Consider the following 144179-nt stretch of genomic DNA (forward strand, 5'->3'; position numbering starts at 1 on the left):
ATATGAAGACAGCTAGCAAGTCAAACAGTGTAGAACAATTAATATTGGGGAACATACGAAATAGCAAACGAATCCACATGTTCTGACCAGAGTTCAACAATTCTGTGGAGAAAAAGATTGCATGCCTATAAAACACAGTACTGGAATGTGTACACATGTTGTTTTCGTGTGTGTGTATGTGACCGCTTGCATTCGTGACTGTTCCCATTCCCTGCAGCAGCTGTTCCAGCGGATAAGCCTCAAACTCCGACGGTTGTCACGATGCCGCTTCTGGGAGTGTACGTCACGCGTCTCTGCAGGCTACGGGGAATTGACAAGCTGATGTGCAGCAACACATTTGAGTCACACACGCAAATGGAGGCAAGAAGCGGAAAAATGAGAGCGGCATTAAGAAGGAATAGTCCTGAAATAGGCATAATGGAATTTTAAAGAAGGGGTGTATGAGTGTTTAGTAGTGATTCACAGAACAAACATTTCACACACACACATGCACATGCACATGCAGATATTCCTGGAGTAGTGCCCCATGCTGTGTTCTCCACTGTGACCCAGCATACCTTATGATTAATAGATTTATTTTAAAGGTGCTCAGTGTGCGATGGCTGAGGTGTAGATCAACCTCTGTAGTTCGTCAATGGTCTCTCAAGTAAGGCTTATTGTCTCATTTTCTATTTTATTTTATTTAAAGTCACCATTTGACAGATATAAGGCTCAGAGGGCTATGTTACTTATTGGAAGGTTGGCAGTTTAAGCCCCAGGTTGTTGGGCCCTTGAGCAAGGCCCTTTGCCTTACCCTGCGCTCGGACCTCAGTTACGCTAAGATATACGAAGAAAGAATTTCACTGTAAAAGAATTTCCTGTTGAGTTACTGGCTTTCAAGATGTCTCGTACCATAGCTCCTTGTACATACCATTGCCCATAGTGGCCAAAATGAGAACTACCATAAACACTATTGGGGCATGATTCATGCTGCCCCATACTAGGGAAGAAACAGTTGAAAAATATATATAAAAAAACAGGGAAATGAAATCTGACCCAAATTCAACTGCAGACAGAGTGACTATACATAGAACTATTTGTATTGTAAGATGTACAGCAAAGACTAAGAGCAGGAAAAGGGGATTAAATAAGGCATAATGTCCGCACAGTGTAAAATACGAGGGAAATACTCGTTTCCCACGGAAAGGCTGACAAAAAAAGAAGAAGCAAACCGGCACCATTTTTCCGACTGCCCAAATGTTTTGGGCTAGTTTCAGGATTTACTGTGGTTTTGGAGATGGAGCTGTGCTGGAAATTTTGCTCAAATCTGTCAAGCATGGTTAATAACCTCCCTTTTCCTCGAAGACAGAGCTCACAATGAGCAGTTTTTGTCCTAAAATGTTCTTAGTGTGAACACAGAAATCTACAGCCATAGAGATAGATGGGAGAACCTCCTGAGATGACGCGAGAAAAAAATAAACTTTATCATTTTATACAGCGCCTATATTTCTAGGGTTAATACCGTACGGAATTCTTTCTCATCACAGCGATAAAGGAGCCCGATAGAGCCACATTACCCACATGTACAGATCACAGGATGTGAAAGATGAGAAGGTTAGCCCACCCTGAAGAACAAAAAAGAGGTAAAGGAGAAAGACTGCAAGAAAGGGCAGATTTGAAACACATCCTCAATCAAAGCAAAACTCCCTGGTGCTCTCTTACACATGGACCATCTATGTGTGTGTGTGGGCTTGATGCATTTGGCACTGATTTTACAGCCAACACTGGAATGCTTTGGATAACATTTTAGAGAAATAATATGCATACTGTATTAATACCCTCATTCTTTTGTTAAAAACATACATATACAGTATAATAGTTAAACTCTGCCGTTATAAGGCCTCTCTTATCAAACATTCCCAATTTGCAGAGACTAAAATTTCAAAACGATAACACACAGCACTAACTAGTAATATAGCCAAAATAGTACATTATGTGTCTTATACTGTATACTGTACAAATGCACCAGACTGATTCTATATCATTTAGTATGGGAGTATAATTTAAAGCTTATAGTTATAGCCATAAGTTACAGCTTTTAGTCTACTACACTATAATCAGTAACATCTCTAGGCTCTAGTGCTTTCTAAGGACCTAGTACACCTCATAGACCTGTCATTATTAATAATAAAAAAGTAATTCTTTAATTTTTTTTTTTTTTTTTAAATGCAGTGTGCCACAGTGGCTTAGTGCTTAGCACTGTCGCCTTGCACCTCTAGGGTTCGGGTTTGGGATTTCCAGCCAGGTTTGATTTCCGCCTCTGTGTGCACGGAGTTTGCATGGGAGGGTTTTCTCCGGGTACTCCGGTTTCCTCCCACAGTCCAAAGACCTGCAGATTAGGCTAACTGGCAGTCCCATATTGCCTGTAGTGTGTGTGTGAGTGTGTGTGTAAATGTGTGTGCATTGTGATGGATTAGCACCCTATACAGGGTATACCCTGCCTTGTGCACTAAGTTTCCTGGGATAGGCTCCAGGTCCCCCCACAACCCTGTATACAGAATTAATTTAATTAAAAAAATCAGTTTTATTTGTATAGCGCTTTTAACAATTGACATTGTTTGATTTACACAATCAAAAGAATTATTAAAGTTTGTATGAAATGTGAATGTGTATGAATCATAAATTATAAGATTGTCCCTGATGAGCAAGCTGAGGACATCGGCAACAGTGGGAAGGAAAAACTCCCTGAGTTGGTAATAGGAAGAAACCTTAAGAGGAACCAGACTCAACAGGGAACCCATCCTCATTTGGGTGATAACAGATAGCAGGGATTAATCTGCATCATACTGTGTATTAGGAGGCTGGAAGTTCAAGATAACAGGTATATCAGTTAATAATTAAGTGATATAGATGATAGGTGAGTGAGAGTGAGTAACAAAAAAGCCATAGGTAAATAAGGCTACAGCCAAGTTCTCCTTTAGCCGTGTTTCTTTTAAGATCACATCAAAGACAAATCAAGTGCAATATTTAGCTTCTAATTGCACTTGTACAGCCCAATTGTTAACCACATTTTTTTTTACACCCTCATCTCACTATCCGACAAATGAAATCATATTTCACTGTCATCCGCTATCTTTTTTAGAGTGCAGGCATGTCAATAGGGTTGACATAAAAGTATCATGTCAGGGCTAGCTCAGTGGTTAAAGCATTGGACTACCAAAGATACCCGAAGATCCCATGACCACCAAGTTGACCCTGTTGGGCCCTTGAGCAAGGCCCTTAGCCCTAAAACTGCTCTGATGTATAATGAGATAACCAAAATAACAAAAAATAAGATGGTCTGGATAAGGGCATCTGCCAAATTCCTAAATGTAGGCCTTAATCACGAATTGCGATTTCAGAATCCATTAAGATTGATGTCACGATGAAATTTCTGATTTCTGAGCACTTATACAGTAGAAGTGGAATAAACCAGAGATTGTGCTGCTTATGAAAACATGTCATATGTGAGAAAGAAATTAATGAAAAATAAATTCTAATTTAGGCCATTTTTTTCCCTACTGAACACAGCCTCAAGAATAACATACCTAAGGCAACGTTACTGGAAAAGATCCTATCATAACATTATGTCATTGATGATTTTCCTGTAACAGAATGCCAAGTCGTATTTAATCACTTACTGTAACAGTGACCAAATGATATACGAGGCTGAGTCAAGCATTATGCTCAGTCTGGCTGTAAACTTTATTTAAATTAGCTTTTAGAAAAGACAAATACATCATTTTTCGACATAATCTCATTGCTTTTTAATACAAGTGGGACACTTGTGATTTATAAAGCATGATCAGTCTTTGGTGTAGGTCTGAGACTTCTATGAATCCACTTATTAGCAGTGTATATATATATATATATATATAGTATAGTATACTATATATATATATATATATATATATATATATATATATATATATATATATATATATATAACCAAATAAGATTAAACAATTTATTATTGAATAAAAATGAAATAAAATGTAACTATTATGTTGTTTATTTGTTTATTTGTTTGTTTATGATTTTATTTAATACTTTATATAATTAATGACTAAAAATATTTAAATTGAATTGTTCCTATAAGATTATTATTATTATTATTATTATTATTTTAAACATCTGTTCTTTGTGTATGTATGTTGAGAATTATCTAACTGGGCTTTTTTTTTTGGCGGGGGGGTGTTTTTTGGAATGGAAAGTGTTTTCAACAGTGCCCCCTGTTGTCTAGGGTGTTGTAATACATTTAAGTCTTAAATATAAACAAATCATACCAATCTTAAGAAACATTAAGGAGAAAGACAACATGATGTAGACCAACCATTTTCATTTTTATCAAAAACAAAACAAAGTGAAGCATTAAGCATCACTGGAGTATTTATAACACTAACTAGCATTCATGCTAATGACACGGCTAACACAGACTTTTAATCCGGCTAACAGGGTTGCACTTTAAAAGTAACCTCATCAATCAGTATAGATGAAAATGAAGGACAGCAGAACTTTCTGTTCAACTTCTATTGCTTCATGTGACGTGTGCTTCATGCAACATACTGTTTTTAAGAGACGAAGAGACCGCAAGCACCAAAAACAAGCAAAAGAAAAAAAAGTTTCTGCAGTCCAAAAATAATTGCCCAGAAAAAAACTAATAGACTGTTGTATAATTCATTTCATTAGCTATGGAGGTCATGACTCGAGGGAGGCTGCTGTTTATTTTTAGCTTTAATTAAACACTATTTGGTGCTATTCTTACCCCGCTGTGCTTACTGTAATGAGCCGAGAATACTGCTTACTTTAGGGATTCTGTAAATCCCTCAAGGCAGAGAGCCCGAGCTGCACTACACCATTGTCTCCATCCTGATCAATATTATTGACCCATGCCACCTTGATAGGCAAGAGAAGAATAATGAGGGCGCTAGTTTAGATCTGCTTTGCCAGCATCTGACCGTGCGTCCTGACAAGAAGCCCATATGGATCTATGGAACTAAATAAATAAACGCTGTAGTCGAAATTGACAAGAGAAGTTCATAGCTGTAACTTTATTATTTACTATAACTATGTCAAACAGTATAGCACATATTTTATGTTTAATTTTTTTTTTGTATTATAGCTATTATGTTAGGATAGCTGTAAAGCCCAATATCTGGGTATATTATAGAATATACAGTACTGTATACTCCCAGTATATACTTTTACGTTTTACATTTACGTGTGATTAATAATATTGTTTTAAAATGTATATAACTAAATATATATCTAAATTTACATAACTAAACCAAACACTTTTGGCTGCGTTTAACATTATGTTTAAGGTACATCCATCCATCTGGGCACCTCTGTAGATCCAATAGTGACCATCATACAGTATTTATTCTGTTTTTTACGACGGTGGTAGGAATGTGGGAATGCCAATTACTCCAAACTGCATGTCACTGGACTGTGGGAGGAAACTGGATTACTTGGAGGAACCCGGGTAATATTACCAAGAACAGGGAGAACATGGCCACATAGAGACCTCAAGGCAAGAATCGAAAGCAGACCCTGGAAGTGCAAGGTGACAGTGCTAAGCCACCTTAAGATACTTGACTTACTACTCTTACTCAGATTCCTATAAGAACACTTTCCTTTAAAATATTATCATTAAAATTCTTTTAAAATACTATTTTTGCATTTATGTTTGTAGAAATCCATTAGACACTACATGCTTGAGTCTTTTAATTTTAATTAATTATATGTTATTTTAATTCTTTAGTTTCCTTTAATTTTCCTCAACTCATATGTTCAACGTGCAACTGCAACATTTAAAATTTCTGGAAATCATAAGGAGAAAATTACTATCTCTTACTTTTTTTTATTCTAAATTTGTAAATGATATTGTGACAAGGTCAGGCTAAAACTATGACCTTTTCCCCAAATTAAAAGTGGGAAGTAATGTATTCATACATTAAAATTAATGAATTCATTAGAATGTACTTAATTTCAATAAATTATCAATGGGTAATATATTTGTTAATTTAACACTATTTATTTATCGTGTTATTTATTTAAAGGTCCCATACTTTATTATTTCTTTAACAGAGAACAGTAGAGATAAGCAGCAAGCCAGGGCAGGGTGTCTTCCTTTATTAGGTCACTATAGGGGGAAAACGGCTTGTTTAAGTCCCATAATATACAAAGCAAAAAAATGAGTTTTTGGTTCATTTTTCTTTGTACACATACACACACTGAAAGGTACTCATGTAAATGTCTAAAAATTACTAAAAAGTTGACTTTGCATAATAAAGTAGGTGCCCTTTAAAAGCAATCGCAAGGTGAGGGTGCTATACTGCAGTAGCAGCATGAATGATCTAAAAGCATGAGCTAGGTTTTATTCGAAATCCAATTGAAATCTATCAATTTATACTCTCATTTAATGATGTTGAACATCCATGAAACTGTTATCACTTGCCATACGCTCAGCTAACGGAGATCATTCCCAAAACCTACAAATAGAGTGCTTAAAATGATGTACAAACCTTGTTTAAACATTCCCAGAATGGTATCGAAACACTCCCAGAACGTTCCCAAAAATGTTGCCAGAATATAACCCATAACATTTCCTGAATCTGTAAATATAGTTCTTAAAATCTTGTTAAAATATTTCCAGAATGCTCTCCAATGTTAACCAGAATGCTATCGAAAACATTCCCAGATTGTACAAAACGCAGGTCTGAAAATGCTGTACAAACCTTGTTAAAATGTTCGCCAAGAGAATCCAAGTTATCCAAGAATACTTCCAGAATGTTTGAAAAGTCTGGGAACAGTTGGGATAACAATTCTGGAAACAAGGTTTGTATGTTGTTTTGAGGACTGTATATGTAGGATCTGGAATTTTTTTGGATACCATTTAGGGAATGTTTTGGATAACATTCTGACAATGGTTTGAAGAACATTCTGGAAACATTTTGGATACCATCCTGGGAATATTTAAATGGGATTTGTACATCATATTAAGAACTACAATACCGCTCAAAAATTTGGGATCACTTGCAAATTTCTTTGTTTTTGTTTAATGATTTATTTTCAACATTCTACAACAATACTGGGGATTTCAAAACTATGAAATAACACATACGAAATTAGGTAATTATGTAACAACAACAGTCAGTTGTTGGTTTTAGACACGTAGGTCAGTCTTTCTGGAATAGTTCTTGCAAGAACAATATTGTCAAATGCGTGTGCAAAACCCTTTAAGCAAACCATGATGAAAGTGTCTCTAATGAAGACCTTCCCAGGGAAGCGAGACCAAAACTTACCTCTGCTGCAGTTAGAGTTACCTAATTCAGAAATCACCAATTAACAAACAGCACCTCAGATTAGAGCCGTTATGAAGGCTTTACAGAGCAGAAGTAGCAGATACATCTCAATATCAACTGTTTAAAGGCGATTATCGCATATTTTGATTTTTGCATTTTTCAGCATTCCTTTACAATGTAAAAAGAGATACAAATCAGGAACGACCATGGAGTTAGAAAGGGCGTCCAAACTTTTGACTGGTAGTGTATATTTGTAGGATTTGAAAATGTTTTGGATGATGTTTTAGAAACATTTTGGTAAATGTTCCAGAAATTTCTAGGATGATATTCTGGGCATATTTGGGATAAAATTCTGGGGACATTTTAAAAAACATCGAAGCACTGTCAGTGCTTTGATTAACATTTTGGATAACATTCATAAGAGAAATTTGTAGAAGAACTATTTGTTTAAGAACTATATTTGTAGGAACTGAAGAAGTTTTGGAGAACATTCTGGAAACATTTTAGTTAATGTTCTGGAAATGTTCTAAATATGATTCTGAAAATGTTCTTGGAATGTTTTGAATTTTTGGGTACCCTCTAGGTAACATTCTGTCAATCATTTGGAGAACATTCTGGAAATTTAGACAATGTTTAAATCTTGTAAGAACTACATTTGTAGGTAAGATATATTTCCATGTTTGTTATTCAAAATAGATTGCTAGATTGTTAACCCATACTTATCCCAGGATGTCCAGCAGACCGGACAGTTTGGACATTCTTGGAAACTAATACCATTCTTTTAATGTAAACTGTTACCTAAGGTTTTTCTCTTAAATGTACAAATTAATAAGCAACGACTGTCAGTCAACAGCCTACTGTAAACGCCTTCAGACCCATCATTTTTGGTCTTTCAACTGCACTGTGGAATAGGGAGAAAAAACACCTAAAAGAAAAGTTTAATCGGCTTGTACAGTAATAATTCTGATCAGCAGTACATTCATAATCAAGGCTTACAGTAAGAAATCAGTTTGGAAAGTGCAATAATATCTGACTCTGGATAGATTGAAGACATGGCTGCACTTGACAACACTGTGTTAAAAGTCATAGTGGGACCAGAAAAGATGATTTACCCCGGAGGCTGGTGTCATTTTAAATATACGTCTCATTTTAATTATACACAAAGAAGGAGAGCAGACACAGAGTTACAGTGTTTATTAAATAAAGACCGTCCACCATTTTCCGTATCACGCTTGTGCATTATGGTACTGTTTACAAAATTGTCACATTTGTGCCTTAACTGTTTGTCACGTTAAATTCAAAGTTAAACTTTACTTTAGGAATATACACCATACCAGTTTATAGCTCTAATAGAATTATTTCTTATATAGATCTAAGAATAAAAGAGTTCGCTAAGAACCTCGTGAGCATTCCCCAGAAATTATTTAAATATTTAAATGATCATAAAACTAGACAGGTTTTACAACGGATGCAATTCGTTTTAAAATAGCAACAATAACAAAGAGAGAAAACATTCGCGGAACTGAAGAGATGGAAAGCATAAATAGGTTGTAGAGTCTCGGGTTAGTCATCGTCATTATCGATAGTGATCAATATAATTAATAACTGACACGTACATTCATTCACAACACAGTGCTTCCTGGTTGGGTAGTGATAAACATATCTCACAAGAACAATGTCGAAAAGGAAAGATAGAGTACACCATTTGCGTTATTAACTACCCGTACGTGTGTGTATATACAGTAATGTATATGTGTGACCACACACACACAGGCAATTGACAATTAACATATTGTTGCAAACAACACCTATAAGCTAAATGCCCATCAATATTTGCAGAAAAGAATCCATTAATACATGAGTGGCAGAGCACGACATCAGTGAAACTGTATTAAACCCCGGTAAACTGTACTAAACTTTTATCTTCCTTCTCTACCAATACACATTCTCCATCAGATCACCACAGCGTTCCCTGCTCGTCCACTGTCGCGCCCTAGAAAAACAGCTACTATAATGTAAATGAGCACACATACTGTACGTACAACATCGATTAAATATTTTACACCCAGGATTCCCAGTCGGGTCAGCAACTGGTACAGATGGTTTTGGAATTTAGAAGTTCAGGGTCTCTGACATCATCTTCCACCAATCCATGAGCTCCTCTTTCTCTTCTTCCTTCCGTTCCTCCAAGGATTCCAATTCAAAATCGAGCTGCAACACACACATAAGGGTTATATATATATATATATATATATATATATATATAGCACGTCCTTATTAAAACATTTATTATTTATTTGCAGCATTTAATGTACAAATATACTCCCTAATAAAGTGTGTGTGTGTGTGAGAGAGAGAGAGTGCGTTTACCCGAACAGCAGGGCTGTGTGGAACAGCTACTTTCTTGGTCATTGTAAGATATCCAGGAACTGTGGCTGAAACTTTGTAGTTACCAGGAGCCAATAAGCGCCAATAATCACCATCCTTAGCTAGACAATTATAAAAATAATATTATTTATTAATAATAATAATAATAATAATAATAATATTAATAATAATAATATTAATAATAATAATAAGTATATTATGTAACAAAAATAATAATATGTATTCATTATAACAGCAGCAATAAAGACACTAATGGCATCAGTCCACGCTTTAAACTTATATCATGGATGTTAGATGCCAAAGTCATGGCTAGAATGGTCCCCTACACCTAATTAAGTGAATAATGGCAGCAATGTGCAGTAAGTATGATGTTTCCTTGAAAGATGTAACAACTATTAATAATGCCATCATGTGAATGTCATAAGGGGGATATAATTTTGTATGAAAGAATTTATGTTGAAGTGTGTATAATTTTTTTTGAGCACCTCTGTAGTTCACAAACAAACAGCCGTGTATTTTTGTCATTTAAATTATATAAGTATAATGTTTTTGCTGGGAAGTTCACAAGCACACTATACAATGTTGCCACTAGGTGGCAGTCTTGGCATCATATTGAGCCTTCACTGCAAAACCATCTTAGCATCTTAGCATGTGAAATATTCTCGAGAAATGTATGTATAATTTACACAAAAAAAGTTTACAACAAAACAAATGTTTAAGATTGTTAAGATTAGTTTTAGGAAAATGTTACTAAAAATGGCAGAATGTTTGCTTCATTAAAAAAAATTGATTCCTAAAACTAGCAAAACTATTTGCCAATAGAACTTTTTAATAGACATAAGAAAATAATAAAATTCAAAATAATTTTTTTCCTTAAGATTTTATTAAAATTTAATAAAAAATAAGCCTGATGAGCTTATATTTTGTTAATTTAAGAAAATGTACAGTAGATATTTTTTATTCAAGATATTTTTATCAGTTTTCCGCTGGTCTTATTGACTATTGATCAGTAATTTGTGTGATATGATGTATTATTAATGTCTGTACTGGTGTGTGCATCCACCTGAGGTAACGTCATGGTCGATTCCCTCCACAGAAATGGAGGCATTGGAGATGGGATTTCCCTGAAGATCACGCACAAATCCTGTCACTCCACGGTGAACCTGAAAAAGGGGAACGATACCTCATCATCTATACCGCTTTATCCTGTATACAGGGTCACAGGGGGCCTGAAGCCTATAGCAGGTGACTGAGGTCCTGAGGCGGTGTACACCCTGGACAGGGTGCCAATTCATCGCAGGCCACACTCACATACACACACTCACACACTACAGGGCAATATGGGAATGCCAACTAGCCTAATCTCTCTGAGGCGGGAATAGAACCTGGACCCTATGGGGTGCTAACCACTACACCATTGTGCCTCGATCACTGTAAACTATACATAGTTATTTAGGGTACAATAGATGCCATCATGTGCATGAACACAAGCCCTTTGATAGATTTGAATATAAAGACACACACCTGTGCGATATAGTTGATGAGGGAGTTGCGGTTCTGGTCCCAGTACATTTTGAGTGTGTTCTCCAGTGGAAACTTGTCACAGCTCAACTCCAGCGTGATCTCAAAACAGTTGCTGCTCAGATAGTTAAAGTCCTGCATGCCTGAGTGATAAAGAAAAAGATAGAACGTGTGATTTGAGAGATGTTTTGCACTTACACAAACAGTCGAAAATTTGCACACACGTTTCTAATCTCCTGGTCGTTGCTGATTTTAAACGATGCTGATGGCGTTCAAAATATGCAATAATCTCCTTTGGACAGTTGATATTAAGACGTGACTGCTCTGTAAAGCCTTCATAGCCGTAGTTTGATGTGATGTTAATTGGTGATTTCTGAAGCTGGTGACTCTAAATGAACGTCTCCTCTGCAGCAGAGGTAAGTTTTGGTCTTGCTTTCCTGGGATGGTCTTCATGAGAGACAGTTTCATCATGGTGCTTGATTTTGCAAATGTACTTGAACTATTCCAGAACAGCTGACTGTTGTGTCTTAAAATAGCAATTAACTTAATTACCTAATGTGTTAAATCACTAAACAAAAAACATTGAATTAGAAGAGGTGTCCAAACTTTTGTCTGGTATTATATGTGATATCAGTTGCTTGGTGTGGTTAGCTCATTCAGTATTGTTGCTTGGATATCATATACCAGTGGTGGACAAAAGAACCCAAATCCTGTAATTGAGTCAAAATAGAGATATCCCAAGTAAAAAAATTGCTCGAGTAAAAGCAGAAGTCCTTCATTTATATATATATTTTTTTTTTAAGTACAGAAGTACTTACCTTTTACTTAAAATCCATATAAATATCAAAAGTTCTGAGCGAGTATTAACTAACAGTAGGCTTAAAGTCATAGTAACTGACTTTTTAGCACTATCTGAAATCAACTCCAATTCTGATCTCAACGCCTGCTATATGATTGAGCATTTTACAGAGGGAAGACAAATCACACACTTCCATATAACAATCAGCAGGTGGCCATGTTACCGTTTCACCATCAATGCTAAACACCACTGACGCAACGCCATGCACGAGTGTAGCGAAGCAGAAAGTACAGATACCTGTTGTAGAATGTAGTGAAGTCAAAATAAAATTATCTGCTAATAAAAACTACTCAAGTGATGTATAGATATGTGAACTTAAAATTGCAGTAATAAAGTAAATGTACGTACTTAGTTAGCTTTCTTCCACCAATGGTAGATTCGATAGACATGCTAATGTATTTAAACCTTACCAATTAAGAAATGGGGAAAAAAAACATGAGTGTCCAGGAGCTAAGATGGAGATACTGTATGTTGGAAAGGTAACAAGCATTTGTTATTTATTTTAATGTAATACAATACCGTTCCTTTGAAAACTGCAAATTTGGTCTATAGTACATTCTAAGTCAAGATTTAGGACCTTGTTAACAACTACGGTAAGTATGGTTTTTTTTTAGTTTTTTTGGTATTTCTTTCTGCATGAGCATATTGAATTGACCTGGCTGAACTGGAGTATGATTGATTAGAAAATGGTTGGTTTAATATTCCTGGAATGGGTAAGATGGGTTTAACATTCTGTAGGGTTGGATTGGTCTAACTGGCTGGGATTAGTCACAAGGTGTTGGGGGAATTGATTGAAGCTTAAAATTGCGAGCTGCTTTCCGAACACTGGTGGTATTTCCAGTACTCCTGTCTAGGATTAAGATTTTCCTGTGTAACATTGTTTTCACTGTAGAGCATTTTAACCAAAGCCCCTTAAACCAGTTGATGGTCTCACTGTACACAGTTTAATATGCAGTGAAATGCTTATACGACTGTTCGAGGTCGAGTAGAATAAAAAGACAGAAAGATAGAAGGTCTAGCTGTCTGCAGGATTGGGTGGGATTAGTCTAGCTGTCTTCGAGAGTAAGTTGGATTAGTCTAGCTGTATTCGAGAATGTGTGGGACTGATCTAGCTGTCTGTGGGAAAGGGTGGGATTGGTCCGACTGCAGGAGTGGGTGGAATTGGTCCGAACGGGTGGGATTGATGCGACTGCGTGGGATCGGTCTGACTGCAGGAGTGGGTGGAGTTGGTCTAGCTTTCAGCAGGAGTGGATGGGATCAGTCCAGGGCTGAGCAGTTTTTTTAGCAAGCAAGAAGTTTTCTTCAAATACTGTATACATATCTCTGAATTGTACCTGATTTGACCACGCCAAACGTGTCAAAAACTGTGGACCATAATGATTTGTTTCTGTACCTCCAGGCACACTGTACCAGGCCCCTCCATTAGTGATGCCCTCTTTGAAACTGGAATCATCATCATTTTTGCGGCATGGTGCTCGATTTGGGTCCGACATCACTGGGTTGTAGCTGGAGTACGCCTTCGCCAAGCTCTTAAACACCAAGTCGTCAGGGCTGGCGCTGTACTCGTGAGTAGATCCTAAAAAGCAGAAAAGGAAATATTATGCACTGCAAACATCCACAACACCTGCTGCTTCATCTGCTACTCATTTCAGTCCTCCAACTGAGTTTAGCAGGCCTTTCTGTTTAACAAGTGTGTTTATATTTTTTACTGTGCCCCATAAATTTGACTGTGAAACAGGTGCTGTTGTGGAGCTTGGGAAGGAAACACTTAAGAAGGCCACATGTGTGTGTGTGTGTGTGTGTGTGTGTGTGTCGCAGATTTGACTTCTTTGACTATTTTCTCCCCAATATCAGTCGTAGCCAATTCCTCCCCGTCGCTAGGGGGCTCCCACATTAAGGTTCTACTACCACTCAGTCGGAAGGGCGAAGACTATCCCGTGTTTCCTCCGAACCGCATGACGTCAGCCGACCGCATATTTTCGAACTGCTTGCTCACGCACCATTAGGGGCAAAGTAACACACTCGGGGGAAGCGCTAGCCGCTCCTTCCGCGTGCACGAGCTTACAGACGCCCCTGATTGGCTGTAGAGCCATGATTAATCTGGGAGCGCAAGTACCTCCCATCCCTCCCCCCTGAGAGAGCTCGGCCAATCAGCTCTCTCTGTGCCTCCGGCTGTGAGAGGAAAACAGCATCACCCGGAGTTCGAACCAGCGCTCCCCGGATGATAGGGCGAGCGCTTTACCACTGCGCCACTCAAAGTTTTTAGATGATTTGGGAAAGGGACGAATCATGAATGAACTCATATAATATTTTGGAAAGCTCAGTTAAATTTCACTTTCACCACACCCAGGCCTGATTACTGCCAGACCTGATTCATCAAGAAATCACTTAAACAGAACCTCTCTGACAAAGTGAAGCACACTACAAGATCTCAAAAAACAACCTTATTTAAAGAACTTCAAAAACATATTAGAAACAAAGTAATTGACATGTATCAGTCTGGAAAAGGTTACAAAGCCATTTCTAAGGCTTTGGGACTCCAGTGAACCACGGTGAGAGCCGTTATTCACAAATGGAGAAAAACTTGTACCAGTGGTGATCTGCCCAGGAGTGGCCAGCCTACCTAAATTACTCAAAGAGCACAACAACGATTCATCCATGATCTCATTCAAGAACCCCGGAAAAACATCTAAAGCCCTGCAGGCATCACTGTGCTCAGTTAAGGTCAGTGTTCAGCTTAGTGTGTGTTTTGGCAGCTTCTCAGTCTAAGCTGGATTTTCTATTAGGGGTTCAAAAGAGCATTAGAGTTTCAGACCTTTATACAAACAGCCTTCACTGTAGAAGGTCTGATGAGTTTAGAGTCAGGACAAGTATGTGTCTGTGTGTGTGTGTGCGTGTTTAAGAGTGTGTTCTCGCACCACTTCGGGTTTCGTCATATGGGTAATTAGCCACCACGTCTCCTCCATGAAGGTTGGCTGACAGGACAAATGGGATGTCCATAATCCAGTGAATTACTGCCTTCGTCTCCGGGGCGAGCTACAAAACACAAAAGTCAAAGGTTACTTTTTTAACAGTATTATTTACATTATTAACATTATATTGACTTCACTTGAGTTTCACATTAATTGTTTTCCCGTTCTCGCTCACCTTAGCATTTTCATCTACAGCCTTCTTCATGTTTTTCAGCAGGTGGTTGTTCGCTCCTCCGTCTCTCTCGTTCATGTAGACGATACGGTCCAGGTCTGGGAAGTTCCGGTTCAGGTCGATACCCTGAGCGTTGCTGCGTCCTACGAACCAGTCCTTCATTTCTCCAGACTGAACACATATACACACACGTTTTATGTCTATAGTTAATTAAATTCCCCCCCCAAAATCCTTTATAAATGTGTATTATAAATCTATCTATCTATTGTTAACGAGTAACAGTGTGAGATTTAGCCTCAGATGTTTGTACATTGAAATATCCCTACATGATATGGATGTAAGGCCATGTACTGCATGGCACAGATCACACTGCATGTCCTGTAAGTGTATCTGTGTGTTCATGCGTTCTTACCTGCGAGGCGGCTTTCTCAAAGCCATCAGGGTTCATGGAGGGCATGATGTGGATGCGAGTGGAGTGGATCAGGTTGATGATGGTGTCATTGCCTTGTTGATACTCATTACACAGATACTGAGCCAGATAGATCAAGAGCTCCCTGCCAACCGCTTCATTGCCATGCATGTTCCCAATGTACTTAAATTCTGGCTCACCTACAATGCACACACACACACATAAAGTTATGCATATATGTATACTATATTTATATACATATATAAATGGCATATGGATGAATTTAATGGCAATACACTCATCACTGGGATGTCTTCTTGACAATTATTTAAAAAATATATATATTTTAAAAAGGATTTAAATGAATAGATTAGTTTTTCCTATAACGGCATGCCTTGCCATGTTTTATTCCTTAAGTAGATCCGTTCAGTTCATATTTTCATATATTAATTCAGTAATAAACATCAGCCCCGATTCTGTAAATCGTAAAAAGATTTAAACAGTGTTTGTGTCAAAACAGCGCCAAAAAACAAGGACACAAATACACACACGCTCTTACATGTACACACATATTTAAAACAGATGGCGGTTGTTTAATTGAGCAGTAAGCAGCAGCAGGGCGAACTCTCTATTTGGGATTTTTATAGCCGCTTTTTTTTAGCGTCGCCTGGTCTCATAAAACATTTCATGCATATGTGTGCAGGCAGGTGTGTGTCTTAAAGTAATAGTGGGATCCTTTCACAATAAGGTAAAAAAAACAGTCTTTGAAGTCCCCTAAAAATACATTTAAATCCAGCAGATGGTAAAGTTATAGCGCTTCCCTGAGCCGTCCAAAGGAAACATCGTAAAAATGTTGTGTGACACACATGGAAAGATTGTTTGTGGAAATCTTTATGCACCTCACAAGTCATGGTGCCATGTGATTGTACAAGGATTCTTTATACGCTTTGATTTATCTCAGTTTATGATTTCTGTAACTTACATCAAGTTTATTTATTTTATATTATTCATCATAAAACATAGCGGGTGTGGTGTATTTTTATTGGAGCAAATGACACTTATTAAAAAAAAAAAAAAGAAAGATTATTAAATATTACACAACATTTATTTTGCAATATTGAGCAATCCCAATTCTGAGTTATATTTTTAGGTTTGCAGTACAGTTTAAAAAGGTTCTAGGAGCTTTTGTTTCTTATGCTGCGTTCAAGTCCTTGTTGAATTTTAGACTTTAAAGTAGTAAAGATGCATCTAAACGACTCTGTAGTTTAGAAAGCTTAGGCTTCTTTTCCCGACTCCCCCTGCTGGCCAGTGTTAACATTGTTTTTTGTTCTCTGTTCTCGGGTACGATTGTTTATTTACATTGTCGAATACAGCAGGTGTGTATATACTTGATTTGTGAGCCGCCATAAAAAAAACAAGAAGAACTGAACAAGGAAGTGAACCATCATGCTCCGCCTAATATTATTGATATTCTGAAACAAAAAAAAAAAAGGAAAGAGCAGTGCTCTCGCCTGCCTTCCTACTTCAGCTTTGGCTGTGTAGGTTAGAGGATAAGATTGGAGATTTCGGAAAAGACAGACGGCACTGATGACGTAGCATCTAAACAGCCATCTACTTTCATTCCCATTACACTCAGTGTATCGTTCCTGAGATCACCTCTTCAAGCAGACTCGGGCACGGCTGCAAAGCATGGAATGATTGTGTTCACACTGATCAAAAAGAACCAGACTTTTTCCATTTTAAAGGTTTAGTGTTAAATGTGATAATAAGTTCTGGTTCTGTTACGTCGATGCAACGTCAACATGCCGGCATTCACAGTGAGGGGAAATAATTGTGTGATGTAAAGTTTTTGAGCATTTTTTTGGAGTTCCTATATTTAAAATCATTAAATCATGGGTGATAGTTTGATAACTGATATGTAAACTGGCTTTCTGTTTTCTGTTTATTCAAACTACCACATACACTTTAAAAAGAAAGAAATTTAAGCATTAACAAAACTATTTTTGTACAGCGCTTACAGCGAGTGTTTGAGTCAGTGTGAAGGCACCAATTTGGGGAGCAGGAGATGCCGAGCTGGAAATTTCCCAAGGGTTCCCAGTTTCATAAACCGCACATAAGAAGGTCAGGGTTTCATTAGCAGGAATGCAGGAATGCACAGACAAATCTTTTTATAAGGTTAGTTTTTAGCTAGGAACATTGCATGAGCAATATGATACGAACCATTGATACATGAAATGTTCTCAGAACATTGTGGGAATGTTATTTTTATAACATTACCATCTAAACCGTGTATATATCAAAACAGTAGGCCAAATACATTAACACATTTCTAATACAATCTACAGTAACAGATCACATATATATATATATATATATATATATATATATATAGACTGTTAATGTTAAGGATCGAATGAAAGCCACACGAAGGGGAACCCTCTTTCTCTCTCAATCACATGAAAGAAGGTGAAACTAGGATACTCTCACTATGAAGAAAAAAAAATAAACCTCAGAAAAGCAACATCTGCCAAAGTCATTAGCAGAGCTCTGAAAGCGCTCCTTAACCCCCCAAGACACACACACACACACACACACACACGCACACACCTTTATGGCCACATTACCCTCTGTCGTAGCATCTGGGACTGTTTAACTACTCCATTTTAATGTTGTGTGTAATGATGCGTTTCTATACGCCATCGCTTTCCAGAGCGGTTCTTTACGTGAACTCCGGCGTATAAACAATAGCACGGACCGTTTTACACACACACACACCGTAAATCACAATATGGATGCAGCTTTGTGTCCTGCGCCACTACGATGTGTTATGAGGAAAAATGACACTTGGACTTGCGTTGTGGAACCAAGCTCAAGTCGAAAGTCGCTATTTTTAAATTGCTTATACTATTCTTCTGACTGCAATGAAATAAACAGAGCCATTGTGGAGGGTTTTGTGCACTTTCTGGCTTCTTTCTCTCCTTCTGGCTATGAGCCCTGTCAAGTCCATTCATTCGCTTAAAGATCTGATGATGAAAAACATATGACACTCACTCCCTCATTCATATAAACACACTGTGGAACAAAGGATGAAATATGGACCGATCTTAAACTAACAGGGGCTGAAAGGAAAGCTGGAGAGAGGGATGAAACAGGGAGGCAGATTAATCTCTTCTTAGCCTGAACCAGAGAGAGAGAGAGAGAGAGAGAGAAGAATCTAGTTGTATAACGATGAAAAATCTCTTTTGGCTTTTTCTCCTCACACTCCTTCACTCTCTAACATTTGGACTTTTATTGATCTACAGTTTGAGAGGAGACGGAGACCAGATGGAGATTGATATCAATCTCAGAAATTATGCAGCTAGTGCTCGCCGTTAGTCTTTCCACCTGGTTGTTTATTCATCCTTCAATCCATCCGTGCGTACGTTCGTTAAATAACCCGGCATCTAAGTCAACACAGTGACAGATTTTAAGCAGCCATCCAATATAAAAAGACGTCAACGGTGACCTGGTTTCTATGGATACCGTGACAAAAGGTGGCATTTTTCCTCAAGATAAGAACGCACACACAAGTGCTGAGTCATTATGGAAACAGGCAGTGGTGCTCACTCGGAAATGTGGCATTAGTGCCATTTGCAATCAGTACACCGTGGTTTATCACCTTCGCACATGGTGCAATGATTCTTCTTATCTTTGTCACTATAGCTTAGACTCTATAGCTTTTGTCACAGAACACTCAGCAACAAAGCCGAACAAAGGACATACGTTTACCACCTGTACTCACTCAACAGGCTGAGATAATGTTAACTTGCGGTAGCATTGAAGATGTGTAGCCTGGTGTGTAGTCCACTGATATTGTGTATATATAATTCCACATTTACCTCCTTTAACATTCCTTGCAAAATTATAAAACATAATAGTGGAAAAATAAATTTTCTGACCTGTATTAAGAACATTGAGCTTTTTGTGTCTGTTTGAGTAAAAGCAGAGACAACCCAAGTAGAATATTACTCAAGTAAACGTAGAAGTCCTCGATGTACTTGCTTATCAAAATTATTGAGCTTGTATTAGCTCACTGTAACCTTAAAGTCATGGTAAGAGTCTCTCTCTCTCTCTCTCTGTCCTGATTTCAAACACCTGCTACAAGTTTGAGCGTTTCACACAGGGGAAGGTAAATCATGCAATTACATATACTGGTCAGCAGGTAGCCATATTACCGCTTCAAATATCACATGCTGTGGTTATGTACCGCAGCACTATGCACTAATCTAGTTAAGTAGAATGTATATATATATATATATATACAGAATATTTGTTGTAAATTGTAGCGAAGTAAAAGTAAAAGGTATCCACTAACAGAACTACTCAAGCAATAGACAGATACAGTTCTGTGCAAAAGTCTTAGGCAGCATATTATATGCTGTACCAATTTTGTTATACATGTTCATCATGTCTGCATAATTATGTACAAAATCATTTAGTATTTCCATATATAGCTTAAAAATTAACAAATAAATAACATTACAGGAGAATATATGCATGGCTGTAAAGAAAACAAACTAATGTAATGGAGTTTTAGACACATATTTGTGCAGTTTTGTAAGAAAACAGCTGTTCCTCCATCCTTTATATTCTTATGCAAATCCCAGGAGCGTACATTAGGTTCTTTGTTACTTTGTAACTTAGTAAATGTACTTAGTTTACCTTCCACCTCTACTGAGGAGAAATAAAATCCACACAAAAATTTAAGGTTAGCATCTGCCAGTTAGCATGACTGTGTTAACTGTGTTGAGTTAGCAAGCCACTAACTCACTGAACTGCACTGTTCAGCTCTTGTCATTAAAGAAAAAAAAAGATTCAGTGGAGGAAATTACATGAAAAAGCTAGTACTGGTTTAATGTGTATAAGGTTTTTAAATTTGGAGACATTTAAACAAATTTGTAAACATTTTAAATGTTTTTAAACCCGATTTGTCCGCATTATTACCTCAGCTTATTCGGTTAGCACCTTAGCCAGCATTAGTTCGCAAAAAAATCTTATTTGCAGCTGCTTTTAAATTGAGCTTGTAAAATCTTACTTTCAGCATATAAATTAAATTAAAAAAGTAAATTATGTTGCTAATTAACTGGGACGTATGCTAAGGACATGCTAAAGCTAAACGACTTATCTAGCTAATGCTTAGTCAATAAGTAATCATTTTATTGAAGTTAAGATTGTATAGTCACAGTGGAAACAAGACAAACCAAGTCTAAATTTCTAGCTAAGGTACCATGATATGGTACAACTACCATGACGATACAGTTATGCCTAGCATTAGCCACTCCATAGCCTTTGCTAAATTAATGATTTCTTTCCATATAATTAACATGAATTTTTACCTTTTCGGTAGTTAAACATCCCTAATCTATCAAAGTCATACAGTATTTGCATGACATAAAGAAAACTGAGCAATATTATCATTCCAAAAAAAAAAAACCCTTAATGAATAAAAACAACATACATATTCCGCCAATTAATTAGTGCTATGTCTGTATCTAAACCAACCAGTCTGTTCACTTTTTGTTAAAACGATCATCTGGACATTCAGTCCCAACCAGGAGGTAAAAACACACGCTGTCTTTAGTGGAGAAGCAGATGTGGCAAACGTCTGATTTATTATTAATAAACGTATGCTGACAGGAAGACATCGCCTGCTAGTTCACTCACCCCAACACACACTCTCTCTTCAAGTTCCCTCGTCTCAATTTGTTTCAAAATAGGCCATTTAGGCATTTAAGTAAACAGCTTGAATAGTTGACGTTCGTAGACGTCTGAGCGGTCCTCTGCCTTACTTAACTGTGGTTCTGCGTAACCATTCCTCTTTTTTTACACCAAACCCGCCTTAAGTGTTTGTGGCTCAACAGCTCTATTTATGTCCAGTTGGACCACAGAACCAAGTCCTGGCGTTTACATTTGTGGTTCGATGGAAGAAAAGGCTGTCTGTTTTGTTGTTGGCATTGAGGTATGAAGGTAGTGCCTGATTATAGACTTGCCTCTCGTAACTCCTCACTTTGCATGCAGGCGCAAAATACACTCTCCCAGACAGGTTCATTACACTTTGTCTTGTGACCTTTTTAACAGTAGGCATGGGCATCCTTAGGTTTGTAGCTGTCTATATTTATAGCAACAACATTTACGGTGTTTAGCAAATGCCTTTATCCAGAGCGACTTCCTTTTTATAAAATTATTATTATATAGTAACTAAATTGTTGAGGGTTGAGAACTTTGCTCAAGAGCCCAACAGTGGCAACTTGCTGGTGCTGGTAGGGTTTGATCCAGGGGTGCAAATAATTCTTGAGCTGTATATTATGATACGATATATAATATGATACAAAATTATATATGATATGACTTTTACTGGTTATATCACGAAATGCCAGAAATAAAGGTTTGGCCTGTACTGCTTAATTTCTCATAATTAGAAAAAGTAATTACACCCTATCCACCAGTTCCAGTTGAAAAATGCCCCATTTTTTTTTGTGAACTTCAGCACATTGAAAAAAGCTACACTGAAGTTAAATTAATTTCTTTGGGTGGATTACAGTATGATCTCTGGGTATTTGTTAGTGAAAATGGAACAATAAAGGACAATATGAATGATGCTTTCTCTTCACATGCTTTACATGAAAAACAATGTGAAGCATTAGGAAAAGCAAGGATAGATTAATGGATGACTGTCTTTAGGTATTGTTTATCGAGAGGGAGCTGATATAATTTAAAACATTTTAAACTTTACCATTTGCCAAGAATCATTTAACAGTTGCTTTAAAGTTGCTCATCTTTAAGTCTCTCATAAATAACTCATGCTATTTAGAATATTTAGACATTTTATTATATGTTATAGCCGTTACATTTTGTAAATTTGTGTGGGTTTGCGCATGCACTTTTTATAACATCTTTTTGACCTGTATTTACAATTTGGGCTGAGGCAATTTTTAGAGTGACTTTAATTTTGTGTCTGTGTGCATTAAGTTTACATGTTCTCTCTGTGCTTGGTGGGTTTCCTCCAGGTTCTCTAGTTTCCTCTCACAGTCTAAAGATATGCAGATAATGCTAACTGGCATTTCCAAATTGACCATAGTGGGTCCCCATTAGCCTCCACAATCTATTAAACTACAGAGGTTCCTAGATGGATGGATGGATGGATGTACACTTTACGGATGTACACTATTGGTCCACCTTTTACAGCTATAACAGCTTCTACTCTTCTTGAAAAGCTGTCCACAAGATTTTGTAGTGTTTCTGTGGAACTTTGTGCCCATTCATTCTGTAAAGCATTTATGAGATCTGGCATTGATGTTAAACGAGCAGGCCTGGCTCACAATCTCCGTTGCAGATAATCCCAAGGGCGTTCAATGGGATTGTGGTAAAGGCTCTGTCAAGTTCTTCCACACCGAACTCATCAAACCATGTCTTTATAGTCCTTGCTTTGTGCAGTGGGGCACAGTCATGATGGATAGCAAATGTGTTCCCCCAACTGTTGTCACAAAATTGGAACCATAGCATTGTCCAAGATGTCTTCGTGTGCTAAATAGGGGGCCTGATTGAAACAACTAAATTCAATATTTAACAGGTTTGTCCATATAGTGTAAGAGCAGTTAAGAGGGTTAAAGGCCCAACAACTTGGTGGTGCTGGGCTTTAAAAAAAAAAACAGTCCAAAGCCTTAACCAAGCCATTTTATTGATTATTACAGCACAATAACTGTGTAAAACAGTGTGATGACACATCTGCACTACTTCTGAGCTGTATGGTCAGCTGTGAAAGGGTAACAAAGATAAGAAATGACTGTTAACTTGCTAAAACTAGGACAAACCCATTGACATGTGAGGTAGCACAGGGGACTGGGAGCTGCTTTTTTGGCAAGGTCACTGGGTTGGGCAGTAGCCCGGGCTGTGCGCGTGGAATCTAAAAAACAGGACCAGATGGTGCGCGTGCGTGCGCGTGCTAATTCTACTTCGTGCTGCATCTCGCGACACGGGAGCGCGCGCGGCTCATCACTCAAATCCGATAAATCTCCAAGGCAACGAACGGCTCTTTCTGCTTCCCCCTTAACGGTGGATGTTTAAATCCCCCGTGCCAGACGTGTACGATATTATACGGAGCACCGAAGGCGTTGTTTGACGTCCCCCCCCCCCTTTTTTTAAGCGTAATTGAGTAAGAAGGGGGTTTCGTGTAGTGATGGAGTGCGCGTGCGCCGCTGCTGGGAGCCGTGAGTTGCCTATAGCAACGGGGCGGGGGCGGCAAGTGGAAACTCATCTGGTAGCAATAAAAAAGCCTTAGTGACTCACACACACACACACACACTGGAGCATGTAGAACTAATGATAGTGCTATTTAAGAAACAGTCACACATCAGGGTGAGAGTCTCTCCTTAATCACACACGCGCGCGCACCAGTGTAGGCTATAAATAGTCTATACTAACAAATAAGACGAATAATAAAATAAAAAAAAAAACTACGAAAGAAAAAAGCTAAAGAGAAACATTTAAATAAATGCCGCATTCAAGCCACAAAATCATTATGAGTTTTAAACATAAAAAAAATATGTGTATATGTTTGTATTGTATATATTGGAATATATCATCTATTCAATCTTAATTCGCATAACAAAATTTAATACAGCATGGTTTAATATTTTACTCTGATCTGTTCAAAATAATGCTGAATGCATTCTTTACTATAATTATAATTTAAAATTGTTTGTTCTTTTTATCTTACATTTTTAATTAAACACAGCATCTACATCTAGCATTGACTAAAAACATGCATGTCACTGATTACTGATTTTTCATAAGCATTTGCTTATTGTATAACCCTTATAAAAACTGATAAGTCTGTGCATTCCGTGATAGATAGTAAATTAAGAGCTTATCATTGAACAAGCTTTCAAAATGGCGCATCAACCCGCAGTGCACTGATTATTGGTGTACTGGAGAATAAGAAATATAGGACAGGAGCTTGTATTTAGGCCAAGACTGATAACAGAGAGACATATGCATGCATACTTCCTGCGCACCTGCTCGACTAGAACTGCTCCTCAGTATATACTCCATGTTTAATATCTTTAATACCGAACGATTCGAATTATTAGGAATAATCATTAATTATTGAGCATATCTGATTATGGACGTGAAGCACCATAATCACCGTTTCATCACCACGCCTTAGTGTGCCGCTTAATTGAACGAGGTTATATGACGTCATGCGCGTTGCCGTTAGAAGAGGCCAACTGACCAGGCTCGTGGACGCCCGGGTTGTCGCTCATCTCCAGCACGAGCAGCTCGCGCCCCTCGAAGCTCTCTCCCACGGTGTAGATGCGCGCGATGGACGGACACTGCAGCCACACGGACACCAGCGCTTTGCGCATCTCCTCGTAGCGGTGATACTCGAACGAGATGTCCCCGGCGTCCATCACCGGCGCCGCCGCGCGCGCGCTCGACGCCGAAAGCAGCGCCACCATCGCCGCCGCCGCCGCCGCCACCATCAGCGGCGCGAGCGCCTGCGTGCACAATCCCGCCGCCTTCATCGCTGCTCCGCGTCTCTGTACTCCGCGTTTAAGCCTTCCTTCTCCGCGAGTCCGCCTCTTGTGATCTCTCCAGATCCCTCCTCTTTCTCTCTCTCTCTCTCTCTCTCCCTTCTTCAGTGCTGCTTCGTGTCCCGTATGAAACCGCAAAGCTTTGACGTGATGATGATGATGATGATGATGACGCGTGCGCGCTCCGCAGCTACCTGTTTAATGAGGACCGGTGCAATCTCACAGAACTCGCGCACGCACACACACGCTCGTGCTACCAGAAGCACGCGCCAGCAGGGGGCGCGCCTTCGTCATAAGTGTGCACAGATGCGAGGGAAAGAAAGGCCATGCATTTTCGCAGACTACAGGACATTTTTTAAAAATAATTTTGACGTGCTCAGCATTTATATATAGCACTTTATAGTCAGCAAGAAAGAAGTTTTGGCACCCTTATAAGCAAAAAAAAAGAGACACTATGGACAGAAACAAACTCAGAAATAACATGTGGAATAAACAGATAGAAAAAAATGGAACCCGTCCTCTTGTGGGTAACACTGGATAGTGATGTTATTCATTATTTCTCAGCATGATGATTTCTCTGATCTTCAATTCTTGCACATTGCCTTTTAATTGTTTGCTGTTTTTTTGTAGAACAAAGGTTAAATTATTTTGGGATGTCTGATCAACACAAGATCAACATTGTGGGTTTCCTTCGGGAACTCTGGTTTCCTCCCAAAGTCCAAAGACATGCAGATTAGGTTTATTGGTGTTGCCAAATTGCCCATGGTATGTAAATGAGTGTGTGTATGTGTGTGCTTCCTACGATGGATTGGCACCCACGTTTATGCTCTAAGTATCCTAGGCTCCAGGCCCCCTGTAACCCTGTGTATAGAATAAAGCAGTATAGACGTTGAGTGAGTGAGTATCTCAAATAGCAAAAGTAAGCCAGAGATTAATCTGTTCTAAGTGTTTGTTCTGTTGAAACACAAAAACAGTAGCTGTTGATTCATGTTTTTACTGAAGAATCTTCGTTATTTCATCTGCTGTCTGTAATGCACCAGTTCCACTGGTACCAAAAAATCCCCAAAGCACTATGCCATCACCACCACCACCACCCTAAACAGCTACCACAGTGCTCTTGCCTCACCTTTACGCCTCCAAAATACTTCTCTGGTTAAATCTTTTCTCTAGAAGCCCTTTCTTTATCCATGTGGTCAGGTGCAAACTTTAGTTGAGCTTGAAAATGTAGATTTTGGAGCAGGGGCTTTTTACTTAAATGGGAGTCTTTCAATCCATGTAAACTGTCTTGACAGTGACAGTGGTGTTCCAGCATCTTCCAGTTCATGACACGCCAGTGATTTGGTGGTTCCTGGATTGTTCCTGAGCATCAGAACCAATTTCCTTTTAGCTAAGGGTGACAGTTTGGAACTTTTTCCAGAACTGTGGCAAAGTGGATACTCCTTCCAGTATCCAACTGATCTTGGTATCTCAGGTTGTTTAGAAACAGCTCCAGATTTCTTAAGACATTCTTAACTTGTGTCTACCATCTGCATCCATCATCCTTTTTCTCAAATCTGCACTAAGCTCCTTTAAGTTTCTCATGTACTGTGTGTTGGTCTATCCAATGTGTGCTGTCAAACAAATCCTTTTTACAGTATGTTGCACAGAGAAGCTACCAGCTGGAGTCAATCATCATCACTAACATGAGGCACAGAGGCCCTGGGCTGGGATGTTTCAAGACAAAAGATGTTTCAAGACATTCAGAACTACTGAATGAATAATGTATGAGCATGTGTATGTATGTATAATATTGACCCTGTGTTGATTTCAGAACTCCACAAATAAATGAAACCTTGTGCTCCAAATGCCTAAATTCTTTTATTAAAGATCTTTGATATTCTTCACCAGTTTAAAGAAATCATTAAAAGCCCAATATTGGCATGACATCCACGTTGATGATAATTGTAAGTAAACTTCTAAACGCAACTGTGCCTTATTAATTTATCTTTTCTTAAATCTGTGTGCTGTGTGTGTTATGATCTGAGGTTACTTTAGCTGGTCAGGTCTAGCCTCAGCTGACGACCTGAATGTACTGAATGACCAGGTTATCACATGTATGGACTTAAATTGCGAAACCTTGGTTCTGAGAGCATGAGGGATCATATTCACATGAAATATCAATGAAATCTTGTCACCATGTTCACTATGTTCAACTTTTACGCAGTCAAGCGTCCTTCATTATATTTCACTGGAAATGTTGTAGAACAAAATCTTAGTAATCAGTAAAAAAAATAAATACATGATTTTCATTTTGGCATTCTTTTCAATTTTGAGATTTCATTATATGAACTCAAATAATCACTCTTTACAACCACTGAAAGCAGTAATGCATCTTAACATTTCCAACCCTGAGTTGGACGACCTATAAGAGCATAAGGTTCCACTCCTCTAAACCAGGAACCTGGAGTATATCGCTATAACAGTGTGAAAGTGGACAGATGAAGATCGGAAAAAGACCAGGCAATGTTTATCCGGTCCTTAACTCCTTGCTCATGCAACATGTTGCAAAACGACACAAAAGGTGATTTTACAGTTTATTTGGTCTTTCGTTCAGGCACATTATAATATATTGCATAACACATTCGATATGCTGATGCATATGGAAAAGTATATAATTATCACAAAAACAAACAAACAAACAAACAAAAAAAAAACAGCAGGAAAAGACAAAATCTTTTTATCCAAAGTGCTTTTAGGAACAAGAGCATCATTATTGTAAAGTGACGGATTTATTGATTCCTTAGATCACGGAAATATATATGATCCAAAGGCACATTGAGGGTAATTTAGTATTTGATGCTGGTGTTGATGCACTGACATCTGTTCAGTCCAGTGTGAAACACATGAGTGAGAGGTGTAAGTGTGCGCGCTACTCGGTTTTCTTTTGACTCTGTTTCTGCATGTAGCTGTTGTACTGGTCGTCGGTGTTGAACAACTTGTCCCACCAGGTGAAGGTGGAGCCGTAGTTACCTACAAAGTTCATGTGGTGAAAGTCGTGGAAGCGTGCGCCGGCGTAAAACGGGATGGCGTGCAGCGGATTCAGAGGGATGTCATAACCGCTGGATGGAAAAAAACACATACAGGAATACGTTACTGTACGACTTTCAACTATTTTTTTTTTATAAATTTAGTCCTGTCCAATTCTTTTTTCCCCGATTTTCTCCCCAATCTAGTCGTGGCCAATTACTCCCCGTCACTAGGGGGCTCCCACACACATCAAGGCTACTACAACCACTCAGTCGGGAGGACGAAAGCTATCCCGTGTTTCCTCCGAACCACGTGACGCAAGCCGACCGCATCTTTTCGAACTGCTCGCTCACGCACCGTTAGGGGCGGAGTAACACACTCGGAGGAAAGCGCTAGCCGCTCCTTCTGCATGCGCGAGCTCACAGACGCCCCTGATTGGCTGTAGCGCCGTGACTAATGTGGGAGCACAAGTACCTCTCGTCCCTCCCCCCTGAGAGAGCTCGGCCAATCAGCTCTCTCTGTGCCTCCGGCTATGAGAGGAAAACAGCATCACCCGGGGTTCGAACCAGCGATCTCCGGATGATAGGGCGAGCGCTTTACCACTGCGCCACTCGGAGGCCGACTTTCAACTATTTAAAGCCGTATAGTTAGCATAGAATATAAGAGTGTGTGTACCTGTGCACGTCTATGGTCTCCAGGAGACGGAGGGTGACCCAGGCCCATAAGAGCGACACGTGATTACAGAACACCAAGATCCCGATGAAGAAGCCAGCTCCGAGGATCACCGTCTCCAACGGGTGCGCATACTCCGCCTGCATCCCGAACGGAGCCTAAACACACACAAACACACAGCATGAGAGCACTGAATTACTTGAAATCCAATCCAATGCATGATTCGGCTTGTTTTTTCACTCACAGTGAAATCATGGTGAACTTTGTGGATGTATTTGTAGATTCGTCTGTGATGGAGAGCCCGGTGCAGGAAATAGTGCCACGTGTCCTCGATCACTGCACAGCCGAAGCACTGAGCTAAGAGGTACGGCCTGAGGGAGAAGCAAGACACAACTGGGGTTACTGGAAAGACAATAGAAGACAGGACAAACTTTATTTTTTTTCTGTCTGACATACAGAAAAACATACACGTTTAACATATTATCTTACCAGCGGGGCATGGAGTTCCAGTCGTAAGGGATGCTAAAGAACTCTGTGAAGTAGTATGTGCCGCATATGAGAGGAAGCTGGATGCAGAAGTGATTGAAGATTAGCACCTTGAAGCACTTCCACTGTCTCTCCCATGTCTCTGGTTTATCCTAAAACACACATAAAGACACACATGTGCACGTCAATATATGAAACACAAGGACAAGTTGAAGATCAGATTGCTCAGACAGGTGAGAACCCTTTTTCTTTAAAAACTTTATCTCATCTTGTGCTCACATCAAGATCTATCTACCTTCGTGAGCATGCATGAGCTCATACATGCTTGTGATCGGCTATGTGTTTGATGTTTGGTGTTGATGTGTTTGACAAGGGAGACAGACAGAAAGAGAGAAAGAGAGAGAGAGAGAGAGTTAATTCCACCCACCTGCTGAATCTTGTACTTCTGCATAAACGGTATGAACTGGAACATGAAGCCTGGTAGACAGAAGAGGAAGTAGACCAATTCGTGCACGATAAGCGAGCCCCATGTGGCGATCTGGAACTTGCTGTAGTTCTGGAGCATGTGGTCCCACGCCTGCCTCACGGGTTCCTGCAGCGGGTTTTGAGGTAGCATCGAGTCCACAAACTCTACGGCGAGGTACGCCGAGGACAAGATGTCAGCCGTGCTGTTCGTCTCCATGCTAAAATTATATTATATTACATATATAGATTTTTTTATAACTATGTGTGCCAAAGTAACAACTGTTTATTAAAATAGATCAAGGCGTTCTTTAATAAATTAAAATCATTTTAAAAGTGCCATGGTGTCAAAGGAATAAAAGACATGCCTTTATAGGAAAGTAATCAAACCTGTCCTTTGAAAATAACTCAACATACAGACATTATTGTCGAAATAGCTGGCAACGAAAGTAAGTACACCCTAAGTGATAACAGCTGTCCATCTTTACCCATGCGAAGCCACACGTCCATGTGTTCATCAGTGGCCGAGTATGTCTCCAGACCTGAACCCTATTTAGCACCCTTGGGCCGTCCACTAGCGGAAGGTGGCGAAGCGCTGTGTGACTCTGTGATATCATTATGAAGGAGTGAAAGAGGATCCCAGTAACAATATGTGCAGCTCTGGTGAATTCCAGGCCCAGGAGGATTGGGGCCGTGCTAGATAACAGTAGTGCACAAAATATTGAGACTTTGGACACAGTTTTGACATGTTCACTTGGGGTGTACTTATTTTTGTTTCCAGATAATTAGACAATAAAGTCTGCAAGCTGCAGATATAAGTTTTATTTCTATAGTATTGTCCCTTAAGAACATATAATAAAGTAGTTGCTAAAATGTGAGAGGTGTACACACGTATATATATGTACAAACGTACATACACACACATATATACATGTATATACTATATATATATATATATATATATCAAAATATTTAGATGCATCAATTATAGAAAACTATTATTAATATACAACTAGTGATCAACAAACAAATAACAAGTGCATTAGTTATATAAAACTATTATTAATATACAACTAGTATTTAACAAACAAATAAGTGCATTAGTTATATAAAACTATTATTAATATACAACTAGTATTTAACAAACAAATAAGTGCATTAGTTATATAAAACTATTATTAATATACAACTAGTATTTAACAAACAAATAACAAGCATTATATTCCATACACTATACACACACACCATAGTTACTAGTATATAAAAGAGCTCTCTCTCTCTCTCTATATATATATATATATATACACACACACACACACACACACTATATACAGCATACACACGTATAAACATGCATGATAGCAATATCAGAAACGATTATTCGAATAGAAATATCGTATTAACGTGCAGATTCTGTAGAATAAAACACACACACTCACCTTCCGCAGGCGCTGCTCTCTACCTGTGTACGAGTCCAGCTCGCGTTTAATGTACACCAGTTTTAGCGTCTGTGATTGGCTGAGACATGAGGGGCGTGACGCAGCTTTCGGAAGCGCGACGCTGTTTGGTCAACGGTGTGGAGTGATGATAGTGAGACAGACGTAACCGTGGCGACGACCAATGAGAAGCGTGCTCGCGCTTTCCGTACGGTGGCGGTACTCGGGCAGGGAGAGTGTGGAGGCCTGGAGAGGCGCTGAGGCTCGAGACAGGGAACGCCCACTGCGGGGTCGGGCACCAATAATACGCACTTTTTTTTCCTTCTCAGAGACTTCGAAGGCGGTAAATGTTCAAGGTAGCCATGTGTATCTACTGTAGCGTTGCCTTTCCGGAGGGAGTAGGGCATAGTGCTGATTATTTCTTCGTTTTGCCACCATATTGTACTTCTTCACAAAATCAGGTCATAACAAAATGAGATAAAATATAAAAGAAAAAGCCTTTAAGCGCTGTTAAAACTTTTTAAACGTCCGGTGCTTGCTACTTCCGGTTGGCACAGCACGTCAACTATGCCACCATCTTGGACAGGGCACACCAACGCCTGTATTATAAATATACAGCACATCTTTTACTGTTATTTGTTATATTGTTTTATTCTTATGTTAATTACTTTGTTTTTAATCTGCAATTTTTTTAATTTGCAGTTTTATAATTTAAATTGCAGATGCTTGATTGCAGTTTTTGCCGTCACAGATGGCACAACCAGTTATTAGGTTTAGGGGGCAATTCCTTTTTTTTTTCTTTTTTTTTTTTTTTACATAGAGTCATGTAGTTTTGGACAGTCGTTTTCTCCTTAATAAATTAAAACAACATATAAAAACCGCATTTAATATTTACTCAGGTCATCTTTGTGTTAAATTCAGTTTGCTGATCTCAATAATTTGTGTGTGACAAGTATCGGGGGAGGGTCACTATAGTGGTCATCACTGTATACTTATCAAATAAACAAATATTTATTCATTTGAACTAAAAATTAGAAACAAAAATATTCTGTGTAACATTAATAGTAGCAAGCAATAAATTGAGATTTGTCTTGTGGGCAAATACACACACTCACACACACTCACACACACACACACACACATTTGTATAGTTTTAAATACAAGAAGCATGTTTATTATTCATTATATAAAACACAATATGAAATGGTTCAAATGTGCTGCATTCCGTTTGACCAACACCTAGTTTTAATATTGAATACAATAATTAAATCATACATAAACAGAAATACTAGAGAGTACAGAACTTAGATTAGAAAAGATACAGAAGATAAAAAGAAAGGAAAGGAAAGGAAGGAAGGAAAGAAAGAACAGTTGCACACATTTGTCAGTGTTCAGCAGTTGGCAGAGCGATGCAGTATCCCAATCATCACTGAACAGATGACAGCATTAGTTTAAAAACAGTACTCACACACGCGCACGCACTCACGCAAACACAAAAACCAAGATCCATGCAGAAGCACTTCCGCAGCCGAGCAGCCAGCAGCAGTCCTGAAACATTACACATGCTCAGACACACGCAGCAGCGCAGCAGCACAGCAGCGCATCACGGATACACATCCAGTACTGATATTCACACCCAGCCGGATCGCAGTTAAAAGACATGGGAAAAATTATCAGCGTTAAGACTTTTTTTTTTTCTTTCAGAAATCGATTTGGCAAAAAAAACCTCGAGAAATGCAAATGCAAGTCTCCTGTTTAACGTTCACTCGGTACAGCTGTTGCTTGTAGATTAGCAGCTCTCATTCCTGATGTGAAAAATCAAATAACAGCAAGTATCGAGTCTGTTAGTCTGTCTGTCCTTCTTCATAAACTCATCTCTTCAGCGCAGTGACTTTCAGAGATTCAGAGAGAGAAAGTGCTGGTCCGTTTTTTTACCGAGTCCCTGCCCGGGTCAAATACATCCACGATGGTCTAAGTGGTTCCTTCGGGTCTACGGATTCACTACCAAACCCTACGGACAAGACGCCGCAATGGTAACGTTAGTGTTTTCAGAGGCGTCCTTTCAGGTACATTAGAGCTTGAACCATCAAAGCTTGGTTAGTACTTCACTGTAAAAGTGCAAAAAATCTTCATCATACTGTAACTACTCTCAAATGAAAGGAAGAAGACAAAAACAGAGAGAAAGAGAGAGAGAATAAGAAGAAAAACATGGATAGGAGAAAAAATGCATGAGGAATGATTTATGTCAAAGGGACAGGACATTGATAGAGAGATAGAAAAAAGAAGACAGAGAAATAGATATAGAGGGAAATATATAAGCATTTATGAAGAGAGGAATAGGCAAAAAGAATGCAAGAAACTGAGAAAGTCTGAGAGAGATAAAAGGAAATAAAGTGAGAAAGGTAAAGGGGGACTGAGTAATATAGAGAAAAACAGAAATACAGAGACACAGAAGGGGGAAGAGAGAGAGAGAGAGAGAGAGAGAGAGAGAGAGCAGCGTTGTCCAGGCCTTCTTAATCATGAAGCAGCTTCAGGAGGAAGCTTCAGCCTCATCTTCAGTGTGAGCCAAACCTTCAGCACCACATCAGCTTATTTTATCAGCTTCCATGTCAACAGAGTTTCAACTCTTCAACAGCTCAAAGAGGTTTATCAATGATCGTCACACCTGCACACACACACACACGAGAAACACTTTGTTACATTACTGTTTTATACTGTAATTAATGTGCAAGGATTAAAGCAACCACTAGATGGGGGTGTTTCTCACTAATCGTCACATTCAAACATTAAAGAACAGAACTGTGCTGAGCATTAAAAGTGGATGAGTACTCTCGTATGACATGTGATCATTAGCTATTGTTGTGGAATTCATGCTAAATGACCATTTTAAAGGGTTAGCTATATATATATATATATATATATATATATATATATATATATATACACAGTATGTGCAGCAGAATGTTTTCATAAGAAATAATGTAATGCAGATAATCAGTTTCAGGCACACAAAAATATTATCAATTTTACACCATAACCATATTTTGGCACATTAAAACAATCAAAACAGTTACCAAATGACATGTAAATTAAGTAATATATGAAATGAATAGTCATTAAACCCCATTTAAGCTTAATTTATGAGTCATTTTGGCACCGGCTGATATTTTAGCTGTCTTTTTTAAAATTTCCACTCCTTGCTAACTTTCTTGCTTACTTTCTTGGGACCCACAATGCTATGCCTTCATCAAATCATGCTTAAATTGCAAAAAAAAAAAAATATATATAATTTAAAAAATTGTTAGAGAAAAGAAAAAAAGTCGTTTAAAAAGTCCCTCACAGTTGGGATGTATAAAGGAGGTTATGGAAAAATATTCGTTTAACGAAACTCAGTATTATTCTCATTCATGTATTTATTTATTAAATCCTGCACAATATCGTGATGCGGTATTCTTGTCTCCATTTAATTTTTTCACAGACTATGTGAAATCTATCTCCATGTATTTATCATCAGCTTTAAAAACATGCTCCAATAGAAAAACGTGTTCTTTGATGGTTACCATTTTCATACAAAAATACACGGCTGACATTAAGTACAAAACTCCTTGGATACGGACTGTTACAGACCGGTGGCGCCAAACCAGAGCGCATCAAAGCATTTTACTACTTTACGTGGCTGCTGCGGAGAGACTTTCAGAATGCGCTTTGTGTGTGTGTGTGTGTGTGATATAAGCTGCTGGTTTATTGTGTTTAACCTGCGTAGCTGCGCCCGGTGCTCATGCAGCTTGGCAGTATGGTCCACTTATCCGTAGTGGGATTATAAAACTCCACCGACGCCAGGTTACAGGAGCCATCGTCACCCCCGATCACGTACAGCAGATTGTTGACGGCACACACTCCTACGGAGAGAACACATCACGTCAGTTAACGCTGATTAAGCAGAACAAATGCAGGTGGTTTTCCTTAAGTAGTCCTGAAGTTTACCCGCGTTCCGGCGACACATGTTCATATCGGCCACTTGTTTCCAGGTGCTGGAGACGGGGTCATAAACCTCGCAGCTCTTCCTGACTAATGGGCCGTCGTGCCCGCCCACCGCGTACAGCAGACCTTTTAGCACACCCACCCCTGTCGAGCAAACACACTAGATATAATTTGTGAAATTTCAAAACAATAAATCAATATTTAAGAGGGATGTGTGTATAACCTGCTCCACTGCGCCGCGTGCCCATCTCTGCTATATATGACCACTCATTGGTGTTCGGGTTATACGCCTCCACGGTGCTCAAACACTGACGTGTCGCTCCGTCATACCCACCAACCGCATACAGTATACCTGTTCCCACACACACACACACACACACACACACACACACACAGTACAGCATGAAGGCATGAGTCTACGCTGAATGCCTCACACCCTAGTCACACTTTCTACAATTCAATTCAATTCAGTTTTAACACAGTCAAAAGAAATATGGAAATCAGTTTGAAGAGCTGATCTGGAAATCTGTGAGGAAATATCTGTGGAAATCTGTATAAATTAAATAAAATTGTCCCAGCAAGCTAAGGACGACGTGGGCAAAGAAAAACTCCCCGAGATGACAATAAAAAAAAAAAGCCTTGGGAGTAACCAGACTTAACTTATCCTTATTTGGATGAAATTCATTAAATACATACACCACTTTATTAGGCACTCCTTGCTAGTACGGGGTTGGACCTCCTTGTTCCTTCAGAACAGCCTGGAATACAGTTGCACTAGGAATTATTCACCTACTCACTCACTCACTCATCTTCTATACCGCTTTATCTTGTATTCATGGTCGCGGGGGGCCCGGAGCCTATCCCAGGAGGCTTAGGGCACAAGGTGGGGTACACCCTAGACAGGCTGCCAATCCATCCAAGGGCACACACACATACACTCACTTACACACTCATTCACACACTACGGGCAATTTGGGAACGCCAATCAACCTAACCTACATATCTTTGGACTGTGGGGGGAAACTGGAGTACCCAGAGGAAACCCACCAAGCACGGGGAACATGCAAACTCCATGCACACAGAGACTGGACTCAAGCCTGGCCGGGAATCGAACCCGGACCCTGAAGGTGCAAGGCGACAGTGCTAACCACTACACCACCGAACCGAAAATAATTTTTTTCTTTGTTTGTTTTTTCAGATAAAAATCAGTGAAACAAGAGCAATTTAAATAGCTTAACACTACTGATATACCAAGTTATTTCTTCCAAATTCAACACAAATGGCCCCTTTAAATGATTACTGCAGTCTTAAAATTATCACAGTTGCCTGACTTGAATCCAATGGAAAAAAAAAAAAAAAAAGCAGTTGCAGCATGCCAACCAAAGAATCTTACTGAGAAATGGGCTAATTCAGTTACCACCATGCAGCACCATGTAGTCTTCCCAGAGCTGCCTTCAAATGAGGGCAGCCGACCCTGATGTGTTACCGGGATCCTCTGTGCAATTTGGAGGCGCAGTCTCATGAGAGTATGATTATTTAGGTTTTGTCATGTTTTACACTGTACAGTGGAACCTTGGATTACGAGCTTAATTTACTCCAGAACTTGGCTTGTATTGCAAAACACTTGTTAATCAAAATAAAATTTCCCAAAAAAATAATGCAAACTCAAATTATTCGTTCCACAGTCCAAAAATTTTTGCATTGAATTTGGGGAAAATTCTTCTTATACTTCTTATATTAGAATTGTTAAATGGCTCTTATTGGACTAATTTATCACAAACAGCTGTAAGTTAGTAATGTTGGCGAAAATCCTAATTTTCAATGGGTGTTGAATAACAAGGTTGTTGGAAACATTCTTATGAGATTTTGGTCTATACTGACATTACAGCATTACACAGTTCCTGCAGATTTGTTAATTGTACACAACAAACCATTTTGAAATGTTTTTTAGCTTTGGACCTAACTGGGTACTACAGGACTCAGAGTGAAATGTGTGAAGAAAATCTCTCCTATTTTTGTGTATAGATGTTTATCCAGCTGCATTTTTTTGCAGATAAAAAATATTGCTTTGATTAGCCTGGCTTACCTCCGACCACGCCCACTCCCACACTGCTGCGCCGAGTGTTCATGGGAGATATGTGGAACCATTCGTTGGTCTTTGAGTTGTACGCCTCAACAGTAGCCAGACCTGCACCACAATCATACAGTTGTTTTCAAAATAATAGCAGTGTGATGAAAAAAAGTGAGTAAAGCTCCATATCCATATAATAACTTTTAATTTAAATCACACAAATGCATCGGACACCCTGCACGTTCTATTCTGAATCACAGCATGAAGAAAAATGTGCTAAATGTTTTATTAGTTTACAGAAAGTCAAGAAAAACAAATATTAGTCTGTTCAAAATAATAACAGTGTCAAAATATGCTTGAAGTTTAATCTTTCTTGTGCATCTCTGAACTAATATTTAGTTGTACAATCATGGTTTCTGAGAACTGCTTCACATCTGTGACTATTGTACTACATGCCACAATTCCTCTGCATTTCTTGGTTTTTCCTCAGAAACAGCATCTTTATTGTCAGGCCACAAGTTTTCTATTGAATTAATGTCTGGGGATTGGGCTGGACACTCCATAACGATAAACTTGTTGGTCTGGAACCAAGATGCTTCTCACTTACTGGTGTGTTTGGGGTCGTTGTCTTGTTGAAACACCCATTTCAAGGGCATTTCCTCTTCGGCATAAAGCAACGTGACCTCTTTAAGTATTCTCATGTACTCAATCCCTGAAATTGAGAAATCCATGATCCCTGAAATGTAATAAATAGGCCCAACACCATAGTACGAGAAGCATCCCCATATCATGATGCTTGTGCCTTCATGCTTCACTGCCTTCACAGTGTACTGTGGCTTGAATTCACTGTTTGGGGGCCTGACAAACTGTCTGTGGCCCCTAGACCCGAAAAGGACAATCTTGATTTCATCAGTCCACAAAATATAGTCAATGTGTTCTTTGGCGAACTGTAACCACTTCAGCACATGTCATTTTTTCAACAATGGGACTTTGCGGGGGCTTCTTGCTGGTAGCTTGACTTCACATAGCCGTCTTCTAATAGTAACAGTACTAACAGGTAACTTTAGATGTTCTTTGCCATGCTGGAACTGATCATTGGCTGAGTCTGAGTCAATTTTGTTACTCAAATAGTAGTTTTCCGTTTTCTTCCATGTTTTTGTGGTTTTGGTCTCCATTTTAAAGCTTAAAAATTATTTGGTATCATTTTAGCAGAGCAGTCTATAACTTTCTGCACTTCTTTGTATGTTTTCCCATCTCTAATCAACTTTTGAATCAAAATACACTATTTTTTTAAATTCCTGCATTTATCCTTAAATAAGGGGAACTGTTTTTCACAGAATAATTTACCTCTATAATTGAACTCCACGATGCTATGATTTCGAACAGACTAATATTTGTTTTTCTTCACTTACATTACACTAATAATACATGTAGCACATTTTTCTTCATGTTGTGGTTCAGAATAAAACGTGCAGGGTGTCCGATGCATTTTTGTGATTTAAAATAAAAGTTATTATATAGATATGAAGCTTTACTCTCTTTTTTTAACACACTGCTATTATTTTGAACACAACTGTACCTCTGAACATTAAATCTTTGTTGTGTTTTTATATATATATATATATATATAGCAAATGGTAACTACACTACAAAAACGTACAAGAAAGTAATGATCTTCCAACTGTAAAGACATCTATCTTCTTAAAGGTAATAACATTGGCGTCGACAGGGTCTCAGAGTTTCTTGGATGTTTTACCTGTGCTGCCATCAAAACCACCCACTGCGTAAAGCAGTCCGTTGAGAACAGAGGCACCTAGAGTGGACCTCCGGTCCTGCATACTGCTCACGCAGCACCACTCGTCTTTCACAGGGTCGTACGCGTCGACCGTTCTCACGCGCAGGGAGCCGTTGAAGCCACCGACGGCGTACACCATGCCACTCATGTACACTACGCCTACACAGACAGTTTTGAAGGAATGAAACTAATGGATAAGCAGAAAGTCGCCGAGTACCCGGTAATAATTAGTGAATATCAGTCGACAATTAATGCAGTGGGGGAATCTATACCTGCTCGACATCGTCTCGAGGGCAGTTCAGCCACCTGGAACCATCTCTCCTCTTCAAAGTCGTAACATTCCACACTACGAATCGCTTTCGGTGCTTGGCCCCCAACAACCACCATAACCTAAAAACACACAAAGCATTGTAAAAAGTTTAACGACTTGACCACTAGAAATAGAAATCACCAGTCACATCCTGATACAATATCGCGATACCTCGCTCCTGATTTAATCAAAATTGCAATTTATTTATTTATTTTTAGATTTTTTTTTTTTTTACAGATTTTCTCCCTAATTTAGTCGTGTCCACTCCTCCCAGTCACTAGGGGGCTCCCACATTAAGCTACTACTACCACTCAGTTGGGAGGGCCAAAGACTATCACATGTTTCCTCCAAACAACGTGACGCCAGCCAACCGCATCTTTTTGAACTGCTCGCTCACGCACCGCTGGGGGAAGCGCAACACATTCGAAGTGTTCGTTTTTTAATTCAATTTTGAAGTCAGTGTGATGATACGTGAATCACGACAAAAAAGAATCATGATTCATAACTGAATCATTTTTCCACCCATCTCTACTTATCCACAAGCGTAACTCAGAGCACATGATCTCCACTGGTATAATTCTTTAACCACCCACGACATCTTATTCGTAATGAAGGCACTTGGGCTGGAAATAAACCAGACTTGTCCTGCTGTGTAAACAAAGCTTTAGTTCAACTGAATTGTGTGGCTGAGCAGGAAAAAAGGAGAAGCTCTCCTCCACATCAAATACTAGTTCTTTGGAAGTTGAGTCTGAAATATGCTTACAAACATATAAATGCACTTTGTAAAATCAAATGATACACGTTTAAGCAATTTGATCAATTGTCAATCAAAATATAAATAGTTTTTATTTATATCTATCCATCTATCCATTTATATATTAATTGCCTTTATGTAGTGTCAATTTCGAAAAGAATAATGCAAAAATGTTTGTTGAAGACCTTTTTTCCTGTGACTAAGACGACATGATGATGAGACGTCACGGATATCAATAAACAATGACAGCGATGAAATCTACGCAATATTGATGAAAAAAGATGAGACTGAAATGTGGTTTAAAAACTAATAAAACATCAATCTTTATTTTCGTCGACATATAATTTTGTCCCAATCCGCTGCGATACGGTGTTCGTTCATCACGGCGTGAGCAGCGGTGTTTCCCAGGTCACAGCACGCGGCATATCAGGAGTAGTTTAAGCGTGCAATGACGGGATCTGACAAGCTCAGTCATCTTTAATTTTTCATCCTCACAGCAGCATTACTCGGGCAAAAGAAAAAAGACGATATTTGGGCGTATTTCTTACATACTCAAAAACTTAAGGGTTCCATTGACTAAAACTAGACTAAAATACTTAAGGGTTCCATTGACTAAAACTAGACTAAAATATTTAAAGGTTCCTCTGACTAAAACTAGACTAAAATATTTAAAGGTTCCTCTGACTAAAACTAGACTCAAATACTTAAGGGTTCCATTGACTAAAACTAGACTAAAATATTTAAAGGTTCCTCTGACTAAAACTAGACTCAAATACTTAAGGGTTCCATTGACTAAAACTAGACTAAAATATTTAAAGGTTCCTCTGACTAAAACTAGACTCAAATACTTAAGGGTTCCTTTGACTAAAACTAGACTCAAATACTTAAGGGTTCTTTTGACTAAAACTAGACTCAAATACTTAAGGGTTCCATTGACTAAAACTAGACTCAAATACTTAAGGGTTCCTTTGACTAAAACTAGACTCAAATACTTAAGGGTTCTTTTGACTAAAACTAGACTAAAATACTTAAGGGTTCTTTTGACTAAAACTAGACTAAAATATTTAAAGGTTCCTCTGACTAAAACTAGACTAAAATATTTAAAGGGTACTCTGACTAAAACTAGACTCAAATACTTAAGGGTTCCATTGACTAAAACTAGACTAAAATATTTAAAGGTTCCTCTGACTAAAACTAGACTCAAATACTTAAGGGTTCCTTTGACTAAAACTAGACTCAAATACTTAAGGGTTCTTTTGACTAAAACTAGACTCAAATACTTAAGGGTTCCATTGACTAAAACTAGACTTAAATACTTAAGGGTTCCATTGACTAAAACTAGACTCAAATACTTAAGGGTTCCATTGACTAAAACTAGACTAAAATATTTAAAGGTTCCTCTGACTAAAACTAGACTCAAATACTTAAGGGTTCCTTTGACTAAAACTAGACTCAAATACTTAAGGGTTCCATTGACTAAAACTAGACTAAAATATTTAAAGGTTCCTCTGACTAAAACTAGACTCAAATACTTAAGGGTTCCATTGACTAAAACTAGACTCAAATACTTAAGGGTTCCTTTGACTAAAACTAGACTCAAATACTTAAGGGTTCTTTTGACTAAAACTAGACTCAAATACTTAAGGGTTCCATTGACTAAAACTAGACTAAAATATTTAAAGGTTCCTCTGACTAAAACTAGACTCAAATACTTAAGGGTTCCATTGACTAAAACTAGACTCAAATACTTAAGGGTTCCTTTGACTAAAACTAGACTCAAATACTTAAGGGTTCCATTGACTAAAACTAGACTAAAATATTTAAAGGTTCCTCTGACTAAAACTAGACTCAAATACTTAAGGGTTCCATTGACTAAAACTAGACTCAAATACTTAAGGGTTCCTTTGACTAAAACTAGACTCAAATACTTAAGGGTTCTTTTGACTAAAACTAGACTCAAATACTTAAGGGTTCTTTTGACTAAAACTAGACTCAAATACTTAAGGGTTCCATTGACTAAAACTAGACTAAAATATTTAAAGGTTCCTCTGACTAAAACTAGACTCAAATACTTAAGGGTTCCTTTGACTAAAACTAGACTCAAATACTTAAGGGTTCCATTGACTAAAACTAGACTAAAATATTTAAAGGTTCCTCTGACTAAAACTAGACTAAAATACTTAAGGGTTCCTCTGACTAAAACTAGACTAAAATATTTAAAGATTCCTCTGACTAAAACTAGACTGAAATATTTAAGGGTTCCTTTGACTAAAATTAGACTCAAATATTTAAAGATTCCTTTGACTAAAACCAAATATCATAAAAAAAAAAAAATAATGGGATATTTATCCCAGGACTAAGACTAAGACAAAAAATTAAAATAGCTGACAAAATTAACACTACCTTCAAGTTGCTGCCTTTAAAAAACACAGTTCATGGGGAATAAGCACACACACACACGCACACACACACCTTCGGGTAGCTGACTGGTGTGCGCACCCTAGTGCGGATGGTCTTCATCAAAGAGCGTTGCTCGGCCGGTAGCAGGTGATACTTCATGGCCTCAATCAGGTAGTCTTTACAAGCGCTGCTGTTTTTCACCAGTGTTTCTTCCTCCACCCTCTGTATAATCACACACACACTCACGTGTTTTTAATGCAGATATTTAATCGTGAATTTGTTAATTGGTTGCATTTTGACAAAAACGTTGCTTCTACACACACACAAACCTGAACGAGGTACTCTCTGGAGAGGAGAGGCAGGCGTACATGCTCCATCAGATGAGACATATGCTCCTGGCGCACGTCCTTGTCGTGTTTGACCCACGCGATGACCGCCTCGAACACCTACACACACACACACACACACACACATGAAAGCAGCTTATTAGCATAATGCCACATTTCAGACCAGGCTGTTCAGTCTCAAGTCATTTTAACAGGCCTTCTGTGCTGCTTTTTGTTGCCAGGACAACAGGGAAAAAACACTATTGCATGATGCGTGTTGCCATAGCAACGATGCTGCAAAGCATCACGGGACAGCAGGTTGTGTATGTGTACATAAGGTACCTTCTCCTCTGATGGTATAGTGAGTTTGTCACTAGCGATGAGGCTGCACACTTGCTCCATGCCCAGGTTAAGGAACTCCTCACACTGCATCACCTCTGGGAAGTGCTGTTCTGTGTGTATCAACATAAAGGGAAATAAATCACCAGAACTGTATACACTGCATGCATGATATGTATTATTCCTTACTATACAGAGATGTACACTCAGGCGTACACACACACAAACACACACACTGACTCTACACCTACCTGCAAACGTGTTGGCCAGGTTCAGAAGGTCAGAGCAAGCGTGCAGGTCGGCGAAGGCGCGGATTCCTAGGCAGTTCGTGGGATGGAGCTGAGTGGAGAGGAACTCGCAGCATGCCCTCTTCACCTCCTGGAGCTGGAGGAGTCCTGCGGCTGGGAGCAGCACCTGAGAACGTGCGCACAACGGGATTTCGATAATTTATTCCTTTACATTTAGATATGTTTGCATTGAGGTGGTAAAACGTTGCAGTTCTTGTATAATCCTACAGGTGGTGCTGTAAACTATTAGACATTGGCAGGCAGCGCAGCATACTGTGTGCTAGAAGTAGATTTTTTTGTCAAGTTTGTTTAGGATTGTAACCATATTAAATACATATTTTTAATATGATCAAATCGGAGTATTTATAATATCACGATACTAACAGTATCAAAATAAATATCGAATCGGCAGAGATTCTGCGGCAACATCCTAGACAGTGATTATCATCATTATAGCTGTTGTGATGATGATGATGATGATGATGATGAGGATGGATTGAATATTTGTTAAAAACACTCATCACTCCAGTACATTTCCAGAAAGTATGATTAATTCCAGGGAGTGTCATGCTGTTTTGAAAACAAATAGTGACCCAACACCTTACTTCACCTTAAATGTTGTAATTCACTCTTTAACGCACACACTGATGAAAGTAAGCGGGCATTCAGATCACTGGATGAAACGCTTCCAACACAACAACGACTGACCTTTCGCTTCTCTTAAGTGCATCAGGGTTTCATAACAAACCGAGCTTTTACAAATCTCAACTGTACGCCAGACTGTCAAGCACTGGGTGTCAGTGAGAACACACAAGTACACAAAACTATTCTCTAACACACTTGCATGCCACCCACACACAGACACACACATACAGACAGACCTCCCACATGCTCGCATTTCCTCAAGATTTCATTATTGTACCCATGAGCAAAAAGGACAAAGTGGAAAAAAAAAAAAAAAAAAAGTAAGAAAAGAACAAATGCGTCGCTTCCTAGTGCATAGATCGGGACGGCAGACTGCGGCACCCTTTTTCACACAACCGCGCTTTTATTACGTCTGGCATAAATAATCCTATTTCCCGCCCGATCAGCGAGATTCAGCGCTCTCACAGGACCGAGTCTTAAAAATCAACAGACCTGCAGGAGTCTTCATCATTATTAAGTGAATAATGCTCTACTTAGAATCTAAATAAATGAAGTGAAACAAGTGAAATAGACGTAAACAGGAAAAAAAAAACAGGAAAAAGGATTTAAGTGTGGACCCTTCTTAACTAGTATGTGTAGACTTTTTATTTCATATCGCAACAGCTTAAAGACAGTGTCACATTCGATAATGTCAGTTCTGATTTTACAGTGTGTGTGTGTTTGTGTGTGTGTGTGTGTTACCTGCACGTTTTCTTCTGTGACCTGTATCTCGGCAGTGTAAACGTAATCGATCAGTATCCCCAGCGTCCACCCGTCTATCTCCTTTATCCGCACCTTCTTCTGTCTGCTTTCGCTCATCTCACCTGCAAAAACACACACACACAATCAGTATCCCTATACACACACTCCATACGCATTAACACAACACACAAAGTCAGGTATTCCGATTTTAAAAGTATTATTATTATTATTATTATTATTATTATTATTATCATCATCAGGAGATTGGCTCGAGTGTAAACCTGTAAACATGGCATGGAAATACGGGCTCCCGGCAGCCAGGACCACTCGGTGTGCAGCAATCTCGACGTCCTCCGCTACGATGGTCACGTCGCACAAAACGCTCTGACTGCGATACAGAGAAGGTAAAGCATTCACATTCATGCAACATTAAAAACAGTTTCCAGTTCAACAAGATGATTGTTGTTGTTTTTTTCCCCTCTAAGCTATTTTAAACTTGTTTCTCTACTTTCACAAACTCCAGGGCTTTCCTGAATTTAGATCTTTCTTTCAGGGACAACTAGTCCATTCTGAAATTCTGTGCAGGTAGTCCCCGACTTACAAGAGTTCCGTTCCGGGAGCACGTTCGTAAGTCTGATATGTTCTTAAATCTGACAAAGTGAGTCTTCCTCTTGACTAAATCTTTCCCCTTGCCTTCATGTGGCAAAACCGAAAACCGTAATCGTACCTAATGATATAAATCTAAGTGTTGTATCTGTGCCTTTAAATCATAAGGGGGAATCCCGGATGCCATTTTGTCTCAGAGCTGTTTTCCACTGTATTGGACTTTGAACTCTGTTTTTTGAACTGTTTCCAGAAATTAGGATTTTTCTCCATCAGGACAATTTTACAGGACAGACAATTTCTATCATCACGCTCCCGAACTGATTCACTGAAACCGACTCATTTGTGAGGCCGACTCATTTTACGCTAAAAATATTGTATATAATCGTAAATATTGGTATCTGTCGCACTGTCGTGTCTAATTTTTGTACAATACACATGAGCTACTTCCGTGATTTGTTCTTAAGTCGGGGACTACCTGTACTCCTACACACCTCCTCATGTCATTAACAAACACACACAACTATTTGTTATTAAAGGCAAACTTAACATATTTTGGACACCGCCACAATATGCACACGTTCACACCTGCGCAACTCGTTCATGATCCTGAACGCTTTCTTCATGTGCCGAGGGTTAATAGTGACCGCGCTCTGCTTTTCACACACGTCATCCTTCAGCTCCACAGCTTTATGATGGCAAAGCTTAGTGCATCTGGAAGGAAGGAAGGAAGGAAGAAAGAAAGAAAGAAAGAAAAAAGAAATAAATCTGATGCACGAACATGATACATGAATCATATCGCACTACACTGCGTTACCAATTTGGACAACAATACATCACTTCACTAATGTTGTGTGTTTGTTGCTGGTATTTGCTGACAAACAGTTTGCATTTGTTTGCTGCAAATAAAAAAACTGCATGACTCTACTTTGATTAAAACTTTTGAAAGAAACGTGTCACCTGCCCACTAAACTTAGCAAATTCCCATGAATAGTTTACAAGGAAGAGTGTGATGAATGAGGACGCAGAAGATGATGCCGCTGTTGCGAGGCGACGTATAGCGATCGTTACGTGTTGCCCATGCTTCATATGAAACGGACAAAAACATTCATTAGTTACTTATACAGGAACTGTATAAGTAACCACGTGTTACTGAGGACAATACGTTTAGTGAGGAAGGCAATTAGTGCGGCATCATAGAAAACATTCTTCCCTCTGAACACACATTCAGCTGGAATCCATCAGAACTAAAACAAAGTCCCGCCCTGTGGTGTTATTTGGTATTACCGTGTAGCCGCGATAAGATATATGATAAGGCCAACAGAAGTTTTAATATAACCGGAGTGTGGATAATTTTCAACCATCCTTTAATTGGAGTAAATTAAAATATTTAATAATAAAAAGAAAACCCCTTATAGCAACAGAAACATGGTTTATAGTAACCATATTCAAATCAGTGATGTACCTGCCACGCTAATCGTTGCTATAGAAACGATTAGGCATCAAAAAAAAAAAAAGAAAAAAAAAATGACAGAAAACACAGAGAGAGAGACTTAAACGAACGTTAAAATAAAAGAACGTTAAAAGTCAAAGTTTTTTGTATCCACATTTACTCTCTTTCATCTTTTTTCTGAAGACAAATAATCAAAAGAAATAAATAAGGCAAGGTGGGTGAGTAAAAAGAGAAAAAGGTAGACTAGTTATTAATAAGTGGAAGAGGGGATAAATAAATAAATAAAAACAGACAGATAAATAAAAAAAAGGCCACAAAAACATTCAATTAGCAAATTGGGAAAACAAAGCTTAGTAAAACAGAGTATATACAGTGTTGAGCTGGTGTATCAGGGCAATGTTTAAAGGGTACGAAAAGGTACATTAATACACCTAGTAAATAAAACCAGCACTTAAAACCAAAATAAAATACAGGTAAAAATGAGATAAAAAGGATCTTACAAAAAAGGATCCCCCCGCCCCGTCTATGGAGTATAAGACGTCCCCTTGTCCCCACATCTGGACAAACTCTGGTGGGTCATCTAGTCTTGATCATTTAGTCTTGCTCTAACCAATGCTATCAGCATTCTTTCAGCACCGTGTGTGCCCCCATCCCCCCTGCGTTTAGTTTTTTCTGATGAGCCAGATTGAGAGTTTTGCCTGGCCTATAACGTAGTTTAATAGAGTGACAGATTTGTCTTTTGGTTTATACTTTGGTCCATATAGGTTTTCAATCCATGTCACTCCTAACTCATTTGTCCAGTCCCTCACTCCAGCTGTGCACGACCTTAACACAAGTTCCATACAGCGCTGTTGTTGTTAGAACAGGTGTTTTAAATGACAGAAGGGCTCCCTTCTCTTGCTGAAGATTTTGCCCCATTGGAGACCACCTGGCAGTATTGGGGGTCCTGTTTCTTGCCATTGCCCAATTTTTCCCAGTTCACATGTGCTGAGGAAGCTCTCGCTCCAGTTTCTAGTTGGAGACCAGATACAGTTTGGCTTTATATAAATCAATTAAGTCTCTCATTAGAAAAAGATTGTCTGGTACGGTGCGGTGAGGTACGCAGTAGATCTGACTGTTGTGAACTCCTGAGTGCATGCATTGTTCAGTCTGTTTGCGAGGCACTTTGAAAGTATTTTCGAATATATTCTCCAGCACTTCAGTTACCCCAAGTCTCCTTTTTTTGGGATCAGTGTGTGGTTCCTCACCGTTTCGGTCTAGGGTGAAGTCTACTGTGCAGTTCCAGTCCCCTCCCATTACTATCGTGGATTTATTTCCAGTTCTTTGTATTGTATTGTTTATCCTATTCAAAAGTTGGATTCTCTCGCTACCATTGTTATTTGCTTTAAAAAAGTAAAAACTTTCTTTTTAATTTCTGCTCTTAATATTAAAACTTGACCCTTCACTAATTTTGTAACTTCAACCCACTGCTTTATTAAAAAACATCACCACACCAGTACTGACATTGGAACAATGACTCTGGGAAAGTTTCCCTTCCCACTACATGGCCCACTCAGTCTCGATGGCTTGGTCACTATGTGTCTCCTGTAGGAAGACAACATCAATGTTCTTTCAGGTTATAAGGTCTCCTACTACTGCTCTTTTTCTTCTGTCTCTGCCACCATTCATGTTTAAGGACCCCATTTTTAAATTATCCATTAGAGAAAGTAAAAGAAGAAAGGAGAAACAGATGCAAAGTGCAGAACAGAAAGCACCCAGGGTGATGTGTTCATTTCTGTTTTACCCGAGACCGCCGACATTTCGCTATGTGAAACTGTAAGCGCCATCTCTTTCTTTTTCCTAGAAAATCATAATTTGTAGTGCGCTTTAATTTTACTACAGATGCTATACATTTTTTAACATCTGTAAAATGGTCTTCAATGTTGATGGATTTTTTTTTGTACGTTTGAAAAAAGTGTACACACACAAAACATGAGACACTGATATCTGAGAAAAGTTGTCTTCTTCGAAATCTTCATCCATTGAGTCTTCATCTTGCTCTAAGAGTGATGTTGATTCTTCCACACTCCCTGCCCCACCCATGTTATTTAACCACCCCAATGAGACTGGTTCCCTTACAGTGTTTGGGCCCCCTGCTGAAACTAAACCTTCCTGAGTGTTCTGTGTGCTTTTTTTTACTCTGGGTTCTCCAGCCCACTCCACCTCTTCACATTCGCTAGCCCTTTTTCCCTGTATGACCCATCATTTAGCTTCCTACGGTTTTTATTTACCGTCACCTGTTCACTGTCTGTTCATGCATCTCCTATCTGCTCACCATCGGCCATTACACTGCTCTCTACAGTGGGCTGGTCCCCATCCTGCCCCTCTGCAGCACCTGACTGCTCCACTCTGGAGCTCGCTCCATCCTGCACCACCACACCTCCATCCTACACCACCACACCTCCATCCTACACCACCACACCTCCATCCTGCACCGGACTGCTCCACACTGGAGCCCGCTCCATCCTGCACCACTACACCTCCATCCTGCTCCACCACACCTCCATCCTGCTCCACCACACCTCCATCCTGCTCCACCACACCTCCATCCTGCTCCACCACACCTCCATCCTGCACCACCACACCTCCATCCTGCACCACCACACCTCCATCCTGCACCACCACACCTCCATCCTGCACCACCACACCTCCATCCTGCACCACCACACCTCCATCCTACACCACCACACCTCCATCCTACACCACCACACCTCCATCCTACACCACCACACCTCCATCCTGCACCGGACTGCTCCACACTGGAGCCCGCTTCATCCTGCACCACCACACCTCCATCCTGCACCACTACACCTCCATCCTGCACCACTACACCTCCATCCTGCTCCACTACACCCCCATCCTGCTCCACTACACCCCCATCCTGCTCCACTACACCCCCATCCTGCTCCACTACACCCCCATCCTGCTCCACTACACCCCCATCCTGCTCCACTACACCTCCATCCTGCACCACTACACCTCCATCCTGCACCACTACACCACTACACCTCCATCCTGCACCACTACACCTCCATCCTGCACCACTACACCTCCATCCTGCACCACTACACCTCCATCCTGCACCACTACACCTCCATCCTGCTCCACTACACCTCCATCCTGCTCCACTACACCTCCATCCTGCACCTAACTGCTCCACACTGGAGCCCGCTCCATCCTGCACCACTGCCCTGACCCCACTAGGCCCAGCCTCCTCCCTGACCTGTGCTCTATGTGGGCAGCTGAACTTTTTGTGCCCGATGTCTCCACATTCGAAGCACCTCATGCTCCCCGTGTTGGCGTACAGCATGTATGATTTCCCCTCATGTGTGACTCTGAATGAGATGTCCAGAGTGGACTCACTCAGGAACATAAGCACTGTACTCTTAACTTTTACAGTTAAGAGAAACTATTTACTATCTTACCAAATCGAGACAATTCCGTCTCTATATCCTCACACCCGATACATTCTCCCACCTGCTCCACTGAAACCACAGCGCGTGAGCGGCCATCCCTGCACTCCGCCACAAGATCAACAGCTCCACACAACAGTGGACTAGAACTAATTATGCTGTGTGCTCGCTATTGTTAGATGTTTAATATATTTATGTTTGTGCTTCAGAAAAAAAAAGTTTTAAAATGTTAAAAAGTTTTCAAAAGATTTGAAAATGCTTATTCGCCTTACACCCCCTCCCAACATGCACCAGAGAGAGAAAGAGAGAGTGAGAGAGAAAGACAACCCTAACCCTAAGTGAGACAGAGAGACCGAAACAGAGTGAGACAGCGAGACCGAGAGACCGAAAGAGAATGAGACCGAGAGACCGAAAGAGAATGAGACAGCGAGACCGAAAGAGAATGAGACAGCGAGACCGAAAGAGAATGAGACAGCGAGACCGAAAGAGAATGAGACAGCGAGACCGAAAGAGAATGAGACAGCGAGACCGAAAGAGAATGAGACAGCGAGACCGAAAGAGAATGAGACAGCGAGACCGAAAGAGAATGAGACAGCGAGACCGAAAGAGAATGAGACAGCGAGACCGAAAGAGAATGAGACAGCGAGACCGAAAGAGAATGAGACAGCGAGACCGAAAGAGAATGAGACAGCGAGACAGAGAGACCGAAAGAGAATGAGACAGCGAGACAGAGAGACCGAAAGAGAATGGGACAGCGAGACAGAGAGACCGAAAGAGAATGGGACAGCGAGACAGAGAGACCGAAAGAGAATGGGACAGCGAGACAGAGAGACCGAAAGAGAATGAGACAGCGAGACAGAGCGACCGAAAGAGAATGAGACAGCGAGACCGAGAGACCGAAAGAGAATGAGACAGCGAGACAGAGCGAGACAGAACGCTGAAACAGAGTGAGACAGCGAGACCAAGACCAAAAGAGAATAAGACAGCGAGACAGAGAGACCGAAAGAGAATAAGACAGCGAGACAGAGAGACTGAAACAGCGAGACCGAAACAGAGTGAGACAGTGAGATAGAGAGACAAACAGAGAGACAAATAGAGAGACAGCAAGATAGAGAGACACAGAAAGACATAGACAGATAGAGACAAACAAATGGAAAGAGAGACAAATAGAGAGAGACAGATAGAGACATTTCTAAGCTTTGACAATATGAATGTAAATATTTGTCATGACAACAAAGCACTCTTGAATCTCTGAATGACACAGGGAGACAGATACAGAGACACACAGAGGGACAGAGAGAGACAGTTAGCCTGTGCTAGTCAGAGGGACTTACAGCGGATGGATCTCCATGGTGTAGTTTGTGCTCAGGCCGCGAAATCTCTCAGGACTTTCCTGCACCATTCCATCTCAGCGGATCTCGGCCCTTACTGATGAAATCCGCATCACACACACTCTCTCTCTCTCTCACACACACACACACACAGCCGACACTCGGGTCAGGAGTCAGGCTCAGCTGTCGCTGCACATCCAGCTCCTGTAAACACACGGGCGTCTCTCTCTCTCTCTCTCTCTATAAGCCCCAGTCAGGCCCGGCGGCGGCGGCGGCGGCGGCCCCCGGTGTGATCCTGCGCTCTACGGTGTGTAATTCTCTCCTCTCTGAGCGACGTGAAGGAGGAAAACAGAGCGCGAGCGCAAGACGCTGCTTCAACGACAAGCGGAACAGCAGCGCGAACAGCCGCCGGAACAGCAGCGCCACCTGCCGTGGAAGACTCAGATATCTCGCGCTCGTCTCGCGGGGGCGTCATGCTCCCGATCTCCATCCCATGCACACCCGGAAGCGCAAGAGTAGATATTAGCTATAGATCACTGCGCACGCGCACTCGAATTTCGTGGACGTCTACGTAGGCTTTATAGGGACCGTTGGGATTATTTTTGTTTTGCCATTTTTTGGGAAATTATATATTAATATAACTATTATTATAGTTATATATAACTATAAAGATTACTATAAAATATACCATATATTATTACATATAATTATATTGTCATATTCAAATGTTATTCATATATTAAACTATTGTAAAAAAAAATATGCAACATTTAATTTACTATTTATATCTAAACATAGGCAATTAGTTCTTATTAAATATGATACAAATAAATATAACATAAGCATTACGTTTCTTTGATAGTTTCACCTATGTTGCAGTGCATAAGACCTCTGATTAAATAATACTAAAATAACTATATCCCCCTTTTCTAGTATTATAATGCTTGTAGTAATATTAGCAAACACAAACAAGGCAGCAAACACTAACTAATCAGCATAACAAATACTATATTTAGATTTGCCAAGATAACGGAATATTAAATAATACATTTATTGTGTATTGCATTATTTTCTGTTTTTGATCACACTACTCTGCATAGAATTTAAAACGTTTTGTAGCAACGCTGCCCTCTAGTGGTTACCTTTGGTTTGTGCAGGTGAAATCACATGTCCCAAGATGTACACTAAAATCTAAGTCTAAATAAAGTAGATAGGAAATCATCTTTTTTCAGAATCTTGAACTTTTTTGATACCACCTCGTATCTATCCATCTACCCAAACAACTTTAGTGATTATGCCTTAAAGTGCACAACATTCTTGTGAGCAGCAAAACAGAATCGACACTTCTTCGGACAAACAAGAGACAGAACAGACGTCGTTGCTACAGTATTTATTTTTGGTCATCCAAACTCATTGTAGTTGAATGTTACCTCAAACAGTATATAGCTCTCTGCAATTTTAAACAAAATATAACCAATATTTACAATTTTTTTTTGTATTAAAAATACAAAATGCGATACAGACTTTACCAGCTGTCTTTTTAAAAGACATAGAAATACATGTGGTATGAAAAGGTTCAGGCAGGGAAATGTGGACCTAGGATGCAGTCTTACATTTCAAATCTTATATATATTTATATATAATTATAACCCATGTTTAAAAAAAAAAAAAAAAAAAGGTAGCTATGTAATAGGTATTTAATAGGAAGTAGTAGCAATGCAAGTTTTTTTTTTGTTTTACACTTTCTCCATCTGTGCAACAGGTTAGAATTTTGTGCCTAATGCCATCGGACTGGCAAAGAGAGGAATGAAACTTGATTCAATAATAAAAATAGAACATGATTGAAATGGATTAAAACAATAAAAATGCTTGTGAGTGCATTTGGAAATCAGTGTGAGAGATGAAACAAAACGGACACGATTGAAATCACAAAGAGTAAGAAGAGTGACTGAATACTGATGAGAACACTGAGTTGTTTCTGAGGTCTATCATGGGCAGCTTTTTCTCACTCTTTCTCACACTCTCACACATACACAGACAGACACTTACATTCTGATTCAAGTATGCTTGCATGCCACACACATGCAAAACAAACAATGTAGACTTCAGACAACAATTAAAATAACACTGTTTAAATGAAAAAAGAAATATAAAAATCAGCGTCCGTGTAACATTACATTATTGCTCCAGCTGTTTTCTCCTTCATTGTCTTTTCTTCAAAGTGCCAAAACATGTTTATCGTGGTTCTCACAGTGATTTCAAAATCAAGAGCGATTTAAAAGGGAAAAATAAAAATGTGCTATGGTGCATGGCGAGTCTCTCGTCACTCTTCACCACAGTATCTGTTCCTGCCCACTTTGGGATTTAATTGACAGCCACGGGAACCAGGCAGGTACAGCAGGAGCAGGGAGACGAGACGAGACGGTTTGGTTATCAAGAAGCTTTGTGTCTTGCAGGATTTGTAGACAGTTGTTTGGAGCAGGAGGATGAAGATGAAGCGTGCGCTGACTTCTTAGACCGCAGATATTTGTTCATTTTCTGCAAACAGAATCGAACAAAATAAAAAGTATTTTATTAATTTTCCCCCCAAAAGAATTAAAACTTATTTAAATTTACAATCAAACTGAATAAAATCCTCACCGTCACATGGCGGTCGGCGCGGCGTAGGACAGTGGGTGTATCCGTGCATGCGAGTGGGTGGGCGTGGCTGCGGGGGAGGTTCTAAATCCAACGACCTCTTAATGAGGCGCGACCTCTGCAGGGCTGCATTGTAGTCGGGTGGGCGTCGCCCATGAGTGTGACCGTGGACCGGATTATGGCCGAGTTCGTCGACTTCGGCTAACGACAGAGCGGTGTATCCGGGCGGAGTGGGCGGAGGCTCTCGGAAACGCCCTCCCCCTCGGTTCATGGTGCTTTTTTGCACATTCGGCATCTCGTCTTTTCCCCCGCGCCGCTTGATCGTGCCGGTGTCACCTTCTGATTCGTCCACCCAGTAGCCGAGGGGTGTGGCTGACTGGCTCCGCCCCATACCCGGCCCCTCCGATAGCGTCTCCCAGCTGCGGCTGTCGTAGCAGCCCATACGCTGAGGGATGTTCTGGATGTTGTCGTGGGAGCCGCTGGAGCAGGAGGTCCAGCTGCCCCGCCCGCTGTCGGCGGCGTCCAACGAGGCGCGGTCACACTGGTCCTGGGTCAGTGAATAAGATCTGACAGAGAGAATTTATGCAAATGAATTAGTCTTTTATCTATTTTTTATGACATAGCATTGTTTTGAATTCTTGCTTCTGATTGGTGTAAATGTTCTGTAACAGCAGCAGCTCCAAAACTAGTGCAGGGTTTAATTCACCCTACATATGTTTCCATAGCAACAACTATTTATTATTTTGTTTAATTTAAATTATGTATTTACCCGAGACTGATCTGGTCCAGCTCGGGCCGGTGCGTGTTCGGAGTCTGTGTGAACGTGCGCGTGTGAGAGGGAGCGTGCGTGTGGGCGTGGATGATGTGATCATCCGTCATGACCAGGTCAGATGATGAGGAACTCAGAAGACTCAGCTGATCAGGTCCTGGGGAAACACAGAAAATTTCAGACAATTAAATTCATGTCTAAAATATTATGAAGCATTTTTAAAATTATGCGAGTTTAAGTCATTTCATCAAACGGATAGTTCTGAGATTCTGTAAGAGACGGGAAGAATCATGAGAAAACGGGTCATGAGTTAACCAGAGGTCGTACCCTTTCTGGACAAGTTGGCTGGGAAAGTGGGCGGGGACGAACGGATGGAAGAAGCATTTGATTGGGTGTCTTCTTGCGGTCTTTTTGGTCCCTCTTCTGCATGGTGTGACCCAGGAGAATGCGCACCTAAACACACACACAGCTTGTTTTTGTTTGCTTACAAAATCATTATTTTGCATTTTAATGTTACAGGGCTCAGTGTAGGTATGACCTGTGTGTATGCATTCTTACCAAAAGGTGCGGATTCCTTGCCAGTTGTCTTCTTTCGAGGGAGATTCTTTGGAGTGGGGCTTCTTGGCGTTGACGGAGACGCGTCAACTCGCCTTTTCTCCACAGCACTCTTGTGCACTAAAGAAAATACAAACTCTGAGGCAAATTCTTGCATATACGCAAACACAGTGCATTAAATATCTATTTATCCATATCTCCCTATAACAGCGTCTAATATGCGTCTATAACGCTGGGGGTCAGGGACTCACCTGTGTGGTTGGCCGGCTCCCACTGCAGAGACAGGGCGTGCAAGGCGTCTTCGTCGCTCTCGTGCGAGAGCATGTCGAGGTACTGCCGCACTCGTCTGCTCATCAGCTCCGTCTCGTAGAGTTTCTTGGCGCTCAGGAAGGAGCTCCGTCTCCCTCGTCTCCTGGGACCTACTGTCCCCTCAGTCAGTGATGAGCTGCTAACCTGACTCAGAGACCTACACACACACAGAACAAAACGCCAATCGGTAAACTGACACGATTCCCATTATGAGGAAAAGAAACCGTGTAGTGTGTTTGGACATGCTCACATGATCTACTACCTGCTACAGTTCATGCAAAGAGAAGAAAGAAATGGGAAAAGAAACAAAGGTTTCAAAAAAAAAAAAAAGAAGAGAAAGTAAGACAACATGAACAGAGAAGGGAGAAGAGAGGCACAGCTGAGAAAAGAGGGAAATAAACACAAGAGTACGGAATAAGAAGCTGTGAGAAACAGTGGACAGGATAGAAAAGAAGACTGTTGTGCTTTTGTACCAAAGTTAATATCAGGTCGAGTCGAGGTTAATCACACGGCACGACATTAGCAAATGTTAAGACATTAGTAATCAAGACAGCGTCAAAAAAAACAAACAGCTGAGCGACAGTCCCACTTACCCAAGACTCCTCCATTTTTTCTTCCTGAAAACACAGCCGTGAAGACACCAAAGAGGAGGACGGAGGGAAAGAGACATAAAAAGGGGGGAGAGAGAGAGAGACAAGAGAGACAGACAGTTGCTTAGACAGTAAAAGCCCACAGAACAGAGGCCACAGACCACAGGAAGAGCCCGCTTTGGACATCAAGCACAAACACGACATGGCAGAAACATCACCAAAAAAAAAACAAAAAAAACGACTATTACACATTTTGTTCCTGAAGACAATTCGAGTGCTGCACAGGGACCCGTCTCAAGTAAAATGTACAGCGCCGACAAGTTTTTTTTTATGTTTCACACTCGTCTTAAAATAGATTCAAAATTTCCACCCCATCACACAATCCTCAACAATTACAAAGTAAAAACAGCAGTCTTTTGTTCATTTATTAAAAAGTAATCTCTTATTTACATAAGCATTAAATACTAAATAATGGGTTGAGTCAAAGCGTCTTTGGCAGATAGTCTGCTTGTGAATGATGCTTAATCTTGGCACACCTTTCTTGTGAAAGTTTCCCCCTAGTTTTTGACCAGAACATTCCAAGAGCTGTTCTGTAGAAACTCCAGGGTTTTCTTCAGGCATTATTGCTTTAGATCTTCTTGGTCTTGCTGAACTATAAACCTTTATCCCAGTCTAAAATCCTAAGCTCTCTGGAGGAGGTTTTCACACAAGATGGCTCTTTATTTCATCAGCATGAACTTTCCCCTAATCTCATAGTCCTAGACAAACCCCCTCATGATGCTGCCACCACCGGGTTTTGACTGCGGTGACGAGCAGAATAATAGTTTCATCTTTGTGTCATCAGACCAGAGGATTTGGTTTTGCATGGTCTGTGAGTCAATCAGGTGGCTTTCTGACACACTCCCAACCAGCTGTCATGTGAGTGAGGAATGGCTTTCTGTCTGGCCTGATCGGTGGACAGCTGCACTGATGGTTTTAGCTCTATAAGGCTCACCCTTCTCCATGAGGAAACTTAGGATCTTATTTATAGCGCCCCTTAGGTACTTGATGACCTCCCTAACCGAGGCTCTTCATTCCCTTAATTCCCTGAGTTTCTTGCATCCCAGATCTGTGTCTTGATAAAATCCTTCTTGTGGGTCTACAGATAATTCTCTCAACCTTATGGATTTGCTTTCACTCAACCTACTGCAAGACCTTTTATAGACTCTATAGACAGGTCCGTGCCTTTCCGAATGATGTCCAATGAAGTCAGGTGGACTCCTGTCAAGTTGTCGAAACATTTCAAGGACCACTGATAAGAGTTAAATTGTCACCAAAAATCAAATGTTTTCAAGTGTCACAACAAAGTTGTGAATACTTGAGTAAATAAAATAATCCAGTTGGTATTTTTAAATAAAGTAACAAAACAATGCAAAACAGTTTGTACTTTATTATTGTGACAGATTGTGTGTTTGTGTGTGTGTGGAATGTGGAAAACTTTAAAAGGATGTGACTATTTAAGACTTATGAATATTTATTTCATCGCTGAGGAACGACTCAATAACAGCTGGTGTGTTTTTCAAAAGTCATAAGATGACAATAGCCTAGATGACGAACACCGTTAGACATCACAGTTATACAAGCAACACATGTGCTCTTATCAGCAGGTATATGACTAATATATATTTTCCCATGCAGCTCTCTACTTGAAAGTGTGTGTAAGGGTCACATGTGCTGGGGAAAAACAAAAAAACAAACAAACAAAAAAAGAAAACGTGTGAGTACCTCGTCCTGAAGAGCAGCCCTGGATCCATGGTGACGGACGCCAGCCTAACCACGTGCCTGATCTCTCGCGCGATCATTCTGAGTTTCTCGAAATTAACCAGTCCGTCCACTTTAGACTCGTTTCCTGAGACACACACAAAGACATACTTACTTCTTTCAAGCCGGACAGAGAGATATTAAATCTCTTTGAGTCCTTAAAAGGCAAGTGTTAAAAGGTTGTGTAATCGTACCCTCGTGGAGGAAGGTGAGGTCTTTCTTTATGACTGGAAAAAGAGGAATGATTGGCGGTTGGAGATTGTGCTTGTTCAGCAAATTGCGGTATTTGGCCATGTTGCGTGACGGGTCGAAGACTTCCTGCAGCTCCGTCAACAACTTCTCGTATTTGGCTGGTAGACGCTCCCATGTGGCGCGGAGACGCGACACGGGGGCGAGATTCAAGCCACTGAAATGTACACAGTATGTTTTTGAACCACAGGAGTAAAGATATAACCTGTTATTCCTAATTAGAACGGTATACCAAAAATGTATTAAAATACTCTGCCTCAAGGATCGGCTCTGAGCCCCTTTTTGTTTGCAATCTGATTAATCACCTGATGATTGCGAACATGGAGTTGAAGTTTTTGCAGTCCCGACAGTGGAGGGCAACTTTGATGAAGTGTTTGATTATCTTCATCCTCTTGGCCTGGTTGGGTTCCCGCACGATCTCTGTGGCGACCCAGAACGTCTCCTGATTGACCAGGTCTTCGAAGTTGCGAAGGTTGCCCGGCGGCTGGTGGGGATGCAGCTTGAAGAGGTCCGTGATGTAATCGGTGGGCTCGATGCTGGCGAAGAGCACGTAGTTGCGTGCCGAGAGCTGATTGGCTATCTCTGTGGAGCTCAGAGATAACAGACAGACCTGAGATTCTCTTTGCAGTTCTTGGGCCTCGACGTCCGAGCATAGCGTCTCCGTCTCCATGTTACTCTTAAGGTAGTACCTGATATAAATATATATATATACACACACACCATCGGCGTTAAGAAAGAACAGAAAACGTTAAACTGGGAGAAAAATTATTAAATTGCTTAACGATCTAAAGTTTAAAAAGCATGTGATTTGCCGAAGCGCACCTCGCACAGAGCTGAATCCTGTCAGCCAGTTTATTGAGCTGATCAGGAAGTCTCCTCTGTTTGGTGACGCCCTCTGGCGTAACGGACACCTCACACAGCGAATAAGCCTCGGGGCCGGCGGTCAGGCCGAACTCGCGGACTGCCAGATTGGCCGCTTCTCTGGCTGTGGTGTCCCTATTGATCAGCAGGTAGCGACTTTGTTGATCCGCCTTGAACACCCGTAGAACCTGATCTTGTAATTCTGAAAAAGGGGGGGGAGGGGGGTAAGTGGAAGGACAAGCAGACTACTAAAAAAACAAGCAGCCTGATTCAATCGTCATGCAGCGAATAAGCTTTCACTTTGTTCTTTTACGTTGTTTCAGTTGATATGAAACCCCTTATAATTAATAATAAATAATTATTCAGCAGAGGAAAAAGGTCATACACATATTTGCACTCAGCAATTTACCTTTAGATAGATCTAATTCTTTGATAAGAATAAATAAATCTAACCAGATGAATATTATTGCAACTTGCATGTTTCCCTGTGATGATCAGTTCTGATTTTGATTCGTATTTTCTACTTATTACATGTTGACTCTAAACCTCGGTTTAAAATCACTCTTTTTTTCTGATTAAGTAATCTGGACGAGAGCCATTCCATGAGTGGTGACGACAGATGGTAACAGAACTTGGATGTTTAACTATATGCATCATGCCATGTTCCAGGTGTTCTAAAAAAAACATTATTTACACCAACTTTCGGTCATCAGCATGGGTAAAGGTAGGTTTCTACGATCTGCGGTGCTGAGGAGAGAGCAACTGCCTGCCAAAACCAACATTCTGCTTCAGTCCCAGAAGCACTTTCAGCAGAAACACACATCTAATAACGTTATGTCATCTTAAACAACACTTTGTCTCCTTAAAAAACATATAAGTCACTGTGAGTTGCCTCTGAACCATTCAAGTACTTTTATTGACGGCTACAAAGCTAACCAGCTTTTAACACAAGGCTGAATCCCAAATTGCTCTCCATCCCTTGATCAATGACCCTAGTTAGCGTGAGAAAAGCTGGACAGGGTTGTGGATTGTACACCCTAGCTTTCCATTTTAGTTAAGTTGATATTCTAAAGCAGAATAAATTGAAATATAAAATTAAAATTAAAAAATTTACACAACTGTCCACTACATCCGTATTTTATTCTCCTCGCCTTTTGGCTACATAGTACTGGTAAGAATTATAAATTACTTTCCCCTGTTAATTACATGAACTATCAATCACCAGGTCCGCCAGTCACAGTTAGTTAGTCTAATGTGTTACTGGTTAAATTTTATGGTATTGTATAATTATGCAATTGTAAAAATTGCATAATTATACTACTCTGCCTATTATAATTGTTCCCAACATTAAATTTTGGTAATTTTACTTCACATTAGTTATTCTGAATGAGAAGTGCAGGGACATCACAGATTAACCTAACGCAAATACCCAAATTTGAAAATAGGTAAGTTCATCAAATAAAATTTAAATAGATATTGCAAAATGGCCTGTAAATGCTGCAGTTGCTAATTATCTGCGCCAGCCTGAAACCATTGTTTGGAACAAAATGAAAGCTTATGAGTTCAAGGCCCACAATGCCATAACATTAATCACATGCACATTATCCATTGGAACAAATGTAGCTGTAAATCAACGAAGAAAAAGTTTGAATTAAAACCCAAATTACTGAAGACCAAAACAAATCAAGATACAGGATTAAAAGCAGCTGGAGAAACAGGCGTCGGATGTCGAGTACTACAGAGAAGAAGAAAGCCTAAAGACATTCATAATCCTGCAGAATTTGTTAGAACAGAGTGTCTGGAGGCGAGCAGGACTGGAGAAGTAGGCCGAGTGGAGAAAATCTGACAAGAGTAGAGACTGAAAGATGCATTCATAATACAGACAAATCAACTGCTGACTCAAAAACAGGTATGCTGATTATGAGAAGGTCACTGGAAATCCCTTATTGACAAGAAACTACAGCTACAAGAGTCGAGGAGAATTGAACGTAAAAGAAAAGGAAAGCAAATCTAGGAGAGAGAGTTGTCTAAAAAGGCGGCTCAGGAAAAGTTGTGAGGCATCTCTAGAGAAAACCCCCGGCAGTGCATGAGTACTCACGAGTGAATCCAGGTGCTGTGAGCGAGAAGAAGGTTGTGGGGAAAAGTTAGAATGTGACACAGACATATTCAGCAAGCCATTTCCAACCCACACCAATGCTATACAGACAGCACTGCAAAGAAAAGTGAGGCAGGAAGGGGAACAGCAGTAGCTGTTTATCTGCGGCCCACGGCCTCGTCCGTGCTACAATCGTGTGCATTAGTGAGAAAGGCATTGTCGTTTACCAGGTGGCTGCATGCTGTAGTCGATGATGCGCTGCTGGCCCTGCGCCAAGTCCGGGTTGCTAGACGACAAGCTTCCGGTGATCGTGGTGGTAGGCGGGGCCTGCTTGGTCTGCCTCAGGCCCACAATGCTGTCGTCCTGTGACTGCCCCAACCCGAGGTCACTGTAAAAAAACAACACAGATTCCCATCGTTCAGCGCGAAAGCATTACTACTGTGGATGTGTTAAGAAATACCGGTATCCGCGTACCTGTATGGTTTTTGAGGTAGGATGCTGATGCGCGTCTTGTCCAGAATCTTCATCAGTTTGTTACGGCCGCCCATGGTGTGTGCTTTAGCCTTTTTGCTGACCTTCTCCTGATAAATGACCCCGGAATCAACGCCGAGATCAGGTACGGAGTAGCGGGAGCTTTTCTTCCCGTCGACGATCTTAGGCAGGTGAGGAACGCCGTTTTTCCGTTCCTCTGCTATTCGGGCCACCAGCTCCTTAAAGACTGAGAAAGACAATCCAATCGAGTATTTCTCTAGTTGTGATGATAACAGTGGTATTTAACTAAGATTTATTTAGAGACAATTTCCTCAAACAGAAGTCAAGAACATCAGCTTTTTAGACACCCCTAAATTTTTACACAATCTCAAATATCCTGAAATATATTTTTAAAACTTTTCCGTTCAGTTTTAAACACATTTTTATTGGTATATCAATTATGTATCGGTATATTAATAATTTCTAGTGCAATATGTAACAACTGTGTGCTATATTTAATTCTATTTTTACTTCTATTTATTTATTTATTTATTTTTTATTATTTCTTTCATTAAATTTTTTCCTTGTCTAATCTAATTTTTTCCTTTCTTCCTGGTAAATTGAACAAAGCAACTGCATAACCAAGACAAAGCAATTTCTCTCTGGGATTAATAAAGTTCTTCGTATCTTGAAAAACATCCTGTTATTTATTTACTTTGATACTGACTACATTGAGAAGAACGATTACAAATTTTGTTTTATTATTTTCTTCTTGTTCACAAAACCATTAACTGCATTTGTCCGTGTCTGTCTGACGCCACTACACCTTTTGAAAAACACAAAAAGATTTTTCCTGCAAATATTTCATGACACCAGTACCGTAAAGACAGGAAAAACGGCGCCGGTTAAAAATGAAGCGCCTTATCAAATTATTGATTATATAAACATCATTTCTAATTGTCTGTGTCTCTGTGTAAGACAAGTGGAAGGTGAATAAACTTACCCAGAAGGTTGGTTTTGACACTCATGGACAGCTGAATGTTATTCTGGAGGATCTCTATAGCTTTGGACAGGTGTACGTTATCGAAAGTCTGCCCGTTCACCTCCAATATCTAAATAAATCGGTAACAAGACTGTCAGAAAGCATTTCCAGTAGTTCTATAAGTATTATTCACATGAAAATCGTCTTACCTGGTCTCCGCGCTTAAGCCCCGCCTCCTCCGCCTTGCTGCCTGTGTCCACAGAGCTTATAAAGAGGTGCGTCCCTCGCTCGGCGCCGCCCATCAGCGTGAAGGGGAGGGGTAGATCGCGGGAAGACCTTGTGATGGTAACTACACGGGACTTGGCCTTGGCGGCGCATGCGATGTTAAGCAATCGTAACTGACCACTCATTTTCTGATTCATGACAAAAACAAAAAATTTATGAGTGAAAAATAATTTAAAAATAATAAAGAAATAATGAGACTTGTAGAACATAGTGCATAGTGGAATTGGCGAGTGTGCATACTTCTCTTTCCAGATTGGTCTGGAACTCCTCCAGGAAGTTCGTCATATCCGGGTCTCCCTCAAAGTCGCTGAAGTGATTGTTAACCCAAAGTAGCACCACACGTGTCACCTGAGAGACAAACGGTCAGAAAGCACTATAAAGTAACACGTACAGCCTCATTTTAACTCGAACGCTTAGCAATCTGTCAGTCCTACAGACCTTGTCACGTAAACTGGGGTCATTGAACCAGTCCAAAAGTCTTTGGCCCACCATGAGAGGACTGGACAGGAAGGTGCGATAGGTCAACAGAAAGTCTTCGATGTATGTTGGGTCTACTACCGAGTGGTCCTCCACTAGGTGCTGGATCAGACGCTCCGGGGTGCCCTGGGGGACGAGGTTTTAAAAACACATTAATTCACCTTATCTAACTAGAAAAGCAGACCTAAAAGAGGTCCTTTACATCACGGATTATTCTTTAAAATGAAATGCATAAGAAATAACATCCTCTAAAACCGTCACCTTAACAACAATGTGTCCCTTGCGCGTTCCCGTGCGGTCGAGCTCTCGGTGTTCTTTCACCATTACGATTTCTCCCTCCTCCTCCACCCGCTGCGTGTTCAGTTCCACCTGATTGAGGATGGAGCAGTAGTCTTGCTGCGCTATACACACAAACTACACAAACAACACAGAAAGAATAAAGTATTAAAATCAGTAATACAAAAAAAAAAAAAAAAAAAAAAAAAAGGTAAAATCCTTGTTAATGAAACCGTTCACATACCTGACAGTCGTCTACTTTGGTCCTCATGACGCCGACCATCAGCTCTTTATCCATGGATGGAGAGACTCCGAAACTTCCGCCCATCCCTACGGTCTCACACTGGCCGTCAGGATACATCACCTCAACAGCTCCGTTCAGGATTACTGACCAGGAGTCCAACTACATCACACAAACACACACAAAAAGCTTAGAGTTTATCTCCAGGACCTATGTGAAACACAGCAAAGACATCCACATAAAGGAGATTTTTGTTCTTGATATTATTAATCATTCCTTAGAGCCATTCTTTGTTGTTGCAATATTTCTTTATTTATTTTAGTGATCAAAGCATCTAAGGTTTCTGCTATGATGCAGAGGTACAGTAAGAGACGTCATCAGTTCACGCAGGACACCACCCTGTAACTAGGGATGACCTAAATCAGCCACATGGTGGCACTATAGAACAGTGTTTTCTTTATTAATTCCTTGTTTATTTGCCAAATAATTTTTAAAAAAAATGCAGCTCCTCTCACACAGATCCTGAGTTCATATTATATATATATTCACAACCTACTTTTCCAAGATAGGATTTTCCTAGAATCTTCAACAAATTGAATGAAGGTGAGATTTGTAAACAATATGGCGTTCACATAATTCAGATCTTCTGCGGAATCGTCCCCTTTACTTACGACCGACTCTGATTGAATGGATCCGACCAAAACTTGATAAGGAAATGAAAGACAACTTTTTTTAAATTAAATTTCAGCAAGGATTTTACAGCGCTATGACAAAACTTTAATAAAGGGATTTTGCATTTAAATGCATCTGTCTTGGTGAACTGCAAATAACTGGGCAAATGATCTAAATAAGAGGACACTTGTCCATATTTATTTATCAACTACTTGGAACACACATACATACACAGGTACTTGTAACGATTTAGATTTTTAAGCGGTTAATTAACAAATCAGCACAACATTTAACTATTAAATGTACTATTTAGTATCCAAACTTATTTATGTTGAACAAAAAGCTAATAATGTCGTCATTAGTACTTGCATATAGGCTAATTTCCGGTCTCATGTGTTCATTAGTTTCAGTGATCCCTCTTTCACAACATGACCACCGTGACCTTGGCTGAGTAATACATGACATCATCTGTGGTTTTCTGGTCTCTTTAAGGTTTTCTCATTGGCTATCAAGTGCTTCAAATAAGTTATATCAACATTAAGTTTGAAAAAGGCACAAAATTATCTTTTATATTATAAATATAATTATTAATATATATATATTATCTCAGTCCATGGGTTATGTTCAGTATATTTTAGGCGAAACTTTACATGAAATACTGACTATGCGTATATCGCCTGCAATAAATTGCACTGATTTAGATCATTGAAAAAGATTAGGATTCTATATATATCAATCTATGGTTTCTTTAATTCTTCATGCGACTTGAGACATGAAGGGTGCTTGGACCCCGCAGATCACTAACATGCAGCTATATTCACTATTGGGGTTAAAGCATAGGGAAGTCGAGCAAGACTTCGGAGTTATGACTCGGACGTCTCGCTCGAAGGTTGCAATTCGCAGCCTTCCAGTAAGCAAGGCAAAGTCTGAACTCCTGAAGCAGAAGTTTCCAGACAAACTTTGATTTAAAATGAGCTTTAAATGAGTTTAAAAAGACGGCTACAGGAATTTCTCCTCTTAGTTAACCAGAAGCCGACTTTGGACTAAAGGATGCGGTTTTTCCAAAATTTAACACATTCACATTCGTGTCCACAATAGTCCACTAGTTTAAAAAAAAAAAAGAAGAAAACAAAAAATAAAAATATGCAATAAATATGTTTGCTTGTTTGTTTGTATTAGGATTTATTGCCATATCAGCTTCACAGGCTATTTCAGAGCATTCAACCAATTTATACAAACCAATATAATATTAAGTTATAAATATAATGTAAGGGATTTAAAAGGTTTAAAAATATATGCATATATATTTTGGATAAATAATATAAATATATGGCCTTGGCCAGAAGAACAAGATTTCTTTAGGTTCTTTAAATGTACTTTTTAAAGTTCTTTAAAGTTTGTTCTGGTAGAAACCATTTTCTCATGGCATTAAAAACTTGGGCAGGTCAAAAGTATGCGCTTTATAGTCAGATTAGTGCTACAGTGCTGACATTTTGGAGCTTCCTCGCCCTTTAATAAACATGCATGGGTCAATAAACTGCAATAAAATATATAACGGATTCGACCGACCCTTTATCTTCCATGACTTCACCCTCAGGTTAATACTTTACTAATAGCTTATGAAGTGTGGCTCAGAAGTGGATCTTGACTCACCTCCTCACTGTGGTTCAGCACGATAGTTCCTGCGCGCTCCACAACGGCAAACACCATGACGGAACAGAGCGCTCGTCTTACAGACACGCTGAGGCTGGAGAATGCCGGGAGCTGCTGCACAAACTCCAGTAACTGCTCTGGAGACAGAAAGAGCAGGAGGATAATGTTGAACTGTCTTTCAGGTCACGCAGAACTTCTAAGTTCATAGAGATTTATTGGAACGGAAAGACGGTGTGTTTAGTCGCGTGCTTTTTACCGATGTCATCGTCTGTGCGGTCCACGGGGTCTTTTTCCAGGCAGTCTCTTACGATGTCTCGACTCATGAGGGGGTCCGTCGATCTCCCCACTTCCTCATCGTCATCGTCGTCGTCCGAATCCACTGCCGTCTCGGGGAGTCCGCTGAGATCCACATCGCCGCAATCGCTCTCAGTAGCCTGGGACAGAAAGTGAATTAAAACAAACCTCAACAGATTTAATTTACATAATAGAAAATTATACATACACATCCTTTAGGGTTTTTTTTTTGGTACTGACTTGTTTATGTAAAATTCCTGCCATTAAACGTCGTCATAGCCAATATACATCTTTTAATCTATCTGTATTATTAGGTTTATTTTGTGGCTGTAAATTTGAAGCGTTTCATGTTATCGACTTTTCTTTGTCCGGTCATCATTAAATGTACTATTTAAATGAAAGAGAGAGAGAGTGTGTCTGTTTTTGTGTGTATATACCTGGTAAATATCTGAAAGGCTGCTGCTTCCTGAGTCACTTGCGATGCTGGAGCGAGACTGACTGGAGGACATGTGGAGGTGGAGTCCGTCAGAGAGGTGGAGCTTAGCGAAATCCGCAGGAAGCTGGAAAAGAACCAGGATGTGGGATGAGGTGTTGGGAGTGTGTGTGTGTTCCATGCAAGAGGGATCTCTTTTGCCATCTAATCTGTGATGGATCAAAAGATTAAGCTTGCTCAAGCCTCCTTTCACTGAAAGCACAATCACACATGCGGCAGTAGAAGAGACAGAAAGAGAGAGAGAGAGAGAAGGTGCTAAGTGCGTACGAATACATTCGGTAGGCTTGACACGGAATGACGAGGCGGTGCACAGAAATGTGCTCATTAGCACATCAAGTTCCCCTTCTGATCATTGACATTTAAAAAAAAAAAAAAAAGAAGAAAATAAACGCAGATTGACTAATGTGCACGTGCATGCGTGTGTTTATCTGAAATCGGTGCATCCCGAGGCTTATAATGGAAGAGAGGCTGCACTTGTGACCTACATGCAGGTTAGAATGGACATCAGCATGCGCACGCACACACAATAGTTGACACATAGTTTTTTACAAGGGAACACAAAATGCAAAACGGGCAGCTATTCGCTCTCACAGGCCAAATAAAGTCAGTACAAAGTGAAAGTAATCACAAGCACACTGATTTGTCTAAGTGTTTCATTTGTAAAGTCAGAACAGACTGTAAGAAAAAACGCTGAACGAATCAGGAACTTCACATTAACGCTGACAGTCCAAAAAAAACAACACCCTCGTGCATACTTGTTGCATCTTGTACGTTAGTGCGTCTCATATACACACACACACACACAAATATGTACACACATATACACACACTCACAGTCGCCCTCCTGACTCCATAGCTGTGTGAGAGCACTAACTTCCTCGTAGACACAAACACAGACCGCCAACCATTCTGTTTCACCCTCTCTACAGCGTTTTCACTCGTCTCGTCTACTTTCGCTTTGGCTCGCTCCTGGCTTCTTTTCCGTTCTCCTTTGCTCACACACGCACCCAGCAACATAGCTTTTATTTATTTTTATTTTTTTTCTTTCCCCCCCAAAAAAAAACTCCTGTGAAAATCTCCACAGCAACAGAAATTGCACAGGCACAAAGAGAGAGAGAGAGAGAGAGAGAGAGAGAGAGAGAAGGAGAAGAGTAGCTTGGATAGACAGACATTGCTGCAAAAACCACCTCGTTTTTCTTACTGGTTCTCCCACACACACACACACACACACACACACACACGCACTAGTTAGAGTGAGAATGGTAATTGTTTACACTGGAAGGGGGTGGGATTTGGGGATGACTGCCACCCAGCGCCCTCTCGAAACCACTCATCAGCGCTGACCCCGAAACGATGGGCAGGTTTACCCGAACAATGGCTTTGATTCAGGCTGCTCGAGAACCCCACCCCCGGTGTAAATCGTAATGAGTGTGGAGATAATGCAGAAAGAGGAAGCAGGCTTGAGAAAATTTGGCTAATGGCGAGAAAAAAAAAAAGAGGGAACATGCGGTGCAGCACTGAAGACAATAGAGTTTCAATTCTCGTGAACTGCATTCTTAACATGATTTATAAAAATAAAATAAAAAAACACCATTTAAGTGATTAAGGGAGAGTTACCTGGGATTTGGAAGATTCCGGCTGCTGGAAAACAAACCAAACAAACGGGAAACTATTACAAACTACCAAGTCCAATTACAGAGAATTAAAAGAATGACATCATACATGGTTTTTCCCAAATTTAAAATGTGTGAAAAGTAAAAAAAAAAAAAAAAAAAAACCACAAGAGATATTATTCAAGCAAACCCGAATAAAACTAAGACAGATAATAACTCTAAAAAGGCTTGATTTATGCCTAATACATTCCAAACAGGAGTGTGTATGATTATACCGACCGTGTGATAGCCTGGAGGAAGAGGCGGCTTGCTAGCTGGGTAATGCTCGACCGTGTCGATGATGGTCTGCCTCTCTCCGCGTTGATTTATTTTCCGAAACCTTCTCCTTGACTGCCGATGTGACGCCTGCCTCTGAAAATACTCCTCGCTGTCCTCCATATAGTCCACCTGACAGCGAGAGAGACAGCGAGAGTGTGTGTGAGAGCGAGAGAGAGCGAGAGACAGAGAGAGAGAGAGAGGAGGGGAAATGAGTTAGTTATGCTGAAAACCGTCTCAGTCTGTGCACACTAACACATCAGCTCACACACATCCTCTTCAGCACAATAACACATCCTCTTCAGCACGCGCACACACACACACACAAATAGATTTACCACTATCATTTCGGAGGCCTCGAGGACGATACACTCGCAGCCTCGCCGCAAACTCCCTGCAGAGCGTTTCCCAAAACTGAGAAGCAGAAACAGACAGACAGACAGACAGAGACAGACAGACAGACAGACGAAGAGAGACGAAAACTATTAAAGGTTGTACAACAAAAAGTACACAAACAAAAAAACAAAGACTCCCTCTGCAGGAATGACGCACTCACCTGCTTCGCGGAAGGAACATCGATTCCTTAATGAAAACCGACCCAGAGAGCAAGATGTACCAGCAGGTCCCGATGTCATCAGGGCTGAAACACAACGAAACAGAAATCAATCACAGCCCTCTACACTTTAAGGAACTACACAACGCTGAATGAAATTTTATATATATATACACACGACTGGAATAGAAAACCCCGGTTTTGTACAACATTCAAATGAGTTTCGTAACTGCTTCCGTTCTGTAATGTTATAAAATATTATTTGTACTCATTAGGAAATTTCTGCCATATTAAAAGAATGACACTCGTCGGGACACGCTGATAGGTGACAACAGGACATCAGTACATACGTGAGTGGGAGCCCAACCTTTTTAAAAGAAAAGAAATCTGTAGGGGGAGAACGATGCCATCTGCTATCGATTAACTAGCAGCGGACAGTTCCCTCTTGTACCTGCTTATTCTGCTAATTCGACAGTAAATGCAGAAGGTGCCAGATGCCTCTGACGGGCGCTTATGCTCTGCAGAGAAACGGTTTCGTCTCTTTTAAAAAACCCAGGAGGATTAAAACCCTTAAAACAAAGCACTGATCAACATCTTTATAAAAATATAAAAAAAAATTATAAAAATAATAAATTCCGTATACGGAGGTCATGCATGATGCGGTTGGTGCGTGTCGACATGGGAGGATCCACACATCAAACTGTGCACTTGGGTTTTCTGACGAGTCATGTAGAACTTAAATTATTATTCCTTTTGAAACATGCAAGTTTTAGCCCTACTGGAATATGGGAATGATGTCACAAAAATTGTAGAAATAAAAATAAAATAAAAAATGCAAAATGTGCATTATTAGTAGTAGTATCATTATTATGATGATGTCATAGAAACAACCTAAAAAAAACAACATCATGATATAATGTGCCTCTCTGATGATTCTTTTTTTTTTTGCTTAGTCATGGTAACATGGTAATGCAAGAAATGTCTAACCCCCCCCCCCCCCCCCGCATGACGTGCTCTGACAGCATCAACAGTGCATCTTTGTACAACAAAAAGTGTTTAGTTCTTATTTATTTTTTTAATTTGGGTAGACAGAAGCTACGGTTAGTAGGATGTATCTCTTAAATGTGAAATTGATAGAAAAATCTAATAAATGTTAAAGAAATTGTGTTAAAAGGTCATTAGTGTTTTTTCCCCTCACAAGCTCCCACCGCAAGTATATTTTCACATGTGTGCGCTTCAGCACACAAACCTGTCGTTGATTATTTTCCAAAAACAACCTCTCACATTAAATGTTCTAACAGACGATATGATTTACACAACAGAAAACCGCTCGTGGTGTGAATGCACTTGATGTTGATCTGAGTGTCAGAGGGAAAGCTCAGGATGACTAACAGAGACTAAAGTTCGCTCATCGTTTCCTGCTAAAGCGACACTTTTTTTTTTTTTAAGGGAAACTGCTGAACTTCTGCTGTTTAGCTGTGAGATGAGCGATGGCTGTAATAACAGCAAATGAATCTTGAGGATAATTTTAGTCTCCTTTAGAGGACGTAATCGAATTGAATTATGATGACGTTATGTTTTAATACTGTCTAGGTACGGTTTAACTATTTTGGTGTGTGCTGGTATGAGGCCCGTAAAACGGCTTTGCTTTTATACTCGCAAGATAGTAAAGAAGAAATGACGACTCCATGTTAACGTGAACGATAAACGTCGTGTAATAATTCAGATTCACAGATGATGCAAAATGTTTGTGTTTAAACTGCTGCAGATGAGGACAGATGTTAGCGTATATGCATAGAGACTGATGTGCTAAACATGAGCTGGCTGATTTAACCCTTTGTAGGATGTACTCACTAGTATAAAACCTCATTGGCTTCATGGTGCTCGTAGCGAACTGTTTCACACATCAACCTGAAAAAGAAAAAAAAAGAAAAAAACATGCATGTTAGAGTATGTCCGTGTCTTGACTGCTCGTGCTGAACCTGCAGTAGAACTGAGTGTGTGTGTCGTGCACTTGTACCTGAGCTGGTGTTCTCTCAGGTTGGACAGCGCTTCCATCCCATGCAGGTAGGAGTAGACGATCTGAAGGTCCTGAAAAACAAGACAGTCGTGTTAAGTCGCTGCAACAACGAAAGGAGTTCTGAAGCGTCCTGCAGTTACGTTCAACAACCAGCGAGGGGCAGCAACACTTTGAGGATCGCTGCTTTAGTGCAGACAGCCTGTCTCGCTTCCCTTTCCACGCTGCATGCAAACTCGGGCACGCACACACACATACACACTTACACCCTTCCCATGACGCAATGCACTTCAGATCAATGTTTAACCAGAACGGCATGTTTGCAGATTCCACGGTACCCCCCTTTCTTTAAACGTTCTCTCTCGCATCCCCTTGTTTCGTTTCTTTTCTTTTCTTTTTTTTTGCCTTTAATCATGGGAAAGTTTGGCATCACTTTAGAAATAGTAACAGCAGCTACTATTTAAGAATGTCAATCAGCAGAATCGATATGAAATGGAACATAAATACTGGACATAAGGGGCGGGGGAAAGAATGGACAGACTCTTGTCATTTTGGAGATCCCACTAGCCATTTCTTTTAAGGGGAAATTCCTGTGCCAAAAAAAAAGGCCACACACACACACACACACTTTCTTTACAACAAAATGTCTCCTACCTGACATTTCTATTTCTGTATTCCAGCGAACCCTCTGACGAGTGCACACTTCTGTTTGAGTGAGGCCAGAGACCTTTTTTTTCCACTACCACACACACACATATTGGTCACCACAAGCCATCATGGCCACATTCTCTTTCCAAACCAATGATAACAGCTGAGAAGAACACAGCACACCAGATATTAGGATTGGTGCATCAGACCAATCGGTGTTTATTCTCAGAACGCGGCATTTCCGCCCTCGCTCGGTCGCCCCGGCAGATTTCCTACATTCCTAAGTGAAGCGTCAGCGGGAGGCAGGCGCGTGCAGGAAGTTCCGAGATGTAGCGGCGTTTTTAGTCACTCGTCCGGACAATTTAATAGGAACACAGTAACCTGGTCATTCACAACCAGTGTTGGGAGACGTTACTTTTTAAAGTAACTAATTACATTACAAAATTACGGTCATTAAAAAGTAATCAGTTACATTACAGCGTTGCTTTCTTATAAAAGAAGAGTATAAAAGACTTTTTTCACTGCAGAAAATGAAAACTCCTTTGTGATTTCTCATACATGTTGTTTTAGTCAGGACCTTTATAATTATTCTACCATCATCACTCAGTGAAGTTTGGCCCATAATCTGTTAACTACTAATACCCCTATCTCACCTACACGGTTTCAACTACACGTTTCTCAAGTACAGTTCATCATGATTCACCGCCAGCTTTGGCGCTGTGATTGGGTTTCCATCTTTCCGCGCGTCGGCCCTCGCATAGTCAAACCGCATAGGTGAGATAGGGGTATAACAACAGGAATAATAGAGGGGGCGGGTTATCGTGGGTGCGGCTTGTAGGACGACTTTCTTACACACAATAACGGAATCACTGCTGTCTGGCTCACAGTTTATATAAATTGTCTAAATAGCTGATTACATTTCTGAAAATATAACTAAATAACCGAGTACCGAGGACCTAACTCGTTAGATTACTCGTTACTTTAAAAAAAGGTAATCCAAGTACTCCAACGTGCAGTGTACACCCAACACTGTTCATCACTAAGCCATGCAAATACACCTCAGTCACATCAAACAGCACGGAGAAAGAGAGAGGGGGGGGGGTGTGGAGTGACTCCATGTGGTTTGCATCATACAGCATGATGGTCTGAGCGTTTCATAAAAGTGATCATCACCTGGAATTTACCACCCATGGGTCTGTAGAGTTGACAGGAAATGGTGTAAGAGAACAAAAACCGGCCAGTTCTTTAAGCAGACGCAGAAACAGCTTGCTTACTGAGCAAACACCAAGTATGAGCAATAATTAGAGCAGCACTTGACACGGCATTGCTTTTATCATCAATACTAACCACACTTTTTTTTCTTAGCACAGAAAACTCTCTACAGTAACAGAAAGTCTTTATATATATATATATATATTATATATATATACACACACACACACACACACATACACACACTTTTTTTTTCGCTTTTTCGGAACAGAGGTCGTCTGAGTCGACGCGAAGCGCTCTGATCACGAGCCAGAATAATATTTCAACCTTTTGAAGTGTGTTTAATAACTCAGTGATACAAGGCAGGCTAAGAGTTAGGATTAAGAGAGCGAGACACAGAGAGAGAGAGAGAGAGGGACGAGTGTAAACATTATAGACACCAGACTAACACAGTGCCTGCTTATTATTTGTGCACTTGAAACCACAAACGGGTCCAACAGGACGTGCGGTATCGTGGTCCATCTGTCTGTATGGCGTGATAACGCTGATTTTTCAGAATATTTACACAAACACGAAGACAAATACAAAAGTGTGTCGGTTATCTGTGAAATACGAGCAGACGCCCAGATCGATACTCAAACACTCGCTCGGGCAAAAGAGAGATTCACGGTGTGTGTGCAGGCTCTAAGCTGAGTCACTGAGGATCACGCCAGGCCTAGGAACACACAGCACTTGTACTGTATTGTGTACACACTCGGATGAGTTCAAATAAAAGGTGAACATACAGATCTTGAGGGAAGCCCTCAAAGTCACGCACGGCCAAATGTGACTGCGCCATCGGGTCGTTAACAGCAATAAAGAGAGATAAAATAAAATAATAAATGAACACCGCTTCGGTGAAACCGAAGAACTGAGCAACTAAATATTTGTTAAAGACATCGGAGGGAACCATTCTGCATCCAGTAATGTTTTGGGAAGTCAAAGGAAACCGAAACATGCTGCAGAAACTCACAAATTTACCTGGAATACACAATCATTTACATGTCATTGTGTGGGTCTGACATCCAGGCGCCACGGTGGCTTTAGTGGTTAGCACTGTCGCCTCGCACCTCCAGGTTCTGGTTTTGATTCCAGCACAGGGTCTGAGTTTGCATGCTTTCCTGGAAGAGGCTCCAGTCCCCTTGCGACCATGTCCACAGGATTAAGCGGAATGGACGGTGAGTGAGTGGACTCACTTCTAATGGCAGGTCACGCTCTGATTTTTTTTTTCTTTTGCACAATGCAAGTGGAACTCATGCGACTTTCTGCACGTAGAACTCATTCAGAAACTGAAATCGGCCTAGGTGCTCTGTACACGCTGACATGCTGGCGGTTTCCGGCTAACTGACTTGCTGTAGCAGAGTCTGACATACTTCACGGTCCAGTTTAATGGCCTAGTAAGGCTGTAACTGTATCTCGACTTTAAGAGCACATCCGTACCTCGACCAAGTCTGCAGTTTAAACTACATGAAACAATCAGACATCCTGCTTTCATCACTCACTTATCGTCTATACCACTTATATCCTGTATTCAGGGTCGTTGGGGGACTGAAGTCTATCCCAGGAGACTTAAGGTATAAAGTAGGATGCCAATCAATCACAGGGCGCACACGCACAAGCATTTAAACACTTCTGGGAACGCCAATTAGTCTGATCTGCATGTCTTTGGACGGTGGGAGGAACCCGGAGAAAACCCACCAAGTACGGAACATGCAAACTACATGCACACAGAGGCGGGAATCGAACCCGGACCATGGAGGGTGCAAGGCGACATTGATAACCACTACACCACCACGCCGCCTATCCTGCTTTTATGTCTTTCAAAAACACTATACAAGAACTACAAACAAATACGATTTGTTATTATTATCATCATCATCATCATCATCATCATCTCAAATATAGCAGTGAGTGCGTATCCGCAGGGTCCAAGCACCCGTCTCCCTGAAAGGGCAGTTCGCAAAGTTATACAAAACTACTACAGCAAATCAGTGGTCACATGTTCCCTTAAGTTCGCAGTCTTTTAAAAACTGCAGGAGAAACTGGCTGTGAGCTGACTGGATGATGGAGGGCTTTCTATGAACAAACTTTTTTTTTTTTTAGCAAATCAAGTAGACCTGTAATCGATGATGAAATTAGCTTCGTCAGGTTCTATAATTCCTGTAAATAGGTTTCCTTGGACAGAAGCCCTTCTCGCGAATGAACAAATGCAAAACTTTTACAAGTTATGTAACCGCTGGGAACACGTCTCACGTTGCACAATGGCCGTTTCCTCTTTCATGAATCATGCGGTCTGCTTAATCTACCGGTGTGTGTGTGTGTGTGTGTCTGTATGTATATGGCTTCTGAATGAAACGGGTTCAGATAGCGAGTGGGTGTGGAGATAATGGTTAGAGCTAGAGAACACTAGCTGGGCTACATGTGGAAGGTGTGTAGTGATGTACACCTTAGCTTTGATCTACAGCATGAAGTTGCTTTAGAGGTCAAGAGAGGCAGACAGATAAAAATGGTCAGTACCAGCTGGTGGGGGAGGAGGAGGACAGGACTTTACACGAATTGAGAATAACGTGAGGTTAAAGGTCGTGACGTCGTAGCATAACACGTTTGCGTTGCTTGAAGGGCGGACGTTGTATGAGCGTCTGCGTATCCGAAGCGATTTCAGGCACAACCAGCTCGAGCTACGTTTGACGGAGAGCAGCAGATGTGTGTGAAAGCTGAGAGTTCAACTCTGACCCTGTGTTACACACATTCCAGAGAGTCCATTGAAAGAATTCCACATTCCAGGGCAAAAGGAAAAACAATACGGCAACCCGGACGCAGGCTGTAGGTCCGACAGTCGCTTCGTGTAGTAATAAGAGACAAGACGGTTGGACAACGTGAGACAAAATGAACCTGATTTGAATTCCCAAGTCTATCATTACAGTGATAAGTATAACCGTGAAAATTTTGCTCTCCAAAGAAAAAACAGACCATATGCTATTATTACCCGTGTGGGTGGGGGGGGGCATGTCTAGGAATAGCTCACAAAAAGTGAAGTCTGGTGACAGGCACTTAGACGTATCGAACGAAGTGTGCTAACCAGCAGAAAGGGACGGTTAATAATAGGCCGAGTTGAGCGCACCCCGATAAACTCGAGCGGGACGGCAGGGCGAAAAGTATTTCCTATAAACTCCTGTATGCGGAAGGGAGCACTTCACGTTTCCTTTTCTTGAACGAAAAAACTACACCGACACATCATTTTAGAAGTGGGACGGAGGAACTGAAACACTGAAAAAGTAAAAAAACTAAAAAAGTTGGAAAATCCGTCTTCGACCTCATTTTCTGATAATAACCAGAACAAAAATGCTGAGGATTCAAATACGGACGTCCATTTTGGCTATGGATCGTGTTTGTTTTCGTCCGGGCCGCGTGGTTTTACCTGAATGTTGGCGCACAAAATTTCAGAGAGGCTGCTATGCAAAAAAATAGTCTGGAGGTTAGAAGAGGAGTTGCTGGTGCTGCACGATTACAGCAGCAAAAGCGTGCGGGCAAAATGCACGCATCAGCACTGACGCATCTTTTCTTAAAGCAAGAGAGAAAAAAAATAGAGAGAGAGACAGAAAGACAAAGTCAGACTTGAAAACGCAGACACTAATATTGTGTTCCTGATGCTATTTGCGTAAATAGGACAGGGGTGAACAAAAGAAATTACTTTCCCCAAAATAGTATACATAGCTTTTTTTTTTTTTTTTTTAAATAAGCCACATTATGAAACCGCTCCGTCTGCTGTTCTGAGAAAAGAGAAAAGATACTGCAGCTGGCTGAGAGAGCAGGTGGAGAGTTTGATTTTCCTATAGAGGGTGATTTAAAAAGAAATAAATTCACTAAAAAAGTATGATCTTGAAGAGTTTTCGTTACTGAAATTTAGTTTTACTAAATTTTTGCCTTGTTGTTCCCATCACCGAACATATCCCAAACAATATTTTCACCTTTTCTTTTTAAAAGCGAGCATGCAGTTGTACTTCAACCTAACAAGGGTGTGGAAAAATCTATTAATCATATACGTCCAGATTCCTCCACCAGTTTCCACTTGCTGAAGCCGTTGAGCTTGGGCCGCGTGACGCGTGATTGGAATGCCGGAGCAGGAGCGCAGCGTGCTTTGACGGACAGCTCGAGAGCGGCTTTTGTCGGTGTGTCCTTTTGTGCGGAAAGTTGAAAGCACAAAAGAAAGCGATTACTGAGGTGTGTACAATAGAAAGAGTAAACCGTCAAAAAGGAAACTACTGCAAGTTGAAAATTCCTTCCCCGAGGTATCAAATGCTCAATGCTACAATGTGAAAGTATTCAAGAGACGCTATTCTGTAAATTATTTTACATCAATAATTAGACAGGGCCTTATGTGTAAAAAACTAAAATAAAAAAACAGTTCTGACAAAACCCTCAACATCGCCTGAGTGTTTAAGCTTTCAAGCAATTGTTCTCCAACCCCTTTCTTTCCTCCTGTTTTTTTTTTTCTCTTTAAGACGCTTTTCCTGTTTCCTCCGGCGACGGCCTCGTCAGCATGGAGTCATTAGGCAGGAAATGCCATCACATGCTCTACCTCTGTTCCCGCCCAGCTCTCACACACCCAGACGCTTTCACAAGTAAACATTTGTATGTTAGGAAACGGCGGCAACCTGGATGTGATTCAGTTTCAAGCGGATAAACGCAATCGGCCGAGATGCTCGCAGAGATCAGATTACACGTCTGGGCTGTTTATGTTTTATAGTCATGATTTCCTGAAGGACAAGTACACTCAGAATCATCCTAATGTAGCAGATAACACTGTTTTTTTTTTTAACTAGGCCTATCGTTTTCATACTAAGAACTTTGGCCAGTGACAAAATAATAAAAACATACACAAATCTACCAAATACTCTCCAGGTCAGTGTGCCTCTGTTCTGGTGAGCTCTGAAACATTACAAAAAAAACAAACAAGTGTAAGAAATGTCACGCTGCAGGTTACTGTACCGATGATTATACCTGAATATCCTGACCACATGCAGGAAGTGTGCAAGTGCGCGAGACGGCGTGCGCTAAATAGAAATGCTGCAGGCAGGAACTGTGCAGCAACACGTCTCGCCTCGGAGTTTAGCAAGACGAGGCAGGGGTACAGCTGCACTACGCAGAAGTTTAAAAAGAAAACACTAAATGAGAACGCGAGAGAGAGAGAGAGCATGTTAATTTATTTTATGTTTATGCTTTCCCATTTATGTGTGATAAAGGAATCTGAAAATCTGTCAAGTTGATTCTAATATTGCTAGAAATGTTATAAACAGATTTGTTTATGTAATAGGTGGCTTAAATTTTGGAACAAGTGTGGAAGACAGAAGGGTGCTCCAATGCGTTGATGCCGTCGAGTTTAAAACGAGCACTCGTGTAGAGTGCAGGCTAACACTTTTTTCCTCTGAGAAGATACCCAAAACATTAGCTCGGAGGTCCAGGAACCAGCAAGTTCTTATAACAGATATTTTAAATCAGTGGTTCTCCAAACCTGGCCCTCAACATCTTAAGGGCGTTTTCACAACAGGTTCCCGGGATAATTTCTGAAAACTCTTGACAACAAAGTCTAGTTCATTTTGATCAGTGAGAACACAACCGTTCCGTGCTCGGGAACACTACTCGAGTCAGCTGGAAAAGGTCGCAAGAACAAAGCGGCAAGACAATCAGACCTGAAGGCCACCTGCCAGAGAAGAGGAGCAATAACAACGTAAACCTGGCCATTGAGGGAGGGAAAGGGGGAGCAACTGTGAGAACAGAGGGAGGGAAGTTTTCCTGGGTATGGTACAAATCAATTGTTCATAGTGCGAAAGCACCCAGAGTGTTCTCTCAGCTCCCAGTAAAACTAATTTAAGTAATCGGTCTTTTCTAAATCGAAGTTTGTGGGACAGGGGTCTTCCAGGACCACTCATCAAAACTAACAAGTTCACCACTGGTGGCACTTGCTACCTTTTCCTTTGATTCCTTTTACATTTTAAATGAAGATGCTTTAATGCTTCCAGGAAACAGCTAAAGGTAGTTTTCTCAACCGTTCCCCTCACACTGAATAATTTATAGACTATAGTTACTTTTAAGGCTATGGATATACACCTCACATATTTAACTTGGGTTTTCTCTTCTAGGGTCAATGGCAGCCGTAAAATGCATTTCACTACATTTCGTACTGTGTATGTTTGTGTATGTGACAAATAAAATAAAATTTGAATTTTTAGAATGTAGAATTATGACAAGATTCTCTTGTTTAGATATATATATATATATATATATATATATATATATATTTATTTTTTTGTACTTCAAAAAAAAATTAGCTCCTGGGAAAACTTCTGCTTAACATGTTTAGTAGTATCATGATTAATGTAAGCCCTAAAGCACAAAAGAAAACAAAAAACAAACAAACATGCAGTCCTGAATCTGCAATCTTACAATAAACGGAGACAAGGATCAGGTGTAAAAACATCACAATAAATCAGTGCACATCAATCTCACATCATTAAAGCTGTTGAGCCTTGTTCAGCACTGCCCTTTGACATCACCTGAACTCATTTAAACCAAACTCAGTTGTTGATTTCCAGTCCAGGCATTTGTTCGATTAAACTCCGGCCCCCCGTTACACGGAAATCAAATGTTTTTAAGAAAGCTCGAGCAGTGCTGACACAGGTTTTCAAAGATGCTTATTTTGCTTCCCTCTGTGATTTCCTTTCACCTCGCTTTCTTGAACTTTACCGCAGTCATAACAGGCCGGTGAACCAGATTAAAGGTAACTTAAGGTTCACCAGGCTTGTAACGCAGTGCTAATCACCATCGTTTAAACTTTATTTAATGTCAGTGGATTCAACGCAGTGTTAACGAACATTTCTGTTACATGTCCTGACTGGAACACAACCATGGCAGGCATTTCATCAAAAGGCAGGTGTTCTCACAACGTGAAAACATTCCATAAAATACATGTTAGCCAAAAACAAAGTGCAAGTCATTCCACCCCCGGGAAGTAGGAATGACAAAAAGTTCCTTCCACAGCCATCACTTATAAAAAAAAAATTATTAATGAATCAAACATTTTTTTTCCTTGTTGTTAAACCACCGTAATCTCTTCTGAGGCAAAATAAAAAGGAAGCTGCACTTTCAGACAAAGGACTGAGGGCTTGATCAAGTCTGAAAGCTCACATGATACGATCATTACATCATGAACAACATCCTGCTTCATTATGTGGTCTGCTGATAGCAAAACAAGTGCCTGATATCAAACATTATTGAAGAGCACACTGTTTTGTTAGACATGTATTTTATTTATACAAAATTAAGAGAGGTATGTTTAATATTGTGGGAAATAAAAAAACAATTGTTTTGGCTTAATGTATAAAGGTATAAACAATAACTCTTTCACCGGTCTCTCTTTGGGTGTTTTCACATTAGGCATGATTGATTTGTACCATGCCCAGGGACGATTGCTCCCGACTCCCCCGCTGGTTAGTGTTCACATTGCTTTTTCGCTTATGTTTTCGGGTACACTTGCGTATTTACACTCATGGATACAGCAGGTGGCAGTTTGCACCCATCTGGTTTGGAAGCCACTACTAACCACAAGAAAAGAATCAGAAAGTTAACCTTCATGCTATGCCTAATATTGTTGATTTTTTGGGAAAACAGTCAAGAACAGCACTCTTGTGAGCCTTCCTACTTTATCAGCCATGGTTGTGTAGGTCAGAGGAAGAGATTGGCAAGTGCCATCATTCTCGAGACCACCTCTTTAAGCGGATTTAGGCACAGTTTCCAAGCATAAAAAATTGTGTTTACACTAATGAAAATGAGCCAGAAATGTTTTCAGAAACGATCCCAGGCCCAATGTGAAAATCTCCTTATTTTCTTTTAAAATTGTTACTGAGAAACAAAGATATTTCTGCTCCTGTTCGGAGCAGTAACACTTGAACTGAAGACTCTTTCTATAAATGTTACACAAATGTCTTGTTTCAGAACAGGCTTGGGATTACTTTCAAGCTTAAGTAGGTGTTTGAACTGATATGGTTTGGGACTGCCATTGCATTCAGTGGCTGGGGTTTGGGCATTGGGTGGAAACCGGTCTTGGGCATCCGTGTGGCATACAAAAAACCTATTAATGAGGCTCCAATGCCCATACACAAGGAACGACGAACTGTAATGGTGTGTTGAGAGCATGTCTAGAAAATGATAGTCCAAACATTTTTTTAAGCAAGTTAATACATTTAGTCTAAGGCAGTGACTTAAGTTTTTTTTTTTTTTTGGTTTTCCATCTCTACATAATTTCTTACATCATTTGCATTAGCAAGCTGCAGTTGCTCGACCAGAGCACTCCCTATCAAGTTGTGTTTTGAGACTTTGAAAGCGTCTGAGACAGAAAACGTCACAGTTGTTTCATAATCCGACAGGTGGTACTCTCTGAGCTATTTACACACTTTCATCCTGTGTGGTAGGAGTAAATTTATTTGTTTAGAAATAATAATTATGGCAGCTGACATAACAGAGAAACATGCTGCTCAGTAACAATGTAACTTCTTTATTGAATTAAGTTAAATTTAAAATCTCTGAATTTAAAGTTAATTTGTATTGTTTCAATGCTGCACTTGATTTTGTTTGTGAGAAACCTAAAATTATTTAGCTATTAAACGTTTTTAAAAGAGTTAAAATTCTAACAAAATTGGGGTGATTCCCATTCCTAGAATTTACAATGTATACCCAGTATACATTTAGATCTCATTGAGCTGAATAAGTTTTCGCTGTGCTTGTTATAGGCTCTACTCAATAGGAAGTCATTTATTTCGGGCTGTTTCCAAAATGCACTCAAATATACTCCTCCTAGGAAATTTATTTGATCCGCACCAAACGAAGCCAGTATGATCTAGAAACATTGAGGACGCAAAATTGCGAAGGGATTTTTGATATCTCAAGCCGTCCAGCCGTAGGGATGCCTTGAACTTATGCCGAACAGTGGTTAATAACTTCCTGAGTGACATCATAGTGTGAATATTTTTCCCCCCTAGCATTCAAGGCTTTTTCGAGGTCTTAACATGGTCACAAAGCACCTGGGTTGCGTGGTGCACCCGGGCGGCAATGGCACAGGTGTTTGGGCCCAATCATCGTGGCTCTGGAACTATATTTAACCGTTAAACTTTTTTTTTTTTTTAAGGGTTAAGATTGTAACAAAATCGGGGGCAAAGGAATACCAGAATCAGGATATTTATAAAACCGTGATCAAAATTTAAATCAAATCAACACAAAGGTATCGTGATAATATTGAATCGGGAGGTGACCTGTGATTCCCATCTCTAGAATTTATAAATATTAACAACAGCGCCTTAAACAATTTCTCGCTCTGTTTGTTTGTTCACAATTATTCCCACACCCAGGCATTTCGCTTTCTCAAAGCCTTGTCAGTTTTTCTTTCCCCCCTCTTTCTGCAGCTGCATGATCTCACACCATAATTTGCAACTCAAATCCAGGGCCGTGTAGGAAGCCCAGAAGAATGCTGCGGTCTATCACAGGATCACAATGTAAACGCATACAGATGTCAGGCTGCTCGTCTGGGATTGAATTACGCTACGTCGTCGCTGGAGTGCCAGGCGGCTCAATCCACATCACGCTAATAAACGCACTAGGTAGGGCGTAGAAGGCCATATTTCATACGTGACGTAGTGCACTATATAGGGAATGGGAGTCGTTTAGGGATTGAGCCACTTGAACCGACGCGTGAGTAACGCGGCTAAAATAGCACAAACTGTAACCACAAGTGTGAAAAAAAAAAAAAAAAAAAAACATACAGGCAGGCTGCATTCTCACCATGCAAAAAATGTACAACAAATGCAGGTTTTCAACAATAATCATGATATGTTCACACCATGACTTAGTTAATAAAAGCTGAACTCCACATCCCGAGTAAGGAGGAGTAACGGTAGCTAGGGTTTTAAACTAGCTTAAGCTAGCTGATAATATTTACAAAAACAATAATTGTACCGTCCTCATGTCAGAAACTCGACAATTAAAACAAATTCGCAATATTTATCTTCAAGAAAACATTACTCAATTAAAAAAAAACGTTTTCTATATAAAACGCATTGTGTTTCTTACCTGTTGCGTCCTCTCGCTCGGGTTCTTCATAATCGCCTGACGAAAACTGCTATCCACATAAGACGCCATTCTGTAACTTTAAAACCTCGTACTAAAACCAAACACATAAAATAAATCCTCCCAGACTTTCTAGCATTTCTCCTAAACAGCTTTCGCCCCGCTACGTGAAACCGAGCTCTTGAGAAAGAACAAAAGTCTGTTGTCTTGTCTGTAGGCCGCTTGCGAAGCCGCGGGCTCGAGTTGCTCCCAGTGACCGAAAAGAAGCACAGATGGCCCGGCTTCAATCAAGCGTCTCCTCGGTACGGGAAACGATTTGTTTCTTCTTCTTCTGTCATACGCTGCCTGGTCTATCGGGAGACAGTTTATCAAACCTGTATATACCCATTATAGATTACAGAAGCATATGTAACCCACCTCAGGGTACAAAAAAAAAACAACAGTCCCGTACTTTGGGTTAACTAGCTAACTAACGGGCAGTGATCCGACCTCGTCCCCGCATGGTGTCATCTGAATCACGACTAGCTCCGAGATCTGGTTACTCCGTGTTATCAAGCAGTCCGCTATGCTTTCAGGCGAATTAAGTATGAATTTAAGCTTCCGACGAATATTCAGCTCCCGTTAAACCGAGATAAGATGTGAAACACAGGACGGGCGGGGCTCTGAATCTGTCTCTATGCGGGCGGTGGGAGCCTCAGCACAGCAGCGTCGTGATTCAGAAGTGCTGCGCTACAGATTCAACACTGATTAAGCGCGTTCTGCTGCCACCGCGTGGATAACACGTGCATTTACAGACACAAAACATCAGCCCGTGGATAGCCATGTTGAAAAATCTGCTCTGAATGACTTGCACATTCATTTCACTTACTCATCGTCCATACGGCATTATCCTGTGTACAGGGTCACTGGGGGATCCCAGGAGCCTTGGGGTGCCAACCCACCACAGGGCACACACATATACAATATACACACGTACACTACAGGCAATTTGGGAAAAGCAATTTCCAGAGAGAAACCGAAGGAAATCCACCAAGCACAGAAATGCACACAGACCCCAAGGAGGGAATCGAACCTGGACCCTTGAGGTGCAAGGCGACAGTGCAAAACCACTAAGCACTAAAATTGTAAATAACTTCCGTTAAAATGTTACTGATATCAGTGCAGGGGAATATTGCCTTACCTGTGAGTGTTGCACCTGTACTTTGTTACTGTTGCCTTCTTGGGCAATATTAAATAAGATGTATCTACAGTGGCAAGAAAACATATTTGCAAGTTTTTTTTTGGCATGTTTGTTAGACTTAAATAATTTATTACACAAATATTACACAAGGACAACCTGAGTAAATAGGAAATGTAGTTTTAAAACAATGATTTAGTTTATTAAGGGAGAAAAAGCTGTCCAAACCTATACCTGGCCCTATGTAAAAAAAAAATAATAATAAATAAATAAATAAAAATTCCCCCTTACTAAATCATGACTTAACTGTGGTTTTTGGAAAGCTGAGTTAAATTTCTTAACTCAGGCCTGATTACTGCCAGGCCTTTAGAATAAAGAAATTACTTAAATAGAACCTGTTGGCAAAGTGAAGAACGCAAAAAGAAAAGAAAAAAACCCCGAAAGTAATTGATATCAATCATTCTGGGTGGGGTTACACAGAGATGTCTAAGGCTTTGGGACTCAAGCTAACCATGGTGAGAGCCATTATCCAAAATGGAGAAAACCTGGAACAGTGGTGAACCCTCCCTGGAGTGCCTGGCCTACCAAAATTACTCCAAGAACACAACAATGATCCAAGATTTTTTGGGGCAAATATTCTGTGGATTGATAAGACAAAAGTTGAACTTTCACAAAAAGTAAACCATCACAGCATTTCATAAAAAGAACATCAGACCAACAGTCAAACATGGTGGTACTGTGATGGTCTGGGGCTGTTTAACAGCTTCCATGAGCGGCCATCAGTTCATGACCTCAAACGTAAGCGCACTCGAGTTATGCAGTGGCCAATTCAAAGTCCGGACTGAGATCTGGTTGATATCTTTAAACGGGCTGTTTATGCTTGAAACCCTTCCAATGTGGCTAAATTAAAACAACACTGCTTAGAAAATTCGGCCAAAATTTGTCCACAGCGATGTGAAAGACTCATTGGCAGTTACCCTAAACTTTTGATTGCAGTTGTTGCTGGCAAGGGTGGCACAACCAGTTATTAGGTTTACGGGCAAGTGACATCAAATTAACACGGCTGCACACAACATCAGCAGTAAACAAAGTTGCATTTCTTACCATTAATTAATTTATAGTGTATACTGTTTGGAGGAGGAAACTATATTATATTAGTGATCAAATTTCACTGAGCAGCTAACAAAAGACAAACATGGAGCCGTTTATGTGTTTTCCCTACTTTGTTGTAGAACACTCTGAGAAGTTTAAAGAATTACATAATTTGAATGCATTGTTAGTTCTTTAGTCTATGCAGCTTCCCCTCTGTATACTCTGCTAAAACAGATCAGCTTTTAAAACTTTTATGTTTATACCACCACCTCACTCGTCCTGTCACAGATCGCTTACTAACTGACCAAAGTCTCTCCTACCCAGAACTAAAATCGGGTAAAAATTATAGAAATTATATAACACAAAACAACTGTAATGTCGTCAGTCTCCTATCTCCTTCCTGTGCTGTGTGTGTCTTTTCCTGTTTATCTTTAAATCAGCTGGCAGCATGCTGCATGATAACGGTAGGGACATACTGTTCATGTTTGTACTGTCATCGCAGTTTAGAGGTGCATTAACCAAGAGTAGTTAATTTAATTTTGAATCAAGATAAGGTCTTTAACAGATATGCACATATACAGTGTTGTGAAAAAGTATTTGACCCTTGCTTTATTATCTCTACATATTTGTCACACATAAATGATTCAGATCATCAAACAAATTTTAATACTACACAAAGATAACTCGAGTAAATGCAAAATGTGGGTTTTGAATAATGAATTTATGAAAGGATAAAAGCTGTCCACAACTGCCTGGTTTTATGTAAAAGTAAAGTAATTGCCCCTTTAACCTATAGTAATAACTGGATGTGCCACCCTTGGCAGCAACAACTGCAATTAAGTGTTAACAATAACTGGCAATGAGTCTTTCACATCGCTGTGAAGGAATTTTGGCTCACTTTTTATGCCAGATGTCATGGGACACACACCTTTTGTCTCATTAGTCCATAAAATATTTGTTCAAAAGTCTTGGGAATAATCATTATTTGGCAAACATGAGACAAGCCTTTTTGTTCCTTTTGATCAGTCCTAGTCCTTTTTTTGCTCTTAATGTAATTTTTTTAGGCCTGGGAATATTCACCACTGATTCAGCCTTAGAAATTAGAATTACTTTATTTCTCATCTGCTCTTTCTTTAGATTACATGATCATTTGTTGTTTTTTCAAATCCTTTAATGTGCTTCACTTTTAGACAGATTCTTGTTAAGTGATTTTTTAATTTATCAGGTCTGGTAGTAATCAGGCCTGGGTGTGATGAGTGAAATGTAACTCAGCTGCCCAATAATTAGCTTAATCACAGTTCATTCTTGATTCTTTTTATACCTATATTTGTTTTTATTTTATTCTGTTTTAAGCTTATGTTTTACTTTTTTGTGGCATTCATTGGGGAACAGGAAAGAAAGAATTTCATTGTATGAGGGAACATGTTTCTTTACTGTGCATATGACAATAAAACTTGAAACTTGAAACTTTTTTCCCACATAGGGCTGGGTAAGTTTAAACAGCTTTTTTTTCCCCCCATCCATCTATCCATCCATCCATCCATCCATCCATCTTCAACAGCTTATCCAAAGTCGGGTCGCGGGGGTAGCAGTTCCAGCAGGGAAACCCAAACTTCCCTTTCCCCAGTCACCTCAGCGAACTCTGACTAGGGAATCCCGAGGCGTTCCCAGGCCAGTGTGGAGATATAATCTCTCTAGTTCTTGGTCTGCCCCGTGGTCTCCTTCCAGCTGAACATGCCAAGAACACCTCCCTAGGGAGGCGTTCTGGTGTCATCCTTACTAGATGCCCAAACTCATGACCATAGGTAAGGGTTGGAGCGAAGATCGACCGGTAAATTGAGAGCTTTCCCTTTTGGCTCAACCATCTTTTTGACACAACAGTGCGGTAAAGCGACTGTAATATAGCCTAAAAAAAAACAGCTGCTCCGATTTTCTGGCCAACCTCACGTTCCAGTGTTCCATCACTTGTAAACAAGACCCCGAGATACTTAAACTCCTTTACTTAGGGTAACAACTCGCTGCCTATCTGGAGTAGACAATCCCTCAGTTTTTTGCTAAAAACCTGCATAAAGCATAAAGGGATTGGATGGCCCTGAGAAGTGACCCCCTTACCCCATACCCCTGCAGTACCTCCCACAGAAAATCCCAAGAGACACGATCATATGCCTTTTACAAATCTACAAAACACATGTAGACTGGTCCGCTGTTCCACGACCAGAGCGGAATCCACATTGTTCCTCTTTAATCTGTAGCTGGCACACACCCTCTGCTCCCCCTTTTTGAAAAAGGGAACCACCACCCCAGTCTGCCACTCCTTAGGCACTGTCTTGGACTTCCACCCATGTTGAAAAGGCGTGTCAACCAAGACAGTCCCTCAATACCCAGAGTCTTCAGCATTTCCAGACAGATCTCATCAATACCTGAGGCTTTGCAACTGTGGAGTTGTTTGACTACCTCGGGGACCTTGCCCAGGGAGATCAACGCCGACTCGTCGTCATTCTCCAGCTCTGTCTCTGCAACAGAGTTAGTCAAGTTCAGGAGTTCCTCAAAGTGCTCTTTCCACCATCTAATTACCTCCTCAGTTGAGGTCAGCAGTGTCCCATCCTTGCTGTAGACAGCTTGCAAGGTTCCCTGTTTCCCCCTCCTGAGGTGGCGGATGGTTTTCCAGAAGCACCTTGGTGCCGCCCGAAAGCTATCCTCCCACAATACTGATTGCCTCTGCTACCGCTGCGGTTGCTATCCTTCGAGATTGCCGGTACCTTGCAACTGCTGTTAACGACCCCCGGGATAACATATTCCTGGAGGACTCCTTTTTCAGTTGGACAACTTCCCTAACCACAGGTGTCCACCATGTTGCATGCTGTTACCGCCCTTTGAGGCACCCAGAACCTTAAGACCACAGACCACAGCTGCAGCTTCAGCAATAGAAGCTTTGAACATTGACCACTCTTATTCAATGCCCCCAGCTCCTACAGGGATGCTGGAAGAACTCCACTGGAGGTGGAAATTGAAGGCCTCTTGGACAGGGGCCTCCCCTAGATGATCCCAAGTCACCTGCACTACCTTTTTTGGGCTTACCAGGTCTGTCCAGTGGCCTCCCCGCGCCACCCGACCCAACTCACCACCAGATGGTGATCAGTTGACAGCTCCGCCCCTCTCTTTACCTGAGTGTCCAAGACATATGGCCTCAGGTCAGATGATATGATCACGAAATTGATCAATGACTCAATGACCTTTGGCCCAAGGTGCTCTGGTACCAAGTACACTTATGAGCATCCTTATGTTCGAACATGGTATTTGTTATGGACAATCATTGACTAGCACAGAAATCCAATAACAAAACACCACTCGGGTTTAGACCAGGGAGGCCGTTCCTCCCAATCACGCCCATCCAGGTATCTCCGTCATTGCTCACATGTGCGTTGAAGTCCCCCAGCAAGACAATGGAATCCCCTACTAGAGCCTGATGCAGTACTCCATTCTCCAAGAAAGAAAAATACTCTAAACTGCTGTTCGGAGCATAAGCACAGACAACAGTGAGAGTTTTCTCTCCGATGGTCCTCAAGTGCAGAGAGGCGGCCCCCTCATCCACTGGAGTAAACTTCAACGTCGTGGCACTCAGCCAGGGATTAGTGAGTATCCCCACACACGCCTGGCGCCTCACACCCTGGGCAACTCCGGAGAAGAACAAAGTCCAACCCCTATTCAGGAGTATGGATCCAGAGCCGAGGCCATGCATCGAGGTAAGCCCCACCAAATCTAACTGATAACGCTCCACCTCCCGCACAAGCTCCGTCTCCTACCCCACAGAGAAGTGACGTTCTACGTTCCCAGAGCCAGCTTCTGTTGCCTGGGTCTTGTCCGTCGAGGCCCTCGGCCTTCATCGCTACCCAAATAACAGCACACCCAACCCCATCGGTTGCTCTCGCAGGTCCACGAGATGGATCCACGTTGCTCTTTCGGGCTGTGACTGGCCAGGCCCCGTGGCAAACCCGGCCACTAGGCGCTCGCTGATGGGCCCTCTGTCCAGACCACTTTGCCTTGGGAAATCCTACCAGGAGCATATAGCTCCAGACAACCCCGCTTGCAGGTTCATGAAGCTACACAAACCTCTCCACCGCGATAAAGTGATGGTTCCCAGGGAGGCAAGTAAGAGACAGGAAAGAAAGAATATTATTGTATTGGGGAACATGTTTCTTTTCTGTCCATATGACAATAAAACTTGAAACTTAAAACTTCTTTTCCACATAGGGCTGGGTAGGTTTGGGTAGTTTTTATTTTTATTTCTTTAAACAAAATCATAATTTCAGTTATTTAATAGGTACTTTACTAGCCAGCTTTGTCGCCCTCGACTTGCTCTAATATTTGACTATCTGATCATTTTGAATCATACACACTCACATTCCATACAAACTTAAATAATTCTTTTAATTGTGTAAAGCTGCCTTGCGACAATGACAATTGTTAAAAGCGCTATACAAATAAAATAAAATTGAATTGAATATTAAATAACTGACAGTAAGCTCATCCAAACACAAACAAGCATTCTGACCTGGATGTCAGTTTTGCAAACAGGTTTTCCCACCTGCATAGTACACAGGGGCGGACTGGCCATCGGGAGCACCGGGACATTTCCCGGTGGCCTGACGGTCGTTCTGGCCTGCCGGCTGCCGCTGTGCAGACGATCAGCCTGGCATGTGATAGGCTGGTGTATAACTAATTGACGGATCTCTCAATCTACGAATCAGGCAATGGAGGGGAAGATTAGAAGATCAGGAGGGAAAATTACACTCCCACATCACATGACCCAACGTCAGCGACGCACTGCCTAATATCTGACTAAATCGTTCAAAAAAAAAAAATGGAGCGTAAACGCAAAGGAGGAGCAGAGAGTCAGCGTATAAAAAAAGGAAAAAAGCCCTGGCCGCAGACGCAGCAAGCTGCTGCAAAATCCCAGCCATGTTCGCCAGTAAGGAAACAGGTCGGTCAAGATTACATCTACATTATATTTATAATAATTTGGCAGACGAACCAGTTTCATCCAAATCACTTAGATCATCACAATCGATAAAACTAAACCAACAAACGAGCAACAATATGTAAGTGCTGCTGTGCTGTGTCAAGTCTCGTTTCGTCTGAAAAGGTGACGAAGGAAGCAGCAGTAGCACTAGTGCTGTAAATGCTCCTGCTGTTGAGCTAGAGGTGGTGGACAGTTCAGCGTTTGTGTCAGAGCGTTTGACTTCAGGTAAAGTTAAAGATAAGCTAAACTAAACATGCATGCAGCAGGCTATACTTTTTAAACAACATGTGCTTTTTTATGATTTATAAGATCAGTAGTAGGACTGTGATTTTGGGGACATACAACTGATGGCTGCACAATTATAAATACAGATTATTGAACACGCTTATTTCATATTGCAGAGCACCTACCGTACATGTGCAGAGTGAGAGAGAGAAGGATTCAGGGAAAGATTAAGAAGACAGTGAAAGCCTTTATATCTCTTTTGATTATTTTGCCTGTCCACAGTCTAAGGATTTAGATTTTTTTTAAAGTATCACCCAATTCAAACGCCTACTGGTGTACTAGTAGTGCTAATTACTTACTGTTTACTCTTACTGGTCTGTTCCACATAATGCCATAATTGAGTAAACATTATCTGTTACTTACGCTGTCATAGATTTTGTTAAGTTTATTTGTGTTTGTGTTTCTGATGCATTTGATATACTAGAGTTGAGCACTGAAAATACATAAAATGTAAATATTTCAACATGTGAATGTGTCTCTTATTATCTCTTTTAAAAAAATTGTCATTGGTTTGGTAGTATAAATGGTGTATTCCTAGTGAGTTGTTAAGGGCTATTTTTTAATTCATTTATATTGCATCTGGTAGTCTACCTGTTACAATAATAGGGTTAGCCTACAAGTTTATCAGTCCAGTAGATTACATGAATAGGGTGGTGGTGACTGCAGCAGCAGAGGTGGCCTGGGAGTGGAGTCAAATTCCCGGCCTGAATTATTGTCCCAGTCCGCCACTGATAGTACACTAGTGTTAAACCAATTTCTTTTTTTATTAGAAACTAAATAATTCACAGGCTTTCTGTACAAATAGAAATTTTTACAAAAAAATCAACTACTGCATCCCTAAGACTATGATTCCATGAATTAGGTATTAATTATATCCCGCAGATCGAGATCGAGTTGTTTATGCCATTTCTGTCTCACTAAATCCATTTCTCATTCAACGCTTGTTTCTCATGAATTGTTCATTACAAATTTAAATAAACTAAAATAATGTGTGCCATATACATGTTAACTGTCAGCAGCTGAGAATCAGCCATAACTAATCTCTGAACACCTCACATTGTTCTGTAAAACGACCAGAGACTGTCTATACATAAGAAGATGTCACAATGAGATAACACAATTTTTGTCTGCAATTCTTTATTTGCAGCATTGTATAGTATAAATTAGCTGACATTTTCTTTTGAGTAAAACTTACTGTATTTGTACTGATTTGCTTCAGGCTACGTATGTGCGTGTTCAGTGCAATACTAGAAACGACCACACGGTGGTGGTAAAATACAATACACTGATCTAAATCCGTACGCGTAGCATTTCCACAGGAATACTTGTCAGTATATCTAAAATTATACTTTACATTTTTATATACAAATCCAGCATATAGAATAGAATAATGATAGAATAACGCGTAGACAAGCGTATTAAAAATTAATTTACATTATTAGCACAAACATTATGTTAGGTGTATAGTTATAAAACATCTGTATGCTTAATCTTCAGAAACTGGGAAAACAATAGGAGCTTAATTCATTGATTTAGCTTTAAATCCTAACCTGGGTGTGATGTTGGATTACACACTTGATGAGACACCAGCCTATCTCAGGGCACCATACATTCACACACACTAGGAGTAATTTAAAGTAGCCAGTCCACATCTTAAGTGAAAAAATAAGATGTAAACCTAACAATAAAACAAAGCCTGATGATGTTCAATGAAAATGAAAAATACAAACCCTGATAATGGTAAATAAAATGGTAAATGAAACAAAAAGGTCAGTATATAGACGATACAAATTTATACAGGCCCTTCAAAGCTAGGAAATGCACCTCTTTTTCTCCTTTTGTTAGGTAAGTGTATTTTTTTTTCAGAATATGTTTTTACAGAATGCCTACAAAACCTAGCCAAAGGATTTCCCGCTGCAAGAATTGCTCATGTTCAGCCACCATGTAAAACCCTTGTAGCTGACCATCATGCAAGGACAGTGGTCAATTAGGACAATGATTAGGAAGCAGCGGCGATGCATTGTGGCAAGTTTAAAATGCAGTTTTAATCCCAGTGGCCTAAACAGCGAGAAAACAACCTGTTTGTTTTTTAGGCGATCAACTGTTGGATGTACTGATGATGTCCTACAAGGTCAAGACCACACCTTCCACTGGTGTGAGTTAAGCAGAGTTTTCTGAGGGTCTTGATCTATTGGCACTTTTTGCAAGTGCTTCTTACTGCCACTGGAATGTAAGAGGGGTGAAATAGCATGCTAGTTACATATGTGATTGTGGTTTTGTACACCAGGCACTAGGATTTGCAAACTTAACAAGACCTAGTTTGTCAAGAACAGATAGGGCATTCTGAATACTGCCTTGTCACCATGTGAGGGTAGATCTCAGCATAAAGGATATACAGATCACAATTTTACGATTATTTAAAACATTTGGGAGAACAAGAGTTTGCCCTGAGTCTTCTGGGATACTGTAGGCTTCAGGCTTCCGGCAACAGTGAACAGGAGAAGCTGTAGAGAATGAGTGACAGTGAGTAAGTGAGTAACTTTACATTGATCTTACTTATCAATTAGTATATTAATATAAATGGTTAATGGAATCCCAGTCACTTGGGCATTTCAAGAACATTAATTTTGGTTGTCCATTATGCTGAAAAAACGAAAAACAGTACAGCTATTAAAAAACATTATTACAAAAGAGCATCAAAAGTCGGTTCCCTAAAAACAGACTTTTGAAAGGCTGATGATGTGGTGCACGAAGCTACAAAAAACAGGTGAATCAATAGAGAATATTAAGAAAGAAGATACACATTGACATACATTTACACAACGTCACTGCAGCCAAGTGTGCAGGTGTTCTGTTTCCATGGCAACAGGCATGTTCAGAATGAAACCATGTTACATTCATCCTCACAGAGCTCTGTCTATGCATGTGCAGAAACAATAATAAGACAAAGCATAAGAAGCAGGAGAAGATGATGAAGATGACGACTAAAATTAAGAAGAAATACAACAAAAAGTGTTTTGAAAAATTGTTTTAGATTAAGGGTAGTTTTTGGTTTAAAGTTAGAAGTAATAAACCCCATTCATAGGGGTAACTCTAAGTAATCAGGATCAATAGCACAATCCAGACCTTAATGCAAAGCTTGAACTGGCATGAGGAAGTACCAATAAGAATACTTTGCAAAATTATGTTAATGCTATTGAGCTGTTTCTCATCCAAGATTAGGAAATATTTCAGTTATTTCACTTGTTAGCACAGCAGGAGCTGAGAGTTATTCTTATTTCCTCTTCTGCCTGATTGTCTGTAAGTGGTACCCAAATGAATAGCTGACATTGATATTGAATTGTTGCCAGAATGCTTTTCAAACCTGTGACATGAATCGCTCCCCCTTGTCAGAAACAATGTCCTGTGGGATATTGTACTGTAGTATTGGAACACCACAATATATATAATTTTAACTGTCTGCATGGCAATGGGGAGTTTGGGGAGAGGAACAAGATGACAGGCTTTCAAGAAGCCATCACAGATTAGTTCTATGGTGATAAAGCCTTGGGACTTGCGGAGATTTGTATGGAATTTGTGGGCAATAAGTCAGCAAATAATGCTTGATACTGTAAGGGACTTTAATAATACTGTGAGAACATTGTTTCGGGATGGCGACCAAAATTTGTTGGAAACAAGCAATGGTAAGTCTTTAGATGCCACGGTCTTAGTGATATGTGAAACACTTAAAAATGATAAACAATTGTTTTGTACGGGGCTCTGATGATGTCCTTAAAATAAATAAATTTGACAATGCAAGTTGGTGTAAAAAATATCTTTCATGAATTAATAATATGGCAATTTGTGCTTTTGCAAGCTCAGAGGACTTGCACAAAAAATAGCCTGTAAAGCTTGGCGGCAGTTTAATTGTTCTGCTCATGTTTATGTGGTCAGTGCAATCACAGAATTATTTTTATTTTTGCACCCTCCTGCCAGGACCTTTGCTGGGTTTTGTTTTCCAGAATAGAAAGCACAGGGCTGGAATTTCAGAGGATTGCTTTAATGTTGTGACAGAATTGCCTCTATTCTGCACTGGAGCAGCTACGTATCTCTACTATTAATGGATCTGGGGGACTGACAACTTTCAGGCGTCTCGAGTCATTGCATTTGAGAGATATAGATTTGACCTTAGGCAGTGAGAAAATATAGATGTGATTTATATATGAAGAAATATATGAATTGCATTGATATGATGAGAAACCGAGGATGCAGTTGATATATACTATCACAAAGTCATTTAAAAAATGCTTGGACTAGCAAATCCATAAGGCATGAACCAGCTATTCGTAGCAGCCTGGTGCATTATGAAACGCTATAGTCCACTCTTCCCACTTCATGATTATAAATACTCTGTAATCATGTTCAGGTGCTGATAGCACCAACAGTAATTGGTAATGGATGCATGGAGTGATAATGAGCAAATATGTCTGCATGGGGGTAAGGCAATTTCCCTGTTTGATGTGAGGACAAGCAACGGCCCTTTGAGCATCATGGGCTGGTTTGGGGACTTTTCACTTGTGACGTCCAACATCTATAGAAGAACTATTGTATCTATACTCCAGGAAATAGAAATATTCTTGGTGGTTAATGAGATGGAGTCTGGGTCCCTCATTTAAGGAAATGGTTCTCAATTGAACAATTCCATTACCCAAAGGGCTTCCATCTAATGGATCATTTCATTGGAACCAGTGGTACCTTTAGCTGTTTTTTTTGTAAAACTGTAAATGTTTTCTGTAGACTTGATTTGCATTCAGCGCTGTAATGACCTTTCCCCACAAAACAGCCAAATGGCAGCAATATAATGAGAGATATTCTGTAGATGTCCCTGGAGTTCAGAGAGCGAGAGCTGGAGGAAAGGGAAGTGCACTGCATGAGCAAACCTTTACATGGAGCCCTGTGATGAGGTAGGGCTCCACAAAAGGTTTGAAGTGTTTACTTCTGGAGTTATGGATTACCCTAAGGTACTGACTACTGTTTCAGGATCCTGACTTGTGTGTGCAACAAATCATTTGGAGCTAGCGGTCTGCTGTACTCAGAGGACGGCCTTGGGAATCCACCGATGACTGCAAGTTCTAAACTTCCATTGGATGAATGGTATTATGTAACAAATGAGGATCCATGTGCAGAATCATTTTATTTCAAATGCTAGGTAAATCAAGTTGATAATACACTCCAGATCCTTATGCCGAATGCCCTTCCTGACGCAACCGTCCCATTTTACCCTGGCTAGGGACCGGCACTGCATCCAGTGGATGGGGTTTTGGGCACTGGCTGGGAATCGAACCCAGGCCTTTCGCATGGCAGGTGGAACACCTACCACTAAGCCACCAGTGCCCCTGTTAGAACTGTCAGTTATCGATTTTTTTGGTTTGTTTGTAGAACCGTGTTGTCTCTAGAACTACAAACCGGATTCCAAAAAAGTTTGACACTATACAAATCATGAATTTAAACTGATTGCAATGATGTGGAGGTGCCAACTTCTAATATTTTATTCAGAATAGAACATAAATCACGGAACAAAAGTTTAAACTGAGAAAATGTATCATTTTAAGGGAAAAATATGTTGATTCAAAATTTCATGGTGTCAACAAATCCCCAAAAAGTTGGGACAAGGCCATTTTCACCACTGTGTGGCATCTCCCCTTCTTCTTACAACACTCAACAGACGTCTGGGGACGGAGGAGACCAGTTTCTAGTTTAGAAATAGGAATGCTCTCCCATTCTTGTCTAATACAGGCCTCTAACTGTTCAATCGTCTTGGGCCTTCTTTGTCGCACCTTCCTCTTTATGATGCGCCAAATGTTCTCTATAGGTAAAAGATCTGGACTGCAGACTGGCCATTTCAGTACCCGGATCCTTCTCCTACGCAGCCATGATGTTGTGATTGATGCAGAATGTGGTCTGGCATTATCTTGTTGAAAAATGCACTGTCTTCCCTGAAAGAGATGACGTCTGGATGGGAGCATATGTTGTTCTAGAACCTAAATATATTTGTCTGCATTGATGGTGCTTTTCCAGACACGCAAGCTGCCCATGCCACACGCACTCATGCAACCCCATACCATCAGAGATGCAGGCTTCTGAACTGATCGTTGATAACAACTTGGGTTGCCCTTGTCCTCTTTGGTCCGGATGACATGGCGTCCCAGATTTCCAAAAAGAACTTTGAATCGTGACTCGTCTGACCACAGAACAGTCTTCCATTTTGCCACACTCCATTTTAAATGATCCCTGGGCCAGTGAAAACGCCTGAGCTTGTGGATCTTGCTTAGAAATGGCTTCTTCTTTGCACTGTAGAGTTTCAGCTGGCAACGGCGGATGGCACGGTGGATTGTGTTCACTGAAAATGGTTTCTGGAAGTATTCCTGAGCCCATTCTGTGATTTCCTTTACAGTAGCATTCCTGTTTATACTGCAGTGTCGTTTAAGGGCCCGAAGATCACGGGCATCCAGTATGGTTTTACGCCCTTGACCCTTACACACAGAGATTGTTCTAGATTCTCTGAATCTTCGGATGATGTTATGCACAGTTGATGATGATAACTGCAAAGTTTTTGCAATTTTTCGCTGGGTAACACCTTTCTGATATTGCTCGACTATCTATCTGCTCAACATTGTGGAAATTGGTGATCCTCTACCCATCTTGGCTTCTGAGAGACACTGCCACTCTGAGAAGCTCTTTTTATACCCAATCATGTTGCCAGTTGACCTAATTTGTGTTAATTGGTCTTCCAGCTCCTCGTTATGCTCAAATTTAGTTTTTCCAGCCTCTTATTGCTACTTGTCCCAACTTTTTTGGAATTTGTTGACATCATGAAATTTTAAATAAACATATTTTTCCCTTAAAATGATACATTTTCTCAGTTTAAACTTTTGTTCCGTGATTTATGTTCTATTCTGAATAAAATATTAGAAGTTGGCACCTCCACATTATTGCATTCAGTTTTTATTCACGATTTGTATAGTTTCACAACTTTTTTGGAATCCGGTTTGTATAATAAAATTTTTACAATATTGGTGGATTGCACTCAATATAATAGAATTAGATGTTGTAATTTCCTGTGGTACTCGTGCATAAGGCTGAATCACAGCCATGTTCATGAACGGATATTCAGAATAACAAATTGCATAATTGTTGTGGCCTTTATGCCCTTGGGATGGCAGCCTCTTTGCACTCTGGAGCAGCTACGTATCTCTACTAATAATGGTAATAATGGATCAGAAAGACTGACAACTTTCAGGTGTTTCGAGTTAGTTCATTTGAGAGATATGGGAATTATATAGGGAGAAATATAGGAATTGCATTGATATAATGAGAAGGTAGGGCAGAAAGTAAATTTCTTTTAAACATATTTACATAATGTCAACATTAAGATCTTATAAACTGAACAACGCAGTTAGAAAAATGTTGGCACCCGTTTAAGACATTGGGCTCCCTGACCATCCAGTTTCTAACCAACCCCTAGGGATAATTTCTTTTACAGCGTTATTGGAACCAAGTTGAAGGCATGATGGTAATAACCGTTTGAAGTGGGTGTGATTCTAATGTAGCTGTAAAATTTTTCTTTGGTGTTACATTATTCGAGAACTTTATTCAGCCAGTAATTAGCATTCCTCATTTCAACAGACAAAATGAAACCTCAACAGACATTTCCATTTCCCTAAGCAGACGCTCACACAATTTATTCCTACACACTTGCTCTCTGAATCTAGTGCCTCGTACCTGATTTAATCACAGCTACTCTTTCTCTACACACATCGGAAGCTGTAATCAACCACATAGGCAGCTCTTTGTCATTCAAGCACATATTAACATGTTTTTGTCACTTTTTTTTATCACGAAGCAAGACTAGGCATGTCTAGTTTTTGGCTGCACGATATTTATTATGCAAAGGTGCACAGAATGGTGATTTGGAACGTTGACTGTAACGTTTTCAGTCGTGCTTTGTGCTGGTATAAATATGGGTACTTAGTAAGTTCATTGCATGAGTCAGGCCAAATAGGTTAGAAAGGAACCTTAATGAACATCATGGAGTAATATATGATAATGTGGTCCATGTTGAATATTCTATGTATCAGTTTACTGGTAAAAGGCACACAGTTTCTCCACATAATGAGAATCTTAGAAGGCCACTGTGCAGGGATGAAATGAATAATTACTTTATAGTGTCATACTTAAATGGCTGTGCATTGGTTTTTTTTGTTTTTGTTTTTTTATATTTCATGCCGAAAACATAAATTTTAGTATTATGAGATCTGGTCACTGATTTAGTATGCAGTGCATGATCTATGTCCTGAACCCATGACGTGATTGAAACGGAGGTAGGATTCATTCTGTAAATACGTCAAGACCGTGTTCAGAGTGTTTCTCTTAATCTCCAAGTTGGCAAGAGTGGAAATGAAACCGTGATTCACAATGTCAAAGGCAGCAGATTAGTCAAGGACACTGTGGACAGAAGACATAAGATTCTGTCTGGCTTTGTGTGAAGCCTCAGTGATTTCAAGAATAGCCATTTGCAAAGAATGCATGGTCTTGTAACCACAATGATTGACACCCAAGAGGTCATTTAACAGCAATCTGAGCACTCCCTGTTCCAGGCTCTTGGATAGGAATGAGAAAAGGGAATGGATTGTCAGTCATTATCAATATTTGTGTGGTCAAGCATGGGTTTCTTACGCAGATTTCTGATACGTCCAGATTTGAAGGGACATACAATGCAGGGAATATGGATAGTGTTGGGTCAAGCAAGTAGGTCCTTGATCGATTGGTGGTCATTAGCATCATAAATTCTTCCTTAGCTTGATTGAGCGAAAGGTTGGGCTCACATTATTTACACCTTACATGGATCAGAGTATTGATTTTAGAATGATAGAGTTCACAAGCTGTTTTGTTCGTTCAGAAATCCAGAGACACAGAGAGCCCTGAACGTCTCATCTTTGTGCTACTGACGTTATACTCCAACAAACACTGATTTATTTATTTTTATTTAATTATTTATTTTTATACTTGTGCATATGTTGATGGGCCATAAAGTGCATAGTGTATCCTGACCCAGCTCATTTGCGTTTAATGACACCCACAAATCCCCTAAATGGCCAAATGCACTACAACAAACATGAAATGGCCACATAATGGTTAAAGAAAAGGCAGAAAGGAAGAAGTGAACATTCTTTTTGATTCACTTTCAAACCAGTAAAAATGTTTCATCTAACACCACGTTAAAAAGGTGAATGAAATCCATATGACAGGAAATTAGAAGAGAATAAAATATCTACGCTGTACTAAGTTGAACATACACACTAAGCAGGTCACACAGGGAAACTCTTTTTTTTTTATGTGGCAGATGTGCCAGAGGTGTATCATGGTGTTAAAGAAAGATGCGGTGGCAAATGGAATCGATTTATAATCCAGCTTTCATGCTGTGAAAAAAACATCCTATCACTTACGACCATGACCTGTGCTTAATCTTCTTTAACTCAGGCATTTGTTTTACAGCTTATGGCTGATTATATAATATCATTTTATTTTGCCTTTTTTTTTTTTTTGCTAGATGGCTTACTTTAATTTTTTCATATTATTTCATAGTAATAAATCACTATAAAAGTCTATATGTTAACCTGTGAATAACTGCTAATTCTCCTAACAATGCATTTGCATTTGGTTTAAAAAAAAAAAAAAAGAAAAGAAAAAAAAGTCTTCCTATGGCAGCGAAAGGCAGTGTTCTCACTCCACCCTGCAAACTGATTACATCTCACTTCCTCGTGATGATAAAACACTCCAGTTATTAAGAAATAATTGCTGGCCATTGATTAAAGAGTGCTCGTGGCTGTGCCTGGAATCCAGGCTTATCGTGATTTGCATGCCTGCTTCAGCCTCTGAAGGATTTTGTTATTGGTCTCTTCCCCGAGTCTTTGAGTGGAACCATGGCGGCTGTTTATGAAATCAATAACATAAGACGTTGCAAATTGGGAAGCACTTCAAAGGACTAAAAAAAAAAAAAAAAACCCACTCTGCTCATCTGGGCCTTCTTCAGAGTGGCTCATTAAACATGGAGCAGACTTACGAAAACACAGTCTGGCGAAAAGAGATCACCTTGGTACCCTTGGAAAATATCATCCATTTATACAGCGATCTGGCTTATACAGCATCTAGTTAGTGTTTGGGTTACTGCATCCAATCGTGTGGGCTGCTTTTGAGTGGATGCTGTTGTACAGGTTGATTGATCACACACTTTTCCTTATTCTTCCATTCAGTTCTAATCTAATACAGAACTACTGCTATTTTTAAATAAAAGATTTATGTCTTGTCAAGTATAACTGGAAAGAACTGTAGCAAAAAATGGATTATTCCTTGGAGAAAAATATCAGGGTCATTACAAATTTATAGAAAAGACCTGCTACACATTTAAGTAGTGTTACAATTACCCATCTGCTATTTCTATTATCCTAATTTGCTATGCCTTATGGAAAAATTTGGAATAGTTTTATCCAGAATGAAGAATCTTTTTCCATCTATACAGTAGACAGCAGGACCGCCTTCATTTACTACATGTTAGCATGCCGGCTTTTCTGTCCATCCTCACATCTGTCTCTTTTGCATGGTGTCTCTAGTTGTAACACAGCAGGAGCGTCTGACTTAGATCAGAGGTTCATGAATTCACCATGTGACTCTGGAACAAATCCTGCTTTGAGGGACACAGGCACGAGTGCAACTATATATCCAAGTGAAATAAACATACAGCAGCCTGTAACTCAGAGTGACGTACGAAATATTCTAAACACACGTTCGAGGCAATTATTGATGTCACTCTGTCTATCACACACTATTAAAAGTGTGCAGAAGCTTGCTTTTTCACGACCATACGTGGCCATGTAGGAATAATGTTTAATGCTGTGGAGACATTTGGCTTGTTTAAATAAAAACAAGCAATAAAATTTCCAGCCTAAACAACTTTCTAAGATATATATCTCATTTTACATGAGCCATGACCTTACCGTAACATAGTGCTAAGACAACCACTATCTCTCTAATCAGAAAATATTTCACATTCACTAATCTTTTATCTACATTTACTCACACAATTTCAACGACGACTATATTTGTCTCAATGCCATTACACCTGGGCATAACAAATTAAATATGCCATTAGGAATTAAGTAGGTACACCAATCAGCCATAGCAGTAAAAGTACTGAGAGGTGAAGTAAATAAAGCTGATTATGTCCTTATATTGACATAATGTCGAGACGTGGGATATACAGTATTAGGCAGAATGGTTTTAAAGTTGATGTTCTCGAAGCACAAAACATGGGCTACAATGGGATAAAGCTTTTCCAAAATGGCAGGAGATCTGAAGGGGTTCCTGGTATGCAGAGGTTAGTACCTAGCAAAAGTAGTCCAAGAAAGGAAACCAGTGAACTTGAGACAGAGTCATAGGCTCGATAATTTGCATGGGAGGCAAAGGTTGGGCTGTTCCGGATAATCTCTACTTTAAAAGAGCTCCTTTAACACAATTTGAAGAAAGGGTTATTTCTGGCTATGATAGGAACATGTCAGGATCCACAATCATCAGTGGGTCATGGCACTCGTGTAGCTGTTACTTTGACACGTTACACCAACTAAAAACTGTTGCAGACCAAGGATTTCCCAATTGCAGTGGCCATTTACAGCAGGATATGTGCCCTGCAGGATATGTGCCCTGTTCCTTTGAGGAACATGACAATGAATTCAAGGTGTTTAGCTGGCCTGCAAACTAACGAGTTCTCAATCTAACTCAGCATCTGTGGGACATGATGGACTAACCATCTACTGATCCATGGATGCCCAACCCTTGCAACTTGCATCAACACCTTGGTGCCAGACACCACAGCATACCTTCAGAGATCTTGTGGAATCCATGCCTTGATGGTTTTGAGTTGTTTTAATATTGTGACCTACACAATAAATGGAAAAATATATATATTGTTATGGCTGTTCTGAGTATACAGCCATTCATGAACAGTCTCTTTACAAAATTTTAAAACATATGCACCCGAGCTTAAGTAGTGCCAGAAAAGTGAGCCGTAGACCAAAGAACATGGAGAAAATGAACATAGTGAATTTGTTTTACTATGTCATTCATTAATGCTTATATTTCTATCACATTTCCAGCTTTACCACTGAAAGCCTTCATTCAAGCATCCCCTGATGAACATGGTGCAGCTTGTCACGTAGGAGCTTGTAAGTACAGTATTCAGTTCAATTCAATTTATTTGTATAGCACTCTTAACAACAGTCATTGTCACAAAGCAGCTTTACAGAATCAAAAGAAAAGTATGGAAATGTGTGAGGGAATGGGTATGAATTAAAATGATAAAATTATCCCTGATGGCCAAGCAGTGATGGTGGCAAGGAAAAACTGATGACGGGTGATAACGGACAGCGGGAATTGTTTTACAGTTGTACTGTGTGTTAGGCAGCTGTAAGGTCAATATAACTGAAGATGTGTTTAAATTAATATTGAGTCCAGTTTGTTATTGGAGTAATTGGAGAAACTCCAGTCCTGAAGTATTAAGCGACTACACAGCCTCAGAGAACATCTGTCTGCATCAGTTGAGGCCAGGACCTTCTACATGGTAAACTTAAACCCCACACATCTCAAGCAGACCACATGGGCCTCCATGTGACAAAATCTCCAACCAGATAGGTCAGAGGGCAGAGGGTGTCAAGATCACTGGCAGCTCAGGAGAGATGAGTGATCAATGATCAATCTGATCATTTTGATTCATACATAATTTCTCACATTTCATACACGTTCAATAAAGCAAGGCTGCTTTGCGACAATGACCAATGTCAATGGAGAGGAGAGGAGAGGAAAGTTAGGTATGGTACTCTGTACCATATTCAAAAAACCTTCACCAAAGGTTTATTGAAAGCCAGGACAACCAAGGTACAAGAACTCACAAAGCAAACCCTTAATAATGATGTAGAGGTGTTTTCAGATACCTGGGAATTAGATGTTTTCCGTGTTCACTGTGTAATATGTTTCATACAAGATATTGTTCATAACTGTTAAACTGGTGGTTTAATTAACTACTGGTATTGGCTAGAGACCTGATCCACCTTGTCAATAGGTGTCTGGCAAAGACCTCTCAACAAATGCAGTAGCTTGGAATCTGTCCCAAAATGATCACACAGAAATACCCTCTGACGTCCTCTGGCTTCTTCATAGATTTCAGAACCAAACCAAATTTTTTAAAGCAAAAAAAAAAAAACATTATTCCTAACAGAACAGAATGACTTGTGCTAATGAACCTATTCACTTATCCATTTGTCCTGCACATGGATGCCTGTGCAGCCTCTGTAATGGTTGTGTTGTCACAAGAATGTGTGGATGAGTAATGTCCCATAATTTTCCAGTCCCAGATTTTTGTTTGGTCACAGCTAGCAATGATAGAGCGATCCCACATCAACCCAAGCAAAAGATGCTACATAAGTAAATGTTTTCTGGCAACACTGGATGCTTGCACAGCAATATAAATTGCATTTTCCACCTGAGGACTTTGAGATTGAATGCCCAGGCGTGGCACCGGGACTGTGTCTGTAATGCTTGGCTTGCTCTTCATTACAGACTGACAGATAGATAGACAGATAAATTTACTACAAGATGAATTCCATACAGAAGTGAAATCCTGCTCTACAGGAGAGGGGCTAGTCAATCAATATACGCTTTGTTTGAGCAGGTGTGCAACAAAAACAGATACAGTGCTGTGAAAAAGTATGTTCCCCCTTCCAGATATATTTTTTTGCATATTTTCCACACTTAAATGATTCAGATCATCAAACAAATTTTAATATTACACAAAGATAACCCGATTAAATACAAAATGCAGTTTTTAAAGCTGTCCAAACCTTTCAGATTCCTTGCTAAATTATGAACTGTGAGTTTTGATCACTCAGGTTTGTTGACGGTGAGGTGGTTTGATTGTTTGCTTTACATCTTAGGGAGCCCTCATGTCTGTGTTTCTTTTTGGCTCTCCACTTTCAGTTATGCTGACCTGTCTGGCCCATCCTGGTGCCCCGCTTCTGGTTGGAGATCTCGTCGTATGGATGCCCCATGTGTCTCTTTGGGGTGCGTCTGGGGATGGTTTCACTCTATCATAAAGACGGTTATGGGCTCGACTGGTGTTGACAGCTGTTTCTCCTAGGACTTGACTTGGCTGCGGTTGCTCGATAGTTGAAGACTGCAATTGTCTCCAATAACTACCTGGATTCCATATTAACATTAATTAACATTAACTGTTATAGCTGAACTGGCTGCCACCTAACACACTGTATAAACGCAGATCAATTCCTGCTTTCTGGTTTCACCCAAATGTGGATGGGTTCCCTGTTGAGTCTGGTTCCTCTCAAGGTTTCTTCCTATGACCATTTCAGGGAGTTGGACAAAGTGAAACACATTAAAAAACTCTTAAAAAGCAACATAGAACAGATGAAAAACAAACTAATTGACATATATCAGTCAAGAGCACAACAACAACTCATCCAGGGGCCCAGAACAACATCTAAAGAACTGCAGACCTCACTTGCCTCAGTGTTCATGATTCAACGAGAATAAAGTAACTGGGTGAAAACGGCATCCATGAAGGAGACACCAATGCTCTTCTCACATTCGACAAAAAGCATCTTAAAAATTTCCAAGACTTTTAGGCAAATATTCTGTGAACTGATCAAACAAAAGTTGAACTTTTTGAAAATTGTCTGGCCTGTTACACTGGCGTAAAACTAAAACAGCATTTTATAACGAAAACATCATACCATCAGTATACCAACATGGTGGTGATAGTGTGATGGTCTGGAGCCAATTGATGGAACCATTAATTTTTCACTCTTCCAGAAAATCCTGAAGGAGAATGTCCCGCCATCAGTTCATGACCTTAAGGTCGTGACTCATAACTTGGGTTATGCATCGATCCAATGATCAACGATCCTAAGCACACTAGCAAGTCTACCTCTGAATGGCAAAAAAAAAAGGGCTTGGAGTGGCCTAGTCAAAATTCGGACTTTAATCCAATTTAGATGATGTTTAACAGGCCGTTCATGCCTGAAAACCCTGCAATGTGGCCGAATTATAACAATTATATATATAACAACACACAGCGATGTGAAAGATTAATTGGCAGTTATTTATCGCAAATGCTTGATTGCATTTTTTTTTTTTTTTTTTTTTTTGCCGCCAAGGGGGGCGCAACCAATTATTAGGTTTAGGGGGCAATTACTTTTTCAAATGAGCCCAGTTAGCTTTTTTTTCAGCTTTTTTCCCATAATAAATGAATTCATTATTTTTATTTTTTTTAATGCATTTTTTGATGATCTGAACCATTTAAGTGTGAAAAATATGCAAAACTATAAAAAAAAAAATCAGGAAGGCTCAGGAAGCTTTTTATGCTCAGGGGAGAAAAACATAATAAGATCATCAAAATTGCCAGAAAGAGTTCACCACACCTGGAGCAGTAATGACACAGACTCAGAGAGGGACCAGCCAGGGACACCCTGGACAGGAGATCTCATGAAACACATTTTTTGCACCCAAGGCCACTTGTAGCTTGATGGCAATAATTACACTGAACAACCTGATCTGGCAGCTAGTACATGACTAGATAAAAGAGTCACACACCAGGGTGGAAAACCAGATGTGTTCAGTGTGTTGAGTTGTTAGAAAAAGCTGCCTTACTCCTGAAGTAGCCTGAAATTTCGTTCAGCTGGTAACACTGCCACTTCTGCACTCTGCTTAGTAGATAGTCTTGTAGACTGATTTAATAATGGGTTGCCACAGGCTTTGAAGTGGTTGTTCCAAGCAAAGTTTCTTCTTCTAAAAACAAATGCCGGCTTTGGAAGAATCTTGAGAGGATAGCATTAAAGAGGGACTCTTTTATTACAACGCATGCAGTAGGTGGAAAAAAAAAACTAAACAACAAATGTGTAAAGAAATTGTGGTTGAAAAATTATAGCTTTGCAATAAAGTTCAATTCATAATGGCAATGTCCTCTTTATAAATGTTTTAATTTTGTATTTCAGTCTGGTTTCTGTGGTTATCATAGTAGAGAGACTGCCTTGGCAAGACAGATCCAGATGACAGTTTTGGTGCTACTGGACCTGAATGCTGCTTTTCATAAAACTTACCATTAAATTGTTTCAATCTGACTGAGGGACCACGTAGAACGTTTTGACTGGTATGCTTTTTAATTTTCTTTCTAAAAAACTGGTTTCCCTTCTAGCAGGCAGAGTTAAGTTTTGTGATGTATACACCTCCAAGGTTGAAGGTTTGAGTTCTGTCAGCCTGCATGCATGTTCTCCATATGCTTGGTGGGTTTCCTTCGTGTACTCGGGTTTCCTCCCACAGTCCAGCTTGCCTGTACTCCAGGTAGGCACCAGGCCTTCAGCAACCCTATACCGAATAAAAAGTATGAAGATTGAGTGAGTTCTTTCTAGCAACAGTTATTGAATAAGTTCACAATCTTAAGAATCTAAATTAACTTCTGGGATTCCCCAGGGATAGATTTTAGGCCCATGCCTTTTTTAAATCTATATATCTGACATTTTGGTGGCATCAGGGGACTTATACTGATGGGACGTAGCTTTAGGTGGCTTTCCTTTAATTGCATTAACCTGTATAAAAAAAAGTGAAATGTTTAATTTGATTTTCTCTTTCCCACAGGGAAAGATTCAATTGACAAGGCATCTCCTTGATACCTGGTTCTGCTGTATCTGCTTACACCAAACAGACTACATGCATTCTGATTTTCCACTTTTGTTCAGCATGATGATGTTACCTCTTTTGGCAGGGGTTCTGCTTTCCTGAGACCTAGATGATTATTATTATTATTATTTTTTACATTTTCTCATTTCACATATAAACTCAAAGATTTCAGTAGTTTGTTGTGAAAAATTGCAAGTTCTCTAGTTCTTCTAAAAATCTTGTTTATCCTGTTTCAGTTGATGGTGTGTAGACAATTTGACAATTTATTTTACTATTTTGTAGCTCATCTTCTTGTTCTAGTTTGTGATTTTATTATTAATCTTATTATTAATAATAAAAATATTAATTAGTGGTAGTAGTAGTATTACAGTAATACTGTGGATTGTGTGTTGGTTCTGTCAATAACGCGTTCCTAAATATGAGTGCGAAACCTTCTTCTTCTTTTTCAGACTTCAGTGGAGAATGATTGGAAACTTGGAGTAAATCCTTCTCTGCAAATTAATTTCAAGCAATTGTGTCCATGTTAGCCTCATTTGCCTTGTTATATGCAACGATCACACGCTTTGAATTATGTAAATTCTTTGTAATCATCTCTAGCCAGCCTTTTGCTGTCATTAGGAATAACTTCAAATCTTCTCTTTTTAAAAGTCTTCACATTTTCTAGCGGACATTATAAATTGGTTTCTTTTTAAAACCAGACCACAAAATGCTAAACAATCTTTTATTCCAAAATAATTATAATTAATTGCATGTTGGCAGTATTGTGGTTCAAGATTGCTTTTCTTATGAGATTTTTGTTTTTCTTTTCGGAGGGGATTGTATGTGGGCTGACACTGGTACCACTTTCTAAGCCCGCCTTGCCTGCATTGGCAAACACTCCTACACACACAATGGAGCCTGCCAGAGGGGACATATTTGTCTGAGGGGCACTTTCTTTCCAAGCCTGTGTGATGGGAAATGTCACTCTGTCTCTAGACGTATGAAATGTCTGTTCAATAGATCAGTCTAGACAGTCCTTGTAGGCACACAGATATATAGCTGTCTTCTCTCTGTCTGACAAATACACATGTTGTGTTTGGTATCTTGTGTTTTCTATGCTGTAACTTTAAAATAGTCCCAAATCCCACCCTTTAACTTTAATAATTCTTTTTCAATACAGACTGCAATTTTTCATGTCAGCAAACACAATATAAAGTAGTTTGTTCTGTAGACTCTATTTCCTTTCAGCTATTGGGCAAATTATGTCTTTCTCCCATGGTTAGATGAAGTGTGAAACATTATATGTTATATTATATACATAGCAAGTAAATCTTATACAGTATTTTAAAATAGTAATGATTTTGGTTGTTTTGCATCACAAAGAAATGGCTTCTAATCGTAATGCTGTGCAGGCTCCTGAATCGACACACACAGGCCTTAAATGGGCCTCAAACTTTACAAGAACGAACACAATACTAGTCATTAACTGTGTTTTCTCTAAGGAGGACAGAAGCCAAAGAGAGCATGTTAAAATGCAGACAGGTGACAAATTAAGGAGGGAAAATAGTGGCTCTGTGCGAGAGATTTCACTACCATGGTTAGGGGAAAGTCACAGCAAATCAATATAGTTCTCCTGACTAAATAGCGTAATCCTATAATGAAACATTTCTAACTCACTCAAGCATGGATCAGAGAATGTGGCCTGACATATTAGACCTCGCTTAAATAAGGTTTCAGAGTGGTATAGAATCAATACCACAATGCAGTCAATCTGGTTAAAGGGTAAAACGTCAGTCATCACAAATAGAGCAAAGTGTTCACACGTATATGTACGCTTTTCTGCTTAGAAACTCTTGAATCTGAGTGGTCAGAAAGTGTTTAATGTTTAAGGAATTTAACAAACATTATTATAATTCATGATATAAAATTAATATAAATTTAAATTTTATTTTCATTTCCCCGGATTTTCTCCTTAATTCAGTCGTGTCCAATACTCACAAGTTACTTTAATAAGACACTTTTCATGCATATTTGCACACAGTCATTATTTATATCATTATTATTTATTTGTACAGAATATTTTTATTTTTATCCTAGTTAAATTTATTTTCTATTGCTTTTTTATTCATATTTTTTTTCTTATCTATAAGCTTTTATTTTTATGGTCACGGGTGGCCGTATAACCATTTTACTGCATATCGTACTGTGTATGACTGTGTATGTGACAAATAAAATTTGAATTTGAATTTATTAATATAATATGAATAATAATATAATAATATTAACATATATATCAATATATAATGTATAGCAATTATTTTTATTTAAATATTTATACTAGCTTTCCTGAAGTGTGTATACATTTTTCCGGCTGACTCTATATATGCAAACACAGAAACATGACAATGATTAACCAGAACATTAAGACCACCTGCTAATATTCAGTAAGTCCCTTTTTTGCCACCAGAACTCTGAACCAGCATTAACTTTTACATCTAAATCAACTACAGTAGCTTATCTATTGTATCAGACTACACAGGCCGGCCTTCACTGCCCATGTGTATCAGTGAGCCTCGGCTGCCCATGACCCTGTCCCCAGATTTTCTTTTTTTTATTACTTTTGGTATGTCCTGACTACTGCAGACCAGAAACATCCCACAAGAGCTACAGTTTTGAAGTTGCTCTGATTTAGTCTTCGAGCCATTACAACTCCGTACAGCCGTTTAACTCTTGTCACAGTAGCTACAGTTACGTTATCTCATTACAGTGGCACTTAGAAGTGGGAGGGATAAAATAGGTAGTGAGCGAACATTTTGGCCCTAAAGCTGGAAACAAAAAAAAATGGGGAAACATAAGGATTTAATTGACTTGGTGGTCATAATGTCATGGCTGATTGATGTATATGCAAGGAGTCTACAATAATTGCAATTTGTTTTAAAGCTATTGCCTTTCCATGATCCATGAAGGGACAGATTTCAGGAAATGGGATTTTGGGTTTTTCAGGATTCTAAGTAACATGACAAGCTTGTCTAGTGAGAGAAAACAGAGAGGCTGTTGAGGAAACAGCTGTTTATAGCTGCTAAAACATAAGTGCCAACAGGAAGTAACTTTATACCTGGACTTTCCACAACATTAATTGTACCAATAAATGGATTCAAAGTACAATGTGTTCTACATGAATTCTTGGAAAACTGTAATTTTTTTCCTTTACTTTGCGTCTGATGTAACTCCCAAGCAGCACATACAACTAACAATGAACAGATGACTTCAGAACACACAATCGAAAAAAAGGTTTCCGATTTATCCGTGAACTGCACACAACTAATCGGGATTGACCGCTGATAAGTATAAAAGATGCCAAAGGTATCATCTAAATGTTATCTCAAATCATCTTTTTATTACTCTTCTCTTGTACTTACTGGAGCTGCCATGAAAGAGTGTGTGACCTTGCGGATTAAACACACCTCAATCCGTGGAAAACATTCCAAGCTCTCTCTCAAGTTTCTCTCTATTTTACCTCTTACCAGCTATATTACAATTATTAAAACATTACTAATAAAAGGTGTCATTTCAGTAGGCGATAAAAAAAAGAAGCCTTTGTTCTTTGCAAAAACAACATGCATGAAGTAAAAATAAATGAGGGCTAGTAAACAGCTCATAGCATGCCAGGAAGCCTGTGTGGGTTGTGTAGGTTGGTGTGATACCCAATGCTGAGTATGACTGAGAACAGGTTTATTATCTTGTGTGTATCTTATTAGGTAAATTTATGCGCTATAATAAGGTCATCTCATTGCAGGCTGTAACTTCAGATTGTGTTCGCCTTCATGCATGCAAATACAACAGCACACGAGCGAAGTAACTAATGTACTAGCACAACAAGTAATTTGAGTGTACAGAACGTCTCTCTTCTTCTCTCTACTGCATATACAGTATATTTTGCTTTAGAGAGAAAGAACTGCATTGATTGCATTGATGCTGCCTCCGTCACTCAAGCCTATATTACAAGCCTGTAAGTATATGAACTCAAAATATACCACACACACACAATTAAAATTAAGTAAAATATGATTAAATAGACTTTAGATCACAACAAAAATGTAAATAAAAAAATTTGCAGATACCCGGAAAACCTGGATGAATTCTGGTATACAATGTTTCTATAAAGCAATGTAGAAATGTCTCTAAATCAGTTGGAAAAAAAAAGTCCTTACTTAACAAAAGGAGGTTTTCCCAAGCGACGGTGCAATTAAGCAAATACAAACACTTGAGGGGAAAAAAGCACTTTCTTCTGCATAATGTGACCCGCACATAATAATGCACAGGCATACTGTATTTACTAATGACTAATCTCTCTCTCTCTCTCTCTCTCTCTCTCTCTCTCTCTCTTTTTCGCACTCGTTCTCTCTCTCATACACGCAAACCGTCTGTGGTTCTCATTAAAGAAAAATAAATAGAACTTGTCGTGCATTTGAAATGAAGGATACAAGGATTAGATCTGTGCGCTGTCACAATGCCCAATTCCTACAAGGCACCCGATTAGATGCTGTGCAGTAAACATACGCTCAGCATGAAATATTAATTCAGTTTCTTAGCCTAGCTGGCCTCGAATGGCATCAAAACAAACACCCAAAAGAAGTGTTTTTCCAATACATGAAAGCCAAAATATACCTCAGCATACGAATGCCCTTCCCCCCTCCTACAAATTTTCACCTAAGAACTAAAGTATTCCCATAAATTTGCCTCGGCATATGCAGCATTTTAGGCATATGAGCAAGTTGCGCGTATATGAAGACGTTCAAAACTTGTTTGCATCAGAGGAAAAAAAAAAGTTTGCATATTTTATGTTGAGTTTTTTTTTTTGCATTTTGTGCAAGATTTAATTAAGGCATAGCACCATAGGTCCCAAGAATGTTAGCAAGGACGGTAGCAAGAAGAAAACGGGAGCCGGTTTCAGTTTGGTTTTTAAAGCAGCCCGGTGCCAAGAGGAATCATAAATTAAAGTTAAGTAAGGTGTAATCATGCAACAATATGATTATAATGTTGAAAATTGGTAATATTGGTAATATTTTTTTGGTGGCTGGAACGGATAATCTGCATTTACATTATTTCCTTTGGGAAAATGCGTTTCACAATACAAAATTTTGTATTGAGAACGCCCTCAGAACGGATAAAAATTTTATGTTGAGGTACAGCCAAAAGTGTATGGGGATGTGCTTGACAAACTTCTTCTTCTTCTTCATTGTCTTTTGACTGTTCCCTTTCAGAGGTCACCACAGCGAATCATCTGCCTCCATCTAACCATGTCCTCAGCATCCTCATTTCTTACACCAACTAACTTCATGTCCTCTCTCACTACATCCATAAATCTCCTCTTTGGTCCTCCTCTAGACCTCCTGGCTGGCAGTTCTCTTCTCTGAACATGTCTAAACCACCTCAATCTGGCCTCTCTGACTTTATCTCCAAAACATCTAACGTGGGTTGTCCCTCTGATAAACTCATTTTTGATCCTATCCATCCTTGTCACTCCCAAGGAGAACCTCAACATCTTCAGCTCTGCTACCTCCAACTCTGCCTCCTGTCTTTTCTTCAGTGGAACGTTACTGTTTCTAAGCCGTAGAACATCGCTGGTCCCACCACTGTCTTGCAGACAATTCCTTTCATTCTCGACTGTGTGGTTGAAATCAGAATTTAGGATCATCATGGTTTCCTTTACGGAACATTTATGACATGATCAAGAACATTAGGAGAAAACCAGAGAACCTAGAGCAATCCCCACATATACATAAGGAGAAACAAGTTGTGTTTGTGATCATGCTCCACTATGCTTTTCCTAATATTTTATCATATTCTACGTCTTAATTCGGTTTCTTAATTACTAATGCATTTAAATAGGTTTAAAAAAATTCTAGATGAGTTCCTTGCCTCGGTCTCATCTTCTTCTTTTTTTACCCCTTCTTTTTTAGAACTTTGAACCATTTGATTTTACCCACCTCTTTGTTGCTAAGCAACTAATTCTACCAGGAAAACCCTCATTTTTCTGTTTGAGAAGATTTGGTGTCATCCTGCTCATTTTAACCTTTTCTTTCCTACAGAAATCCCTTGAGACAGTCTTCTGCCTTTACCGCACAGGCTGCAACGTTAAGGTAATTGCAACTAGCAGAGAAATCGTATGCCTTGACAGGTTTATATTAAAAACACCTGACATACCGTTTAATCAGTAGTGCACAGACTGGGACATGCCAGACCATTTGTGTGTCATTGTTTTCTTTTTAATGTCATATGATATCACCTCAGGGATGTTCACGAAGCAGCAGTTATTGGGAAACATACTGTAGCTGTAAAGATTTTCGATGAAACATTACCTTATATACACACTGTATAACTTAATATAGTGAAAGCATTTTGCTGTTCTATTATTTCTAGTAAAATGAATACATTTTAATAAAAATATCAGGTAAATTGTGGTGGCAGGTCTTCATACCAAGCCAAAGGAAAACACTGCTAAATTTTTTTTACGTGTACAAGGGTGAGTCAGAAATTTTCCGCACAAAACAAGAGCAGCATGCAGTGATTTGTTTTTTTGTAGCCTAAAGGTGTACCTTGTGTCGAAACAACTCACGGAAGAGCATAAACAGAATATTTTATATTGGAATATTTTATATTGGATATCTGCAAACAAAATTTGGACCGATACGCTAAGGAAGGTGAAAATGTGAGAATCATTATTAGTGACGAGACACGGATTCATCACTACGAGTCTGAGAATATGGAATGGAAACGTTCTCAATTGGCGACCAAGAAAAACTTCCAAAGTCCAACCAAGAGCGGGAAAAAATAAGGCTTACAGTTTTCTGGGGTTCTTAAGGGCCAGTATTGAAACATTATCAGGAAAAAGGTTCAACAATCAACAGTATTTGTTACAGTGAGACGCTTATCGAAGAGCTGAAGCTTAAACTCTGGATTAAATGCAGAGAACTGATAAACAAGGCCGTTGGGATCTTACATTGTCAATGCTTTGCAAAAACTTTGTTTTAAGGATCTCGCTCCATCGGAATTTTCACCTGTTTGGTCCCCTGAAAGCAGCCCTACGAGGAAGTGAAGACAGCAGTGCATTCATAGCTCGCAACTCAGACTAAAACATTTTATAAATGAAAGAGTAGGAAAGCTGGTTGACAGATGGACAAAGTGTGGATCATTTTTGACTCACCCTTGTACATCCATACACTTTATCTTTTTCCCAAAAAATGTTTGTATTCGTAATCATAAATAAAGACATTTATATAGTAGTAAATTATGACATAAAAAAAAATCCAGGTCTAGATATACACCAATCAGCCATAACATTAAGTCCATTGACATGTGACCTGAATAACATTGATTGATTAATCTTGTTACAGTGGCATCCAAAAGAAGGTGGCAGCAAGTGAACATATTGTTCCTGAAGTTAATGTGCAGAAAAAATTGTAAGTGTAAGGATTTGAATGACTTGGACAAACTGTGATGGCTAGACCACTGGGAGCAGATCCAAGAGCAACTCCCATGTTCCTGGTCTGCAGTTTCTTCTCCAAAGAAGTGGTCATGGGCAGCCAACACTCACTGATGCTCACTGATGTAGCTAAAAGTGCTGGAAAATGGTGCTGGTTCTGATAGAAAGGTGTCAGAACCTTTTAGTGCATCACAATTTGCTTCGTGTAGGGCAGCATGGCTGCAGACTAGTCGGGGTGCCCATGCTGACCTGAGGCCACCATCAAAACCCTTACGTACAAAGATTCTGTTACGTGTGGTGCAGTATGGAGGGCCGCACCACAAGATACTTGCAGGGTACTGGGGTAGCTCAGTGGTTAAGGCATTGGACTATGGTTAGGAAGATCCCAGGTTCAAACCCCACAACCACCAAGTTGCCTGTTGGGTCCTTAACCCTCTACTGCTCAGATGTATAATGAGATAAAAATGTAAGTTGCTCTGGATAAGAGCATCTGCCAAATGCCTAAATGTAAGATACTGATAAAAATAATGCCATTGTGTTGCATCACTGATTCATACATTGTGCCAAATTCTCAAGCTGTAGAGCCCTTAGTATCGGCACCATTTTTCAGCTCGCTAGCGATGGCACAGCTGTTCTTGCCATGTTTTCACCTGCAGCGATGTAGTTATTTAATCCTGTCACTATGGTTTAAACACTGAGCCAGATTCAGCTCCAGTCCTGATGATTTCACCCTTCTGAACTTTATGTTAAGCTCAAAGATCAACCATCATCCAGGAACTAGATCTGGTGATTGGCAGGGATGTAGTGCAGCAACGTTGTTAAATTTTCATTGAAATTACTTTTCAAAGCAATGAAGTGGAAAAAAGATGGCAGTTTATTGTTTGTTTGTGCTTTTTAAAAAAAAAAAAAAAAAAAAACCCACAACACTATGCTTGATCATGCATGCATGAATGGACATCTTGTTTTTCAGTGGTGCTTGCCGTCATAGTTTTTTGATGTTAGTTATTCCTGACAGCGACTGTCAGAAGCATTTAACTGTGCTGAGCTCCAAACAAAGTAAGACGTGGCAGTGTAAGGTTCTAAACCCTGCCAAAAATATAAAACTGGCTTTTACACTGGTTACAGGATTAAGCACTAGCACTGCTTCGCTTCAATCAAAAATGCATTCATGCACAGGAATGGATGCAGTAGGAAAGATAATGCTTGCTATACTATACTATACATAGGACCACACTGCATATTCACTCGCAGTCCCAAGTGGTGTATTTGCAGTCTCACGACCCTCATTTACTCATGTGCACGCACACTGTTCACAGGGCTGCAGGGTTTTCTTCTATTTGTATTCGAGAAGGTGCTCATGAGAACCGTCTCTGCTGCATTCCGTACCCTTTGGTGAATGTTTCATTGATGCAAATTGAAAAGCAGTCTCTCAGGCAAAATGTTTTATTACACTGCCTACGACCTATCATATCAGATAGGTTGTTGACGTTAGTGATTGTGTCAGCATCAAAGTCAACAATGTTGACCTGTGGGTCCTAAAATGGGGTCTGTGAGGCATAATCAGGGGGTCTGTAACTGGTCTGAATGAGTGTCATCTCAACCTACTGTATATAGGTCAACATAAACTAGGCCTAGTAATAATGCATATAAAATATATAGCAATAAGGATAAGAATAAAGATAAGAATAGTATACTGCCATATAATGTATGAAAAAGGCTCCAGTCAAAAACACATGGAAATAATGATCTCAGCAGGTAAGCTGTTGTATTATTGCATGGTTTTTTTTTAATGCAAAATGTTTATTGGCAATAAAGAATTTATCATTGATCGACCTTAAAGTGGAACTGTTATGCGAAATTCACTTTGTAATTATGTTTAGACATTAAGGGTCTCCAGTATAAGTGAAAAAGAAAAAAAAAACATTCCTCTTTTGTCTTTTTTTGGTAGGTTGGGAAGAAATTAAACAAGCCCCTAATGTGACCTCACAAAAGCACATACCCCCTCTCACCTGCAGCTCTGGGGAGGGTGTGGCTCAGTAGTACCTACTGTAATTTACCTAAAGTGGAGGTAAAGTACACGACTTTCACAATTCTAAGAGATTCTGGAAAAAAAACCCACTGAGAATATACATTAAGGCTTTTTTATGATGACTCAAAATGGTGGATCACATCATAACGACTGCAAGATGAGGGTTCGAGAAGGAGATGAAAAAGAAGAGGCAACTAAAATGGGTGCAAGGCAGGCAGCAGAATTTTAATATCTGAGAAAGATAAAAGGATTTTTGATTTAAGCACAAAATCAGAAACATGGAAAACAACCATTATCTGTTTTTTTTTTTACATTTTGATTGCGAAAATGAAATACTCCAAAAAAAAAAAAAAAAAGTGTTTTTTTCTTTTTTTTGTTATTTTTTTTCCTTTTGGTTTTATTTAAGCGAATGAACACTCGATACATGGATTATCCTGCCCTTGATCCCGCCTCCTCTATGACTTTTGGCTATTGATGGTCCACATTCCCTGGTCGGATCAGTGATTAGTCTACACTGTACAGTATGACAAGCTCGGCTCTGAAAATTTAAACATTTGATATGCTGCAACTCGTGTCAGGAGGACTCAGTTTGTTCTCTAAATTAAGGGCAGGAGGTGATGTACAAACTGCATGGGGTGCCAATCCATCACAGGGCACACCGACCCGAGGTGGGAATCGTCCCCGTGTTAACAATGTTAACCACCACGCCACCGTGCCGCCCAATTGTTTTCTGTGCAAAAATGGAAAAAAAATGGATAATGCGCTCTCAAACTGGTGTGCCAACTTGCCACCCCAACTAACCACAATTTGTGTTGATCGGTACAGACTTTTGAATCTTATACGAAAAAAATCCTGTTTAATATCGTGCAGTGTATCCCCCAGCAATAAACACTAAAATTGGAAAAAGAAATAATATACGGGTAGTTTGAGGTATGAAAACCGCATTACCTGAGGGGTATTTTACTGGAGCTGCAGCATTAACAAACACACTTTGGATGAATAAAAAGTTCAATATGGGACCTTGTAATGTTGATACATTTTGTAGACGAAAAAAAAAAAAAAAAAACGGCTATGCAAGCACAATCAATTCCCATGTTTTCTATAATATAAAATCTAATATAAATTTTATAAGTCTATCTTGGCTCTTAAGCTGATATTCGGTTTCACCTGGGAGTGGGACGCTGTGTTGTGTAGTTCTGTGCATCTTCACATTCCAGGCAGTGAAAGGCAAGATTCTGTCCATGTCCCTATTCCCTAATCCCATATTCAGTTATTCTATTTTTATTTATGTCTCTCTCTTTCTCTCTCTTGGTCTTGCACGCACACGTTAGCTTTAAAAAGCTGATTTAGTGCTTAAAGCAGCTTTTCCTCCCATAAAGAACACTAAAAATTGTACGCCTGTTCTTTTTTTCTTTTTGCTCTCAGCTTCTCTTCTGCTTATTGCTTCTCTGTCCTTCTCCCTGATTTCATTTATTTCATTTCTTTTTGCTTTTTCTCGTTTATTATAAAAGGATTTTTTGACAAGAACTTGGTCACCTTACTTCAGATTTTCCAAGTACAATAGTACGCAATCTCAGTTTTCATCTCTGTATGTGGTGCACGGGAGTCGTCTTTCATGGGTTTTTTTTTTTATAGGTGTTTGTGTGCAACATTTAAAGTGGTATTTAATTTTTTAAAAGGAATTCTTTTCACACCATAAGCACAGCCTGGATACACTGATCCTGAACAAACAGAGATAGCTGAAAAGAGGCCATAATGGTAGAGCTAGAATTTTTGAGGGCCGTTCGAATAAATAGTGGATATACTGTCTATATTTATATATATATATATATATATATATATATATATATATATATATGTTATACATAATGTGATACAGTGATGGGAAATTGTTCATAGTGCTTTTGTTTTGAGTGTTCAGAAATATTGGCACTTTCCATCTATTGTGTGTTATGAATAATTATGTTTAACGTTATTTTTGTATTAAATACTTCAAACGTATCTGTTTCTTCAGTACTCGTGCTAATCCCCTAACAAAAATCCCCTTCACAACTGTGTGGCACTTAGTAACCTAGTAACCCAGTTTAAGGATCTATCCAATGACGGAAACTTCTCTGGATAAGAGCGTCCGCCAAATGCCTAAATGTAAATGTAAATAATGCAAGCAAATCTGAAGTAAAAAAAAACATACGAAACACGGTAGGAAACCAACAACGCAACCACATTTTAGAAAAAACTAAAAGCACATCAAAATGAACTCAAAACAGAAAGGGGATGTCCTTAGTGAATATGATATAGATTTTTTGCTGCTGTGTTTGCACATTAGTTTGAGTGTATTTGGTTTTGCCGATGCATTTATTTTTTGGTTCGCTGACTTATTTTAAGCTTAGAGTCCTTTTTTTTTTTTTCAGATTTCACATCTGTGCCGGTAACACAGCAAAGATCAATAACGATAAAAAAAATGTAAATTAAAAAAAAAGTGTTTATATGGAAGCATATATATCCAGTATGGTTAAATTCCAGGTTGATATCCAAACTTTGCATACAGTAGATTTTCCATGGCATTTAAAAGGTGAGGGTTGAAGTAAATATAACATAGACTTATAGAACAACATGTACTGTATATATCACTAAAAAAGACATGTAAAGACAATCTTTATTCAATTCCATCTGTGTGAATATGACACAATGAGACATATCAGTAACGCAGTAGACAACCTAGAAATGGTTCTTAAAATGGTTCAAATATCAAAAGAATATGGCATCAGAGATCAGGCATGAACATGAGTTTAAATTCTACTGAAAATACTTTTTATCATTATTTAAACCACGTCCACTGCCGAACTGCGCACCTCCGGTGATCTAATCCCATTAAAACTTTGGATACGGCATGTGTTTTCTGATATCCTACCATCTAGACATCATTAGACAAACTCCAGCTAATAAGGAAATATTTTAATCGAATCAAGCTGTAAGCCATAGATTAAATCTGTTCCGTGCCTAAAAATAATAACACCCTACATCAACTGAAACGGTCATCTTCCTTGTCATGATGCTTACAGAAAAAAACACAAATACCATAACACCCCCACCTGACCCCATCTGACACACACACACACACACACACACACACAATGTGGTGTGTCTACCCCCTCAACAAGAAATCTGTCTAACATGGTTGTCTGTGTTGAGGCACACTGGGGAAAAAAACAGTGTCACTAAGCTCTCGTGGCAAGGTTGAAGCTCTCCTTAATTCAGCCCGTCGCGTTTGTGATCATTTTTATAACTGGGTTTAGTTATGTATGAATGTATGGAAGTTTACACACAGAAATTCATAAAATGCACAATAAACACATATTTTATATCTTATAAGCCTGCAGCATATGTACTATTGTTTAGAAAGGGTAGTATTGGAATCCAATCTAAATGCAAGTGTTAAATGTAGGAAATTTTAAATAGCTAAATGTTACATGAATAAAGGCCTTAAGTATGAACAAGAGGGCTTTTCACACACAATGACGACATAGGGCTGATGTCATAGTGCTTGGGCCCTGAATATACACTGTCTGGCCACTGTACTAGGAATAAAGATAAAAGTAATAAAAAAGAATGGGCGAATTAATTTGAACTTTCAAGAAGATTATGGGAACTCTAATAATCACTCTCTACAACAGAATGCACAACATATTGAACTTTAGTTGAATGCTACACCAGTAGAAGTAAAGTGGAGGGTTTAACATCTGTCAGCCAATAGCAAGAATCTGTAGGCAGAGGCTCACCAACATTGACTGGTGCAGGTTTAGACCCAGTCAGCTTTGTATCAACGGTTCAGGCTGGTGGAGGTGGGGGTGGTGTGATGCTGTGGGGAATGTCTTCCTGGTACACGCCATTTACTGTATAACAATCATGAACTGTTTAATCCCCACAGTCTAACATTGTGCACCACTTTTATAGGCATTGGAATGGCATGAGACGCCCCAATTGTGCTTCTTTGGGTCGCAGTTGAACATGCTGTATGTTTGTGTCTTCAAATCACAATAGTCCAGAACCTCAAAGGAAAAGGATTTTCCAACACCTTGTAGATTCCATCAACTGATTCTGTTTGGAGAGTAAAGTAGGATCCTCGTACAGTTGTATTAGATTAAACATCTCTCTAAGTAGCATGATTATACAAATGAATAACTCTAGAACATTAAATTACTTTGACCACAATGCTCTAAATTAAATTACTGTCAAGAATTTACACTACGTTTACATTTAGGCATTTGGCAGACGCTCTTATCCAGAGCGACTTACATTTTTATCTCATTACACATCTGAGCAGTTGAGGGTTAAGGGCCTCGCTCAAGGGCCCAACAGTGTCAACTTGGTGGTTGTGGGGTTTGAACCTGGGATCTTCCGAACCGTAGTCCAATGCCTTAACCACTGAGCTACCCCTGGCTACACTACCAAACTAGGGTCATTTACTGTACATTCATACTGTAGCTGGTCACTAGCGACGAATACAAAGCACAACTTGTTTGTTTTTACAATCAATTGTCTTTCTTTAGCTAACATTTTTTCAATTCTAAATAGGACATAAAAAAAAATAAGCCAGTAACATTCATAAGTGTAGAACATAAGTACTGCTAAACAAAAGTGAACATACAGTATACTGTACAATGACATGTAAACTAAAGACTAGTTTGCAATAAAACCTCAGTAGCCTTGTACTTAAACAGATCATGTTCTACAAAATCCAGTAATAACAATTTCTGACATTTAAATCCATGTCTATATTTGGTGCATCTCTAGAGGACTGGCTTTCAAACCAACATCTTTTGAAGGCGTTTCAGCACCATAATTTCCGTCTCCTAGGGGAGTCCTTTATCTCGACTTTTCCCATTTGTTTGCAGAGATGGAAAACACTGGAAGGCTCACTTACTCACTACTTAAGTTTCTAAGCTGTCCCAGTGAGCCTTTTTCACATCTCCATCTTACACAGTATTTCAGCAAGCGCTGAATGTGATAATGTGATCGTAATCGTACTCCCTCTGTAAATGGTGGCACCAGAATGACCCAAGCTCTCAGGGCTCTTGAGTCCTTCTGCTTAGATATCTGCACTGCTAAGCTTCAAAGAGGTCTTGGACAGGTCGCTGTGGATGGTGGACATGGCGACGGTGTCGTATTCTTCCTCTCTCGTAGAAAGCCTCTTGCAGAGGCGGAAGGACTGCATGTCGCGCTGGAAGTTGCGGTTCAGGAAGCCGTAGAAGATAGGGTTGATGCAGATGGAGCACATGGCAGTCAGGTGGCACAGTAAGAACAGGGGGTTGTGGGTGCAGTTCATGGTGACCTCGTGGTTCCAGTCGACGACAGCGTTGAAGACGTTGAGCGGCAGCCAGCAGATAGCGAAGGCCACGACGATGGAGAACAGCATGACGTTGATGCGCTTCGTCTCGTGGCTGCGATACTTGTTCTCGCGCATCCGCTCCATCGCGCTTTTCCGCTGCCGCAGACGGACGTAGATCTGAAGGGGGTTTAAAAGTGAAAGTCAATGGGAGAGAAGAGAAAGAAAGAAAAAAGGAATTGTTATTTAGTTAGCTTAGTGAGTCAACACTGGTGTTGGGGGACGTTACTTTTTAAGGTAACTAATTGCATTACAAATTACTGTCATTAAATAAGTAATCAGTTACATTACAGCGTTACTTTCTGATAAGTAACAAAAAAAAAGTACTTTTCCATTGCAGGAAAAGAAAACTCCGTTGTGATTCCTCATGCATGTTGTTTTACCCCTATCTCACCTACGCGGTTTCGCGCGGTGGCCGTAAATACGGTTCATCATGATTCACCACAAGTTTTGGCGCTGTGATAAGATTTCCATCTTTCCGCACATCGGTCCTGGCAAAGTCAAACCGCATAGGTGAGACAGGGGTATAACAACAGGAATAACAGAGGGGGCTGTGTCCTTTATACTCCACCGCTCTTGCTCTATCAATCCGTCTGTCCGATTCCTTGATCCTAAAATGACAGAATCAATTCCTATCTAGAGCAACTACACGACAGGACTAACAGGCTTTTTGCTATTGGATAAGTTTCTTTTGGACACAGACAGGACTTGGAATCGAGCCGTTCTGAATTGCCATGGCATAGTAATATGTTTGTGTGCGTCTCCCTCCCCACTTTTAATCTCTCGTTATCATCCTCTTGGCTGTGGTTTAACATGATTAGAATTGTTGGAGGGTTTTGCAGTTCTGCACAGACTGGAGTTGATTTCAGCGACAGCAGATTTTCTGCAATCGGGGCGTTTAAAAGATTCCGGAAAAAAATCCCGGTGGGGTTTTGGGACGGTTAACACAAGGTGACAGCCGCTGGCGTCACTGAGCGCTATAAGGAGAGCTGGCTGTTACATGGATTAGTACGTCTTCCTAATGAGTCATAGTTGTCATGGTAGTTGTAGTTAACCGCGTCGGTAAGTCTAGATCTGGTCTCACTATCTGTTGTGTGCTTGTAAAGATGAATGCCTCTGGAAGAAAGGAGTCATCGCATGTAGAGCTACTGTAGAATAACCCTAGCCTTATGATTTGAATAAAAAAAGAGCAATCTTAGTGCTATTAATACAGATATAATGTAGAGTCGTTTACTCGTTTACAGGATGTTTTCTGTCTAGATTAGATTATTACATTTATAAACTGCGTCACCCAAGGATAGGTCGTCTATATTTTCGAAAGTACATTTCATTCATTTTTCAGTTCACATCAGATACCTGGACAATCCCTAAATATAAAATATTTAATGTGCTTCAGGATAGCCAGTCTTCAGTATTTGTCCATCCATACTCTTTATCTCCTTCTCCTCTTTACCATAAACTATATAAAATACAGTACGGTACAGTAAGATAAGTTACAGCCAAAGTGACTGTTTAAGTATTTACCGACCTGTAGCGCATCTTACTGTCTCAAAGGATTGTAAATGTCACCCTAGAGTCAGCTTTCTACCACTATTGCCCTGTCCACTGTCATTGAGCATTAAACCAGACGCCTACAGAATTAAAAAGCCCTTGAGCAATTCAGGTCGAGTGGTTAAAGATATCCATTAGCGCCTGGAAGATTGTCGCTTCAGTTCCCAAGGCTGCTGGAGAACCACTCTTAGAGCCCTTGAGTAAAAGCCTTCAACTTACGACTTATACACAAGACACTTTAAAAGTAAAAAAAAAAAAAAAAAACATATTTTTCCATGTTAGCTTTTAAAAGTGCTATGTGGAATAAACACGCGCGAAAAAATGCAAATGTCATGCGAGCTGTAATTTAGGTTCTAACCCAAGGAACAGAAAATGTTTTCCACAGCTTGTGGTTAATTAAATGCAGCTTATAACCGAGTTGAAGACGAATGTAAATTACCTCGGCTGAATATCCGCTCTCACTTTAAATACGCTAATTATTACTGTAGTAATTGCAGATGCTTTCATTTGGATCCGACTAAGCGGCATTAACAAACATAACCCTTACTTTGACACCTTCTGAAAATGGGATTCGAAACACCTCTCTCTCTTTCTCTCTCTCTCTCTCTCTCTCTGTCTCTCCTTTGCAATTTTACTCACTCAAAGCACAATTATGGCCTTTAAGCTAAAGTCTCAAGTTATTAAATCTTCAGCTTTGGCCCAATTTCCTCTAATCTCTCTCTCTCTCTCTAGCTTCATTATGCATGTCTGCAGTGCTTGCATATAAGTGTATTATGTGTTAGTGAGCTTATGTGGCAGGCCTGCTAGCAATGTTCAATCAACAACCTCCACTTCATCCCACTTTTTTTCCAGGTCCACTACAATATCCATCATTAAAATATAAATAAATAAATAAAGGGTCCTGGAGAGACTGGTATGTGCGTGCACTCCAGCCGCTCTGAGTGCGTTCCTGCTTTTCTTCTCAAGGGGTGGAGATTTTAATCAACCAAGAAAATGAGAAAGAAAAGAGGCAGAGAGGGTTCTTGGTAAAGCTCCAGTCATTACTAAGCTTCTGAAAATGGGTTCACACATACAGGCACACACACGCACACACACACACACACAAAAATACCAAGCTAAAATGCCAAGTCAGATCACTGCCACAGCATAAGGTTTTGTTAAATCTACTGTCAGTATAACCGATGGAAATCAAATACAACCCTAGATGCTGACTCATTGCAAATTTACATACAGTTGCAAGAAAATGCATGTGATTTCTTTGGGATTACATGGAGTTTTGCATGAATTGGGGGTAAAATGTGCTCTGAACTTCATCTTATAGTCACAACAATAGAAAAACGCAGTCTGCTTAACTGTCGACGTGTACAAACGTCTCTGAATACATTTTTAGGAAATGTTCTGTGTCCCTTTTTTTTTTTTTTTTTTTACAAATGAATGCATTAATTGGTAAAAATCTTTACCCTTGACCGACTGTTTTTTATCCGAGGACACGCCGTCGCAGTCGGACCAATGTTTGCTGGGATGGAGCAACAGATACTGACTGAAGTAAGATAATTATGTGGCTTATTCTAAATTAGCACAACATATATTCCCTCTGTTGCATACCATTTTGTTACTAAGCATATGAAAATGATAGAAACGTGTAATAAATCTAGGCGAGGGTGAAAGTAGGGGGTATGGCCTGGTACTGCATGCCATCATTATAAGATTCAATTGTGGTACGCAGTACTAAAAAGATGGGAGAGCAGCTGTCTGGAAAAAAAAACCCACATTCAAAAAACCAGTCACAGTAGAACTTTCTTCAAGAAATCCTATCTGCTAACGTTATTTCATCTTAAACAACACTTTGTTTAGCTTCCAAGTTGTTCTGAATTGCGTCTGAATCGTCTCATTACCGTTAGTTAACATTAGCGCAAGCTTAAGGCTCACCACACTGATTTGTTCATTGATCCTGCGAGCTACAAAGCTAACAAGCTTCTTACACAAGGCTGAATCCCAAATCCCTCTCTAACCCCTGATCAGTTACACTACTTGGTGTGTGGAACAATGGATTCTAAACCCTATATAGTGAACTAACTTTCCATTATATGCTATTTGCCTCCAATGGCTTCATTAGCCTCCCCTTTTGGCTACACAGTCCTGATAAAATAAAATAAAATAAAATAAAAAACTAGAAAGCAGAAGAGAAGAAAGTATTAGTACTTTAACTCACCCAATTAAATCAATTTTAGTCAATTTGTCTGCTTTATTACTTATAGCTTGTTAAAGTGCTAAGCTAACACACGATAAGATACTAGCTATGTAAGTTGATTTTCATGACAATCCCTACACAGGTCAGTTTGCTACAAATGTTTTTTCCCTAAAAAATGATTTTCTTGATTTAAAATCTTTTACCATAGTAAAATAATGTCCTAATAATCATATACCAGGTGCTATAAGGAAACGTTTTCAGGGAAGGTCAGGGTCAGTTCTTTTACCTTAGTTTTTTTTTTTTTTTTTTTTTTGTATGTTAAAGTTCACGCCTAGTTACAGGATAAGCCTTTACAATATCAGTGTCTAGATCAGGGATGGGCTGACTGTCCTAGCAGGTCGAAGCTTGACATGCTTTTTGGTGTTTGCCTTGTTCTAACAGACCTCATCATGCTGATAAAGAGCTTCCTAATTAGCTGATAAGGTGAATTAGTTGTGACTAAACTGTGCCATATTCGGAGAAAACAACCATCCATTTTCTGCAATGAGCTAGAATTAATATGGTTTTCTTTTTTCTTTCTTTCTTTTTTTCCATATGTACAGATTAATTCAGAGCTAAACAACCTGCTGTCATTTGCTGTGACTTTTCAGAAACCCACACATAGAGCAATGGGTACATATCTGCAAGTCTGGATGCATAAATATAAATACAATTTATCACACTTCGCCTTTAATATGATAAGTAGTCTCCCTCTAATGCGGTTTCAGCAAAAAAAAAAAAAAAAGAGAGAGAGAAGAACTAAAATCTATGCACCCCAGGATCTACACAGATTTTGTGATCGCCATTTTTGAGGAACACATTGTCGCTGCTCTTGCTACAATCCTTCTGCACAATATTTTCACCACACTTAAGGTCCTTTTCACAACTGGCCCAGTTCTGGGACTATTCTGGGTTTGTTTGGAGCAGAGCAGAGCTGCTGCCTATTCCAACACCACTGTTTTCTACAGCATATTCAAATCAGTCATAACATTAAAACCACTGACCGCCTCAGGGAACCACATTATTATCTCTTTATAGTGGCATCTACATTGGAACAGTCAATTCTCAAAAGTTGATGTTTTGGAAGCAGAAGAGAACTGGTCAAGCATAAGGAACTGAGCATCTTTAGTGGTCCGTGGAAGAACATTGCATGAGCACCCAGGGCTCACTGATGTGCATGGGGTGTGACAGATAGCCCATCCACAGAACCCTCAGATCCCACAGAACACCTACTGTAATGCAAATTGCTATAAAAGTTAATGCTGGTTAAAATAGAAAGGTGCCAGAAACCACAGTACATGGCAGATTCCTGCGAATGTATAGCTGTAAACCCAACAGAGTACCCATGCTCACCTCTGTCTACCACCATTAGTGGGCATGTAAGTATCAGGTATAGACCATGAAGCAATAGAAGTAGGTGGCATGCTCTTGGACAGCCAGGTGCCTGTGTGTCACTTACCAGACTATACATACCACTTACCTAAATGCTGTTGCAGAACAGCTACACTCGTTTTTTGCAACAGTATTCCCTAATGGCAGTGCCTTCTCTCAGAAAGATGATGCATCCTGTCACAAAAATTGTTCACAAATAGTTTGATAACAATAGTTCAAGGTCAATTGAGTATCCATGGGAGGTTCTGGGCGAACAAGTCTAATCCACGGGGGCCTTAAAGCACTTAAGTGATCTGCTGCTAACATCTTTATGCCAGACACCACAGCAGACCATCATACACTGGGCAGACACAGCATTAAAACCACCACCTGTGTTATATTGTGTAGGTCCTCCTTGTGTAATTAAAACATCTAAGACCAGACGAGGAATCCATGCCCTCTGAAGGCCAAAAACATGTGGCCAAAAGTATGCAGACGTCTGACCATCACATCCATTTGTGGTTTCTCCCAATCCGTTGCCACAAAGGTGAAACCACATGTTAGTCCAGGATGTCTCTGTATGCTGTATTTTTAAGATTTGCCATCATTGCAACTGAGAGGACCAAACCTCTTCCAGAATGATGAAGAGAGGGTGTCATTTACGATTCTGCATGATTTGCCAACCTTGGTGTGGAAGAACAGAGCCTACTTTTGCATTTTATTTCACATACCCAAAGCAGTCTAGAATGCAACAGTGAAGTTTTGTTCTAATTCTTATATCATATGGCCTTAATAATTCTTTTTTTTTGCTTGATCATAGTCTATGGAGAAATAATTAAGTTTGTACATGGTCACTTGAATAACTAATGCTCGACTATAACATGCTTAATGCCTTCTTAATAACTACTGTCTAGCCACTTACCTTCAGGTAGCAAATGAAGATGAAGGCGAGGGGTGCGACATACTGCAGCAGCAACATGGTGGTTGTGTAGGTAAGCTTGAATTGGCGAGAGGGCCACTGCTCCATACACACCACCTTGCCTCGGTAGTGCTCACGCAAAATGGCAGGCAGCTGCTGCAGGGGTGCATCAGTAGTAATGGAGAAGAGCAGGAAAGGCATGGCGGTGAGCAGAGCCAGACCCCAGCTGAGGGCAACTCCCAGACAGGCGTGCAGCGCACTGGGTCTCCAGCCACGAGGTCGCACGATCAGCTGGTGGCGCTCGACGGCAATCAGCACAAGAGAGAAGATGGAGACAGAGACTGAAGTGCACTGTGCTAGGCTGTTGATCTTGCACATGGCAGCACCGAATGCCCAATGGTCCATTAACGTGTAGGCAAATGTGAATGGCAGACAGACAAGTGCCATCAGCAAGTCTGAGGCTGACAGGTTGGCAATAAGCACGCTAGTGGCGTTGGAGAGTTCACGCTGGCGCCAAATCAAAACAATCAATGCCAAATTACCAGTCACTCCCAGCAAGGCTACAGCACTGTAGGCAACAGCAAGGATCACAAATAAGGGCTGGTCGGCATGGCACTCCTCATTGTGGAACGCCGAAAGGTTGGCAAGGGTACAGTTGGGGGAGGAACAGTTTAGGATGGCAAGAGGCGGGACAGGAGGGAGAAGATAAGGGTCAGGCATTGTGGCTTCTCTTCTTAATTGAATTGGACGAAGGCTTTATTCAAAGGTCCTTGTAAACATCATGGCTTTGGAGATAAAGCACCTGGCACTGTCAAAGAAAAAGAAGAAGAAAACAAATCATACGAAGAAAACATTTATACCCTGCTCTATTGCATTTGCAAGGTTTCAAACAAAACACTCAACATTTTAAACTTAATAAGCACAAACACCATTGCATAAAGTCTTTAGGCTGCTTTTCCACCCAATATGTGTATAAATTACTGAAGACAATAATTCGTCATTACTTCATCAGCACTGATGTAAAAAGTCCGACTTTAGGAGCCAGCAGACTCTCAAGCTGGTCTCAGAAAACTGAAAAATGTTTCTGGGTTGATGTTAAATATTGTAGAGAGACTTTATAATTTGGCCTCATTGATGTCAGGGGTATTGATTGTACGACAGGTCCCATTCACGTGCATCACCTGAGTCAGGGTGCAATCCTGTGTAACACAGCAGCATGTCTCCGATGCCAGAATATTGATTTCAGGACATTGAACTGCTGCATTTCTTATATGAAATCCATCATATATATATAAATATACATGTGCTTTAGTAATTATATACAGTACAAATATTGCAGTTCTCCCTGTGCTTGGTGGGTTTCCTCCAGGTCCTCTGGTTTCCTCTGACAGCTCAAAGACACGCAGATTTGGTTCTAAGTAGTGTGTGAATAAGTGCATGAGTGCATCAGTGTGTGCGTGCGTGTGTGTGTGTGTGTGTGTCCATGTGTGTGATGGATTGGCACTCCGTCCAGGGTGAACCCTGCCTCATGTTAAGCGGTATAGAAAATGAATGAATGAATGAATAAATAAATAAATAAATGAAAAAAAATTCTACCAAAGAAATTCTTTCTTGATGTTTTTTCCCAGTAGAAATCATAAATTGCCAGGGAACAGGTGTGGTCGAATATTATTTGCAATAAACACCTTTTTTAATTTAATATTTGGTAAAATATGCAACATTATGGCGGACAGCGGAAACATTTTGTTCTTTTCAACTTGCAGAAACTGGGTTTTAATGAAATTAAGGTGCTCCCACTCTTGTAATTGGGAGTGGCATATTCAGGAACATTAGTTATAGTGTGGGCTGCTTAGGTAAGTAATTATGAGTCGTACTTTATCACGCGTGATTTTAAAGCCAGAAGTCAGAATATGAATTGCGTTCTCGAGGTAACAAACGCACCAGCGACATCTCTTTTACCTCTGTCACTGTCGCTTTCACGCACGCGTATGCGTTTCACAAAGATTCCGTCAGCGGATGGTGAAACTGACAGCACTATTTTGCCTGTCCACAAGCCTGCCATTAGTCTATAAGCATGGGCTGAAAAACTGAGCAGCTTATGTTCTTTTCAAAGGCCATTCCCTAGACAGTAACGTTCTAAGAAGTGGCCTTAACAGAGGCCGACTATTAAGGTAATTGAAAGCTCTCGCAGGCAAAGTCCATTAAATGTCATGTTAGAATGAGTCTCGAAGATGTCAAGTAGAATATTTTTAAGTTGTTTTCCTTTTTCTTTTAACTCGAAGAGCCGTGTCCTGAACCAGCGCCAGAATGCTGGTGCCAGTCATCTGTGACAGAGACAAGCACACACACACCGACACACAGAGAGGGAATGATAAAGAGAGAGAGAGAGAGAGAGAGAGAGAGAGCACTTACAGGCTTTATTACTAATAGAAGAAATTAGTGCCAATATTTGCTGTATGTTATTAGCCTCACATGATGATATATGGACTAGTTTGTGGTTTATATTACGTGTCATGAATTATTTTACCAGATACTACAGTGTATGCGTCACATTCTCATTCTGAAGACTTTATATAATTTCATGAAGTGATAAAATCATGAAGGCAACAAAAACTAGATTCACTTAATCTGCCTTAAAATGCTGAAAAATATCTAAATTCCAGTCTGTGGAAATTCCCAGAATTTGAATGCATATGACATAAGTGGTTCAAAGAATAGCTCATTAATAATAGAATAACACAAAGAGCCAAAAATAGTTGTCTTACAAGCAAGAAAATTCCGGTGATGTGACCTTCTACGTCCTCCTGCTCTTAATATCTCGCTCGCACTCGTCATGAATCATCGCGGAGCTGGCTCTTAGCAAGGCCACCGGTTCACAGCAGGGCTGTTAACATTATAAGCACCTCCAAGTGCAACCTGTCTGATTACATTTGACAAGGAAACACAGTTTCATGCAATTCATTCATTTAATATGTCATACGATATGTTCTTCTTTATTAAGTTAATGTCGTTAAATGAGCAAATTTACATATCACGTTAAAAAAGCTGGTTGGTCAAAATCATTATTTAGTTGATGTTTGGAGTGGACACACTCGCTGCAGGAAACTATTTTAATGCAAGAATGAAATCTTATATGCAAATTCGATGAAAGCGGGAAAAGAAAAAGTCTGTGGAAAAGTTTGACCATCCTTCCTGTTATAAAGTCTCAGAACTTAATTATCTTGATAGGCCCTAATTGACTTGTTAGGATTTGTTACTCGAATTAAAAATTAGCATTAGGAATTGGCAGCTGATGACATTTCCGGATCATAGTTAAATCTTTGGCTCTTCAAACCAAACAGGATCTGGGAATTAATCTCATTTTGATGGCCTACAATGCAGAGGCAGGGTATAAAAAAGGATATCAAAAATCTCATTTCCACTGTCTGAAATGCCATTAAGAAATGGAAGTTAAGGGGAACTGTGAACGGCGATGCAACATCCGGGAGATCAAGCCAATATTTAGATTGAGTTGCCTATAATCGTGCAAGAAAGGTAAATAAAAAAAATAAGCATAGTTTTTTCTATATATTTCAGCAAGCACCTACAGCAAGGTATAGCTGGCACAGGAGCAATGCTTGCATAAACATGATCTGCATGGGAGAGTCATCAGAATGACATCTTACCTGGGATTGATTCAGAAAAGTGAACAACTGATGTATGCCATACAACAACTAGATGAGTCAGAAGCATTTTGGAAACAAAAAGCAATCACTAAATAACTTGTTTTTGTGGGGGAAAAAGTGCATGACTCCTTTCCACCTGTTAAGCATGAGCTGAATCTATTATGCTTTAAATTTGTGTGACGGTAAATGACACAAGGAACACTACACAGGTAAATATCATCCCATTATGGACACAAATGTCTCGGTCTATAAAAAAAAAGAACTGACGCTGGCTATAAATTATTTCAATAAACGCAGGCTGACCTTTACAGAATGGCCCTTACAGTCCCTTGACATCGCTGAATATTTGTTTGTAGATCTTAATTACGCCATGCATGCAAGAGGGCCTGGGAATATCTCAGATAAACAGTACTAGAAATAAGAAATAATAAAAAAAAAAAAAACAGGATAGACAGATCAGTCGCTGGCTACGAAAAGCATTTGCAAGCTGTGTACTGTATGCATCATGGGAGGTGTTAGTCGAGTGTCTAAACATTTGCTAATGTTATAAGTGTGTGTATATAAGGTAACCCTGGATTAACATTTCTAGCAAATAATTTGCAGTAGAAGTTTAGAAAAAATTATATTTTTATGATTATTATTTTTTTTTTAATACCTTGGTAAATTAAATAAACTGTTACTGATTCCTAATAATATAATGATACCGTGTGCCGGAAGAGGGATGACAGACCCAGAGACGAAAACACACAAAGATCAAGACAAACCAGCAACATCTGAGTCATTGATTAGAGACAAAGACGTACAAGGAAAGAAGGATGAAAGGCCAAATCTGGAATAATGAATACAGGCACGGATAAGAGAGAGAAAAAGGAAAAGAAGGAGAGTGTGTTTAAGAGAGAAAAGAGATGACTGGTGAGCTATGGACGGAGCTGAAGAGAGCTGAAGCTAGTGCAAATACAGTAGGTCTCACTCAAAGCCTCATTTTAGCTCTAAATGCACTGGGCTCTTAGAAGCTATGGATTTTTTCCTGGCTTATCTTTAATCACACTTTGCTTCAAACCTGTGTGTGTGTATGTGTGTGTCTCTCTACCACATTATATTTTTTGAGAGGCCAGCTTAAGGCAATATTTAAGCCTAGTGATTTACAGTTATATGTTATATTCTCTCTCTCTTTCTCTCTATCTCTCTCCACACACCCAACGTTCATAAGCTCCACAAAGCCATGACCATTCTTCTCCTGACTCATTGACACAAAATTAACTTTTTATTTTTTTTATTTTTTCCCCACAAGATGTTTATAGTCCACAATAAGCACGGGTCCTAATGCAGCACTAAACAACTGAACCCATATTTCATTTTGTCATAATGGGCGAGAATATCCTGAAGGTGTAGGGCGGTTTCAGCTCCACCTGCGTAATATCAAGCGCAGCTACAGTAGTGCCAGCATGAGCTACTGGATCTGGTGAAAAGGTGAAAAGTTCAGATATACTCGGATGCAATCCCTCACGTACTGTACAGCACAACAATATCGCTGGCTTTATATCTGTATACCATTTTATAAACAAAAGAAAAAACATCTTCAGTTGTGCATGTGCTCTCTGCTGCTCCAGATTCCTTTTCTTGACTGACATGAATAAAAAACTGACTTATGATTAGAGGTGTTATTGAATGAATCATGGTTGTACAGATATTTCAGTTACCGCAGACCAGCTCAAACCACTCACTCATTATTCATACTGTTTTATTCTGTATATGGTGGCTTGAAGTCTATTCCAGGATCACCCTGAGGTACACCCTAAATGGATTGCCAATCCATACACACATATTTACACACTCACATGCTCATTCACACACTACGGGCAATTTGGGAACGCCAGTTACCTTAACCTGCATGTGTGAGGGAACCGAAGAAGAAAGCAACCAAGCAGGGGGAGAACATGCAAACTCCATTATGTGAGGTGGGAATCGAACCCTCAACCCCACTGAGCCAGCGTGCCGCCCAGCTCGAACCAGCCCGTTAACTTTTTTTCCCTCTGATCTCTTTCATCAACAACCTGGTGTTTCCAGGTTTTCAGGTCTGCTGCTGCTCAGTGCTGCCCCCCACCCTTTTTGTGTGTTTGTGTGTGAAAAGAATTAAATAAAATCCCTGTCTGTTACCAACAACGGTGCCAGAAAAGGCAGAGAAGAAACTCTATATCAACTCATCATTCATTGGATTGCCTACAGAGCTCATAACTATTGGAACATTCACCGCCTTTTTTAGTGTTGGAGAACAAATCAAGGAAGACTTTGCTTGGTTGCATAAGTATTCCCTTGTTCCAGAGTCAATATATTTTTTTGCATGACTAAATACATTCTCATATATACAATATATATATATATATATATATATATATATATATATATATATATATGAGAATGTATTCAGTCATGCAAAACAATATGATTTTATTATTTATATATAAATAATAAAATCATATTGTTTTGCATATATATATATATATATATATATATATATATATATAGCCTATGTATATATATTTATTATTATTATTATTATTATTATTATTATGCATATCACATGTGCGCACAAACAGGTCAAAGTACGGCACACTTTACACACCTGCCATAATTCATGTCCTCGGAAATACCAAGCGTTTCCCCTCACACTCCTTTAAAGTCCTGATCTTTTCCTTCCCTTCTTTATTCTTTTCTGTCCATAAAGACCCCTATATAAATGATGTGAATTCGAGTCCCTTTGTGCCTCGAGCGCGCTCGAGCCCTTCAGCATCAGACTTTCCCGCTTTATCTCTCCGAGAAGAAACAGACAGAGAGCGCGTGCTGAAATGAAACGCATGACTTACCTCACCTGCGCAGTCACGCAGCCGCTGCAGTCTGAGAGCGTGCACACTGCTGCCAACACTTTCTATAACGCACTAGACTCCAACTCCAACCCACACACACACACACACACACGGTCAGGGTGACACACACGCACGCGCGCATCACGCACGCATCCTCCTCAAAGACTCTTCAGAGCTCAGAATGTCACCTCTCTCTCTCTCTCTCTCTCTGTCTCTGTCTCTGCGCGCGTGTGCGTTCAGGCGCGCGTCTTTCTGTGCGTCCACGCGCGTGCATGTGTTGTGTTCACGCGCCCCTGTGCGTTCCACAGGGCAGATGAAGTCGTAGCTGGGGACAGTGAGTCGTGAGTCGTGGTAATGCAAGCCAGAGCTCGTCCCTAGTGCTTGCATGGGCTAATAGAATAAAAAAAATTCCTTGGTGCATGGGCCCACAAGGTTTGAGTCAGCCTAAACTTTGGAATTGTGTTGCTCACTCACTTCATCATCTATACTGTTTTATCCCAAGACACTTAGGGCACTAGGTACACAGTGCCAATCAACACACTTATTTACACACTACAGGCGTTTTGGACATGTCTTTGCACTATGGGAGGAAACCAGTGTATCCAGAGGAAACCCACCAAACACGGTAAGAACACGCTAACTCCATACAAACAGACCTGAAGCAGAACTTGAACCCCTGTGCCACCCATCTACTTGTTACCCAGCACATCAGGCAATGGATACACCCCATGCTAGAAATATATCCGTCGTTTCCGTGGCTGCTACATACAGGGTGAAGGACAAATGGATGTCCTGGGTTTTTTTTTTCCAAGAAATAAAAATCCTGGGGCTAGATCGCGGGTTTGAGTTAGCCAAAAATTTGGAATTGTGTTACTCACTCAATCATCTATCGTCTATACCGCTTTATCCTGTAAACAAGCCCGCAGTGGGCCTGGACCCTATCCCAGGAGACGTAGGGCACAAGACACACAGGGTAAACCTTCAACATTGTGTCAATCCACACTCTTATTTACAAACTATAGGCAGTTTGGGAGTACCAATCAACCAACCTTACTTACAGGGTCGGCCACTTGGGGTAAAGAACCTTACTCAAGGGTTCAGGGCTCAAACTACTGTAGGGCTCCTCCTGATTAGTAGTCCAACACCTTTACCACCGAGCCACCCCTTTGCCCCAGAATGTGTTATAAGTAATAGAAAGGGAGTAATAGGAACACTATATATCAATGAAGAAGCCTTTGTCACATAAACATTATAGCATAGTAAAATATGTTTCCTTGCATATCCCAAATTGTAAGGACTGTGAGTCAGCCATGATACAGCACCCCTGGAGTAGAGAGGGATTAGTGCCTTGCTCATTGCAAATAAGTGGCAGATTGGCAATACTGGAGCTTAAACACTGATCTTCTGATCTGGAATCCAGAGGCTATTACTGATTATAACTGATGTTAAAACACAATGTTCCTCATATAGTGGCTGGTAAGTATTTATTCGCAGTTGAAGGGCCAACTGCAAACTACTGTGTACTTTTTTCTTGTGGGAGTGTTGGCAGCATCAAGAACGCATCTTTTGTACTTTTTGTAAGTTTGGTATGAGAAAAAGCCTTAAGATCCACTGATCCATCATTAAAGCCCTGCTCTAAAAGCTAATTAAAGGAACATCACACACCATTGCAGTTAAAAGACACATAATAGAGGTACAAAAGATTCCCAATGGATAATACCAGCCCAGTGACAAGGAAGGGGTCATTTTGGTTTCATTATCTTAGAGAGTGCCAGCTAGGAGCACTTTCATGTACTTTTTTCAAAATTGTGTTTGAAACAGCACATCAGTAACGTATCCAGCTTGTCAGCATGAACACATTACCATAACTGTACCATGCATGCTCTGGATACCGCCAGCTGCATGGCAGAAATCTGTCAGGAAAGCGAGTGTATAGATTTCCTGTCATAAACAGTTAGAGCCCTATACCTATGCATGCATAGTTGAGGGATTTCCCATTGTTAAAAATTACTTCTCTGTACTGAGAGCGTGCCTGGTTAAGTGTCAATATCTGCAACTCTAAATGTCAGTGAACATCAGGATTCACACAATGCGAACTGTCACATCCTGTCTGGTCTGAGGACACTCCGTCTCATTCATTGATTCAAGGTCAGTCTTATTAACGGAGGTGCTTTATGGCGCCATACTCCAAGTTAAATAATTACTCGAGACATCACGACGTGTCTGTGCGTGTGTGTTTATCTGCCGTATACAGACGTATTCAACATCTGCTAAGCCTGTCTTTATCATTCGACTTTTCAAAAAGGACATCGACATATTTGCAAAGTAATAAACGTTTCCTGTAAACGTCTGATTAAATTTAGTAACCAAATGTAGACAGGGAACTTGAAGAGAAATCATTTATTACATCCACTTGTTTTATTATATAAACCTGGTATAATTATATGGACTTGTATTATGCAAGCCTTACATGTTTGAATGTAGGCACTGTAACATGCATGTAATCAATAGCTGATAAATGCTACTTCAGGATCTTCTTTTGTAATGCTTGACAGAACCAAAAATATTGCATGAGCCTTAAATTAACGCTGCATTTCAAATAAACTCACATAGACTTAAGTGGTTCCTAAAAGGCTTGAATTTGTTTCTGGTGGTCTGTAATTTTAGTTTAACGAAAAATAAATGTATAATTTATTAATATATAATATATTAATAAACTTGGATATGTTTAAATACCAGTTAGATACCAGTCCCTCACAAAGCATCTCTGTGCACACATTCACACACTCACTAACACTACATGGAGAATGTAGTGTAGTGACTTTATCTAGGAGGAAATCCACACAGACATGGCGAGAACATGCAAAAGTCCGGACACACAGTAACCCTGGCTCAATACTAACAGTCATGTACCATCATGTCATCCTAATAGTCTATCTTCCTGCATGACACATTGCCTTATCCAATTCTCTTAACAGGAATCAGAAATCAACCCATTCAAAATAAATTATTTAATAGAAACCCCAGAGATTTTTCAACTAGATTGTAACATTTTATTGTTGTTTTACAACAAAGACAGCAACTTTTTGTTTTTTTAATTTCATCTGTACTGTGAGTTTTGTTCAAGATCAGTGGGTTTCAGTATTTTGTACATTTTTAAAAAAAAAAAATGTATTTTTTGGCAACCATATTTAGTGTTGACGCTGCTCTCCCTGCTGGTTGAGTAGTGTATTGCACACAGCGTGCCGGTTTCTAGCATTAGTTTACTAACTCTTGCCATGGTTTCTCTGAGACGTCACTACATACATAATTTAAATAGAAATTGTATGCAAAAGCCGAGTGTTTTAATCATTTTAATTACAAAAACAACTTTATTCTTGCTAAAATAATTTTTATAGAGGAAATTATTGTGTGTATATATTTCATGCATCTACTTCGTGCTATAATTAAATAAACAAACAAATAAATAATTACTGACTGTGGATGCAATATCCAACCGGTGGCAGTACATTAAGCAACTCGCCAGGGAACAGTACAGTACACTGCATTATTTGTACAGTACATTGCTATGGTGCCATTAGAGGTAATATCCGCTAGGGGCAGCAGTCTACACATTTGCTTAAGGGATTGTAATATTCCCTAGAGGCAGCATTAGTATATGGGACTGTACACTAAAAATCCGCTAGGGGCAGCACACTACACATTCGTATATGGGGCTGTACACTAAAAATCCGCTTGGGGCAGCACACTACACATTCGCTTATGGGACTGTACACTAAAAATCCGCTAGGGGCAGCACACTACACATTCGTATATGGGGCTGTACACAAAAAAATTCGCTAGGAGCAGCACACTACACATTCGCTTATGGGACTGTACACTAAATATCCGCTAGGTGGCAGTGAATGCGGAAAGGAACAGCAAACAGCGGAAAAGTCCAAGATGGCGTCTTCCATGGGTGGAATGTTCTCGGGACAACAGCAGCAGCCTCCCGGTGCTCATCCGCCTACTCCTGGTCCCGGAGCTCCGGGAAACAGAGCATCGGGGAACACTTTAGTCGACGATCTAGAAGCTTCTTTCGAAGTAAGGACGCTTCCTGTAAATCAGTTTTGTTGTTGTTTTGCGGTCGGGTTAGCTTGTTAATTATCTAGCAGCTTGTATCTAGTAGTAGCAGCATTCTGGTGCAATATATATATATATATATATATATATATATAGATAGATAGATAACTGTGAAAGCAAGATGCATAATAATAATAATAATAATAATAAATGGCTTTTGCAGCCTAACTAGTTCACTCTAATCCTAAATAACTTTTATTTTAGATATCTAAACCCATACAAGTGGTCCTTTTTTGTGGTTATTTTTTATTTGAATGGAACAAATCAAATTGAAATTTTATTTGTCACATACACAGTCCGAAATGTAGTGAAATGCAATCATCATCATCATCATCATTATGTATAATAGTATATTTTTATCTGTCTTTTTCCCCCCAACAGGCATGTTTTGCGTCTTTAGTCAGCCAGGATTATGTGAACGGGACAGACCAAGAGGAAATCAGGACAGGTGAGAGTCCTGGGTAATATTCATCTGCAAAAGTAACTGTGTGTTTGAGAAACAGTCTTCTTTTTCCCCTCCTCCTCTTCTTCTTCTTCTTCTTTGTTTTTTAACAGCGGTATTGCCGCCAACTGTAGCTCTCATTCTCCCTCACCTTCCTTGCTTCTTAAAGCAGATTTTCCAGACCTGCTTTCCTTGAAATATCAAGTGCATCCTTCCCTGATCTTGTCTTCTCTTGTTTTGTGAACCTTTCATCCACACACTCTTTCTTCTCGAACCACTCAGCATCATAAGTTGGAGTTCTGTATGTTGCATTGCTGCTACCTATAGATCTCAGTCCAGTCTTACTGTAAAACAACATGAAATGCTTCCTTTCCTGTTCAGTGACTCCATATTCTTAAAAAAAAAAAAACACCTTATCATTGCTTTCTACTCTTTCTAGCCCTCTCCTTAGCACACCTACTTTGTAAGCAAATGTCTTGCTTTTGATTCATAATCTCACACTCATTGCCTTCCCCCCCCCCCCAATATACCTATGCTGTGTTACTTTGATAACTTGATATTGACCTTGATGTCCACTTTTTTTGGTTGCTTTTTCAACTCATTGAGTCGACTCCTTTTAAGTGAACATGCAAGGTGATATTATGGATAAAGTGGGAGGGGGTAAAAAAAAAACTTGTGTTTGTCTGTCATTTTTTAAAGGGGTTGACCAGTGCATCCAGAAGTTTCTCGATGTAGCCCGACAGACCGAATGTTTTTTCCTTCAAAAGAGGCTACAGCTGTCTGTACAGAAACCGGAGCAGGTTGAGAAAGAGGTGGGTTTCTTACTGCTTGGCACCACATTTGCATGTTTAATGAACTGGTCATGTTGGTTACTGTCCCTACGTTTGACATGCAGGACATATCGGAATTAAGGAATGAGCTCCAGAGAAAGGAAATGCTAATTCAGAAGCACCTGTCCAAAATTCATCACTGGCAGCAGGTGCTGGAGGACATTAACGTTCAGCACAAAAAGCCTACAGAGCTCCCACAGGGGCCGCTGGCCTTCTTAGAGCAAGCCTCAGCCAACCTGCCAGCTCCCATGAAACCCAACTGAGCTGTGCCTCCGATGGGGTGTGTGTGTGTGTGTGTGTGTCGTTATTGAATTATTTTTATATATTTTTTTGGTATAAATGTTTTGATGTAATTTTGACCTGCAGTAATTTTTTGTGCTCGAAAGTAATTAAAACCTGTAACTGAGAGGGACATTTCTCAAATTGAATGGCTTTTCTTTTTTGATGATTCATTTCGTGTATTGTGTAGAATAAATGTCTACATTTTGTAGTTTGTGTGTGATGTGTTTGTTTATTAACCCTAACAATTTGTAAAGTTTTTTTTTTTGAAATTAGAAATTGGACCTTTTGGAGTTTCATTGAAAAAAACATTTAACAGGAAATTGCAATTGTTTGTAGAAAATTAATCCAAGATCAGCTTGTGTTGATGTTGGCGTCCTCCTGTAATATACTTGTTAGCTGTTCCTTCTTTAATAGATGTCGTACTTTTATAATTAATAATTGCATTCAATGTAAGGCAAATTTATTCTTTTATGACATATGCTATAGTAGCTAGACTAGATGGCCAAAAGTATGTGGACATCTGACCATTACTGTCATTGATGTTTTGTTGTTGTTGTTTTATTTCCCCCAAACTGCCACAACGTTGGATATTGTAGCATTACAATATAATATTCCATTCACTGGAACCTGATATAGCATAACAATGTTCTTCTTGGGCAATGCGCCGAGCTCCAGGAAAACATAACTTGGTACGGTTGGAATGGATGAACTTGAGTGTCCTGCAGAGAGCCCTGACCTCTGTCTTATGGAACGTTAATATCAGCAGAGCAGGGACTAAATGTGACACAGAATGTTCAACAAGCCTTAGCACTGAACTTGCTGCTGTTCGGATTAGCTTTATGCAGTTGGGTTGACGATTCGGACATCCAGCCAGGTTTATTGGAAATTTGTTTTTCAACAATCACATATATCACAACATTTTTGAACATGTAAATGTGATTGCACACTGTATGTCTTACATGTAGTCAGTAGACACAGGGTAATGGGAGAACTGACCAAAATCTGACCAAATCCAGGTGTTGTACTGAAAATCTACAGCAGGTGAAGTTTACTGAAAGTCTATTATTTGTGTGCTGGGTTTAAATTTAATTGGACATTAACTAAATTTGGAGCAGCTTAGTGGTTAGCACTGTCGGCTTGCATCTCCAGGGTCCGGGTTCGTTTCCTGGCCAGATTTGATTCCCACCTCTGTGTGCATGGTGGGTTTCCCACAGTCCAAAGGCATGTACAATTGGCATTCCCAAATTGCCCATTGTGTGTAAATAAATGTGTATGCATGTGTATATGTGTGTGTGCCCTGCGATGGATTGTCACTCTATCCAGTGTGTACTCTGCCTTGTGCCCTAAGTCTCCTGGAATAGGCTACAGCCCCACCATGACACTGTATACAGAAATAAGTGATATAGATGACGATCAACTTAATTTAAACTCAGCTCACAAATATCAGTCTTTCAGGAAGATTCATCACTTTATTTTAATGGCTTGCATAATAGCATGACTATATCACAATAACATGTTTATATACAGTATATTACCAAAGATCACCATGATTACTGTCTAAAGTTGTTACTGAGGAGTGTGAAAAAGTGGAGTAGATGGTAGGGATCTCCGTGGTTCAGACTGACAAACTTATTCCCCCACTCCATTCTGTACCAGCTTTCTCTTGAAAACAAAACAGATCAGCCTCGCTCATTCTTCAGTCAAGGATCCAGTGAGTCCCCCAGTTCTGGACAGGTAAAGTCCCCCAATTCTGGACCCTGGAGCTGTGAGTCCACAGCACTAACTGCTAAACTACCACAGCCTTAATGCAAAAATTAAACAACTCAATTAATAAATATCCTATTAATATTATTATTATTTATTCGATTAAATATGAAAATATAAATATGTCCATAGTTCACAATTCTTATTATTTTGTAAAGAAACACATCCTGTTATATTTTATCTTTTGAATCATCTTAGTCCAAAACCAATGACTTTATTTAATTTCATTTGGCTTGTATATTAACACCCAGACTTCACTGAGCATTAGTAGCTGCTTAAATGTACAGTACATTTTTGTTTTCATAAATCACTGAGGCCTTTAAAATCCGGAACTATTTATGTCCGTGCTCGAAATTTGGGACCGAAAACACAGACGGACCGAAATGTGCGCCTCGAAAACCTGTTCCCCTAAACGAAGCACGTGAGCGGAGCTAACCTCGAACAGCAGACATGGCAAGTGTAATGTTACTGAGGTTTTACAAATATTTATTAATAACCAGCGCTCAAAGCTAGTTAAATTATATTTATTTTCACAGCCGAAAGCGCTGAAAGGGAAGAACGCGGTGGAGAAGAAAGTGATCCATCCTTATAGCAGAAAAGCGGCGTCTCTGGCCAGAGCAGCTCACAAACAGGACAGGAAAGACAAGTAAGAGAGGAGTGTGTGTAGTGCACTACCTTAATGTGGACAGTTTTTTCAAAGGTGTGTCTGTGTGCGAGAGAGAACTAGTTTGCTAGAATGCGCCACACACACACTAGTCATGGGTCGTTAATGAACGATTCAAACGAATCTTTAACGTGACTCAGCAGAACGAGTAGTCTCGGAGCGTGATTCGTTCATTTTCTACTGGGCGCGCATGCGCAAATCCTCGCAAACCTCCGTAGGTTATGTACAGGAAACAGAATGGAGCGATTCTTCTCA

General features: G+C 39.9%; 7 protein-coding genes across 13 annotated transcripts in view; 2 read left to right on the plus strand and 5 right to left on the minus strand.

The window, feature by feature from the left end:
- Window positions 1–8504: 8504 nt before the first annotated feature.
- Window positions 8505–25306, minus strand: cpe (carboxypeptidase E). The gene is made up of 9 exons (XM_053479737.1): window positions 24918–25306; window positions 15650–15846; window positions 15241–15408; window positions 15012–15129; window positions 13487–13669; window positions 11238–11377; window positions 10777–10876; window positions 9696–9814; window positions 8505–9536 (listed from the first exon to the last, which is right to left on the minus strand). Exons 1-9 carry the CDS (start codon window positions 25207–25209, stop codon window positions 9438–9440), a joined length of 1416 nt encoding a protein of 471 aa, XP_053335712.1. The 5' UTR covers window positions 25210–25306; the 3' UTR covers window positions 8505–9437.
- Window positions 25307–27890: 2584 nt separating this feature from the next.
- On the minus strand, window positions 27891–31366 carry msmo1 (methylsterol monooxygenase 1). The gene is made up of 6 exons (XM_053479740.1): window positions 31284–31366; window positions 29810–30065; window positions 29386–29534; window positions 29141–29267; window positions 28900–29054; window positions 27891–28316 (listed from the first exon to the last, which is right to left on the minus strand). Exons 2-6 carry the CDS (start codon window positions 30062–30064, stop codon window positions 28127–28129), a joined length of 876 nt encoding a protein of 291 aa, XP_053335715.1. The 5' UTR covers window position 30065; window positions 31284–31366; the 3' UTR covers window positions 27891–28126.
- A 1070-nt stretch (window positions 31367–32436) lies between these two features.
- Window positions 32437–52165, minus strand: klhl2 (kelch-like family member 2). 2 transcript variants are annotated; one of them, XM_053479736.1, is made up of 15 exons: window positions 51772–52165; window positions 46121–46246; window positions 45211–45317; window positions 44930–45051; window positions 43508–43670; window positions 43260–43369; window positions 42921–43037; window positions 42664–42813; window positions 39400–39517; window positions 39089–39286; window positions 37348–37449; window positions 35485–35613; window positions 35265–35405; window positions 35036–35179; window positions 32437–33945 (listed from the first exon to the last, which is right to left on the minus strand). In XM_053479736.1, the coding sequence occupies exons 1-15, from the start codon at window positions 51837–51839 to the stop codon at window positions 33917–33919; spliced, it is 1824 nt and encodes a 607-aa protein (XP_053335711.1). In that variant the 5' UTR covers window positions 51840–52165; the 3' UTR covers window positions 32437–33916. The 2 variants fall into 2 exon arrangements, with proteins under 2 accessions (XP_053335711.1, XP_053335710.1); XM_053479735.1 differs by having other exon boundaries at window positions 43260–43670.
- Window positions 52166–53143: 978 nt separating this feature from the next.
- On the minus strand, window positions 53144–84651 carry rapgef2a (Rap guanine nucleotide exchange factor 2a). Of its 4 annotated transcripts, XM_053479644.1 has the most exons (30): window positions 83994–84651; window positions 71979–72049; window positions 71813–71869; window positions 69962–70045; window positions 69744–69819; window positions 69370–69537; window positions 69095–69118; window positions 67422–67544; window positions 66947–67124; window positions 66691–66827; window positions 64369–64527; window positions 64110–64262; window positions 63810–63974; window positions 63612–63719; window positions 63296–63499; window positions 63108–63216; window positions 62108–62351; window positions 61861–62021; window positions 61637–61651; window positions 59500–59740; window positions 58983–59366; window positions 58623–58834; window positions 58393–58516; window positions 56632–56655; window positions 55981–56195; window positions 55733–55849; window positions 55502–55627; window positions 55175–55331; window positions 54409–54971; window positions 53144–54306 (listed from the first exon to the last, which is right to left on the minus strand). In XM_053479644.1, exons 1-30 carry the CDS (start codon window positions 84060–84062, stop codon window positions 54281–54283), a joined length of 4494 nt encoding a protein of 1497 aa, XP_053335619.1. In that variant the 5' UTR covers window positions 84063–84651; the 3' UTR covers window positions 53144–54280. The 4 variants fall into 4 exon arrangements, with proteins under 4 accessions (XP_053335619.1, XP_053335620.1, XP_053335622.1 ...); XM_053479645.1 differs by lacking the exon at window positions 61637–61651; XM_053479647.1 differs by lacking the exon at window positions 56632–56655.
- Window positions 84652–120175: 35524 nt separating this feature from the next.
- Window positions 120176–136001, minus strand: npy1r (neuropeptide Y receptor Y1). Of its 3 annotated transcripts, none has more exons than XM_053479393.1 (3): window positions 135826–136001; window positions 129295–130099; window positions 120176–123340 (listed from the first exon to the last, which is right to left on the minus strand). In XM_053479393.1, the coding sequence occupies exons 2-3, from the start codon at window positions 130009–130011 to the stop codon at window positions 122924–122926; spliced, it is 1134 nt and encodes a 377-aa protein (XP_053335368.1). In that variant the 5' UTR covers window positions 130012–130099; window positions 135826–136001; the 3' UTR covers window positions 120176–122923. The 3 variants fall into 3 exon arrangements, with proteins under 3 accessions (XP_053335368.1, XP_053335367.1, XP_053335366.1); XM_053479392.1 differs by lacking the exon at window positions 135826–136001 and adding an exon at window positions 132057–132232; XM_053479391.1 differs by having other exon boundaries at window positions 120177–123340; window positions 135821–136001.
- Window positions 136002–139742: 3741 nt separating this feature from the next.
- On the plus strand, window positions 139743–141705 carry med28 (mediator complex subunit 28). The gene is made up of 4 exons (XM_053480377.1): window positions 139743–139903; window positions 140324–140390; window positions 141084–141196; window positions 141280–141705. The coding sequence occupies exons 1-4, from the start codon at window positions 139763–139765 to the stop codon at window positions 141475–141477; spliced, it is 519 nt and encodes a 172-aa protein (XP_053336352.1). The 5' UTR covers window positions 139743–139762; the 3' UTR covers window positions 141478–141705.
- Window positions 141706–143627: 1922 nt separating this feature from the next.
- tma16 (translation machinery associated 16 homolog) overlaps window positions 143628–144179 on the plus strand; it is a 4948-nt gene continuing 4396 nt past the window's right edge. Inside the window, exons 1-2 of the mRNA XM_053480376.1 lie at window positions 143628–143713; window positions 143797–143906. Coding sequence (XP_053336351.1) covers window positions 143711–143713; window positions 143797–143906 — 113 coding nt within the window. The 5' untranslated portion in view covers window positions 143628–143710. The remainder of the gene's footprint in view (window positions 143714–143796; window positions 143907–144179) is intronic.

This window comes from Clarias gariepinus, chromosome 20 (assembly GCF_024256425.1).
Source record: "Clarias gariepinus isolate MV-2021 ecotype Netherlands chromosome 20, CGAR_prim_01v2, whole genome shotgun sequence".
In the NCBI taxonomy this organism is placed as follows: Eukaryota; Metazoa; Chordata; class Actinopteri; order Siluriformes; family Clariidae; genus Clarias; species Clarias gariepinus.

What these genes read in the sequence shown, in the direction of transcription:
- cpe (XM_053479737.1), bottom strand. Translation starts at nt 25,209, where the DNA reads ATGAAGGCGGCGGGATTGTGCACGCAGGCGCTCGCGCCGCTGATGGTG. An exon ending in CGACCATGACGTTACCTCAG is followed by an intron (nt 9,815 to 10,776) that starts GTGGATGCACAC and finishes ATAATTGTCTAG; the next exon opens with CTAAGGATGGTGATTATTGG. An exon ending in CACACAGCCCTGCTGTTCGG is followed by an intron (nt 9,537 to 9,695) that starts GTAAACGCACTC and finishes TGTGTGTTGCAG; the next exon opens with CTCGATTTTGAATTGGAATC.
- msmo1 (XM_053479740.1), bottom strand. Translation starts at nt 30,064, where the DNA reads ATGGAGACGAACAGCACGGCTGACATCTTGTCCTCGGCGTACCTCGCC. An exon ending in AGAAGTACAAGATTCAGCAG is followed by an intron (nt 29,535 to 29,809) that starts GTGGGTGGAATT and finishes TGTGTGTTTTAG; the next exon opens with GATAAACCAGAGACATGGGA. An exon ending in TGGAACTCCATGCCCCGCTG is followed by an intron (nt 29,268 to 29,385) that starts GTAAGATAATAT and finishes CTTCTCCCTCAG; the next exon opens with GCCGTACCTCTTAGCTCAGT.
- klhl2 (XM_053479735.1), bottom strand. Translation starts at nt 51,839, where the DNA reads ATGGTGCAGGAAAGTCCTGAGAGATTTCGCGGCCTGAGCACAAACTAC. An exon ending in CACGCGGCGCAGTGGAGCAG is followed by an intron (nt 35,406 to 35,484) that starts GTTATACACACA and finishes TTTGCTCGACAG; the next exon opens with GGGTGGGTGTGCTAAAAGGT. An exon ending in CATGTGTCGCCGGAACGCGG is followed by an intron (nt 35,180 to 35,264) that starts GTAAACTTCAGG and finishes TTCTCTCCGTAG; the next exon opens with GAGTGTGTGCCGTCAACAAT.
- rapgef2a (XM_053479644.1), bottom strand. Translation starts at nt 84,062, where the DNA reads ATGGCGTCTTATGTGGATAGCAGTTTTCGTCAGGCGATTATGAAGAAC. An exon ending in CGGAATCTTCCAAATCCCAG is followed by an intron (nt 67,545 to 69,094) that starts GTAACTCTCCCT and finishes GTTCTTTTCCAG; the next exon opens with CTTCCTGCGGATTTCGCTAA. An exon ending in CCAAAGTAGACGACTGTCAG is followed by an intron (nt 64,263 to 64,368) that starts GTATGTGAACGG and finishes TTGTTTGTGTAG; the next exon opens with TTTGTGTGTATAGCGCAGCA.
- npy1r (XM_053479393.1), bottom strand. Translation starts at nt 130,011, where the DNA reads ATGCCTGACCCTTATCTTCTCCCTCCTGTCCCGCCTCTTGCCATCCTA. An exon ending in TCTTCATTTGCTACCTGAAG is followed by an intron (nt 123,341 to 129,294) that starts GTAAGTGGCTAG and finishes AACCCCCTTCAG; the next exon opens with ATCTACGTCCGTCTGCGGCA.
- med28 (XM_053480377.1), top strand. Translation starts at nt 139,763, where the DNA reads ATGGCGTCTTCCATGGGTGGAATGTTCTCGGGACAACAGCAGCAGCCT. An exon ending in ATCTAGAAGCTTCTTTCGAA is followed by an intron (nt 139,904 to 140,323) that starts GTAAGGACGCTT and finishes TCCCCCCAACAG; the next exon opens with GCATGTTTTGCGTCTTTAGT. An exon ending in CCAAGAGGAAATCAGGACAG is followed by an intron (nt 140,391 to 141,083) that starts GTGAGAGTCCTG and finishes CATTTTTTAAAG; the next exon opens with GGGTTGACCAGTGCATCCAG.